A 143,323-nucleotide genomic window follows, 5' to 3' on the forward strand; every position below is an offset into this window, starting at 1 on the left:
ATGAGCAACAGAGTTAGCTATACCCACAAAGTGTATCTGAGCTGTCGCAGCTTGTTGGAGAAGAGATCGAAGGTCCTGAATGAGATCAGAGCACATGAAAACTATTAGTTAGGTTAAAACGACCCGAAAATAGTTTATACCAACGGATGATAAAGGAATTAGAATTAAGGTTCAATCTGAAAAGAATGTTGATTTGTACTGTTTCTTGGCATCTGGATTTTAGCAGTACCATGTGTGAAAATATTGGTGGGATAATTATTCTCATACTTGGTTAAATTGAGTTTGTTAATTTGGTTGTGGTTTAGTATCAAGAGAACTATAGATAATTGGTGATCATTGTGAACTTAGAAGCTTGGTAGCTTGGCCTTCTGTTAAGGATCAGCAAGAGAATTGCTTGGTTAATTAACATGTGAGCTAAAAGGGGAGTGCCAAAATCACACTATCTAAACGTTCATAGATTTTAGTATTGTCAGATTTAAACAACAACAAAGCAACAGAAAACAACATAAATTAAGAAGCTCGCGAGTACCTGATTTCACAGCGGAACGAGTTTTTATATGTCACAACTCATATCCTCATTAAACACATGATTTTCGATCTTCTGCAATTTTAAATGTAAGTTGAGAAATGAGATCAGGTCATTTCGCTATTGTGTCAACTATGGGATGAGTATGATGAGAATAAATACAAGTGGATTTTGACTTTAAACCAGGAATTAGCTCAAAATCAAGCGTGAGATGATAGCAACTAGCTAGGACGTTAAGAATAACAGGACGGAGCACCAAACCTTTTATTTTGATCATATTTGATCTTCTTTTCCGGTTCCCATGTACAACCTTCTAACAACACTTACAGATATATATCATAATTTATGCTTACCAACAGCTAGTTAATCCCTTATCAGAGAATCTGGCACTATGTTTGTGGCCACTATTGGACTTCTCACTACATATTTTCCACCATCATCAATCCAACTAAGTGAGCCCTGAACCAAATCTTCTTTCAACAATTTTGGACCTACCATAGTCAGCTTGTACCTTAGCTTCTCATACTTCTTTGTGAACACCAACCTCTGTGGCTCCACCTTCAATTTCAAACCAGCCAAGGCTGTAAGATTCACAATGTAACTGGACTGTTCCTCTCCCACATTTGTTAGTGTCCTCTTGAACTCTTGCACAACTTTTGCATCCGAATTTGACCCGTTACTGTTAAAGTAAGCAATGAAAGACGGGTAATTAATATCAATGTTGAACCTATTGGCACATTTATAAATGGACCCTGTGATAATTTGTATCTGCTTTGCTGTGAATTTCATTGCACATAGAAGCTTTATGTAGTCATCTGCTGCTGCATCATAGACTAGTCCTGGATCAAGAGCCTTGTTGGGATTGATGTGTCCTGCTCCAATGGCTAAAGGGCTTGCAATGAGGTTTCCGTAAGTGTCTTTGATAGGGCTGTGAGTGTTGTCTAATGGATTCGCCGTGGTCATAAGAGCTGATCTAATAGCCGCAGGGCTCCAATCAGGATGCACAGATTTGATAAGCGCAGCCACACCGGCCACATGAGGCGCTGACATTGAAGTCCCTGTGTCAAGATTGAAGTTACTAAACAAAGGGCTTGACTGATCTTCAGATACTGAACTAGTTGGGGACCATGATGCCAAGATTAATGATCCAGGGGCTAAAATGTCTGGCTTCAGAATTGTTGGGCAGCTTGGAAATGGCCCTCTGGAACTGTAATCGTCAACCCTTGGTGCAGGTTTTGTACCAATGACTGTTTTCCTGAATTCCAAAATTGCTTTAGGATTACTACTTTGCTTAATATAGTCTACTACCAGTTTGCCATCTTGGTCACCAATAACTGCCGCTGGAAATATGTTTATGGTATCATAATCTGACAAGGTAGCATTGGATATGAAAACAACTCCTGAAACCTTTGCAGACTTTGCATTCTCAACTTGAACATCTATGCTCATGTTGTCTTTGCAAACAACAATCTTGCCTTTGAGTTTCTTCAGTTCCATCACACTTTGACAGCCATTAAAAACAAGTGGCAACTGAGTATCTCTAGAGAAGTTCCTTGGATACAAGGATGGGAAAGTGATTTTCATACCATTTCCCAAGGTTAAAATTCCTCCGAGCTGGCGATCGATAGTTCCTGCACCAACTATCACTGCCCATGGTGCTCCATTGACTAAGGTACCATAGCCAGGGCCATCATTTCCGGCTGCAACTGCAACAAAAATTCCCTTATTCATGGCTGCAAAAGTCGCTATTGCAATTATGTCATGATACAAATATTCATCCAAGCTATAACCCAAGGAAAGAGATAATATGTCCACCCCATCTTGAATTGATTGGTCTACGGCAGCAATAACATCAGATCCGGATATCTCCCCATACCAACCCACTTTGTACATTGCTATTCGAGCTCTTGGTGCCACGCCTACAGCTGTGCCAGTAGCATAGCCAAAATAGGATGCGCCCTTTACATAATTGCCAGCAGCAATAGAGGAAGTGTGTGTTCCATGTCCATTTGTATCGCGGGCTGACTTCATTGATATATTTAAGTCTGGATTCTCTGCAATAAAGCCTTTATAGTAAAACCGGGCCCCAATGAGTTTCTTGTTGCACAAGGAAGAGCTAAATTGGGTGCCGGATTCACATTTTCCTTTCCATCTAGAGGGGATTTGAGTCATTCCTTCATCATTGAAGCTCTCACTCTCGGGCCAAACTCCGGTGTCAATTACACCAATTGTGACATTCTCACCATAATTCGAAGCAGGCCAAGCGCCAAACAAGGGTGTTAGACCAAGGAACCGAGAAGAGCGGGTGGTGAGAAGTTTAAGGGGGCGATCACGAATATATGAAATGAAGCCAAGGGAGCTTTTGAGGGATTCAAGCTCAGAAAGTGTGAGAGTTGCACTGAAGCCTTGAATTGCATTAGTATAGGTATAAATGAGCTTTGTGGTAGTACTGGTAGTTGCCTCAGCGTTGACACCGTCTGATAGAGATGAAAGGGTTGCCAAATACCATTTGTGGTGATCAAAGAAGGCTTTGGGCATGGCTGAAGAATCCATGTGGACAATGTATGTGTGAGATTGTGCAGAAGCCATGATTGAGATTAGAATTGAGCATAGAACTAGCACAGCTAGAGTAGCCATTGATGAGAAATGGCTTCAAGTGTGTGAAACAATTCTGGCTAGCTACAATTATATCCACGGTTCAATTCCAACATCTCAAGGATGTGGATGGGACCACCAAAGCATAGTAGTCAGTAGTGGACCAAATAAGTGCTGGCTTTATCATTTTCCTTTTTCTATGATGATGGAATGACTCGAGTCCTCTCATTTCGGTCCCATTTCAAATAATGTTGATGAGCTCCAAACGACAGCAAACTTTTGAAAGGGATTTCTGAACCACTTTTTTATTAACTGATACAATAGGAACAGAAGAAGATGTTGTACTATCCTCAAATTGATAACCATCGCAAATAATTGAATAAATTTGATTCGTAGAAGTGCAGAACAAATGTATATAGCAGCTAGGTAAGTTACACAATGAATAATTCGGCTCCTTAAAAGCACGATACAGAACGTCTGAAATATTTTCAAGAAGAAGACATTGACAAGGACCACAAATTTGAAGAAATTCATTGCAGAGAACAAATGTTATACAGCAGCTGCATACCAACCATGTTATGTGCTTACCTATAGTTTTACATGCTATATAGTAGTTTTACATGGTTTGTGCGTAATAAAAATGCAACTTTTATAGCAGAGTAATAACTCCACTTAGCTAAGTAATTTACATGCTATATTTTTACATTTGTGCGAAATTTACAAATGTTATATAGCAGCTACATACCAACCATTAGCAACTTCTCTGTTCATAATAAAAATGCTGAAGTTAGTGATGTGATTTTCAACTATTCGCGAGTGCGGATTCAACATTCATCTATAATTAGATACGTGCGTGGAAAGAATCACTCACAATTCATATTTCCCATCACTATTTCCTTTTGCTACTGTAGATGTAATTAAGTTGAGAAATGAGATTAGGCCATTAGCCCATTGTGTCAACTATGGTGATGAGTTTGATGAGAATGAATACAAGTCGATTTTGTCTTGGGTGGTTCTAGTTGGACACCGCCTCCATCTTTTTTAAATTGTTATTAGACTTTGTCAACTTATATGAAAAGACAAATAAGAATAAAGAAAGAACAAGAAAAAGAAAAAGAAAAAGAAAAATATTACTCTTATTTTACCTCCCTCATTAATATAAGTTACCTAAAATAATTAAGTAAAAATAGTTAATTTCTAAACATTATCCCTTCATTTAATATTTTGATACCAAAATAAATTCCAAACCATCTGCTTTGGAATTTTCTTAAATTAAATTCGTTGAATATTTTATTATAGTTATTACTAATTAAGATCCAAGGTCAACTCCTATAATTAGATTTAATTAATAAGAAAAACTGAATTAGGAGAGAATTCAGTCGTACTTTCATTGATAATAAAGGTCTCTTTATATAGAGAATTACAAGGCATAGAATCAGAATTGTACAAGGAAACGTAATATTACATTGTTTGGATATCTCTAAGGTTCTCCGATATTATTTCTAATTCTAACTCTATTACCACTAGGTCAAGTAACGTAAAGTTTGGGCCAGACACATATTCTAGATTTACTTGAACACTCCTCCTTGTGTCGCCCAAACGTAGTGCTTCTCTCATTGCCTCATTAAAAATCTTGCCGACTAACAAAAACTATGTGGGACAAAAATAACCTCAGTCGAAGGGGAAAAAGAGCACAACACACCTTTCACGTTTCTGATACGAGCATAAATGCGACGAATATAGTGTGAAATCCCTTACACTTTTCTTAGTTAATTCCTTGAAATAGTCCGTTTTAACTTTGTTTTCTTTTTAGATTGTTCGTGAATTGATTCAAGAGAAATAAGAGCTTAAAGGGAGCAATGGAGCCTTGGATCATGAAGTACTGATGCAGAGGACCAAGTTTGATCAACCATTTGGCCAGAAATTACAAGGGAAGTCCACGGAATTCATTGTGCAAAACAGTTGCTGCAAAGCAGAAACTGCAGTTTCAGAATCAGCTTTCTGGGAACGGTTTTGAGGAGCAATTCTTGCATCCTTCCAGATGCACCTTTGCAGAAAGGGCCAGCGATCATTGAAGACATGCTGTTATAATTCAACAAGAGCTAAAGAACTGGTCAAAAGTGTCAACGAGGCAGCAGGAAATCAAGCACAAACTAGGCTTCCCGATAAGGCAGAAACTGTCAGCTTTTCACGAAGCTTTTTGGGAGATCTTTTCCGGCGACTTTATTGGAGTTCTTCCAGAAGGTTGTTGATCAATCTAGAAGATATGATGTCATAGAACACGTGGGAGTCAAGAACCATCCAGAAACTTGTCAAGACGAAGTCGTTCCTTGTCCAAGAAGGAAGTTTCAGAGTCAGAAATCGAATCCTAGTCGAAACAGGACTGTTTGGCCGAGAATCTTCTTTGGACGGATTTCCAGGGCATTTTTGGAAGGTTATTGCTTCTGAAAATATTAAGGAGAGTCCTAGAATAATTCTACAAGATTACCAAGGCTTGAAAATCATTTAATTGTGCACCAATTAAAGGAATCCTCAAGCAACAAGGGAAGGTTTTAAAAGCATTGTTGAAGAAGGAAACTAGGGCTGAACTTCTCCTATATATATTGAGCTTCTGCACACATTGAAGACGACCACACCTTTCACCTTCTCTTCTATCTCTCTTTCTCATTCATCCGCCACCATATTTTTCTTCTTCTCTATTTGTTTTATTTTGGTTTTTAAAACAATGTGTAACTAACATTCTTTTTGTTAGGGGCGAGGTTTGAAGCCCCAATTATGTAGAACATATGTTTGTTTAAATCTATTTTCTTGATCTTTGGTGTGAATTGGTTGTTTATTTCTGCTTGATTGAAAACTTTTATGTGTTTATGTTCTTTGGGTCGACACTTAGGATATATGCATGTAATTGGAGCTAGGTTTAGAAAATAATTCACCTAATCGTCTTGTTTTCTAATCCACAAGTATGCAAGGCTTTGAACAAAAGTTGATGTTTTAAACAACTAGAAGAGCATGCTAGGTAGGCGTTCCACACTAGACTGCAACTCTATAATCAATCTTTTCCATGAGATCTTAATGCTTCAAATGTGTTGACACTATATGTGTTGTTGATAGGATAGAGTTCTATACCTTGATTGCATGTTTGATAGGCTTAGCTATTGTGCGTTCACGTAGACTAAGTAATTAGGGAAACATTAATAAGGGACATGATCTGCTCCGACTTGTTTCTTGGTTGGTTTCTATTCACACCTCAGTAATTGAATCTAAGTTAACTTAACATTGTTCGAAAGTAATTGGTGGTGGATTTCCGAGTCTCTAACATGTTCTCCATCTTATTTTCTCAAAACCTAAAATCAAATTCGTTTTCCTTTTGTTTTATCTTTTATTTTCGTTAAAAAAAACCAAAAACCCCAAATCTGTTTCAACTTAGGATTGCAACGCACCCTTCTATCCCCATCTTGTCCTGCCATCTTTTTCCCTCTTTGACGTTTTTCTTTTTCTTAGTTTTGTGCTTTAGTTAGTTTAGTTTAGTTTTCTTTTGTGTGAATTATAAAGTTACCCTCAATCCCCGGCTTGAACGATCCCTGCTTACTCTATATTGCTAACGACTACATCTTGCAGGGTTAAGTTGAGCGCCTATTTTGGGCGTATCAGTTTCGAGACCATACATGTAGACATCTCCCCCTGATGGCTACGATCATGGGAGTTCGGATAACTTCCGCAAACGATGCTACCAACATGTTTCTCGAAAGTGGAATTTAGGCAATGACTTAGTAAGCAAGCCTGCCATACTGTCATCAGATCGAACCTAGTTCACTTTGATTTTGAGGAGAGTCTATTGTTGCTGATTATGTTTGGTGTTGTCACTTTTGATGTAGCCTTGCTTCATTTGTTCAAAATAAGCAGCATTATCCTCATAAATGCTCGTCGGCTCATCTGTGGCAGACTTCAAACCACAATTACTTCGAACATGCGTAATTATGGATTCAATCCATATACATTCACAAATCGCTTCGTGAAGAGAATTTATCTCTGCATAGTTCTAAGATATAGTGACTACGGTCTATTCTGTAGGCCTACAAGATATCAAGGTCTTTACCCATGGTGAACACTTAACCATTTTTGGGAGTGACCTTTGTTTGGGTCAGAGAGATACCTAGTATCAGCAATACCTTCCAAAACACTAATGTTGTTTTTGGGATGGGGAGAGGAAACACAAACCATTGTTGGTGGCATTCCTGACATATGATGTGTTCGAATCCATCGTCTCTCTGTATGGATAGAACAAGCCCATATCAATTGTACGTCTTAAGTATCGAAAGATATCTTTTACACTAGTCCAATGGCGTCGCGTTGGCGCAGAGTTATATTTAGCTAACAAGTTCACGACAAATGAGATGTCCGGTCTTGTGTATTGAGCTAAGTACAATAATGCTCTTATTGTACTCACACATGGCACCTTTGCCTCTAGCACATCTTTGTCATCATCCTTCGGACGAAGAAGATCATTTTCAGGATCAAGACTACGAATGATCATGGGGGTGCTTGAAGGCTTGACCTTGTCAAAACGCCTAAGCATCTATCAACATGATGCTCAAGTTCCAAACCGAGACATAATTATATTCTCACAAAATCCTTCATCTCAACTAAGATTTCAAGTGTTCAGCGGTTTCCTTCAACTCTTTAAGGGCTTCCAATAAAGATCATGTCCAATATGAACTGCGATAGAATTCGAAACTTGTTATGGAAACGCATGGGCATATCCATTCCCAATCAAGTAGTCACTTTAGTGAGCGTTTCAACCTCATTATAAACGCACTCCGTAGTCTAGAGCCACTTGACTTGGGTAAATGAAGTTTACCATGAGCTTTCATGTATATTTTGTATCTAGATCCCCATAGAGATACGTAGTGACCACTTTCGTAAGCTGCATATTTAATTATTCGGAAACTACCAAACTGGTAGGGTAGTGGAACACAATGGCATCCATTACGAGAGAATATGTCTCATCATAGTCGATTCCATGGCGTTTTGTGAGAAGCTTTGCTCCATAAGGCGAGATTACCATATCTTTTTCTCATCACACTTTCTAACAAAGACCCATTAGTCAATAGGTTTTATGTTAGGAGGTGTTGGCATCATTGGCTCGAAAACCTTCCTCTTCGTTAGAGAATCCAACTTAACCTGAATCGCATCTTTCCATTTAGGCCAAATTTATCTACTTTGGCATTCATTCATCAACGGAGCGTGGTTCGATATCATCGGACTCAATAAACTCATGCGCAATGAAATGCGTGACTACATCATCAATTATGATGGAGTTTTATCCCACATTTCATGTACACTAGTGTAATTTTCATAGAGCTCTATATTCTCAGGAATATGTTCTGACGTTGAAGCATCCCCCATCGATAACCATAATCCAGAAGATTCTCATGAGATGGATTTTGAGTGTCGATGATCCAATGATTAGTTTGTGCCAAAGTATTCTTCAAACCCACGGGCCTCCCGCGCATCCTAGCTGGGGCCATGACCTATAATGCCAAAGTGCCACTCTCTTTGGTGTTAGTGTCATGCCTAGCTCTGTGTAGGGTAGCGCCACATCCTTACAGGCATGTTTGCAGCAAATATGTGTGATCTCGTCACTTTATTGGGGATTGAGATGAGACATAGTAGGGATAGACCACGATAATTCATGTCGTTCCTATTGAACATCCGTGTTCTTATCTCCCCCTAACGACGGGAAGACTGTCTCATCAAAGTAACAATATGCAAATCTAGAGGTAAGGAAATCGCCTAGCAAGGGCATTAAGTGGTGGACGATTGTTAGAGTCTCAAATCCAACTTAGTGGCTCATTCGTCTTTAAGGACCCATCATAGAGCGATGTGGCGGCACAGTTGGCATAAAATGACATACTCAAATATGCGTAAGTATGAGATACTGATACCCAGTCACTAACTGTAATGCAGAAGTAAATTGAGTGGCGGTGGGTCGTAGACGAATTAGCATAGCTACATGTGATATTGCACCACCCTAAGCGGATATAAGGAGATTGTTACGCATTACCAATTTTCGGGCTACCATTGTAGTCGTTTCCGCAAGACCATTTGGGTGTGTACATGAGAATATGATATCCAACATCAGTCCCATTGCAATAACCATTGAAAGTCTTCGATGTAAGCTCTCTAGCATTGTCAAGTACAACTGACTAAATAGGATAATCCGGGGAGTAATCTAGTTGTCATATGATATGTGCTAGGAGTATAGCATAAGCAACATTACAAGTGGACAATGACACAACACGTGACCAGGGTGTTTGCGTGTCAACCAACATCATGAGATATTTAAACGTCCGCAAATTGGTTGAACTAGTCCACAGAATCCCCATGGATTCTATGTAAGAATAGAATGAGTATTGTCATATCCTTTGCATAGGATAGTCTCAATCCTAGTTTCCCTAAGGAACGAGCTTTGTAAAATGAGCAAGATGCCTTAGAAGCAACCAATAAGGATTTTAGTTGGGCCTGAGCGTCTGAAACGTTATTTGAAGCAAAGTTGGTGATTGCAGCATCACTTGGGGCGCCATCACCATGATGGACGCCATCCATGGTATCATTGATAGGGACTATGCAAGCCCTAGGTTGGTGGTGGGTAGCGGTGGTGCCATAGGCAGCAGCCGCGATCATACTTAGTATAGGAATCAACATTTGATTCCTATTTCATTTTGCTCGAAAGAATGGATGTCCGTATGAAGTCTTTAGTGACAGATCATCATATCATGACCAGAATGACCTATCCTATCTTAACAAAGCCAATATGTGTCTAAATCCAAGAGATCTTGTCTCATGACTTTATTGGATTTAATAGCTCGAATAGTGACATAGAGTCCACTAGAGAGACACATAAATTTCTCTAAGATGCGCATTTGTTCGCAATCATTAAAGGTATTGCAAAGGAACTTATTTATGTTCTCTACATGTGCTCCCACATGGAATCCGTTGGTTCGAATGACTCAATAGGGTTTGATTCACCCTCGGAGCTTGAGAGTTTCTGTGACAATAATCAAGGTGTCATTTAGTAGATGGAATTTGGGCTATTCCATGTCCTTGAACTAATCCTGATGGTCGAGCCATCGTAGTCTCGAATGAATGTGCTTATAATTAAAATGGAGTCATAATGAAAAGAACTTGAAATTTTATTCATAAGTCAACGGTGTACATCATTGTCTCTTAACCATTAAGAGAATCTAATGCAAATGCTAGCTAATGCAAAATAAAGGTGATCGTTTGACTTTTTTAGGTAACTCCAAAATAAATATGACCAGTTGAGTAGAGAGATGTCGGTGGAGCAAGGCTCGCTTAAGTACCCCTTATCTCAAAACATTCCTAGACATCATACTCATTTTGGATGAGCCTATGTGAAGAAAAACTAAACCAATGACATTTACTGCAAAATATATGGCAATTGCCTATTACATCTCTTAAAAAAAAATAAAAAATTAAATAGAACTGGCGATCTATTGATCCTAGCTAGATTTGAAGTCTTCAACCCTTCACTCTAGATGATCTTCTTGTTCCACATAATGAGTTTATCTTGTTTCACAATATGCTTTGTAGGAGGTGACAATTTCTTCACGAGCTCTACAAAAGTGTGCCCAATGACCGGATAATCCACATTGAGAACATACATCTCTGTGCTCAGGGTCCATTGATTGAGACACTTTGAAAGCGTCATTTGGATGGCTCTTAGTGTTGGTGGGGCCACCAACATGGCTAGAAGCGTTGCCTCCCTCTCTCTTTCCACGTTGACCTCTTCTGTTCCATGTTTGCCTATTTTGGCGGTTACCTTCCTCATTAGAGCGAGAATATGGACCATAACATCCAGAATTGTCCTTAGATTTAGGGTTTCGCTCTTGGCGCCCTCCCTCAGAGGCGCGACTATAATTGTACTCCAGAATATGCTATGTTCCCACGGGTCTTGAATAATAGTTCTTCACAAGAATGTTGTCATGCTTTTCAGCGACATTCATAGCTCCAATGAGCTCATAAAACCTTGTGATCCGTCCTGCAGTCACATTGATTCGATAGTTCTTTGCAACCATTAAAGTAGAGATCGACGGGAAGGTAGAGAGAGTCCTCTCAATCAACATCACTTCAGTGATATTTTTTCCACAGAATTCCATTAAGAATTTAATGCGAAGTGCTTCCGAGTTGTAGATAAGAACTGACTTGAAATCACAGAAGCGGAGGCTATGCTATCTCACTTCTAGTTCAGGAAGCAGGGAGTCACGGACGTTGTCAAATCTTTCTTTTAGTGAGACCCACAGCCTTCTGTGGTCTTCTTCATTTATATACAAGTATTGGAGCGAATCATCCATATGACGAGTCATTAGGATGATGACTTTTGCCTTATTTGCCTCTAAGGCTCCTCTATTTGCTTCCAAAGTTTGAGCTTGCTCAATAGTTAGCACGTCCTAGTTAGGCTCAAGAATAGTATCTAGGATTCCATTGGGCTTGAGATGATGGCAGACATCATGAACCCAATTGTGATATCCAGAGCCAGTTGTTCCCAATGGAGAGAAGTCCAGTTTATTCAGGTTACTCATCCTGAAAGAGAACAAGAAAAAATGGTTAGTTTCACAGCAGAAAAGCTACCATGAAAAAGAAAGAAATTTCTGAGCATAGTCACTCCCAAGAAATCTGATTCCAAGAGGTATTGGATTAAATCAAAAAAATTATGCGTTTGTGGTCGATCATAACTTCTCAACAAACTCTAAGTTTGGAGGACTCTACAAACTCCAAGCTTGGAGTGAGCATGAACCTTCACAGTTCAGCTTTTGGTCTCCTCTATGTAGAAGAAAGGGAGGTAGAAGAAGGGAGGTTGCAAGTCCCCGAGGAGAAAAAAAAAGAAGAAAGAACAAAAACTCTAAAAACTGAAACTTTATAACATACCTCTAATTAGGGTTTCTGGTGTCGCTGGCAGCCATGTGGCAACAGTGTGGTGCCTGTGGCAAGGTGTGACGCGCTGTGGTTTGCTATGGTGTGTTATGGCAAGGTGTGACAGTGTTGTGGCCCACTATGGCAGTGGTGTGGCGCGCTGTTGCAAGGTGTTCTAGGATTTTAGGATTAGGGCTTCATGCTGATAATGTGTTTTAGGAAAACTGAAATTGGGAGAGAATTGAGTCGTCCTTTCATTGATAATAGGGGCTGTTTATATAGAGGATTACAAGTATAGAGCTAGAGTTGTACATAGAAACATAATCGTACATTAATTGGATATCTACTAAGATTCTTCAAAATTATCTCTAATACAAACCCTATTACACCTAGAGCAAGTAACATAGAGTTTGAGCCACACATATATTCTGGATTTACTTGAACACATAATTTAATTTCAATAATGTTTCAAACACCCACATGAAAATACCAAAAAATATTCTACTTCATATCGGTTTGCAAAAGAAAATAAATTCTTTTCCTATTTTGATAATCTTACTAACCAAACGGAGCCTTAGATGAATGTATGTATGTGATGGTTTCATGATATTGACAATATATAAATATTATATTGCCTGTTTCAAAAACAAATCCACACTAATGTGGTAATTAAATAAATTTTGGTTATCACCATTAAAAATGATATTTTCATTAATTTTCTTACCATTTTGGCACATCAAAGACCTATATATATTTGCTTGTTCCATTTCACCATAAGCAGCTTTAAAAATGTCTGATCCTTACCCTCCTTGTAACAGCGGAGCAGTGCCATGCCCCAGTCAAGGTTTCTCTCTCTCTCTCTCTCTCTCTCTCTCACACACACACACACGTGTGCTTGTGTGTTTGTGCACACATATACATATGCATATTCATATACTAAAAGAATTGTTGGTTTTTCAGGAGCAAAATACAAACAAATATGGCCTGAACTAGTTGGAAAGCCCGTGCAGCTTGCCAAAACAATAATCGAGAAGGACAATCCCTTTGTTACCGCAGAGATCACAAAACTAGGCATGGGGATAATTTTTAACTATTGCTGCAACCGTGTATGGATTTGGGAAGATAACCTTGGCAATGTTGCAGAACACTATATACCAAAAATAGGCTAACGAGGAAACTTGTTATATTTTTTGAAAGAGGGCCAGTACGGCTGCCCTTAAGCCTTGATCATTAATGAAACTGCAGAATACATTGGGGGGGGGGGGGGGGGGGGACATGAAACCTGAAGCCCAATTTACAATAAGCATAGTGATGTCTACCTTGTGTTATTAATTTTCAATAAATTAGAAATACGTGTCACATATTGACCATATGAATAAATGAATAAATTGTTTAATTTGTTTGCGATTTTTTTTTTTTAACAGAAGTTTATTGTTATTCAAAAATCAACAGTCAATCGGCCATAACTTACAAAACTTACATAAGCATTCCGACAAGAAAATCCGGTAAAACCTATCCAAGCTAAAGCATACTAATTAAAATCACTGGGAAGCTCATATTTAAGCAAGCCAGTCCAAGCACAAGAAACCTTCGCCTCCTACGGAAATAAATCATTCAATTAGCCCTCACTTGCCAGGCACGTAATTGTGGTACAAGCAAGAAACAAGAAACGTCATAGAAGACTTATAAAAACATAATCACACTCAAACAGGCTTAAGACCCCAATCAAAGTAATTAAACAATAGCCAGCTCCTTCCCTTGCGAGTTGGATATTTGCACTAACATTGTTACCTTCATCTTTCTCATTGCTCAAAGTACTCTTATTCCTTCGTCCAACATGACGACCTTTTTTCTTTGGAGCTATCCCCAGCAAAATTGGAACCTTTACCAACTCACCAAGCTGAAATTCTGGAGGTATGATGTTACACCCCAATTTGCACCACACCAAATTGGAAGTGTTACAGTGCCGCGAATCTTTAAGGACACAAGGTAAGAGGGCTTAACTCATGTCCTAAAGAAACGCAAGGCAATTTAGGTTAAAAATTTGAATGGTAAGATTTGGCGGAAAGGGTAAAGAAGTTCAAAGTGTGGTGATATTGACCACATTAGGTTAGTTAGAATGGCAACTCAAGGAATACTAAAAATAATGGGTTTTAATTCCAACCATCACTTTTGTGAAAGAACATAATAACGAAGTTATCAATCTAGAACAATGGAGAATAAGACTCATGAAACTCAAGTTGGTCTCGAACACTTGGTACACCCAATGAAAATTAACGAAAGGAACTAAGCAAAAATTGAGATCATTACAATCAATCTGTCACCTCAAAGAAACAATGACAATTAAAACAGAGGTGATTAAATATGTGCATGCAATTATACCGAAAGGTTTAAGGTGAATACACAACACCCAGCTCAGTTCCAAAGTCCTCCTCAATCCTCGTGCATAGTACCTGCATAACCAACTATAGTAGGGGTGAGCTTTCGTCCTTGCTACTCAAACATCAACCCTAGCTAGGTTTGAAAACCAAATAGTAATTGGCGCCAGTTGAGTAAAATGAAATAAAATCGATAGAAGCTTTTCCAATGTAAAAAAAAATGGAAATCCAAGAGTACCCAGGTAAAATCCAGACCTAATGACCGGTCTAATACTAGCCAACTACATCCTCACTGAAGATATAAATCTTCAACCATTGGTGAAGAGTAGCGAGAGTGTCCATTTATGCCGTACCACCTAGATCTAGTGTCACACCTCAAAGGATGTCAGACACTATCCCATCTGTACAGCCCCTCCGGAGGTTTAGGGGATGAAACCCAAGGAAGTCGCTATGCCCCGCTCACTCTCAAGTCATCCTCATCAACTCAAGTGAGAAAATCTTATAAAGCATTTACAATCAATAACAGAATTCAAAAAAGCCGTTAACTAGGGTGAACCTGCCTACCTCGATTGTTAATTCATGGTGACATATCAATGCACATGAACTTCCTTTACTGGTCCTCCATTGATTTCAGTCCAAAGCTTGGCCGAAGTCCTAGTATAACAGAACTCGCAGATTTTCAATCTCATGCTCCATTTTTTGTGCAACCTTTACGATGTCTAAACTCTCAATTCACTCATAACTCATAAGGATAGTAGTGACATATGAAGAAGTAGGATGAAGATATGGTTTGAAATGAATTTCTTACAACTCTGTACATTTGGGAACTTAGTGGAAGGATTTGGACCAAGTGTACAAGAACAAAGGTTGGAATGAAAGAAACTGGTCAGGTTTGGAAAATCATTAAAATTTCAATTTCAAACCAATGGCCATGAAACTTTCCAGATATAAAGGTAACAGGTTAAGGTAGAACATACTAAAATTTCATGCCATTTGGAGTTCGGAAAGAAAGGAAAAGATGAATACAAACTGACTGAACTGTTAGACTTTATAAAAATTTCAGCAGCGTAGTTTATTTTGAAAATCACCAAGAATTCAATCTAACTCCAACTGAAAAGAAATCCATCTTAAAACGACAATTTAGGTGTCTATTTTGAAACAAGTTCAACTCAAAGGGTGAATCCAACAATATCAAGGACAATTTATCAAACAGTCTACAAGGCAGATTGTAAAAGATGATCTTGTCAAAAACTTGAAACAGAGTAAGCTAATATTGCACAAGAGAATGAGATAGGATTTTGAGTGAGCTTAGAGGCACATGATATCTAATGATCACTATGTTATTGAACTTGAAACAATATATAGAAATTGAACAAGAAGGAAGATATTCGATGTACGTCATGAAACTTATCAATTAGCACTCTTGAAAGTTTCGGAGCAAGATTAAGGTGAAGATCTCATGGGTTAAACTAAACATCACTATAGGAACATGACCCATTGCGAGGATGAACTGAATTTGGAAGAAAATAGGACATGTAAACACAAATTAGAACCCAAATGGCAACTATATATCAAAACAGGATTTGCCCTGAACAATACGCGGTTTTACCTTGATCGTGAACAATCCAACCGTTGCATTGTTATGATTTTCGAGCACAACATAGAAGACATGATTTCAAACAAGTTTCATGAAGAAATCTTGATGAAAAGTGTGGCGACCCGGAGACCGGATTACCACAGCGCCGCCACCCCAAGGAACCCTACACCCGCGACACTTGGAGTAAGTGTTTTGGGCCTAGAATTCCTCAAAGAGACAAGGCCTTTAGGTTGGAAAACAAGAAATCTATAAGCCCGAAATTTTTTGGGCTTGTATAGTGGGCTTGGCTCGTAATCACAAGATTACGAACTAGGCGAGGAAGAGGAAAGGAAGGTGGTGTTGTGTTGAGTTTTAGAACCTATGTCATTTTTTTAGTTCTTAGCCCAAATTTGCATTAAGTTCATTGAATGGTAATTTACGTGAGTCTTCTAGGTCTAGCCCACTAGGACCTAAACTCAAATGGAGGTTCTAACCCTAGGGTTCCACTTTGGTGGTAAGCAATCACGCACATCATCAACCATACATAACGTTACAAAAATTTAGTGAAATCAAGCAAGCCAAAAAGAAAGAAACTTTAAATAGAATAAAACAAATTTTGTCCTCCAAGGATTATCCTCCGTACCCAAGTTTCGACAACAACAGCCTGCAAACAAACTAAAGTAGGGGTTAGGCTCCTACATCCAGTCATTGCCCATGCCCGCCCCCATATCTAAGTTTAAAAATAAGAGTTATCGTTTTGAATAAAAGAAGTAGATAAAAACCGGTGTGCGCTTCCACGTGATAGTCACCACGTAATTACAGTCCCACGGCAATTGATCATCTTTCACACTTCCATCACAACCGTCCATCTAGCCAATCACTTTCCGGAATTCAATAATCACAAAGCTAGAGACAAAGGGGAGTATTCAATAACAAGGGCATGGTGCACACTGCCCACCACCGGTGGCTCAAGGAGGAACTGACCTCTCCTTACATCCCCATCAATTGCCAACACATCAATCCAATCCACGCAAACCATTTCAATTGTAAAACATATAATTTCCAAAAACCATGCAAGAGGCCTCATATAAAACATAGTATATGCAAGAAAAGCATAGATAGAGTTAAAGGCATCCCCTACCTGGAACTCGAGCTTTCTCTTGCAGCACTTGGCCTCAATGCAACCTTGTAGCAACCACCAACTTCACAAGATTCCACCACAATATCGTGCTAGATCAATAAGCGACGTTAATAACGATAAACTAGGCTAGCTATTCACTCTCAATACTCTCCGAAGAAAACATTTCCCTTAACCTAATTATTAACTAACAACCAGACCATTTGGATTCCAATGAGTTTGTTGTTCGGAAGAGGGGGTAAGAACACTTTTTTAAAAGACAAGTTGCTGAAAACTAGGGCTGGGCATGGGCCGGGCCCAACTATAATTTCACTGGGCCAGGAACCGACCCGTTTTTCACTGAGCCCGGAACCGGCCCGTTTTGACACAAACAGGGACCGGCCCGTTTCATTTCGGGCCGGGCTTGCGGGCTTTCGGGCCCAAAAACCTGTATTTTACTTTTGCTTAGTAGGATATATATATCTACTTTGCTATGTACCCATATTTCATTCATTTCAACCTGTTCAGATTTGAATCTGCAAATTTTGGATATTCTGATGCCACCCTATCCACAGAGCAAGAATCCATTAATATCAAAGCTCACACTCACTTACAATCCACCCGAAACCCTAATCTCTCTACTAGCAAAAACCTCACTTTCCAATCATTCCTCAAACCATAATCCTTAAATCACCTAAAAACCACTATAGTCCCCACTGCAGCTGCGGCGTGCGCCGCCCTCGGAGACGGTGGCTCACCAGCCGGCCTGATTCTGCAAAATTCGAACTGCCAAAAACCAAAAGAACAATCAGTAAAGTAAACTAAGATCCCATTTCATTTCCACACCAAAAGAAAAGCCGAAAATTCAGTAAAAATATAAGTAAATACCTAGTCCACTTTCTGATACCAGATAATCACAACTCTAGAGCCACCAATTTGAAGCTTCCCAAAATCAAAACACAATAACTCTATCAAACATAAACACGATCACTGTATCAGAATATCACAACAACTGAACAAAGCCTACAATCATGGCATGCAATTTAAGATGACGAATATTTCATACGCCAATTTCATACATTCATTGGAAAAATTTTATCCTTCAGAAAATTCAAAAATCAAATGATCACATGAAAGTTATGCTAAAGAATTTTTCATTGGCAACATTCTATCCCTCATAAAATGATGGCATGCAATCATCTCCAATTGTAAAAAACTATCAAGACTCTTGAACCCGCCACACGTGCACTCCTAAGACCTCTTCGACTCCCACATGTGTTCGTCCGGCAGTAACGTCCCTCTGGCTTTGTCATCAAACGGGTTTCTCTTGGACGTTTGATGGCAGGAGGAATAGCAACGGCGAGCGGTCAGTGTTGGTGATGAAAATCTTCGTATCGGATTTTGACTTATCAATAAATACAGACTGGAGCGGGAGTTGGACCGGGAACAATTGAGAAACTTCTATTCATTGCTAACCTGACGATGACGAATTGAGAAACTTCTATTGGTCACTAACCTGACGATGACGAACCGAGAAGTTTCTATTCATCGTTGACTTGACAACGACTAGTTGAGGAGCTTCCTCTAACCGTGAATTTGAGGAGGAGAGGGGGCAGACTTGCAGAAAACTCTATGATGCCTAGTCAGTATATTCTAGTTAAGTGTAGTAAACTGAATCAAAATCGGATGTTATACTTGGTTGTCTTGCTCCATATTTATAGATGCATTACTGCTTGGGTTACAAGTAAACTTGCATGGCAAGTTGTAGGTGACTTGGAAGGTAAGTCACGACTAATACCGTTTATTTATGTAATTATTGCCACTTATTGCTACAATGATTTCCGCACTTACTGCTGCAGTCATTTCCACATTTATATTTGTCTTAATTGTAGGGCTAAAATGGTTGACCAACCCCACAGTGAGTGGTTTGACTGGTGGATGGGTTTGGTTGATCTGGTTTGTGTCGCAGGGTGTGTTCTGGTCGGAGTGGTGATTGAGGTCGGTCGACTCTGAACGGGATTGCAAGTGCAGGGTGGTGGTACTGCAACAGAGGGGTTGGGCTTGTGGTTTCCTCTGTTCGATGGGTATTTGAGCACGCAATCGAGGTCTGATCGTAGGAAATGAAGCCATGAAAATAGTATGTCATAAACAAAGATTTTCTTATTTTTGATTTGAGTCGTAAACAGAGGTAAAACAAACAAATTTCAATTATTTCAGTGTGACTGTGCAAAGATTAAAAACACTTATTGCAAAAAAGGAGAACTTTGCTCCAGGAGTAGTGAAGGTTTATTGGTGTCCTCTATAGTTGGGTTGTCAAGATCAATACTGATTGAGCATGGATGCATAATATAGGGGGTGGTTATTGAGAAATTTTCAGAGATTTTACTTCTAATATTGATATTCCCAACTCCATGACAATGAAGCTAATGGCGGTTATCAAAGCAATTGGAGCTAGCTTAATTTATCTTGTGATTAAAAACATATTTGCTTAGATGCTGAGTCCTCCTTGGTGCTAAATTATTTTCTTACTCCTTCTCCAATTTATTGGAACCTTCAAGTCTATTGGAATAATTGTTTGTTCATGATCTCTATGATGATATGTCAGTCCTCTCATATCAACGGAGAAGGATATAAAATTGCAGTTTGACAAACTATGGATTGTCCTTCTTCTAGAATGGTGTGGTTTAGGTCTTCCTCAATTTCATTCCCATTAAAATATATTTCATTATGCTTGTTTTTTTTATTAGGAGGTATTGGTTTTGGTCACCCTCATTTGTGTCTCATTGACTTTTGATTTCATGGAGTGATAGAGAGGACTCTCCTCTTCTATCTCTCATTTTCCTGCTAAAAAAATAATAATAATAAATAAATAAAGACGACAGAAAGGAGAACTTTATAGAGTTGCATACATGCAAGATTATGAGTTAATTGACAATATTTTTTTTATACAAATATAAAATGACAAATGATAAACCCTTTGTTTCTGTGAAGAAAATGCACATTAGAGGGAACAAGAGAAACAAATTTGATAGGATGGCTCTGCTAGGGTTTCTCTTTTCTAGGGTTTCCTTGCGTATGAGCCTCTTTTTCCTGCTGTAATTTCTTCGTATCTCAGAATCCGTCATGTCAGGAAAGGATCAGATTTGCTCTTGGTCATTTCTGGATGTAGAGACGCCGAAATTGCCTCGTTCGTACGCTGCGGCAGTGGAGATACCTGTTGTTTCTATGGCGCATCTACCTGTGCCTGAAATTCAGGATGGCAGAGTAACAGTCACGATTTCGGAGGAAGGTTATCAATCGGGTTTGGAAAAGTGCAGACATATGCTTTTGGCTCGCCTCCATTTAGATACAAAAGAAAAACCCTATTCTCTAGTGGACTTGCGCAAGAAGTTAAGTATGGTTTGGGGGATATTGGTCAGTGGAGCATCATTCCGATGGGAAAGGGGTATTTTACCTTCAAATTTCAATATGATGAGATGATGTCGATGGTGTGGGGGAAAGGGGTGTTAGTGTTGAAGCCCGGTCTTCTTAGATTCATGGGTTGGACACCTAACTTCTCTCCTGCCAAACAAAGAAACACCAATGCTCAGGTGTGGGTGCGCTTGTGGGATTTAGGCCTGGAATTTTGGGAGCCTCTAACACTTTTTGAGATAGCTAATGGAATTGGTGTTCCAGTGAAAATTGACCAGAACACGATGGAGAGGAAGTTAGGGCTTTATGCTAGGGTGTTGGTGGATATTGATCTCTCCAAGGATCCTCCCTGCGACTTGACTATCCAGTGGAAAAGTGGTGAGGTTGTGGTGGTGGAGATTGAGTACGAGCGCCTTCCGGATTATTGCTTTCATTGTGGTAATGTGGGACATGTGGTTTCAACTTGCAAGCTGGTGACGAAGCCTGTTGGTCCTCCACAAGCAGAGAACACAGAGGGGGTTAGAGGGCACTCACGCAAACGTAAACCATGACGTCGTCCCAAACCTAAGCAGGTTTATGTTTCTAAGCAGCCAAGGAAGGAGACGGGGAAGCAAGTAATCATTGACAATGCTCCCCCATTGGCAAATGATCCAGGAGAGGGTCCTTCTTATGCAACTGAAGGTGCTTTTGGTCCTGTTGATCATGGAATCGTTGAGGCAAATGCAGTGATTATTGGGTCTGACCACCAACTTGGTCTAGTGAACAATGTGGTGTAACAAATTGTGGGGAGTAGGGCGCATGACAGTGAGCAACAACTTATTGTTGTACCACAGGAAGCAAATGAAGATGTTGTGCAGCCAAATGGGGTTGGACAATTGGAAGATGATGGGACTCCCAGTCACCCAGTGGCATCGATGATGATGGTGGCAGTGAGAGTAATGTCAATGAGGGTTATACTCAACCTTGTGTTGAAGTGGCTGCGATATCCATGAAAAATTGGTATGAGGAAACAGAGCGTGTAGAGAATGAGGAAGGTTTTACTGAGGTGTTGTCTAGAAGTCAACGTAAATCAATTAGAAAGGCAACACAAACTGCAAGCAGGGAGGCTTATGTCCGTCGTTCTAAAGAAGTTCCCCAATGAAGATATTATATTGGAACCTTCGGGGCATTGCTAATGACTCCACTCAGAATGTCTTACAGGAATTTATCCGGACTCACAATCCGGAAGTGTTAAGTATAGCTGAGCCTTTTGTTTCTTTAAGTTCTATCCATGCTGCTTTTTGGAGTTCCATGGGCATGGTGCCTGTGTGCACTAATGATCGTTCTACTTCTTTGCCGAACTTGTGGATCTTATGTAAATCTTCTATGGTTCCCTGGGTTCGTGTGCTATCTAGGACGGATCATCAAGTCTCCATACAAGTTGTGTTTGATTCTGTGAATTGTGTTCTCACTTCAGTTTATGCCCACACCATGGCAGCTGAACGATGTAGATTGTGGATTGATATTGCTAATGTCAAGTGCAGATTTGTTACTGGACCTTGGTTAGTTTTTGGTAATTTCAATGCAGTGTTAGGGGCTCATGAGAAGAAAGGGGGAGCTCCAGTTTGTCAACTATCATGTGCAGAATTTCAAGCTATGACTGACATATGTGAATTGGTTCACATGGATACGAAAGGAGCTGAGTTTACTTGGGTACGAAGAAGAGGTATTCGAGGTAAGGTTGAGCAGCGTTTGGATAGAAGCCTAGCCAACTTAGCATGGTTAGATGTGTGGGACAAATATGATTGTTGTACATTGCCTCAGCATTGCTCAGATCATAATCCCCTCTTAATGTCATTCTCTAAGGCCACAGGGGCTCGTCAAAGTCTCTTCCGGTTTCGCAAGATGTGGTTGGAGCATAGGGATTTTAAAGGCTTTGTCATGAATTGCTGGTCTTCTAGTTCTTCCCAAGGCTGCCCACTACTGGTCTTTCAGCATAAACTATGGGTTTTGCGTAAAGCTCTCCGTACATGGAATTGGGAGGTTTATGGTGATATACATCAGCGCATCACTGATGATCTAAATGCCTTAGAAGCTCTTCAGCATGCAATTACTTCTTCAAGTGGTAATGATGATGATTTTACAAAAGAGAATGAACTTCAAGCCAATTTAAATGAGTCTTTAAGACTGCAGGACCTGTTCTGGCGCGAAAAGTCTAGGGTGCGATGGTTATCAGAAGGAGATCGTAATACTTCTTTTTTCCATGCTCAGTGTCGTGCCCGCAGGATGAGGTCTTCAATATCTATTCTTCGAGATGGTAACCGAGTTTATGAGGATCCTATATCTATCCAGAATCATATTATTAACTATTATATGGACCTTTTTGCTAGTCATGCAGATCTTACTGATAATGGGCTTGTTGATAGTGTGATTCCTTCAATGGTCACTAATGAGGAGAATACGACACTCATCTCTATTCCGTCCGCTGAAGAAATTTTTGGTGCATTGAAGTCCTTGGATATGGACAGTGCGCCTGGCCCTGATGGCTTTAGTGGGCATTTCTTTGTTTCTTGCTGGGACATAGTAGGTGCAGATGTGATAAGTGCAATTCGTTATTTCTTTACACATGGTGAGTTGACGAATTCTTTCAATTCCGGTCTCATTATCTTGATTCCGAAGGTTGATCATGCTGACTCTATTAAGCAATTCCACCCCATTTCTCTTACAAACTTTGTTTTCAAGATAATTCCAAAGATTTTGGCGCTTAGGCTTGCTTTAGTTGCTTCTCGTATTATTTCTCCTTAACAACTTGCTTTTGTTCCGGGCTGAAATATTTCTGATGCTATTGCAGTGACTTCAGAATGTTTTAATCTTTTGGATTCTAAGTGTTATGGTGGTAATGTGGCTATCAAAATAGACATAACTAAAGCTTTTGATACTATCTCTTGGGTTTTTCTTCTTAAAGTTCTCGAGGCCTTTGGTTTTCATCCAAAGTTTGTTTTATGGGTAAAAGGCCTTCTTCAGTCTGCAAAGCTTTCTCTCTTAATTCATGGAAGGCCAGTGGGTTACTTTTCTTGTGGTAGAGGTGTGCGGCAAGGCGGCCCATTATCTCCTTTACTATTTTGTCTGGCAGAGGAGGTCCTTAGTCGTGGCCTTACAGAGATGGTGAACTCTACAAAGTTAAAGCTTATTTCTTCTCCCCGCAATACTAGGGCACCATCACATGTCTTATTCGCAGATGATGTTATAGTGTTCTGCCGTGGTGACAAGCGTAATCTTGACCGGGTTATGCATTTCTTTGATGAGTATGGTCATGCTTCAGGGCAGTTCATTAATAAATCCAAATCTCAAGTATTTATTAGCAAGCATCTACACCATCGGCGTCATTCTATTGCTGCAACTCTGAGAATTTCTCTTGGATCAGACTCTTTCACCTATTTGGGTGTTCCCATCTTTCGCGGTAAGCCTAGAGCCTTGTACTTTCAGCCGATTGTTAACAAAATTCGATTGCGGTTTTCTAGCTGGATGGGCTCTCTTTTATCAATGGCAGGAAGACTTCAGCTGATCAAGACTGTAATTTATAGTATGTTTGTTTATAGCTTCCAGGTGTATGAGTGGCCGGTTTCTTTGCTGCGTCGGATAGAGGTTTGGTGCCGGAATTTCTTATGGTCAGGTTCAATTGACAAACGTGGAGTTCCTTTAGTTTCATGGAAATCTTGTTGTGCTTCAGTAGATGAAGGAGGGTTGGGGCTCAAGCAACTAGTTCTGCTTAATCGCTCTCTACTTCTAAAAAGGTGTTGGGAAATTTACTCTTCTTCTGCCGTGAGTTGTTTGTTCATTCGGAATAGATTTTGGCGTGGCGGTTTAATGAGACATTCTTATGTTCCTTCATCCATATGGCCTGGGGTGAAGAAATTTTGGCCAGTGGTTATGGAGAATGCACAATGGTTGATTGGTCAGGGTACAAGTATCTCTTTTTGGAGGGATAATTTTATGGGAAGGCCTATTATTGACTTCTTTGGACCTCATGCTATTGTGGACAATCTTCATGGTTATGTGGCTGATTATATTAGTAATGGCTCTTGGGTCATTCCTGATCTCCTTCATTTGCATTACCCTGCGTTGTGTGAATTGTTTGAACAAGTCCCTTTAGCTGTGGATCCTTCGATGGTGGATAAGGTAATTTGGTCTTCTGCTGCATCAGGGGAGCTCACGGCAAAGAATGCTTTTCAGTTTCTACTCCAACCTCTTCCAACTATGTTTTGGGGTAAGTGTATATGGTCTAAATTTATTACTCCTAGAATGTCTTTACTTACCTGGAAGGTGCTACGGGGTAGGATACTATCAGATGACTTTTTACAAAAAAGAGGAGTGGCTTTGGCATCAAGGTGTGGTCTATGCTGTAGGAACTCTGAATCATTAGCTCATATTTTTCTAGAATGTTCTTATTCCAACTAGATTTGGTGTTGCATGTTTTTAAACTTTGAGTTAGGTACTGTACCTAGTTCATTAATTGACGTGTGGCAAGTGGGTTTGGTTAATCGTAGTCCCCAGTTGAAGGAGTTGTGGTGGGCATGTTTTACCACTGTTCTATGGTTTTTATGGCAAGCAAGGAATAAAATGAGGCATGAGGGTCAAGGTTTCCATGTGACAACAATTTGCCGTTTAATTATTGGGCATGTTCAAGCTGCAAGTCGCATTGCTTCCGGCTATATGAACAACTCTCTTCTTGACCTTCAAGTGCTTAAGCGTTTCGGAGTTCAATGCAAGCCGCGCCGTACTCCATCAGTTATTGAGGTTAATTGGTTCCCGCCTCTTTTTGGGTGGGTTAAAATTAATACTGATGGTGCTTGGAAGCAAGATTTAGGCCGCTATAGTTATGGAGCTGTTTTTCGTGACTATAGAGGAGAATTCCTTGGTGCCTTTGCTTCTAATCTTAACATTCCTAGCTCAATAGCAGCAGAGGTAATGGCTATCATTAAGGCCATTGAACTAGCTTGGGTAAGGGACTGGAAACATATTTGGCTAGAGGTTGACTCTTCCCTAGTTCTAAATTTTCTGCAGTCCCCTGACTTAGTGCCTTGGCAACTTCTCGTTGAGTGGGGCAATTGCTTGTATCGTATTTCTCAAATGCAATTTCGATCTTCACATATCTTTCGGGAAGGGAATGAAGTTGCAGATGCCTTGGCGAATTATGGTGCAACCTCTAGTGATTTGATTTGGTGGGACCTAGCTCCTCCTTTCATTGACAGACAGTTTCAGAGAGACCATTCAGGAATGCCGAATTTTCGTTTTCGTTAGTCTGTCTTTTCTTTAGCTTATTACTGCTTTTATATGGGAGGTTTTGGTTTTGGTCCCCCTCCCCATGTTTTTTTTTTCTCCTTCTTCTTTTTTTTCTTCAATAAAATCTCAAAGGTTAAGGTGGCTCTTTGTCTCTCTTAACCTTTGACTTCAGCCAAAAAAAAAAATTCACATTAGAAATGCTAATATATTTTCATTGATTTGATTTATTGCGAGTACTAATGGTCCTCTTGTGCTTCCCTTGGGATCCAGTGTAACAAAGTAAGTGGGAGAGAAATGGATGGAAGTGAAATTATCGAAGCAGAGGATTTCACATTCCAGATACCTTCCCCTCTATCAATTGTTTCCATTGCTATATATCAATGTAACGTATTTACTGAGGTTGGCGCTGGAGAAGTTTGTCCGAGGGAAATATCCTTTTCAAGTTGATACATGTCAGTGCAAGGATAACTGGAATTCCAACACCAAGTAAAGCCTATCCTTCTTCAGCTATGTTGGAGGCAAGTAGTGTATCTTATGAAACCTCGTTTTCTTAAAAATGTCTACCGGATACAAACCTGAACTCAAATGATTTGTGCCTTCTTCATTTTTTTATTATAGTGGGGATCTGACTCCTATTTCGTAAGTGCGAGACGACGTAGTATCTGCATATAGAACGGACATGGAGTGATTGACCCAAAAAAAAAAACAAAGAACGGACATGGAGTGGCAGGCGATGAGCTGATTCTCCATGCAAGAAAATTAATGTGCGCTCATAGAAGGTCACTTTCTTGGTTCTTAAAATTTGATATAATTTTTTTTCCTGTTTCAAGGTGTCAGCTTTCGATATGTGAAGTAGCTTTCACATTAAGGAAGAAATTAGGGTAGCTATATAGAACATTTCTAGATTATGGTTAACTTTGCCTCGTCAATTCTCTGCAATTTTTATGCTGTCATATGCCCCACTGAGTATTCACCAAATATCCATCAAATTAACAATTGCCTGAAAGTGATGAATTGACAATTTTGCTACTTTTGAGCTATTAAGCCTAATGAAAATGCTAGTCACTGAGCAACTATACAACGGAAATGTAAATTTTGAAGTAGTTAAGTTTTAGAGTGGAGAAAAAACAAGAAGACACCAAGGAAACGTTGGTTTAACCAAACCTTTTATTTTGATCATATTTGACCTTACTTTCTTGTTCCCAGGTACAACCTTGTAAGTTCTAACAACGCTAGAGAATGACGCAGATACCTTAACTCGTGCTTACCTACAGGCTAGCTACAACTAGTTAAGCCTTTAACAGAGAATCTATCACTATGTTTGTGGCCACTATTGGACTCCTCACTTTATATTTTCCACCATCATCCACCCAACTAAGTGAGCCCTGAACCACAACTTCTTTCAAGAACTTTGGACTTTCCAAAGTCAGCTTATAACTTCGCTTTTCGTACTTCTTCTTGAACGTCAACCTCTGTGGCTCCACCTTCAGTTTAAAACCTGGCATGGCTGTGAAATTAACACTATAACATGACTGTTCCTCTCCCACATTTGTCAGTGTCCTCCTGAACTCTTGGACAATATTTGCAGCAGAATTTGAACCATCACTATTAAAGTAAGCAATAAAAGAAGGGTAATTAAGCTCAGTATTGGACCAATTGGCACATCTGTAAATGGACCCTGTGATAGTTTGTATCTGCTTTGCTGTGTAATTCATTGCACATAGAAGCTTTATGTAGTCATCTGCTGCTGCATCATAGACTAGTCCTGGATCAAGAGCCTTGTTGGGATTGATGTGTCCTGCTCCAATGGCTAAAGGGCTTGCAATGAGGTTTCCGTAAGCGTCTTTGATAGGGCTGTGAGTGTTGTCTAATGGATTCGCTGTGGTCATAAGAGCTGATCTAATAGCCGCAGGACTCCAATCAGGATGCACAGATTTGATAAGCGCAGCCACACCGGCCACATGAGGTGCCGACATTGAAGTCCCTGTCGCAAGATTGAAGTTACTAAACATAGAGTGTGACGGATCTAGAGATACTGAACTAGTTGTGGACCATGATGCCAAGATTAATGTTCCAGGGGCTAAAATGTCTGGTTTGAGAATTTGGGGGCAGCTTGGAAATGGCCCTCTAGAGCTATAGACATCAACCTTAGGTGCTGGCTTCGTACCGATAAATGTTTTTCTGAATTCCAAAGCTCCTTTAGGATGGCTACTACGCTTAATGTAGTTTATCAGCATTTTGCCATCTTGATCAGCAACAAATGCTGCTGGAAATAAGCTGCCGTCGTTTTCATCTGACACTGTGGTATTGGTAATGAAAACGGCTGCTCTAACCTTTGCAGATTTGGCATTCTGAACTTGAAAATCTATGCTCGAATTGGCGATGCAAACAACAATGTTGCCTCTCAGTTTCCTCAGTTCCTTCGTACTTTGGCAACCATTATTGAGAACAAGTGGTATTTGGGTATCTCTTGAGAAGATACCTGGATACAAGGATATGAAACTGATTTTCATACCATTTCCCAGGTTTAAAATTCCACCGAGCTTGCGATCCATAGTTCCCGCTCCAACAATCAGTGCCCATGGTGCTCCATTACTCAAGGTAAAATATTCAGGCCCATAGTTCCCGGCTGCTGCTGCTACAAAAATCCCCTTCTTCATAGCTGCAAAAGTTGCGACTGCAACTGGGTCATCACCCAAATACGTGTCATTAAATAAGCTATAACCCAAAGAAAGTGACAATATGTCCACCCCATCTCGAATTGCTTGGTCTACACCTGCAAGGAGATCAGATGGAGACACTTCCTCGTACCAACCAACTTTGTAAATGGCTAGCCGAGCTCTTGGAGCCATGCCTGTAGCTGTGCCAGAAGCGTAGCCAAAATAGGACGCTCCCTTGATATAATTACCGGCAGCAATGGCAGAAGTATGAGTCCCATGTCCATTAGTGTCGCGGGCCGAGTTCATCGAGATTTTTTTGTCGGGATTCTCTGCCCTATAACCTTTGCTGTAGAACCGAGCTCCAATGAGTTTGTTGTTGCAGTAGGAGGAGTTGAATTGGGTGCCGGATTCACATTTTCCTTTCCACCTAGATGGGACTGGAGTCATTCCTTCGTCGCTGAAGCTCTCACTCTCGGGCCAAATTCCGCTGTCAAGTACCCCAATTATGACATCTTCACCATAATTTGAAACAGGCCAAGCACCAGACTTGGGTGTTAGACCAAGGAATTGAGGAGAATGGGTGGTGAGAAGTTTAAGAGGGCGATTGCGAGAATAGGAAACGAAGCCAAGAGAGCTTGTAAGGGCTTGAAGCTCAGAAAGGGTGAGAATTGCACTGAAGCCTTGCATTGCTTCAGTGTAGGTATGGATCAGCTTCATCTTACCATTAGCACCCTCTGACAGAGAGGAAAGGGTGGCCAAATACCAATTGTGGTGATCTAAGAAGGGTTTGGGCTTGAGGGAAGAATCCATATGGACAATGTAGGAGTGAGACTCTGCGGAAACCATGATTGGAAGAACATACAGAGCTAGAACATACAGAGATAAGGTAGCCATTGTTGATGAAATGATGAGAAATCGCCTTAAGTCTCTGAAACTTCTTCTTAAAGCTTAAGTAGTGCTGGCCGGGCAAATCATTTTCTAAATCTAGGGAAAGTAGGACAGACCCTATTTTCCATATCTTTCTCTGAGAGGGGTGGTTTCCTCATTATTTCCTCTCACTTTTGTCCTATTGCACATAATTTTGATGAGATCAAAACGCCAGAAAACTTCTGAAAGGGATTTCTAGCTGAACCACTTTTCTATTTACTGATACTAGCTAGGATCAGAAGACGATGTTGAGTAAACCCTATCCTCACATTGTTAAGCATCGCAAACTAATGTATGCAGCAGCTAGGTAAGCTACAATGAATTAGTCGGCTTCTTAGTAAAGCTGTGATGGAGAAACACGTAACCTTTTTAAAGAAAAAGATATTGACAACCACCACAAATTTGAAGAGACTCATGCATAGAAGAAATGTAATATATATAGCAGGCTAGCAGCTATGCACCAACCATGATAAAGAAGCTCTTCAGAGACCCCCAAAAAAAAATGATAAAGAAGCTCTAAAACATTGTGAATAAGAAGACGCACCAATAATGTAATATGTACTTGCCTAATTTACATGGTTGGTGTAATAAGTTTGCCATATATTAATTTATCAAATTACATACTTTGTCATATATTAACTTAGAAGACAATCACTTTGCCATTTTCTAGTTTATCAAATAGCTTTTGCCTTTCAATCTTGTAAATAAAATTTAAGAAACTTAGGTCCTGATTAAAATGGGGGTAAATGATTTAATAGCTAGGATATTCAGCAAAAATAAAATAAAATAACTTTTTTTTTTTTTAGAAGAAAGAAATTTCCATTAATAAACGACTAAGGGGGGTGTATTGTATATGGAATTACTGGCACTTTTAAAGAAATCCATGGAATTTAAAAGTCTGGGTGTATTCAATAGAGACTTTTAACAGTCCATAAAAGTCTGGGTGTATTCAATTAGGATTTTAAAAAATCTTTATGAATTCCACCAAAGTCTAGGGGTATTCAATTAGGACTTTTAAAAATGAATAGAAGTTTAGGGGTATTCAAAATATCATTCATACATACGGAATTAGAAAATCATGGAAAATCATGGACTTTGTAGTGTTAAGTATAAATACCAAATTCCAATATTTTTCCAGCCACCAGAGCAAAGATTTTGAGCGTGGAAAAGTCTGTCAAAGTTCTTCTCTCTGCGCGTTCAAGGTTGGTCCTCCATCATCTCTCTTTCATAATTTCTTTTTTCTTTTCTCTATTATTTTGTGATATCAACCTCTAATACCTAACATGTTCATTGTTGTTGTTGAATTTGATTTTTTTTTTTTTCAATTGTGATGCTTGGAACCCTAATATTATCATCAACTCCTAAAACAAAGCCAAATAATGTATATGCCTAATGCTTTTATGGTTCGATCATAGTCCTGCATACTATTGCGGTTATTGCTATTGTCGTCACTTGTTTGCTGCATATGTTTCTTCTTCTTTGTTTTTCTCGCTAGGTTTTCTGTTTCTTTTGTATTTGTTGCTATCCTATATGGCATGGTTCTCTTTTTTTTGCTACTGCTTTGCCCTTGTGGCTCTTAAGTTCGGGTAGATTAGCCAAACGGTGGGTGGTTTTTTTTTTTTTTTCCTTCATGCCAGAACTTCTTTTCTATACCTAATAGTGTGTGTGATTTTACCCTGCATTGAGATGGGACTTATGTTGACAATCTCATGTCAACTTTCTTAAAATGATAGTAATGTCAGAGGTGCGATTTGGTTCAAGCTTTGGGTGAATCTATACAGAGTTATTAATTTTCATTCAAATTTTGCTTTAACCCTTCAATTTGAAGCCAATGTTGGCCACCACTAAAGTCGGCAATGGCTGATAAAATTATGTCAGGTTATTTATTTTCTTTTTCTAAAATTTTAGTGTTCTTTTTTATGCTTTGAGAATATTATGTGTATGTTGAGCAGAGCTTTAATGTTAGAAATTTTACTTAGGGGACTGCGGATTCCCAAATCGACGTCGGTTCCTAGCTCCATTTCGAGGTACTCGATATCACCTCAAAGATTTTGGTGGTGAAGGAAATCATCCTGTCAATGCAATTGAGTTATTCAATCTTCGCCATGCTTCCTTGAGGAACGTAATTGAGAGAATATTTGGAATATTTAAGTCGCGTTTCACAATCTTCAAATCAGCACCACCATTTTTATATAAGACACAAGCAGAATTAGTTTTGGCTTGTGCAGGTTTGCACAATTTTCTTCTACAGGAATGTCGTTCGGATGAATTTCCTCCTGAACCAGAAGAAGATCCGATAGACAATCACAAAGATAATTTTGAATGGGATGATTTTCAAACCCAAGATCAACAAAGAGAGAATGCTAATGAATGGAGAATGAGTATTGCTACTCATATGTGGACAGATGCCCAACCAAATGCCAACAATGAAAACAATGACAATCAAGAAAGTGAAAATGAGGGAGAAGAATAAATCATATCATTATTTCAAAGACGTCTGCTTATTTGGCATGAAACTTCATCAATGTGTTTTTTTTTCTCTTCTCTTTTTGGATATCTTTTGGTTTGGTTGATTATATTTGGAGGCTTTTCCTTTATTTTCTTATATGTTTGTTTCATGACATTATTTGAGCTTCTCTGATTCCTACGCTAATGGTCATTAGTTAACATAGCTATGGCATCGTATTTTATTCTCTGACTAATAAACTAGCTTGGTTTTTCTTTTTTATAAGTATTGTGAAATCTACATAAGTCATTTATATAAAGTCTGTAGATTTTTATAAATCAGTAAAAATCTGTGCTAAAAATCAGTAAAAGTCAATGGTTTTTAAAAAATCAATAAAAGTCTATGAACTTTTTATAGAATCCATGGACTTTTGAAAAAGTCTATCATTTAAAAAAACTCCACACAAATCCAAATACAATACACCCCCCTAAATTACAAAGCAATGGAATTCAATAAACTGGATGAAACCGTGGTGAAATTCAATAAACTTTTTTGTAGAGTAGATTAACAATTGTGTGAAAAGTTAGGAGGTTGGCCTTCAAGCAAAAAATTAATGAGTAAGCAGGAAGTTGGCTAGTGGAGTAAATTGACAATTTTTTTTTTTTTTTGAATCAAACGACCCACAATGGGTGGCAATATATTCATATGAGTAAATTGGCAATTGATAATGAAAATGCTAAAGCTAGTAATGAGATTTCCAGCTGTTCATGGGTGTGAATTCAACATTTATCTCTAGTTAATTGGATACCTACATAAAAAGAATATCACAAGTTCACAACTCATATCCTCATTAAATACATAATTTCCTTTGTTGTGAATGTGATGAAGTGGAGAAATGAGATTAGGTCATTAGCTCCATTGTGTCAACTATGGTGAAGAGGATGAAACAGAAGTCGATATTGACATTTACCAGGAATTAGCTTCAAGTCAAGCACTAGATAAAAGGATACCAATTATATATAATGGGATCCACACGCAACATACCAATTCTAATACGGCCCAGCCTGCAGGCTGCAGCCTAATTAGATGTGCCGAGTCTAGAAGTCTACAAAGGAATTTGAACACAATTGGAATCTTGACGAAGATATAGGGACGGCTTTACTTGGACACATTCAGTCTTATACGGCTGCAAATACAACATATATATTACTAAATTGATTAATAGACCACTTAATTAAGCAACATAGCAACAAGGATGATAAAACTATAAATCTTCTAGAACCCATTTGACGTGTTTCTTATCATTCAGTTTAAATTTCCACATGTTTTTAAAGTTCTCTGTTGAATTTTATTATTTTATTAAGAAGCTAAATATAGTACGCTATGCATACATAAACACCGAGTTTTTGGAAATTGGATTTGTATGCTGGATCGATTGAAAAACAATACAACAAAACAAAAAATTAGGGATGTTTAATATGTTTCATAATGAGCAAAATTATGTTATAATAATATCTTGTTATTTATTTAAACTTCGAATAATAAGTTATTATTAATAGAACAGATCTGACGGATGATCTATATGAATGGAAATAAATAAAAAATTGAGTTCAAAACAGGCCGGGAATAAGAAAAGAGGAAAGCATCCAGCTCTTAAACGAGTATAAGTTTTCTATTTTTGCGAGGGTTTTTGGTTTAAGGGTTTAGACTTTTTAGTTGTCAAGAAAAAGAGGATAAATACCGATTGAGGAAATTCGAATTTTCTTTTAAGGGATGCTAAAGTGACACAGAGGTCCGCACCTACCGGGACTACAACGCAGTTTTCCTTCGGACTCGTGTCATCTGAAACCCGGCCATCCAATCGACACTGTTCTTTATCTCTGTTCTCATTTCTTCTTCTTCTTTCTCATTAAAAATTTCAAAACCCAAAAAAAAAAAAAAACAATAAAAACCAGGAAGGGTCTCAGAGGACTCAGGTCCGTCCAAACCAACCCCCACCTTCACCAGAAAGAGAGAAAGAGAGAGAGAAACCCACCAACTCCTAGCCTTTTCTCCAATCTCTCTTTCAAGGACTCTTTAAACCCCACAAAATATTATACATATTCTATCTATCTATCTCACTTAGAAGAGTCTCTGACACTCAACCTCAAACCTGGAAATTGTTACCCAAAAAAAAACCAAAAAAGGGTAAAGCTTTCTTCTTTGATCAACGTTCTGTTTCCTTTCTTGCAAAACCCTTAAACCTCCCCAATTCACATTGCCATTATATGCTCACCCTCTTCAATCTATTTCACTAATTGCAGATTAAAAATGGGAGCTTTCTCAAAAAGTCCCAAACTTCAAGTTCTGTTCATCATAGCTTGCCTATTCTCTCCCTGTATCAGCCTCAAGGTTCAAACTTTTTACCACTTTTAGCTCACATCCCCATTTCTATTTTCTGGGTTTGTTCCATTTTTGACCATTGGGTTTCTGAAATGCCAAACAGATTGGAGAGACGTGTTCCAAAGACACAGATTGCGACGCCGGTTTAAGCTGCCAAACATGCGCTGCAAATGGTAATACCCGACCCAGATGTACCCGGATTCAACCCACCAATCCTACATCTAAGGTAATATATCACTTTTCTTTCCTAAATTGCATTTAGACATTTAGTATTGTATCGGATTGTGCATGTGGGTTTGGTTTGGTTTTTCTGATTATTGCTTTATTAGGTGAAAGGTCTTCCCTTTAATAATTACACATGGCTTACGACCCACAACTCGTACGCTCAAGCAGGGGTGCGGTCGTCCACCGGATCGTTGATTATTGCTCCGATGAATCAGAACGACACCGTTACATCTCAGCTCAAAGTAAGTTTTTTTTTTTTTTCTTGATACCTCTGTTCTGGGGAGTTTGTTGTTCTTGACAGTTCATTTGTTTTATTTTTGATTACTGGTAATTGGTTTTTCTTTTTTCTTTTTTCTTTTCTGTGTGGGGATGCAATGGTAATCTTACTTGCCATGCAAGGTGACATTGTGAATGTTACGGTTGGATTTTGCCTTATTTTGAGAGGTCTAAGAATGGGTCAAACGTATGAAAATCCTGAAGGGTTTGACCGTTTGACCAAATAGAAATTGATGGAAAATCATAAAAGTGATTTGGCACATGGTTGTTTTGTTGGTCCTTCCCTTTTTGTTTGTAAAATTGCCACACTTCATTTTTAATGTAAGGCGTGTTACATGCCTATAAAGGAAATTATTGGAATATGCAGCACAACATGCATTGCATTATAGAACGGTCAAATTGGGGCATCTTAAGTTTTGGTCTAGAATGACCAAACTGATCTGTTGGTGCTTATGTCCAGAAAGTGTGCTCAAGGGTTTAAGGGTTCACCCTTTTGAGCTTAGGGTATGGTATTTAATTTTTATATACGAAGGTAGCTACATAGAAGTCTAAACATGGTTTATTGGTTTTGGACAAATTCACAAAATTAACTAATAATATATCAGAGGGGTCAGTCCCGTGGTACTTGCGGTGAAGTCTTAAATCTCATAGGAGCCCAAACTGATAATTTAACATGCAAGTTTTTTCCATAAATTGTAAATATGTTTTCGTTGAATTACTGTGCTGAAAAAGCATAATAATTTTCAGGGCAGACTGGATTCTGAAGCAAAAGCTAAGAAAGGGAATATATAAAATGTGTTTCTAAACAATGAGGAGTTTGAGGTTAAGCATGTGGGTCTGTTAGTGATAATTGATGCAAATGTCTAGCTGTTCCTTTTCTCTTTTTGCTTGAATACCTGTCCTTGAGATTAAAAAGCCTTTGTCGACCATATTTTGATTAAAGAAGAAGCATCCAGCTAAGTAGCCCACCTGAAACATTTGACTAGTGTCCATGCAATTATGCAAAGAGTATACCATTACCACCTGCCTCAGTTTCACTTGTTTTTATCTATATGTATATTATCTAAATAAGTGAATTATTTTAGAAGTCACTTTTTTGTTTTTCAATTGTTTCTGTGTGTGTTAAAATTAGAATATTCTTTTAAAACTTATTTCAACCATTCTGGCGAAAAGACCCCTTTGTATAATTTTCATTGCTTGGCAGAATGGAGTTCGAGGATTTATGTTGGATATGTATGACTTCAACAACGATATCTGGTTATGTCACTCAACTGGGGGCAAATGTTACAATTTCACAGCATTTGTAAGTGTTTCAACTTCGTTAATGGTTCAGCACGAGTTAAATGAGTCAATTCATTATACAAATGTTGCAATGCTGCTTTTGATCTATTGAGTATGCTTGTGCCCCAATTTTCTCTGCAGAGACCTGCTCTTGACGTGCTGAAAGAAATTCGAGCATTTTTGGAAGCAAATCCCTCAGAAATTGTCACAATTTTTATTGAGGATTATGTAACATCTCCATCAGGCTTGTCAAAAGTCTTTGATTCAGCTGGTTTAAAGACCTATATGTTCCCCCTGGCTCGGATGCCAAAGGATGGAAATGATTGGCCAACTGTTGATGATATGGCTAAAAACAATCAGAGGTTGGTGGTCTTCACCTCTAAGTCATCGAAGGAGGCCTCAGAGGGAATTGCTTACGAGTGGAACTATGTCGTAGAAAATCAATGTGAGTCCTCTTTTAAAAAAAAAAAAAAAAAAAAAAAAAACAGAAAAAAAAGGTTGGGAGGTCTAGTTCTTTAGTTCTAGATGTATTATGAACAATTGTATGCATCTCACTAGGTTGTTTAATGTTTGTTTAGAATTATTAGTGAGATAATTTAACATCCTACATATATATCATTTAGGCACTTGTTGCGTGTTTGAAGGAAGTAACATTGTTTGGTTAAAAATCAAATTCTCAACATCATATGATTAATGCTGTTCTTCTAAAGATTAAATTTCTGACTACAAATTTCCCGAATTTTGTCTGCATACTAAATTCTCAGATGGAAATGGCGGGATGGTACCTAATTCATGTCCGAATCGTGCTGAATCATCTCCCATGAACACAACATCAAAGTCACTAGTTCTGGTGAACTACTTCCGTGATATTCCCAATGCATCAGCAACTTGCGCAGACAATTCAGCTCCATTACTGAGCGAGATCAAAACTTGTTATGATGCAGCTGGGAAACGGTGGCCAAACTTTATTGCCGTTGATTATTACCAGGTACTTGCAGGCTAATTTTTCATTCGGCAATCTGTGCAACAGAGTCAAGTAACAAATGACAAATTAACCTGCATTTGCCTAACCTGTTGATTTTGTTGTTGCAGAAAAGTGATGGCGGGGGAGCTGCTGAAGCAGTGGATCAATCAAATGGTCAACTGACATGTGGGTGTGACAGCATTACATATTGCAAGGTATGGAACCTTCATTTCTGTTTATGGGTGAAGTTTGTCATTGGAACCATAAGTTGATCAAACGAGCATTTGAATCACCTGAGTTTTTTAATTACATTTCATCATACAGGTGAATGCTACAACTGGAAATGCTACATTTGGTTCATGTGATGTCCCAAAACTTGCTCCACCGCCACCTGCTTCCCTCGCCAGCACACCTCCTTCAGGTCCTAGTAGTAACTTTGCTCCTCGGAATAGCAAATCAATCCTGTTGAGGTGGTTGTGTGGAACAATTTTGGCTGCTACTCTCTCAATGCGGATATAATTGCTGCACACAGTTTCCCTCCCTTGTAATTTTTTGAACCACACGGAAAAATATTATTTCAGGCAATTGATTCATCATTCTTGGTCTTGAGGAAAAGTTATGGAGAAATTCTGGTGATGTATATATGGTGGGCTTCTCAGTTTTCATATGCTACTAGTCTATGACTAATAATATCTATTAGTATTATCACTATTATGTAACAAATTTTCCCTTTCTTCACATTTTGCGATGCGATATCAAAGTTTGGGCAAGTTGGCTTATTATGTGTGTTATGTCTCTGGAATCCCAATTTTCACTTATTTACAAGTTCCCAGAAGAATCAATCGGGTCATATTTCATGGGTAATTCTCGTTGGAATGTATTTTCAATATACCAAGAGATTGGGTTTGTTTTCCAACCCTGCATGTTCTCAGTGGTCGTATTACTCGTATATACCTTTCGTTATTCCGTGCTGATTACATTAGTTTTATACTTCCCAAATTAATTAATTAATTATTGATTTTTATGTCTCCCACATTGTTTAATTAATCAAAGCACAACCAATTCCAACGTCATTTTCTTATAACCATCATCTCCTCCCAAGTCCCCAGTACTTGAGAAAAACATAAACCACATAAAATCATAAAATCTAGTGTAATCTGGTATCAGAAAGATCTGGTGGAGGATGATAGACTCCTGGTCCCTCTCAGAATTTCAAGGAAAATGACGATTGAAGAATTGCGAGTGCATTCGAACAAAGTTTAATGTCACCCTATTCTAGAGGTTAAGGCGTCGTAATCTGCTACAATGAAATATCATCTGCTAGGGGCGACAATTGGTTGTTGAATCATGAAATTCCAAATTCTAAAACATCTTCCGTCACCTATAGTATACAATGTGGTAGCCATCGACACATTTCGGTGGCAAATTTGTTGGGACAGAATTGAGATATTAAACAGTGCAATCATTTGGCAACTACCAAACATTATAAAGCACCGAAGCAACTAAAAAAGAATCAGATGTTGACTAATAGGGATCTTTCACAAAATTGCAGAAGTTCATATATGAAACAAAGTAAATCTTCATGCTGCTATGCATAGAGGAAGTAATGATTAAGTTGCTCCTACTGTAATTTTCACTAGGGCAACAGCCAAGGCCATAATCCATATCCAGTTCAAATGTAACCTTTTTTTGCTTGTAGATGAACAGAGTGATTGGGAAACATCCTAATCATAGCTCTGCTGTAAAGTTTTGCATAGTCCCACACTCCCACCCTAAAATTGAGTGCTAGAAAAAACATGTTCCTAGTGGGGACAGCAGTGTATGATCAAACATCAAGTTTCACCAAGTTCTCGAGCCAATAATTCTATGGCCTTCACTTTTGGCTCAGACAAGTTGCTATTAAGTTATTATGTGAATAATGTTCATCTTTGCCTCTTCTTATAAAGTCTCATTTCTCTGCAGCAACAACAATCCTAAGTTCTTAACAATGGGGGAGGAGTTCAACAGATATTCAGGAAACTATCATTTTGACTTGAATTTGCTATATACGAAAAATCGTTCATTTAACTCACAGGAGTGAGCTGTAATGTGACTAGAAATTACATGACACTATAATATGCTGGATGTTCTTTTGAATAAGGTGCAGAACAGAAGCTGTATACAATGTAGAGTAATGACCTATGTAAAAGCCACCAGGTAACTGGAATCGTCAGCAAATCCAATGGCCAGCTTCTGAATGGGTATAAGATCTGCAACCCTCTGGCAAAATTTTCACTACGTCTCTTCATGTCTCTGTCTTGTCTTATCAGCATGCATTCCATTTTCATATCTGCTACTATCACCTGATTCTGTTACCTGCTTTTCCTTCAACCCATTCTTCACATTGTCAACATCTGAGCATCCAAGGTCCCTTATAGATCTCCCATCCTAAATCAGTGTTAACAACCAAGTAAGTAACAGACTACAGGGTTGAAACTTCTAGGTGAAAAGAAATGATAACATCAGAGGTGTAAACGGAGATACTAATGGAATGAGTGAGTAAAGCACTAAGGCTCAACCAGATATCAATGAAAATGGATAAATGAACTGCATTATAGAGCCAGCTGATGCTACTAAAAAGCATTAATTTTTCTATACATAAAGAAAATGTCTAAGAAGCTATGATCTTTCTATATGTTACAAGTATTGTAAGTGCTCAAACAAATCAAAAGAGAGTTCAGATTGATTTTCATTCAGAAGTGCATACATACATCTTTGAATTGCGCCTCTTCAGCTTCTAGCATATGAACAACATGTCCCATTTTTGGCCGCTTCAGTGCATTTGGGTCCACACACTTCAAAGCTACAAGAAGAGCCCTCTTAAGTGCTCTGGAACGAGGTTTCTCAGATACCTTAGGATCCAATACTTTCTCTGGTTCTCTGTTAGCAACCATCTTCTTAAGCCACTCAACTAAATTCACCTGAAATTTCTCCAGTTTAGATTAAAAGAAATACGGAGAGAAAAATCAAGCGAAAGAGAACCATAAATTATTGTCTAAACCTCTCCGGGAGGCTGGCTATAATCAACTGGATTCCTCCCCGATATTATCTCCATGATAAGAATCCCAAAGCTATACACATCACTTCTCTCATTCAACATGCCCGTGCTGGCATATTCGGGAGCTACATAGCTTCAAAAGGCAGAAACAAATTGTTAGTACATCCAATGCAAGCAAATGCAAGTGCACAAACACGGACACATATGCACATCGAGGGAGGTTCCAAACATACCCAAACGTTCCCATGACACGGGTTGTAATGTAGCTCCTCTCAGAGCCAATGAGCTTAGCAAGGCCAAAGTCTGACACCTTGGCATTCCACTGCTTGTCAAGTAAAATGTTGCTCGATTTTATATCACGGTGAATAACCTTGGGTTCCAGTCCTTCATGAAGGTATGACAACCTACATTATCAAAAAACAATGAATAACGAGTGCCATACTGCCATGGATGAAAGGCAGGGGAAGGAAGAAAAATCAACTATTTAAATCACATAAGGAAATTCTGAATTTGATTTGCATTATATACCCTTTCGCAGTTTTCAATATGATGTTCATTCGAATCTCCCAAGTCAGAGGACTCACAGGCCCTACATCGCCATGAATCCATTGTTCTAAGTTCCCATTGTTGACATACTCATACACAAGCATCCTATCACATAAGAACCAAGCAAGCACTACATCAGTTACTTGAAGATAAAACATCAATGCTTTATAGTTACTAATAGAATCAAAGCTAGAGGTATTAGGGAAAAACAGAGTACCTATGAGCTCCTTCAGCACAGAAACCAAGCAATCTCACTAAATTCTTATGCCGAACTCGTCCGATTACCTCAACTTCAACCTTAAACTCCTTCTCAGCTTGCCCCCTGTACAAGTTCACAAATCCAATCCATCAATTCAATAATACACATTCCAATAATCACAATAACAAGTAACACACTTCTAACCCTATCCAACAAATCATGCACTAACTAAACCTCATTTCATAACAACTCAATTGCCTACACACAACATTAGGAAAAATGAAAAAGAATGAATTCAAATCACTAACTTGTTGTTGAGCAAGTTCTTGACAGCAATCTGAGTCTTATCTTCCAAAACGCCATGGTACACAATCCCATACCCTCCTTCACCTATAACATTCTCATGCACAAACCCATTAGTTGCCACCTCAAGCTCTCTCAGCGTGTACCAATGTCCCCAACCCAAGTGAGAAACCTCAGGGCCCACCATAGCTACCTGAGCCTCCCCACTTCCATGTGAAGAAGAAGACCTCCCACATGGATAAGTAATCCTATGGTCCTTGCCAATATCAATGTGAACCTTGTGGTATCCAGTTGGGCTCTCTTCCTCTGCAGACTTGAGCAAAGCCTGCCTCTCGATTCTCGGAGCCGGGTCGGGTTCAGGGTTCAGGTAAGCTTGGACTTGGGTCCGAACATGGTCAACCCTGATCTCCTGGATCTCCTTGGAAACAATAGGGATTTTGGGTGTCTGTAAAGACTTGTTCTTGGATCGCTTGGAGGCCAAGTAGAGCGAAATGAGAACCAAAACAAGCACAAAGGCGGCTCCAACACAAACTCCGAGAACCACCCACAAGCTCAGGCCAAAAATGGAGGTGGGTTCCGAGAGGTGGTCGTTCATGTGCTCTGTTTTGGTATCAGACATTTGAAATTGTTGTGGTGCTTCTTTTTCATCAGTGTGAAAGCTAAAAGCTTTGGTCGTGCTCAGTTACAGGCTTTAATGAGAGAGTGAAGAGTGAGGGGGGAGAGAGAGAGAGAGAAGAAATGGCAGCTGGCATTGATGGGATGTAGTTTGGAATCGGAAAAAGATCTAACTATCTAAGGAGTGAGGACCTGGTGGTGCGTTTTTTAAGAGAGGTAAAAAAAGAGGCGGGGTCGGACTCGGGGGGTCGTTGAAACTTGGAAGCTTCATCACCGTAGTTGTGAAAATTATAATGTACAAAAATGGAAATAGCCGAACAAAACTAGTGTAGAAAAAGGCAAGTCAAAGACAGACTCAAAGTCATTGTTTACAGAACAAGTATGCGAGTGTAACGAAAATGTGTCACTGAAAATGTGCAGGTTTTGTTGATTTATTAATAAAATGTGTGATATTTGGAGTATGTATAACATTTTGTTCATGAAGTTATTAGTCTAGCTATTTTTTTCAATGAAGCAAACTATGAAAGAAATTAGAGGATTTCGCTTATAGTATGGATAGAAATGCAATAATGAAGGGGGATCCCTAATGAGGGTAAAGTGTGTAACCATGAAAATGTGATAGCTACCTACAAGTGGCTTGAAAAAAACTAAAAAGTAGAAAACCTTAATTAACAACACAATGACAGAGATATATTGAGGTCACTAAAGTAAATATGAACACATAATTAACTTTTCTAAGAGCAATTCTAACAACTTCCTCATATTTTGATTTTTCTCTATTTTAGAGAAAAATCAACCTCTTTTGCTGCAACATATTCTTTATAACTATCTCCATTTTAGGGATAGTGAGAAAAGATAAAACCAAATTCTCTAAATTTACAGCAATCTCTAAAATTTTAGAGATCGCTGTAAAGTAAGAAATCAATTAGAGTTGGAGAAGAAAAACAGGCTAAAACTTTGACTTTTGCTTCCCTATAATATAGAAATTATAGGGAAGTAGCTTCCCTATATTTTGATTTTACTTTATTTTAGGGGAAAATGAGCTTCTTTTGCTCCAACAGATTCTCTATAAGACTATAATATCCCCATTTAGGGATGGTGAGGAAAGAGAAAATCAAATTCCCTAAATTTACAACAATATCTAAAATTTTAAGAAAAAATTATGAAGATTTTAGAGATTACTGTAAAATAAAAAAAACATTAGAAATGATCCAAAGTAATTCATGCAGTTAGAAAGAAAAAGGCTTTCACTTTAGTGTACACAATGAGAATATTAAAGGTCATTATTGCTCGTCACTAAAGAGCAACCAAAGTATGTTATTATGTTGATAATTAGTTACCAACTTTTGTAAGGAAGATACATAACTTTTTTGTATATATAAATATAGAGAGGGATGTATTTTTCGAGGTGTCTCTTAAAAGTGGATGCTGTGAATGCTTCTTTATCAATGAAATTTTAGGACAATTAATGAGGTGATTGCGGTCTATCTTTCTAATAATGCCATTATAGATGCTTGGTTGATTGGTGATAAAGAAGTTTCCCACCTACCCCTAGTATCTATGACTATTAGATTTTGTCCTACAAATCTTCATAAACAAATAGCCTTTCATGAGGTGTGCAACAGCAAGACTAATTAGTGTATGTCCTCTTCTCTCAACTCCTTCCTCCAAATACATTGTCGATCTTCTTCTTCTTTTTGTTTGTTTGTTTGTTTTTTTTTTTCTTTCATTTGATTGATTTGATTTTATGATTGTAAATTTAGTCTAATTTGTTTTTTTTTCTAAATCCACTAGGAAGAATCAAAATTAATTTTGTTAACCAATCTTAGAAAGCACTCATGTTCTTTATAATTATAGATCCCTCTCTCACCATTTAGACTACTCCCGAAACCCATCTAACTTGGTTCTCAAGGAATATATCTTTAACATGTTACATTCTAACAAGTCATTTCTGTTTTCTTGTTTCTATTCATCAGCAAATTGATTGATTAATGAGGCATATAATAAGCAGATGGCATCTTCCAACTACATTATTAAGTGTTGAGAGGAGGCGCGTTATTTTTAGGTGAGTTTCATAACAATATTCTTCACTCCCTAACTAACTAATTCACTAACTCCAAAATTTAAAAGCTAGCATTAACAAACTTGATTTTTAAATCAAACCCAAATCGGGTGTCAATATATTGCATCACAAGTCAGAATAGACCAGTACATATCTTTCCGCCATAGACAAGAACCTAGTGGTAGTTCTCACAATGGTACATAGCTATAGACCCACTCATTAGACAATTAAGTACGCAAATCTAGCGACTTTGGTACTACTCCAGAGATGTTAGAGATACATAGGGTGTATAAAAGTGCATAGGTTCTTAAAAAGGAAATTATTGTAACTAGATAAACTAAAAAACATAGGAATGAGCCTAGGGCAAAACACCCCAACCCAAAATAAAAGCCCAAGAGGGCAGCTCCAAGAGAGAGGAAGCCCAGCTCAAGGCCCAGCAGTGAAGGGTGCCCCAAGCCCAACCCAAAACACCATCGCCAACCCAAGATCTGTGCACAGCTTTGGTGCAGCGCCACCACTACCATCACCACAAAACCGCCCAGAACCACTAAGCCATGCCAGCCCTCACGATCCGGCCAGACCCTCCATTGCCACGCCGCCACAGCAATCTAACCAAACCACCGGAGCCACGCCTCCACAACACCATCTGCCCCGAGCCCTCCATAGCCACCGCCGCCTCCAGTTTTGGAAATCCCATGACGAAGACGCCGCCGCAGGTCCTGGAAGCCCATGACGAAACCCATTGTCGCTATACAGTTCGACCTCAATCAGAAATCCCGCCTGGACTCCACCGTCACCCATTCCAGCAAACCCTCAAGCCAAACCTCCCACACATGAAGCCACCTAGGCATTAACATTCCAATACTAGTCTGGCAGCAGCCCAAAGTGGCAAACCAGCACCGACGGATGAAAAGAAAATTTCAGTAACCAAGACGCAGTCTAGGTCTTTCGGAGCATTAACAAACTTGATTAAGGCAAAAACATAAGGGATATATTTCTATATTTATGCCAAAGCAAGACAAATATGTTTAAGTATGATATCAGTCTTTTTTTTTTCTTTTTTTTAGAAGAAGTAGAATGCATTAATAAACAAATAAATTACAACGCATTGGAATAACCAGTTGTGGTATCAAAATGCATATTCCTATCAAGAACCATAGTTACGGGTCCGTCACCAACAGTAACATCCATGAACCAAAAAAGTCCAACCCCTAACCAACTTTTACGCCCATCACCCCAGGCTACAAAGAAAGGTAACCAATCTCAAGTGTCACAATACGACCTTGTCATCAACATCCAGACGAACCACTTCACCCTCTTCGACACTGTGTTCATAAACCGCCAGACCACGTGCAAGGAAAATCCACTATTCCATTGATAACCAAACATCATTGATATTATAACATATAGTTCCCAGGAGTAACACCATAGAGATGGCTCCACAGCATGACCAAAACCTCCAAACCCTAATTAAACCCTGAAAAAAGTGGGGACTTATTTGACCTTGCCAAAAACCTAAAAATAAAACCCTAATAAAAAACTGAAAAAAAGTAGGGACTTATTTGACCTAACCAAAAACCTGAAAATAAAACCCTAATAAAAAACTGAAAAAATATTGGTTTCACTAATTGAGGTGATGGTTGGGTGGTTGCACTAATTGCTAGATATTGGTTTCGTTCGAATCATTACTTTGTTCATCATTTAGTTTATTTGTGGTACTTAATTTATTGCAAACTATTATTACATTTCTCTATCACGCCGTCGTGTAGTTGTTGTTCTACTTTAGCTTTTAGTGATGAGCTGATTAAACACTAATGAAACCCAAACAAAAGTATCACCACCCTACCTACGGTAAGACAATGAAAGGTTTAAGAATCTTTATTGATTCATACATGTTACTTATCAACTTAATTTTTCCAGAGAACATATTCTTCGCCCCCTCCCCCATTACTGAATTCGGGATCAATGTTCCCGTTAAATTTATATTGAACCTAGAATTTGTATGAATGATTCGGAATATATATGGAGTGACATGTTTGTTGATATGCCTAAAGGGGTTGGGTAGAAGCAAGATGTGTTGAGGGGGGTCTCAATCAAGATGTTTGCCGAGAACCCTGCTTCCCTTCTCGAGTCTTGAAGAAAGTAGCGGAACTAACAAAGAGTTGTTGGCTTATCTAGTGACTACAGTAATGTTATCGGCAAAAATTCCATTAAAAAAAAATTAAAAGCTATAACCTGTGTCGACGAAATTTCTTCAACTCAAGTTTTTAATGACAAACTATTCATTGATAAAAGTATTTTAACGACGAATTTTCGTCAACAATAGTGTATACCAATGAAATTTCATTGGCTTTAGTTTTTATCAATAAACTTTCATCGGCAAAAAGCTTTACATTTTCGTTGGCAAAAAAACTTTACACTTGCTTTAGCAGAATTATTTAAGCGACAAAATTTCGTTGGCAACAGTAGCTGAAATTTTTTTCGTCCACAATCATCTTGTTAGTTTATTTTACGGAAAGTTTTGTTTTTTTTTTTCTGTACAAAATTTTTATGGAAGACTTTTGCTGTGGACCAAAAAAATTTCGTCCCTATAAATCCTTGCTGAACAATGATTAGCTGCTTTAACAGCTAACTAACCTTTATTAGATGCTTGGGGAATCCAAATTAGATGAGCTGTTCTCAATGTGGGGAATTCATATTTACTTCCAAAGGCCTTGAAATTTTCAGATTGTGGAATAAAATTTTAGCTTTAGAAGATGAAGCTCAACCCCATTTACTGAGAAATTTGTTTGCATCATATTTCATTCAAAATGGATGCAGCCGTTCAAGAATATGTAGGGAAGCAACTATTATACTATTAACTAGAGAAATCCATGTTCCTCAATTTAAACTAATTATGTGTTGGACATTCGTGTGTATGCGGTAAACTATTTAAAGAAGCTCCTAAAACGGCTAGGCCTTTAATCATTGCTTGCGCTGCGATATGTGGACTGCTTCATGTTACCCTTGCTATTACAGAGTGACTCTCACTGCAACTCCCCGACAGGTGCCTCATTGAGCCATAGGAAGTGAATGAAGTCATACAGTTTTGCACTCACACTAACCTGCTTAGAATTGAAGAGTATATAGTTAGAAATACAAAAGTCGAAAAATGAGAATAATTTAAGCAAGTTGTATTAGTACCTTATACGGAGTGGGGTTTAGTCTCCTCATGTGGTCAGGACGCATTTTCCCGAGTTGGCTGATGCAGCGCTCCCTGATGTCCTTTAATGGTGGCAGATCTTCTCTCACTCCACCTTCAATAAATAAATAAAATGAGAGCACATTACCTAGACGCTAACAGATTGATGTGTTGAAGCAATTTCTAAAAAATTATAAAATAACCAACAAAATGATCGTGGGTCCTTTCATCTTATTTCAAAAGTCTGGCAGACTTATAATGTCTTACAAGAAGCACAATGGTAAACAAATAAGTATATCAAGCATCAACTTCAGGTGCGCATGGCTTTCTGTTGTCTTAGAAAGTAACATAATAACTATATCTGAGAAAACTGTGGGGTTAAATGATAAAACTGATAGCCATAACAAGAATGAGCAGGCAGTGATTTCAGATAGAAGATTGACAAATCCAGAACCCATACCTGGGCCATGCCAAAAGCATTTCATAAGTTCCTCAACACGCTGCGGCACTACATATGCTCTCTTCGATTCATTAAAGGGGTGACGACACAGGATCCGTTCTCCAACCTGCATATTAATATGTCTAAAATGAGACCTTCCTGCTTCCATCATTCTAGAGATCATCACATGGAGTGAATTCCTTGCTTGTATAGAATCCATAGGAGTAAGAAACAGAAATAAATAACAAGCAGTTATGAATATGTAGAGAACTATATACTCTCATATTAAAGTTTCAAGATGAACAGCTAAACTACAGGCTTCTCATTATATGTTTTGCAGTGATCACTATCTTTTTTATGTCCTTCAGATAAAATCCACTGAACTACTCCTTACCCCACTCCAAAACAAGTATAACTATTGATCCAAAAACAAAACAAAAAAAGGAAAGGAAAAAAAAAAGACAAGGAGAGATATAAATGTATGATTATAGCAAGTTGAATTGAGCCACTCCTTCATACTTTTGGAGGGTTGAACTCACAATCGGTGCTTATGTACACCTGAAGGCTGAAGCAGAGTTAAGCTTTATCATTTAGTTTCTATTTTCCCCCATGTATTGGGAACAGAACCAAATTATAGAATTAGGTCCCATCAAAATACCTACTAAAGAGCCTGGTGGGTTTAATCTACTCCATCATAATTCTAACTATGAAAAGGAGACCTTGTTTACAGAACACAATTCTAATTTTCTGGCATAGCTAAATTCCCATTTGACATGATATCAATTTTCAAAGCATCCCAAGTCCCAACTTGCGAGCACTTTGGAATACCTAAACCAATTCATCTGAAATATGTGTGCATTCACACATCATTATACACTCGTATTAAAAAAAAGCAAAACCAATAATAACAATAAAGAATCTTAGGGACATATTGCAGAGGAAAAGTTGACAAGATACCTTTGGAGGAGGTTCATTTTCTCCGGTCATTATGTCTACCAGGGGATAACCTTCTTTCCCAAACAATCTGTAAGATCGTTTTTTACAAGGGATGGAGACCTAAAATAAAATAATATTAAACAACAAAAAAATAAAAAAATCAAAGACCATATGAGAATGAACTAGAAATTTATAGAACAGTAAGATCAAACCTTTGTGACATCTTCAGAAAGTTTGATGCGAGGCTGATTATTTATCTCAACAAGCTTGAAAACACAACCCAGAGCAGCTTGAGCATAACAAGTAACTACATGGGTCCCAATTCCAAATGCATCAACCTCATGGCCCTACACAACAAATAGATTAAAATTATTAACTAACATGGGTACAATAAGATATACTTATCCTGTGGTAAGATCCCACCACCAAAGAGAACATCTTCAAAATTGATATATCAACAGTTAAAAGAGATAATAAAAGTAATGCCATACAAAATACTTTATCTGCATGTAATGGAAAGGAATCATATGCACAGATGCAACCCACATTTCATCTTGTGTTGCTATGTGACTGAATAAAAATTTTGTCTTGGTGTGTGTGTGAGAGAGAGAGAGAGCGGGGGCGGGGGAGAACTAAAAGGTTTAGGGTTTATGGGATATCAAATTTCAAGGAACTACAGGAGTGGGTTAATGCCTAGAAAATGTCATTACCTGTTTGTTTAAAGCATCCAAAGTTTCCTCATTTAGATCATTACTAGCTGTGATAACCGTCTTTCCAAATCCAGTTACTCCAAATTCTTTCTCAATGATGCGAAAAATCTTCCGAGCCTCAGAGGAGAGATATGCTAGATCACCTGAATCCAACCTAATGCCAGCTGCTTTGTACCTGGGCTTAGCAACACCAAAATCATTAATAAAAACTACATTATACTTGGAGGATTAACTAATATCAGCTTAATGAAATTGAGAATCATGCCGTAGGCAACACATGGATGACATCCGAGGACAAGATTAAATGCTTGCAATGGTAAAAGAAAGATGGGAAACACATGGTTATTGATAGAATACAGGAAATCTATAACTGCGATTTTTATGGATATCATGTTTTGACTAAAAAGTAACCTGCACAACTGCATCATTATTTATCAAGCAACATGTTATTACAAACCTGCAAAGATGGGGAAATGGCCTATGGTTATTAAATCACTAAACTCTAAAAGGGCAGTCACTCACAATTAAAGACGCCCCATAATAAGACATGTTATTAAATAGTGCTTTGCATCTCTCTATCAGCATTAAGTTGCTATTCTGGTGATTCATATTTCCAACCAATGCGCAAAATTTCCATATTGTTGAATTTACCAGACGTGATTTGAATCATTTGATCTCTTCATCACAAGTTGAAATTCATAATTGCCATCCTCATTTACCCAGCCAATGTTGTTGCTTCTCAGAACTGAGAATACCTAATTTTACAACTCCACCCTAACTCACGTGATACTAAGCAGAAAGTGATGCCACTAAATGGTTGTGTACTATAATTGACGGTGTGACATTAGGTTCTGAATATCTTTAGCATTCATATCCGCATTAACAGAGCATATACATTAATGGTTGATACTCACAAAAACCTTTCACACTTACCCTAGATCATTGAGTGCTAAAGCAACTGCACAAAAGTTGGGAATTCCACTCCTCATAACCTTGGAAAATAAAGGAAAGATATGGTGTTACAGGGACCACAAAAGTATAAGTCAGCTCAGCCACATCATTTATAAAGTAAGCTGAATGATGTTTACTTACATCATATGTGTCTACAAGAGCTAGAAAGTTATCAGGGAATGCCAGGGCATACGATGCGAATGCTGCAAGCTCACTATGATTGGTCTCACCAAAAGTACCATTTAATGAATTTGACCACTGCAAACACAAACACGCGTCAGTATTGTTTGAATTTGATTGCTATATTCTTAGATCCTATTAGGAAAGAAACTCACAAGAAAAAAAAATTAAATAAGATATGTAAAACAACATGAATGCATGCCTGATTTTTATGTACTACAACCTGAATGCATGTCCTATTTTTATGTACTACAACCTGAATGCATGCCAACGCTTTGTGAAAGAAATTCCAAAAACACACCACAAGACTGACAAAATGTCACCATCCCAATTCCCAACTCATGGAAGAAGATATAGAAGTCCAATCAGATTGAACAACTCCAAAAATATAAGGCATTAATATGGCATGGATTTCTTCCGTGAGTAAAAGGAATAATAATCCAGGATGAAAAAGGGAAGAAATCAATTAAAAACCATGTAACAAATGCATACAAAATTTTACCTAAAAGAAAAGATCAACACACCTGAATTTTGCTCAACCAAGTCTGAACCAGGCTAACAAAATCCTCACAAGTACTGCGCTTATCACTGCTATGAAGTGATTTATCTATAATCTCATCTGGGCTCTGCAAATCATTGAATTAATTAGACAGAGAATAGGTTCATGAACAATGGCACAAATATAAGGATGAGGAAAAGATAATGACCACAACGTTTAATATATACACTGGCATAGAACAAGGACTTCACACTAAACTCAATATACAATTGCATAAGATATCGTATTTTGATATCCTTATCAAATGGAACTCAACCGCATTAAGGTCATGACCTTTGATCTCAAAACTCAATGGGATTTTTAAAAGAAAAATGTAGTATTGTCATGAAAAGACACGAACAAAATCCATGAAATCTCCAACGATAAGCAGTAAACATATAATGCTCATTTAAAGCCTATTTATGCAGAGTAGATCCATTTTCTTATTTCTGTCTGTGCAAAATTAAAGGACAGAGTTGGGACTTAAACCCCAGCTGGTCAAGTAAAAGTGAGTGGACAAACCACCAGGGCATCCCACAGGGACAATATGCAGAATAAAACCTAACTGTTTATACATTTAAAATTGCTGCAAGAGTTACAAACCATGAATGAGCTGACAAAAGCATGCGAATGTGTTCCACGAAGCGGGATCCCAAATATCTTTCCAGCCGCAACATTACTGTCAAAAAATGCCAAATTTATATGAAATGTGTCCAGTTGTGCAACAACAAAAATGTGCGAACTGCAAATATAGTTTCTTTTATTATGTATATGATACTAAAATGCTTTAGAAAAACGAGGAAAAAAAAAACCATATAAACAACTCAGTAAGAATGAAAATCACAATCCTAATATGCAGCAGCTGAGTTTAAAAAAGACACTTACCTTGTTGCATGAAATCCTCCCATGTAGCAGTACCTAGATGCCCCTATTCCACCATCAGGTCCCTAAATATCGAACAAAAACATCTTACTCATGACAATTATCCCACTCGAAACTTTAAAACAAGGAATTCAAGTGTGAAAAACCCGAGCTTGCTAAATCCTAGGCTCGTGTCAACTATACCTGAGCTCGTCGAAGCCCAAACTCTAGTAGCATTTTAGATTCTCCAGCAACGAAACGATGCCTTGCGGCATTTGTAGCAACTAATGACGCATAATTGATGAGATTCAAGAATGGAGTTTCGAGTAACTGAACCACCTGAAAGAGCAATACAAATATATAAATTATAACACTGCCTCAAAACAGTCTGATTGACTACACTGATTAACCAAGACAATTCATTTCAAAAAAAAAAAAAAGGAAAAAAAAAAATTGGAAAGATTCTCACAGCGATTGGTCCTTCAACTCTAACGAGAGGAACCTTTGGAAAAACGACTGATCCTTCTTGGATAGCATAGACTTCAACTTCGGAACAGTCAACTCCACTCAGATACTTATAGAATCCTTCCTACAATTCATCATCATCACTATTCGAAATCAGAGAACAACTAACTAGATGTGTAATGTAATGCTGCAATGAAATGTGAAATCGAGTCTATACCTCACATGAAGAAGACAAGGATTGGCGGACGAAATCGATTTCGTCGTCGGCCAATTTGAAATTAGCAATGAATTTGATGCATTCCTCTAATCCAGCAAACACTGTGTATTCGCCGCCAAATGGATTCTTGCGGAAATACAAATCAAACCTGAAACAAATTACAAGCTATGAACACCAGAAGAAGAAGAAGAAGAAGAATGAAACGGTGCGTTTGGTTAGTGAGAAGAAGAAGAAGAAGAAGAAGGAGGAGGAAGACTGACACGGCTCGTTCGTTGTGCTTGCCGGCTTTCCAGTAAGCATAGGCCATGGTGAACTGGTAGAGATCGGTGAGGAGAGGCGTGACCATTGGATTGGTGGGGCCGGCGATGACCTGGCCGTTGGATATGGCCGCCATAGCTATCAAAGTTGATTTTTGCTTGGTTCGCTCCTGAATGGCTGGGCTGGTTTGGTTTTTATATACGACGGAAGCGAGAAAGTCGGGGACTTTGAATTGCTGAGAGGGGCGGACGTGTACGGTGCGTCGCTTGGAGAATACGGCACAACACTGGTGGGAAATTCGCAGTCGTTGGACTAGAGACCGTTAAAAACGAAGAAGAGGAGGAAATTGAAAGGAAAAATGACAGAAGGAGGGGAAGTGTACGGTCAATATTGTGGGAACCAGAGACAGGGAGCATCAGATTCTAGTATTTGGAGGGGCCAGCGGCTATGGCTGGCGTTTCAAGCATAGGGCCGCTTCTTATGAACCATATCCCTTATTTGTTCTTGTTAATTTGGATTTTTATAAGGAGAATATCATAAATGATCACTCAATTTTTACATATTCGATATTTTGGTCACTTACTTTTTAAATATATCACTTTAGTCATTCAACTTTAACTCTGTTATTCACTTTAGTCACTTCTTTAATTTTTTTCATTAAAAATAAAATTTTTGTCACAATATTAATAATATTTTTGTCCAACCAATTGTGAAAAATTAATAAATATGTATTAGAATGATTGGGAGAAGTGATCAAAGTGAGATAAAATGCCCCTTGGGTGACTAACTAAAGTGATTGAGGGTGTAATAGTTGAGTGACTAAAGTGATATATTTGAAACTTAAGTGACCAAAGTGTCGAATGAGTCATAGTTGAGTAACCATTTGTAAAATTCTCTCTTTTTATAAAGTCCAACAAATAATTTCCAAAAAAAAAAATCCAACAATGTATTTTGATGTGATTTATCGTCTCAATCAACTCTAAAACTCACACACTAAGAATTAAATAAAAGTTTCTTGTTTTATGACTTTATCAAATTTCTATTTGGAGATAGTCTACAGGATGGCCGCAGTTTCATGTGTGGTATGTAGCATATCAATAAGTGCATATATACAGGGGTAGTGAGAGGTGTTTTGAGTATTTTTCTTTAATAAAAAAGGGGTAGTTTTATGATATAATTAACATTTTGATTGATCAACCATACTACATACGTGACACGATAGTTGTACTCGAGACTTTCTCTCAATTTGCGGTAGGTTTGTGATCGTAGTAATGTAATAGTAGTGATTTTGAGAATGGGAATAAAGCAGCACTAAAGAGGTGGTGGTGTGATTGAATGGTGGAGTTGAGGTGGAGCTGGAGGTAATGGCAGCAATGACAATGGAAGCAGGGTGGCTGTGGTGGTGTTTGATGTTTAATCACTCCATTTTCCATACGTAAGAGATCACTCTTTTGATTCTATATGCTTTATATTATAACTTTTAAAAAAACAAAGAAACCTGAAACCAAAATCATATCTTCTCCAATGAGATGACACATGAAGAAAGCTCATACCTATGTTTCATAAGAAACTTTAGCTAACATTTCTTGATGGTGTGGCAAAAGAGCAGCTTCTTATGAACCATATGGTGGTGTTTGTTTCATAGGACTACTGTACCCCTCCTTATTTTCTATAATAGTCCTGGACTCCTAGAACCTGGGCTATGCTATGCTAAACCATGATTCATGTTTGTTGCTGCGTGGGACAAAGGCTGTTGTACTGCCTTGTTTTATCAGAGAAACTCATCAAAGCTCCAACCTTCAATTCTAAGTGCAGAGAAAACAGCTCCATATTACCTACTAGACCTGTGGAAAGGTAACAATCAAACAATGCAATCACAAATCCATCTATAAACTCTTCTTAAAATGAAAAATCCCAAGAACCAGTAGCATTCATTCCACACTAGATTGCTGAAAGTTACAGCACACAGAACATAGCTTGTAAAGTTTGAATTTTTGGCATTGTCAATTGAGATTCCAATGCTCAGTAATGTCATTATAACCAAATGTTTCAAATTGGGTCAAGTTCTATTTAGGATTAATTTCAGTTTGCCCTCCTGAGGTTTGGGGGTGTCATCATTTCACCCCCTTTACTTTCAATTTTGAATTTTTACCCCCTAAACTTTCCAATTTCAATCAGCCGTGTCCAATTTCTACTATTCCGTCTAAATTGGACGTTAAGTTTGACCCTTGAGGGCTAAAATGGACATTTCAACATTAAAAAAAAAAATTTCAGTTTTTTATTTATTTATTTATTATTATTATTTTTTTTGTCTTCAACCTATACACTACAAGTTATAATAGGTTTATAAAAACAAAAAAAATACTCTAGGTGGTTGAAAGCTGCTCACTGGTCTACGATATTTGTGACATATCTCCGATAAAGTGAAGAATTTAGGGTATATCCCCAATAAAGTGAAGAAATATCTGTAAAAAATAATTTTACACTTTATCTGTAAATAAATATCTGTAAAAAATGATTTTACACAGATATTTCTTCACTTTATTGGGGATATACAGATATTTACAGATAAAGTATAAAATCATTTTTTACAGATATTTTTTCAATTTATTGGGGATATATCCTAAAATTCTTCAATTTATTGGAGATATATCACAAATATCGTAGACCAAAAATGATTTTACACAGATATTTCTTCACTTTATTGGGGATATACATATATTTATTTACAGATAAAGTGTAAAATTATTTTTTACAAATATTTCTTCACTTTATTGGGGATATATCCTAAAATTCTTTACTTTATCGGAGATATATCACAAATATCGTAGACCAGCGAGCGGCTTTCAACCACCTAGAGTATTTTTTTTGTTTTTATAAAATATTATAACTTGTGGTGTATAGGTTGAAGACAAAATTAAAAAAAAAAATTTTATTTTTTTATTTTTTATGTTGAAATGACCATTTTAGCCCTCAAGTTTAACGTCCAATTTGGACGGAATAGTAGAAATTGGACACGGCTGATTGAAATTAGAAAGTTTAGGGGGTAAAAATTCAAAATTGAAAGTAGAGGGGGTGAAATGATGACACCCCCAAACCTCTGGGGGGTAAACTGAAATTAATCCTTCTATTTATTTAAGAACAACATTTTGAAACCGAAAAGGAAAACTTTTCTCTGTTTTCAAAGTTCACTCAGTAACCCAAACACCTTACATGGCAATGCCCAGCTTATCATACTCATTTATCAGCACAAAAAATGCATCATACCCAATTTGAATCTCGCAATCTTTGTAATCCTCCAAAGTCCTGCAGAAAATTTCATCCCTCAAGAACATGTTAATCACTATCGAATGACACATCGACGCAAAGCTTCAATCTTTGGGTGGCCCAGATGAAGAGTCGAAAATCCAATTAAAAGTTTGTCTGATATTCTTGGATCAGAGAAATGATTTTGTAATCAGAGAGCTGTGAAACCAAGGATTCATCACAGTTCGATTTTTGAGGATGTTGAAGAGGCCATTGGCGGTGGGAGCTAGGTCTGCTTGGGTGTGGGAGCAACGGCGCCGCCGTGGGGGTTTGGGAATGAAGCAATAGATGGGGCGAACTGAAGGGAGGTGAGAATGCTGAGAATGACGAACTGAAGGGAAGAGCAGAACGAGTAAGATAGGCTTCCACAATCCCATGGTTTTTCGTGTCTCTATGATAGAAGGTGTTAGAGTGTTTTTGGGATTGTGAAGTCTCATTTAAAAGAATTCATGTTGTTACCAAACATGGGATAAGTTGTTCTACACTAAATACCGAGTCCCATCCTATCCCTTATAACAAACGTCCCCTATATACGCTGTCCTCAAATACAAAGTATATATGTCATCCTTAATTAAAAAATATATAGTTTGTTCGTATTCCTTTGGGACTTTGTCAGAAATCTGAAAAGGTAAGTTGTTATACGTCATTTTCATTTCCATGTTTTTATGATTCCACCGGTAACTGTACGTCTGCCTCCAAACTCACACCAAAAGACCTTGATTTGGGTCCTCATCTTTACTATAAAGCAAAAGAAAATGAAGTTTTAGCAAAGTTTGATTGACTACTCAAAATCAAATTATCATGGCTATGGTGGTGCCCCCATTTGTGGTAGTTTTATGATGATGACAACCGCAGTAGTGGTTGCATTGGGCGATGGAATAGAGTTGATGGCCACAGAGTAAACTAGTAGTCGTGATATTGGTGGCAGCAATGTGGCGGTGCGGAGCGGTGGAGATGGTGGGAATGTGGTGGGTCTAGAGCTAGCTAGTGGCAACAACGAAGAGAATGCCGGGATGGCTGTGGAGGTCTTGGAAGCAAAGTTTTAATCACTCATCTCTCCCACAATGATTTTGATTTCAGTTGTGGTGGTATTGAAAGTGCTTGGAGTGTGGGTACTTTGGGAAAAGAACAAAATTTTAATTTTTTTTTTGGCTGAAATATAAAAACATTATAGGAACGATCTTGGAAAAAGAAGGTTATTACCCCAAATGCAGTACCAACTTCCAAATTTTTTTTTTTTGCTATGTAATGAAAAAATGGTAAGGTATTCTGTCCTCTAGACTTTCTAATACATTTTGTTCTCTGTCTTTTCATTCATCTAATCTAGTGAGGTAATGATTTTTATGAGCTTAGGCCTCGTTTGGTTCATGGAAAGTAAGTATCAGGAAATGAACATTGTTCCTTCCTACGTTTGGGATGGAAAAGGAAAGGAAATTCTTTCCTAAAGCAAAGGAAAATAGAGGGGAAAATGGTAGGAACCATTACTCCAAATGAATTACTTTCTCTCTTCTTTCCTTACATTTATTACTCACAATACATTATTTTATTGCATTAATTACAAACTTTTTAACAACTTTCCGGATAACTTTCCTTATGTTACCAAACATCGGAATAGAAAGTTATTCCGAAATTTCATTTCTCTTCCCATGAGAAAGATGAAGGAATTATTTTCCTTTCCGCAAACCAAACGAGGCCTTAACGTAATATGAGAATGCACACATAAAAAGTTGCCCCAAATTTTAACTCCACTGTATGTACCCTCAAAATCTCAAGTTCGAGCATGTTAAACTGTTAAAGCATATAGTTCCTAAAATCTCGAGATCGTTTGAGGCCTATTTCTCCATCCAGAAAGTCTAGCTGCACTGATGACTCTACCGTGTTAGAATCGCTGGACCAGAAAAAGAAAACACCGAATTTGGTAAAAGTACATGGACATGGACCATTTGACTAACGAGCGTTCAACAGAACTATAGATGCCAAAGCATTCAATTCTCGTTCTTGGACCAGTCCTCTCACTACCGGACTAGTTTGCAGACAAGACACCACAAAGAACCAGCAAGTTACTGTGGGTGGTACTAGTACTTTAACCCAAATCTAGCATTGTGCCCACAAGAACACAGTTTTGGAAGAAACTTGGTTTAGTTTGATTATTCTGCCACAAGAACACACTTTCTTTTTGTTCTTCTTTGATTATCAATGTACATGTGCATTTATGTTCTTGAAAGACATGGACCAAACACTAATTATTCTGGTATGAATCCTTGATTAAACTTGCAGAAAAAGAAATGGACTTTTAAGTTGAAATGAAAGTGATATTAGCAGAAAGTGATACTAGCCAGTGGGTGCTACAAAGATATCACTTTGATAATTATAGACAACACTGTCATACAGTGAATACAACTGCTCAGTAGGAGAACCAGATTAAAAGGGAAAGATAGAGTTTTACAAATCTCATCCCCAGTTTCTACTGTTTCTACCAAGTAACAAGCCTTGCCAAGTGCAGGTCAACTTCGAGGGAAGCTCACAATTCAGGCACGGAATCAAGGCTTTGAACAATTTCAAGAATTACAAAAGCTGTCACCAAGTAGTGGCTGGCACCAAATCCAAAATGTTGTAGCCAAGCTTACAATGAATCATAGGGTCTTTCTTGCAGTCCTCATCTTATCATTTAGGACCCTTCTGCCTGTGAAATGCAACTCATATTCATCACCATAGAATTGTGAAGTAAGGATAAACCAACATCTCGTTAATCTGAAAGTTCAATTTACCTGTCAAGATGAAGATGTTGCCCTATCGACTTTGAGGGCCTGCTTTCTCTCTGGTCTCTTCCTATGATGCATGTTTCCAGGGAACTATAGTCCTTCAGATCAGATACTTGAGCAGTAAAGGGAAGTGAAACTGTAGCCGTGGCTCCCAATTCAAATTCTTTCAACAAACAAAACACACATGTTAGACTAAAAGACTATGACCTTTTGTACAAGCTGTTAGAGTAACTGGAAAATGGAAGAATCACTGAACAGACCCACCTAAGGGATTAGTCTCCGAGTGATTTACACTATTTAGTTGATGCTGGAACAGTTCATCCCTGCAGATTCCCTTTATATGGCAACAAGGTAAAAGGACAGTTAAAATAGTTTCTGTTGACCCCATATGCATTATTTGAAGGGCAGATATCTAACCTTAGATGAGTTTGGGAGCTGAAAGGGTCCCAAGTGAGCCTGAATAGATGATTCCAACCCAAATGCTTCTTCTGAATTTACTACGTTGGACATATCTGGTACATAAGACTGGTTTGGATTGTACAAATTTTGTGTCGAGGGTTCCTGGTTCATATTCAGTGTGCCTGACATGTTCAAGTGCAAAGGCCTATTTTCCTCACCAAAGTCCATTCTTATCTGAGAGAGTTGTGATGCTCCAGGTAGGCACATGGGATGCAAGCTCATGCCATTTCTCATTGATAACATCTGAAATGCAATCAATCAAAAACAAACTCTCAGATTTAATCGACAATTTTATCATTGATTCATCAGTGCATTTTGCATCTTTTACATAGACATTAGTCTATCTAGTTTGGACTCCATGAGCAAAAACTAATCACAAAGTAAAACTAGACCTTGAAAGTATATTCAAGCAGAGTTTTCAGGTAGGACTTCAATCACTTAATCACCTATTTAATCGTTTAGTCTTGACTGGTAACCACAGTATCTTAAGCTTTGAAAAAGAATGAAACATACCTGTACTTGAAGCTGGAGCTGCTTGAGGTACTCAATGGCTTCATCAAGCATTGAAGCCTTGTCCGTCTGCCATTGACAAAACGAATCAATCCATCAGTAATCCAGATCACTCATAAGAGAAGTCATCAAGTATATTATGTACATTTTACCTTATTAGAATTTGGGATGAGATTCTGCAATGCCTTCATTTTCTCATTAATCCTACTCCTCCTCCTCTGCTCAACAAACCACATTATATTAATACCAAAAAAGCAACACACTTTCTCATGAAAAAAGAATAAGGAAGGAAACTAGAATTTTGCAATCACATTAATACTAAAAAACTAACCTTTTCAGACAAATTATGAACTTCTGCAGCTCTGCTTCTCTTTGAAGAACAACGACCACGTGATTTCATTGCCGCCTCTTCTACCAACGCTTCAAGGCCCTCCTGCATTTAAGATCCCTCATGCATAAGAAAAAAAAAATTACAAAAATGAACTTATGTTTCCTATATCACATCCTATTTCTCTTTTTTTTTTTAAGTAAATTTTTCTTCCTTTTTTTCTGATTACATCTTACTATGTTCTTGAAGAGATCAGGCAAAATGCATTCTCTCTCTTCCTTCAAAAAGAAACACGAAACAAACCAGCAACCCGAATAAACAGGAAAACAAAAAAAATCTCTGATCTTCAAAGGAACAGAAACTTTAACCAACAAAGCAGAAGCATTCCGCATTTTCTTTTTCACTTTCCTTAGAAAAGTTTCAAACTTTAAAAATTCCAAAGTACCTCACTTTCACAATCATACTCGTCGGCCTCATTCTCACTCGCTCCGACCGACGACGAAGACACATTCGGACCACTCCCCGTCCCAACCGCCGTAGAGACATCAACGCCCCTGATCCCGCTCCCTACGAAACTATCGTTGCAAGGACGGCCGAGATTTTCCGGCAGAGCATAACCAGCCGGCGAAGACGAAAACAAGAACGGCTGTCCGCTCAAAGACGAAGAACGCACCAAAATCTGTTGCAGAAAAAGTGAGATTTCGTCCGTGGACGAATGAGGCTGAGCAACTGAGACCGAAGAAGCAGGAGCTGAAGATGAACAGGGGTTGTTTTGGTAATTGTAGTCGTATGTATCCCCCATTCCCATTACTCTGTTTCAGAAACAGAGTCCCTGTTTTCTGTGTTTTGAGCTTTTTCTTTCTGTGTTTGTTGCGTCTGGGGCTTTTCACAGAATGGGCAAGCTAGCTAGTTGGTTTACATTTATGGACAAGATTAAACTAAAATCGAGGTTAATGGAAAAATGCGAAAATGTTACCGGGCATCGAAACTCTAGACTCTAGAGTCTCGAACGGTTAAGTTAGTCATTGTGTGAATGTGTGCGTTATATGGTAAGTAATATACTAATTTAATGACTTTTAATTTCATAATTTTAATACTCCGAAACACTATAAAACACTGAAAAAATTCTGATTTTACGGTAGTTGTGGTCTGAGCTCTGTGACAGTTGTGATTGGGGGAAAAGACTGAAAGTACCACTCAACATCGCACGTGAGGCACCACTAGACTTGGACTAAGCGTTTTTCTGCCATTATAACCAATGTTGCAGAGGTCTCGGTTCTGACTCTGCCCCTCCATAATCCCTGTACCTGTAAATGTCATTTTCTTTTAAATTTAAAAATGATTAAAGCTGTGTTCTGGGTTTGATTTAAATTTGTGTTACTGTTCGAAAAGAGAGAAATCGTTGAATGTATGGCAGGCAAATTTGTTGAAGTACAGACTAAGACGGAACACGCCATGTCAGTGATGTTTTTGGTTTCATTGGTACGTAATTGCTTACCTATGATCCATCTCCATGTTTAACGTACTTCCTATGATTAAAGAGGGGTGAGGTACATTGACTAGTCTAATTATAGTGGAAGGAAATTGAAAAAGCTGCAAAGAAAAGTAAGAAGATCATTGCTGCACTAATCATGTTTCAGACATTTAAGTTATGCATCTCAGTTGATAGTTAGGTACATACATAATACACTGCTTCTCTATAAAGATAAACTAAGTACTTGCAGTTTTAGACTAATTCTATAATGACACGAAATTATCTACCATTGTATGAAGTTAGTCTATATCTCTGATTAATATGGTATAGACTAGCTTCATACAGTGGTAGACAACTTCGTGTTATTATATAATTAGTCGTGTGATGACAATTTGTACTTGAGAGTATTACAATGATAGACCACTGTGATTTGATTGGTGAGCGGTGAAATTTTGTACTTGAGAGTATTAAATGTTTTTAGAAATATCAATCGGTTTTTACTTGATAATACAAAATATCAACTTTACAGCTAAGTGTTTGGGTATAAACATTGTGAACTTTGTCTTAATTTTCTTTGTCTTCGGTGTACAAAATAAGATACTGTTTCATTTCTTATAGAGTTTAGTTACTACTTTCTTGTAGAATAATTACCACTAGAACTTCTCGTTTTTGCATCTTTATTCTTCTGAAGGTGGAAGAAAAGATACAAAACTGATTATTAACAAAATTTTACCCACTTTCAAATGCCACTTTGTTTCTTCTTTTTATAATAATTTTTATTTCGCTACAAATATGATCGTACATTATTGCATCATTACCGACATTACGTGTGTGTGTAACTTTTCAACTTGATCATCAACATGACTGCATTTATCATCTCATCGACTCCATGGCTAACCGAACAATAAGCAACAAGAGAAAGTAGATGGAAAGTAAAAGATGAACACCTACTTATTTCACGACTAAACTTCCATGGTTACTTAGACGTCGCATTGTGTGTTTATAACGAAGTGGGTCTCAGGAGGATCAGACCGCTCACTTCCGTTGTCGCTGTCATGTCCGAAACCAACGTCACCTTAACCAGACACACATTCATGTCCTATAATATTTTTCAATATCTTTCGTCCATTTGGCTTTGCCCTAAGCTGAGCTGTCGACCTACCATTGGTCGAGATGATACCGTATCCCACCCCTCTTGACTATACCCTACGCGCGGGACCACCGGAGTATCCGTGTCGCCATCAATAAACTTCACGCACGTCGGATCGGGATCACTCGCCAAGTAATTGCCTCTGGTTTTGGAATTTGGACGAGTCATGATCATTATCCTCATCATGATTGTTTGAGTCTTCGAGGAGGTGGATAATGAATCAGAGAGGTCAGATGATCAGAGGGTCATAGGTCGCTTGTGCATCTTTGGAGACTGAAGACATTGGTGAGCGGTGAAGTTCCTCAACCATATATCATATATGTTCATAAGTTGTGATATTTTTAGGTTTAGGTTAATCAAAACTCATGTCAATATGCTAGTAGAGATCTGGATTATATGAACTAATACGATGGCAACGTATATAATTATATATACACCATTTAAATTATGCTCAGAAGAATTCAGGGCTGTTTAAAAGATCTTAAGATTTCAACATAGTAAACAGAAAGCTTGCTCACCTAAGGGACTGTGACAGATAAGTGAATTTGACGGCTGAAAATAAATGCACAGTTTTAAGTTGTTATAATTTATGCTTTTATATTTAATACATGTGGTTGAGATGCATTTGTCCCTTACAGTCCCTTAAAATTGTCCCTTAGGTGAGCAAATCTGTAATAAACAATACAAATATTTGAAACATATAAACAAAACAATGTTAATCCAACAATTAAGTTATTTAGTTTTGCACACACCGTGTGGGTTAACTGACATGGTTTTTTTTTTTTTTTTGAGAAGGAAGTAAAAACAACACTACAACTGGAAACCTCTAAAAATACCACACCCTAACTGATCTAAACTGAAAGCAGAATGGCCGAGAGAGGAAGTTTGTTTCTCCAAATAGTTGGTTCAGACGCTTGGTGACCCAGGAAAGTAACCGCATCTGCCACGAAGTTCGCCTCTTGAGGATCATGAGAGAAACTGATGTCCTCAAAGAAGGAAGAGATAATTTGAATGTCTCTAATCAAAGGTCTCAATCGACCGGGGGGGGGGAGGGGGGGGGGGGGACATGGATCTTCTTAATGCAGTCAATGACCATCTTTGAGTCACCTTCAATAGAAATTTTGGAAAAGTTGCTATGCAGCGCCTGGAGGAGACTGTCTTTTAGGGCACTACACTCTGCAACCGGCACAGAAGAGAAACCAATCTTTCTAGTTCCTGCCACAATCGGAAAGCCCAAGTGATCTCTGATTACAAACCCGGCAGCTACCATATTTGAGCCATCAACCGAACCATCAAAATTTAGCTTGACTGGACCTTCTGCAGGAGGGGACCATTTGATTAGGCCATAATCTCTTGCACTAGACACCGTACGAGTAGAGTTTTGAGCACGATAATTATTTGCGGCAACAGCTGTAGCATGGACAATCATAATAGCAGAAGTCTCCTTGTTCCTGAAAATTAAATGGTTTCTTGCTTCCCAAATTTTCCAACAAATAATCAAAGCATTCTCAATAAAAGCAAGATTCTTAGAGATCACAAAGGAGTGATGTAGCCAGTCCGAAAAATTATTAAAAACACGAGTAGATAAATTATAGGGATTTCCAATTAAATTCCAGACTCTTAAAGTGAAAGGACAAGAGGAAAATAAATGGTCCATATCTTCAATACCAGCATCACATAATTTACAACGGGGATCAAGGCTAATATTAAATCTAGCAATTCTAGCTTTAGTATTCAATCTACCCCTTACCAAAAGCCAAGAAAAATTTTTAGCTTTGGGAGGGATGTTAAGTTTCCAAATAACGTTCATGAATTTAACATTCCGATGAGGATTTACTTGACATTGCAGCCAAGTGGCTGATTTAATAGAGAACTGGCCATTAGAAGCCGGACCCCAAACAAACTCATCCCTCATATCACTAAAAGGTAGAGGAATACTTCTGATCGAAAGAACCGTTTGATGATCTAAGACAGAAGCAAGCTTGGATAAATCCCATTGACCATTCAAAATGTAATCTGAAACCTTTTCATTTACGTTAATATTCTGAATAGAGTTAGGATCAATGAGATCAATCAGAGGGAAGGAAAAGGCCCAATTAAATGTCCAAAACACTATATCTCGACCATCCCCCACTATCCATCTCATGCCATTTAGGATAAGATATCTAGAATCAAGGATACTTCTCCAAGCCATCGAATGATTAGCTTTAGTTTTCAAAGAGAAGAAATAGTGTCTCTTTAAGTACTTCCTTCTAACAATATCAACCCACCAGTTGTCGGGTTTAGTCAAGACCTTCCATCCTAATTTGGCTAAAGCAGCCTTGTTAAAGAAAGTTGCAGGTCTAATTCCCAGCCCTCTGGCAGCCTTAGGCGAACACACATGTTGCCACGACACAGGAGGAGATTTATTATCTTTTCCCCAAAAGAAGTCCCTAGCTTCTCTATCTAAGGCCTTAGTGACTTTGGAAGGACATTTAAAGCAAGACATTACATGCACAAGGATTCCCGACAAATTAGATTTAATAAGCGTTAGTCTGCCTGCCCTTGACAGTGTGTCCCTTTTCCAGCCAGATAACTTCTTTATCACCTTGAGCAACAATTCTTTAGCATTAACTGGATCTTTCCAGAAACGAATGTTGTGAATGCCTAAATATTTTCCAATAGTAGATCTGTGACTAACCTTTAAGATATTGGAGATAGATATTTTGCTACTAACATCAACCGAATTAGAAAAATAGATAGAAGACTTATCTAAATTAATCTTCTAACTAGAAGCTCTGGCAAAGTGTACAAGGATGTCCCTTATGTTCTTTGCAGTTGTTGGAGTAGCTCTGCCAAAAATCAAACAGTCATCTGCAAACATCAAGTTAGAAATTTTTAGGCCCTCCTGCAGAAGAAAGCAAGCCAACGTGATTCTTTACTTTCAGGGAAGAATTGTTAAGATGTCGAATAAGGGGTTCCATACACATAATAAAGATATAAGGGGACAAGGGGTCCCCTTGTCTTAGACCTCTAGAAGGGTAGAAATATCCTTCTGGTTTACCATTGATAATGATAGAATAAGAAACAGAAGTTATGCATTCCATAACTAGATCAACCTAACAAACATGAAAACCAAATCTTAAAAGACAACATCTGACAAAGTCCCAATTCAGAAAATCATAGGCCTTTTCCAAGTCCAGTTTCAAAGCCATAGAACCCTTCCTGGCTTTAGATCTATTAAAATTAGAAAACATTTCATGAGCAACTAAAATATTATCTACTATAGATCTACTAGGAACAAAGGCTCCTTGGTTCTTTGAAATGCATTTATCCAATAAGCTTCGTAATCTAGTAACAAGTATCTTAGAAATCATTTTATAGATTACATTACAAAGACTGATTGGTCTAAAGTGAGTAACAAGTTCAGGCTTATCATTTTTAGGAATCAAAGGTATATTTGTATGATTCAATAGTCGTAACGAAGACTTGTTAGAAAAGAAATAAGTAACAAGTTCAATAACACTTCCCTTTACTAACTCCCACTGTTTCTGATAGAAAACAGCGTGAATGCCGTCTAGACCTGGGGCTTTCAAAGGCCCAATCGAGTTAATTGCCGAAAAAATTTAATCTTCTGTCACTTGTTTCAATAAAAAGTTATTGTCATCAGCAGTAATAACCGGTTCCAGAATATCAATAAATTTGTTAATTGAATGTAAAGAAACCTATCTCCAGCTTTGTATCTTTTCTGAAAATCTTGCACAAAGAAATCAGCAATGTCACTTTGATATGCAATCCAAAGTCTAATATCATTTTTAATTCTACAAATTCTATTTTTGTTCTTCCTCAGGGTAGCCTGAGTTTGAAAGAATCTAGAATTCTTATCACCGAGAGCTAGCCAATTCGCTTTAGCTATTTGGGCCCAGAAAACTTCCTCATTTTTTTATAAATCCAGAAGAACATGTGAGAGGGAAGAAACCTTCTCCTGTAAGAAAGAGGAGTAAGGAAACATCATCAATTGATTTTGATAAAAGGAAATATCTTTATGAGTTTGATCAAGTCTTTTTTGAGGTCACCAAAAACATTCCTGTTCCACAGACTAAGTTGGTGACTAAAGGCATCAACTTTCGCCAAGAAATCCTTAAGAGGGTTCAGATCAAGAGAATTGGACTAAATTCTTTTGGTGACATCAGCAAAACCTGGATGAGACATCCAAATTGCTTCAAATTTGAACATTTTCCTTCTATTAAATGATTTCGGTAAAGTAGTTAAAAGTATGGGGCCACGATCAGAACCAACCAAAGGAAGATTTTCAAGTTTATAATCAGGAAACATACTGATCCAACAAGCATTTGCAACACCCCTATGTAAACGTTCAAAAATAACAGTGTGGTCTTTGTGTTTGTTTGACCAAGTAAAAGGGAGACCCTCCGCAGTCAAAGAAGTTACACTAATATCATTCAAGAAAGTAGCAAAATTTTGTAAATAAATATTATAAGGCGAATTCCCTCCAATTTTTTCTTCCGCAGACAGAACATTATTAAAATCACCAATAAAAATCCAAGGAGAAGAACCGGAAGAGAGAAGTCTCAACGCATTCCAAAGGGTGGCTTGTAGAGGTTTACTAGGATAAGCATACACAAAGGTAGTCATCCAAGATTTGTCAATAGTTAGATCTTTAACCTGACAGTGCATAAATCTACTATGAGTCACACTCACATCCAAACTGATAGTAGAAAAATTCTAGAGAATTAGGATGCCACCAGATTGACCGTTAGAAAGAACAAAGGCAAACTTATCAAAATAAAAAGCAAAGGAAGAAGCAATTTTATTGGCTTGATTTTCATCAGGAATCCTAGTGTCTAGGTTGCACAAAAGATCTAGTCTCAAGCTAGTTATGTAAACTGAACTTGAGCTAGAAAGCCCTGCCAGGAACTGCCCTGGTTGTTCCAACTACACATTCTCATCAAAACAGTTCAGATAGTTAGAATTGGTTCCTTCATCTTGATCCTGGCTTGTCTCCACCATCTGGTGAGATTTTTTTTTGGGAGCTGGAACCACAGCCTTGGTTCCACTAGTCCCAACCAGAGCACCATTCAAATTATTTGCAGGATCACTTCGCAGCAACTCCTCAATGTCCCCCAACTTTAGAGGCTTAAAGGCATCCATTAACTAATCGACCTCCTGGGAGGAACCATCACAAATGACAATAACCTCCTTTTTCTTCTCCTTTCCTACCTTATCACCAATCACACCAATACCAACAGCAGCATCCTTGAAGCTAACACCAGGAACAACATTGTTGGACTTAGGCATAAACCTCAAATTACCAGAGCCTTGCTTTTGATAGAAGTTTCCCTTCCCTTTACCTTTTCTAGCCACAATCTTCTAAGAGTTATCATCAGCCTCCTCACCAGAACGGGTGGCAGCACAGTTGGCAAAATTTACATTGCATTGGTCATGATAATTAAACATAGGTTGAGGAAAGACAATCGAGATGTCATTCGACAGCAGGGGCTTAATGAACTCATGCTTGGCCATGTCCAGAGGATAGACAGCTTGTTCATCCTCGAGAAGCTCCACCATAAGGAAGTTCTCTTTCAGGATTTGATCAGGGCATTTATGAAACCTTTCCCTATAGCGGCCTCACCTAAAGCAAACTTCAAACACAACTTCATAAGAGACCATAATGGTAGTAGAAGGAAAACCGTCAGTATTATGAGTAATGACAGTTCTCTTAAGAGGATAACGAAGGTCCAGTTCCACTAGAACACGCGCAAAGATACACTTCTTGGCAGCAAGAGTATTCTCGTCAGCCAAAATAAAGTGCCCCAGAGGCTGGACAATTTGCTCCAAAGACTTGGTATTCCAATGGGGGAGAGGTAAGTTAGGCAAACAAACCCAAACAATGATACTGTCAATGACAGAAATCGTTGCATCAAAATCATGAGTCCACCTCTGAAGGCGGAAAAGTCTGCTTCTCATATACCAGGGTCGATTGTTGAGCCCATACCAGTTATGATCGGGGACAACACGATCAACATTGATAGTTTTGCTACCCATGTAGAATTGCCTCCACCACCTGCAGACTGTATCTCCCATTTCTCTAGGCTTTACCTTGTCGGTAAAGTGTTTGGTACGTTTGTGCCGGCTGAAGCTGTGATCAATAGGTTTCATGAATGCTGGAACCAGCTACGTGGCTCTGTTACTATTAGGCAACTCATCAATAGCTGGTTCAGCTTTGAATTCACTGAGGAAGAGGTTAACTGGCATGGTTATCTAATCATGCGGTATTCTAAATCGTTCATAGATGTGTCGATGCTAGGAAAACCTCTAGATTAATAAGACAAATGTTTGCTTAAAAAGTGCAAGAAGTTGGACACTACAAATATTTTAATTGTATGAAATGCTATAGCTTGGCAAACTACCCCTTAAAGAAAAAAAAAAATCAAAATTGCTATCTCAAAAAAAAAAAAAAAAAAAAAAAATATATATATATATATATATATATCAAAATTGCATTCTTAGAAAAGTGCAAAATGATAATATATTCTACGGGGCCGTCTATGGTACCTTGATGTATGTCATACCCTTATTTTTTAATTTTTAATAATTTAATATAGTGAAAATCTACAGAACTGGTTAACAGGTTATCCACTTAAATGTTGACATGTGCCATTTTAAAATATATATATATATATATATATATATTTTGGATCAAGAAGAACTTCATTAATAATAAACTGCTTACAACGTTTTTTTAGGCAACATCTCTAACACAGAATGACCACTAAACTTCACACTGGAACTCTATAATGACTAACACTACAACTAAATGGCAAAGACAACAAGTGTCGGAACATTAACATCTCACCTCTCATCCAGCTAAGAAGAACACTGAAACTAGACAACTCACTTGTGTCGACACTAACTTGCCACCCAGAGTCCACCTGATCAGCTTTGATCGACCAAGCCAACACTCGTTGTGACCTAAACTCGACCAAAAGAATTGCCGGACATTCAGACCTGGGACTAAAGTAAACTTAACATCGTCACCACCCTATTCTCAACATCGTCCACCCACAACTGCTCCAAGCCGCCATTGCGTCCGACCCAAAACCAGATAGGAACGACTCCTTAGAAGGCCAATAATGCTCGTCTGTACACAGCCAGACATTTTCGCTGATCCAAAATCAGATAGGAACATCCCACTAGAAGGTGGAAGAGAAGATTGTCTTTGTCACAACCTGTAGTGTCTTATTACCAACAAAAACAAAAAATAAAACCAAACCCTAAAGCACTAGTAACAGCCAAGCCCGCCACCATGGCAAACTCGATCTAGTCGCACCACCACCATCCCACCGCCACCCTTGACGGACAATCTCCGTCATCGCACAAGCGGCGCCCCACCCACCACGATCTCCACCTATCAACCTCTATGTTGCCATCTAAGTAAAACCTGGATCGCGTGCTCAACTATCCACCAAACAAAAGGAACCAGCAACAAAACAATTAAAAACTAAAGACTAAACCAGCCAGGGCCCAAAGCTATAGACCTGGCCCAATAACCTCCATCCTCCCAAACCTCTAGACTAATCGCAGAGAGCCAATCCCACCGTCGTCGGATCTGTGGCAGCACCACTAACTAATCATTGCTCAGCAGCGAACAACTACCTCCGGCTGACATCATTGGTGAGACCATCGAACCAACCAAATCCATTTTGGATTTGTGTTGTCCAACAGATCGGAAATTCCACCACTGGTCAGATATTTGATACTCCCTCGCCAACACCAGGGAAAAAACCACCACGCATGGCCGCTCCGGTAACCCCAGATTCCGTTGCTAGCCATCAGGCCCCCAACGACTGACCTCTGTCGCGATCGGCCAAGCCTCTAGGAAAACAGATCACATCAGATCCGTCAGGCCTGAAATTGACCGCGCAAACATCCATCTCCAGCCACGCCTACACCAAGGAGTCCGAGTGGTGGTCCTTGGATCGTCATAGGCCCATCCGACGACGACGTCCCAAGGACGCGCCGCCAGACGGAGCATAACTCACTCACAGATACCAAGCACGTGCAGCGCGTTCTATCGACTCACTTTTGGTTTTTATTGTTGTTGAAGTTTGAAGGTAAATAAAATTTACTATATTAACAACACATTCTATTTTTAATTCTTTATATGTAATACTGTTCAGAAACATGTAAGATGTATTGTCAAAATAATAAATTACAACTAGTAGGACTAAAATTACAACTATGACCACACTTATTGTGGTTATTGTAATTGAGTGGTCAAAGATGTAAATATCATAGTTGAACAACTTTGATCAAATAGAGAACATTAAGGGTGCAGTTGTTGCCACCCTATCATTTTCTTTGTTCACTCTACTTGCTCATTACACCCTGCATTTTAATTTCAATTATTGAATTTACTTATCTAACCCATTTCTCTTTCCAGAAATATCTTTATATAACATATCCAAAATAAAGAAAAAAATTTTTAACGAAAATCTCTCATTTAATTGATACCAATAAACAAACTAAAATATATTAAAGTTTCCTAATAAAATTATAATATGATTTACTTCCACTTTTTTAATTTTTTTTTCTTTCAGTTTCAATGTTCATCTATTTTAATCCATGCTAAAAGATTAGTAAGCTAACAACTATGAGCAAGAGAGAAGATATTGATTTTTTTTTTTGTACAAAGGATATTGCAAAAATAATAAAGTTAACACTAATCATTTTGTGAATTGAATCAAAAATTACGATGAGGAGGCAACAAAAAGATTACAAAAAAAATTAATAAATTCAAATTTGGGTGGAGAATATGAAGATTAATGTTATCCAATAAAAATTAAGTAGTCTTTGTATTTAATTAATTGGTTATGTATTTAGTTTTCCTGACAGATTAATTAGTTTACTTATTAGTCATTTTGCACTTGGTTAATATAGTCTTTCAATAATTCAAATGTTTGTAGGGTGAACTAAGAAAATTGTAGGGTGGCAATAGCCGCACCCATTATCAAATGGAGAACCTTTTTACAATACATAATACCTATATATCTTTTGGTCTAATATTAATTTTACCATGTTCACAACACAATTGTTGTCAGAATTGTAAAATAGTTGATTATCTTGTAAATGATGCAATTTTTGAAGTAATTACTACAAATAGAACAAAAGTGAGCACTTTTACATCCATTGTTGGGGGTCGTGGTAAAATGTGTAGTCATTGTAGTAATCATTTGATTAATGATAAAAACATAAAGATTTACCATTGTGACAACAAATTTGTTATCACACTTGTTAAATTGTCCATAAACTAGTACATTAGTTTAGGTGAGTAATTACTACAAATAGAACAAAAATTACCGCTTTTACATCAATTGACGTGAATTATGGTAAAATGCATGGTCATTGAAGTAATAATTTCATTAATGATAAAAACATGAAGATTTACCACTCTGACAATAAATTTGTTGTCACACTTGTTAAATTGTCCATAAACTAGTACATAGATTATAGGTGAAGTAATTACTACAATTAGAACAAAAAGTATCATTTTTATATCAATTGTTGTAGTTTTTGGTAAATTATATCGATTGAAAGTAATTATAACTTCAAGAAATTACACAATATATTACTTCAGGGAAGATTTCACAAACAGTACACCAAGTAAAGGTCACTAATAATTCTTATACATAAAGTTCCAAACCAAGCATTGCGGTACACGAAATCTGAAACTCAACCCACTATCAGTACATGACGTCAATGACGCCATTAATTTGAGGGGTAATATGGTCTTTTCAGTTTTTTACTCTGAGCACCCGGCTTTCTTTCTCTGGGCACCAAGCGCTCTCTCTCTCTCACTATGGGCACCCATCTCTCTTCCTCCCTCCCAATCCCGATCTATGCAATTCCAACCTAATCAATCCACAGCTTTTCACCTTTGCTAAATCAACAACCATTATCATAATCCTAATCCCGGTGTTCAACAACAACTAGAACAACAGCAACAACAACTCCGGGTTCTCACCGCCTCTAGCTTCCTGTCCTCCCCGACCCGAACCCGACTTGCTCCGCCACCAAGCCGCTCAAGACTTCAACTGAATAGATCGTAATCCATCTCGCAGCTCATCATCCAAAACTTCAATTCCAATTCCAATTCCAATTGAATCTTTCTTCTTCATCATCCAAACCAATCAATCACACGCATACCCATCTTCTCATACCCAATTTCTCTCTCCTCACCTTCATCTCAGCGATTCTCTCTCTCTCTCTCTCTCTCTCTCTCTCTCTCTCTCTCTCTCTCTCTCTCTCTCTCTCTCTCTCTCTACATCTCAATTTGCTAGAGAATCCTAAGAGGTTGTGATGAGAGTGCGGGAAGAGAGCACCGAAGCTTTGCTCGAAGAATAAGAGGAGAGAATATGTTGGTCATATGTGACGTAAAACCAGAGTGGATCGAAGCCAGAGTAGAATCAGTTTCCAGTGATGGAGAAGGCGAGGTTGAAGGCCAGGTAAGGAGTGAGAACTGTTGGGCTGACTGATGCAGATGTGGTGGATCCGGAGTTGGGCGTAGGGATTGTGGTGGTGATCGGTGGTGGGGATGGGGCTGGGATTAGAAGTGGGGTTAAGTTTCATGGGTATGGATTTGGAAGGTGGAGGAGATGCGCATGAGATATAATAGTGCCATGGTCCACACTAATAGTGCGCATGAGATATAACAATTTGACAGATCTATACTATTATTAAGAGAGAGATTTTGTTAGCCAAAACTAAAAAATTTGACAGAAATGACTCTAAAATATTAAAAAATTAACAAATTGTTATATATCATGTTCAAGGACATTTTGGTAAAAATAAGGAGAGAAGAAGAATGAATCAAAATCACATTATATTACTCTCTTATGAGTAAGTCTCTCTTCCGCAAAAATTAATCAGATGGTTAGTTCTCGATCTTGATATGTTGTTAATCTCTTTGAATTTGCTAAAAGAAGGATTTCAAGGGTTTTTGGGTTAGAAGATCGAGTAATAACTATATCATAATATTCAATTAATTTACTTTTAAAAAATTCCAAATCAGATTGTTTTGAATTTATTTTTGTATTAAATGATGGGCCATGTATAGAAATTATTATTTTCACTTAATTATTTTGGGTAAATTGTAAAACTACATAGGCAATATAAAGAAATTTTGAAAAGAAAAAAAAATAATTTAATTGAATGTTATATTTGATTGGAGGAGATAAGAAGAGTATTTATTTATTTTTTCATTTTTCTCTTTTTGTCCTTATTTGCCTTTTCATATAAGTTGACAAAGTTTATTAATAATTGAAAAAAGTTGGAGGTCCAAATATTAAATTTGGAGGTCCAACTAGAATCACCCAAAACATAATTGTCAATTGATAATCACTTGGCTAAGGGTTAAACCAGGTTACCATATTTTAAATATTTTGGACCATTGGATATATTACTAATCTAATGGTCCAAAATATTTAACAAAATTAGTGTATGTCAAACACTCGGGTACCTAAGAAAATTCCTATATTTTACATGAACATTGTGAATATTTGAGGCATATAAGGAACATAGCACGATGACCTACCGCTTACAAAAAATTTAAATGCGCTCTTAGAAAGGTTCAAAATGCCGCCATATTCTAAATAAGCAATACAAATATTCGAAACATATAAGAAATGCTATCTCAAAAAATTAACACTTTTAAATGAATTTAAAATACATTCTTGCAATTTTCATTATAAATTACAAAAAAGAACGCGCTCCACCAAAACAAGGTTTTTCCAGACGTCGATTTCTCTTCTCGTCCGACTGCTCCTCCTGCGTTGGTGTGGGCTTCTGGCCTTGTCTGGGTGTGGCGAGGGCAGCCGGACGGGTCTTTTCGCTTCTTGGGATCATGGGTTCCTCATGGTGGGCTTTGGCTTCGATTTCTCATCGGATGGTGGTGGTCGACACATCGTGCTAGTTCACAGGAAAACAGGATCCGGCAGCCAGCGGTTGGTTCAATCTAATTTCGCAGGTCCACATCCATGTACAGCTGAAAGCCTCCAATCATGGTGGTGTGGTTTGCGATTTGGATGGCGGGATTGGAGGTTTGAAGGATCTTCAACGGGTTGGAGATTGGGATGGAATTTGGTTGCGGGGTTGATGAGTTCAGGTGGGTGTTGACCATGGTTGTTGCATACTTGGATCTGATCGCTCCAAAGCTGGTATGGTGTGGTTTTGGGGAGGCGAAGTTGGAGGTGGGTTGCGGCTTTGGCTGGCGAGCAGGTAGCGGTAGTGTGATGGCGGCGGTGGGGGTGGTAGCAGGGTTGCAGGGACACCTTTGGCCCTGGAATGTGGGATGGTGTGCTCCTCTTGCTGTCTGTGGTAGTAATTGGGATTGGGTGTGGTCCATGGGCTTAGAACCATTCAATGGACCTAGCTTGGTCCTTTTTTATTTTCTGGTTTTATTTTATTTTTTCTATCCAATAATTAGTGGCACTTTGCTTTTAATAAATTCCTGCAGTTGGTTAGTAGGGCTAAGTGAGCTTTGTCTCGGTCTATGCACTCAATGTGCCTTGTCTGGCCTAGTGAGGCGGCGTGCCATTGTTAAATGAGAGCAACCTCCTAGTGGTAGAATGAAACGAAGTGTCGTTGAATTTATTCTCCAGCGGCAACATAGTAGGAAAGCTGAGATTATGGTAATTATGCTTCGTGATTATAATCGAGTTATCTTTCCGTTATGTCACCGCGATGTCAAAGCAAATGGAGTAGCTAATAGAGCAATTTTTGTTAATTTGTGCTTGTTAGAATACATGAATTCTATAGAGACTCCTGATATTATTTTGGGACGTGCTCTCGATTATTATTGTAATAAGGGGTTTAGGCTCAATGTCCCTCCCCTCTTGTATTCGGCAGTTTCATCAATCAAGGCTTGAGGGTAGCGGTACAAGCCCTTTATTGAAAAAAAAAAAAAAACATTCTTAGGAAAATTTTAAATGCTGGCATATTCTTCATAGATGCTACGGATATTCGAAGCATATGCGGAATGCTACCTCAAAAAATTAACACTAATATATTTAAACTACGTTCTTAGAAAGATTCAAAATGCCAACATATTCTTCATAGATGCTACAAATATTTGAAGCATATGCCTAATGCTAGATCGGGAAACTAGGGTTTTTCTCTGTTATAAAAGGATGCATATTCTCCATTTCTTTGGCTGAAAATTCATATATATATATATATATATATATATATATATATATATATATATATATATATACTGCGGTGCAAGTTCACATACACCAACTATGCAATCTTAGAGGTCCATATGTGGGGTTCGTTATTTATCACTCAAAACTGTCCAATCTCAGTGGTGTGTATATCTTCACACCTTGTACCGAAAACTCTCCATTCTTTCACTACTTCTCCCATTAAATTCCATGCATCTCTTCTATGTACTTAATCCTCCCCACTAACGCATGTGACAATTTGTAACTCCAGTGGTCGACCAAGAGAATAAATCCTAACACCTTGTATCAAACTTCTATTTGTACTATTATTTTCTTTGCCTCAAGCCTTAGATAGTTCCTTGAAGAAAAAACTCTCCACCGCCAAACCGATCAGCTCAAAAAAGCATGTTTGGTGAAAGTAAAATTTCACTTGATTATATGCAGTATATTAATATACCGATACATCAAATATGCTAGTTTAATACAAAGGTAGACCTCCTCGATATAGTGGTAGACTAATTTGAGATCAAATCAAGTTAGTCTATTTATGCATGAAGTCAGTCTATCTCTGTATCAAAACTAATCTACTTGATGTATTGATACATTAATGTACCGTAGACTTTTCATGAATATATATATCCTTATATTTCAAAATCACTCTGTTGGTCTCTATGTTATTTCTTTAGCAAAATGTTGGTAGAAGTCTCAAACTCGACGACACTCCTCCTTTGATTAGAAAATAAAGGAAAAAGAAAAATTATCACAGCTTATGCATATGCATCTTTGCAGGCGAAATGCATATGCATCTTAGCAGGTGAAGCCTACAAAATCATCATGTTCAATAAACAAACGAACATCATGTTGGCAGTTGACGTCTCAAATGGAAACCCGTGTATGAGTAGAAAGCTACTCGATGTTGCACTGCCCTTAACATGGCCGGATCAGTTCTCTCATGAACCAATCTTCAACTTGGAACACTCACAGTGGTATCAATCTCCTGAGGATGGTCATGTCCTGTTTTGTCATTTCAATAGCAAAACATATCCTTGGTTGCATATAATGTGGTTCCCGTTTTTTGGTATAGAAAGCACCAAGTGCAGAAGACAACAACATGCCCGACCTTGCCCAAGGGCAGCCTTGGCGACAGTCCAGGGCCCAAGGGAAGGTGGGGCACCACATATTATATTATAATTTTCAATAATATATGCTGCAGAATATTAATTTTTTTTTTTTTTAGAATTTTAGATGCAATAATTGTGTGTTTTCTTCTTCTTCTCATTCTTCTACTATTCAAGTCATCCAGAACTGCAAAAAGTCAAGCACCATTATAATAGAGTCTCTCACTCTCTCCAAAATATTGAAATCAAATGAATTTCTCTTTAAATTTGGGGTTTCAATGGTTATTCAATCCCTCAATTCATTTTCATCACTTGTCCCTCCAGTCTTTCTCCTGTATGTTTTTCATCTCCCAATCTTTCTCCTCTCTATTTTTTTAGTTCTTCTAAGGTGATTAGACAAATTTTTTGACATTCCATGATGCAGGTTGAAGTATATATCAAAATAGGTATTGGGTGTTCTTCAATTTTGAAATTATGAATAGTAGAAGTTATATTTCTTTTTTTGTGGTTCTAATAATTATTCTAAAAACTTGTTAATTCGTAACTTTACGGAGCCAAATTAATCTCAGAATCATCATAAAAAAATTCTCCAGACCGACCTTGGACATCAGAAAAAAAAATTCGCCCTGAGCATCAAGAACCTCAGGACCGGCCTTGGACAACAAGGTGAGACGGTCCAGACTGGGCCTATTTGACTTGGTCTAATTGCATAGAGAAGTAGACCAGGTCTGGACCTTCTCACCTTGTTGTCTTCTGCACTTGGTGCTCTCTAAACCCAAAAACCCGAACCACAGCTATATGAGCCATTGTTAGTGGCATTAGAGAAGAGAGCGTAATTTGGTTGGGATATGTAGATGACATGGGATTCTTTATCAGAAACTATTTAAACATTTGGAAAAGCTTGCTACTTGAAATATCAACGGAAATGTTGAACTGATTGGAGGTTTTGTTATAATTCCTCATTATAATATGCTCAGCAGTCAGCAATAGCATAGTCTAGGTTACATGATACAGTTTTATTTTTTAAAAGGGTGGGAGATAGCCGAACCCAGAACCAAAAGCCCAAAGTACAAGCCCAACCTAGGGATGAAACAACAAGGAGGGAAAGTTAAACCTCCAACAAAAAAAACTCTAACACTTCAAACATTTTATTGAACAGATATTTTCTTCTTAAGGGGATCATGAAAATCAATCTCCAAGGCTGTTTCTTTGCAAATGGGGCACAAGTTCTTCTGCACAAGCCACTTTTTTATGCACTCAGAGTGAAATTCATGTCTGCAAAAGTCCCTAGATTATCTCCTTCAGCAAATTTATCCTGCAAATATATATGGCTTTCAAAATTGGTAGGAAAAAGTAAAATTGATTAACAAACTAAAGGAACAAAATATGCTTACCAAACAAACATCGCAGCATCGTTCATCTTCCACTGGGGCTCCTGTTGTGGATATGGAATGGTATTTCTGGCATTTCAGATGAGCCAAAACTACTGCTTCAATAAATATTTCGTAACCATACCTCGATCTTTCATTTCTATGCATCTTTGCAACAAATGAGTAGGTATTTCACACCTGCGCTGTGCCAACAAATGACGATTATTTTGGGTGTACAAAATACATGACGAATTGTAGCACTATATATCAATCGAGTTTGAACCTCTCAACCGATTGTCACAATTGATTTTGGCGGGCTAATCCTCAAATTAATGATGTTAACATGCTCCACGTTACATCATATAAAACTTGAAATTATAACTGTTGTATCTTCATACAAAGCCTAACAAAGCTTCTGATCTCCACTAATTAGTTGTTCTTTATCTTTCACTGTCTTTGATGTTACATGATTAAGAGAGGTTTTAAAAGATCGTAACATACCCGATATATGAGCCTAATGATTAGACACGAGGAGTCGCCTTTGACATTAGAAGTGTCGGAAAATTACCAAAATCCATGTGTGTAGCTAGGTAGCGGACGCTCTCGCTACGCTTACCTGGTTATAAACTAATTTGAGGTAAGGTTGTGTAGTGGGTCTATGGGATCGGCCATCAGGTAATACTTGGATTTGACGCGTATTTATTTAACCATCATGCATCGGTTTTTAAATTAAAAAATATTATAAAGTTTGTCGTTCCTTTAAATATTTGGTTTAAGTATGTTTTCTATATGTTTTTATGCTGAGCAGCCCAAAAATTTATTTATTGGTTTTAATTCTAGTTGAGGTAGAGTTCCTGTTGAGCAGCGAGGACGAAAGCTCACCACACAATAGTGTGAATGAAGGTATTGTGTACTGGTGACGGGACAATAGAGGACGGAGCTGGGTGTGCGGAACAAGTTCGGTAAACCGTCTTCTGGACTTTATTCTGATATCTATTTCTCGAACTTTGTATCCTGGAACTTGTATGAAACTATTCTTGTGTCGAACCTAGTTAAATTCTTATTCCTTAAATTTTGTACCTCCCGAGTGAGCATTCATTTCAAGTCTAGAAGAACAAATTGAATTACAAGGATTTTCACCTCAAAAATATTTGTAGCTTCCGCTGTGTTTGTACAAAACAAATTTCAAACAAAATGCCTAGTGGTTCTCTAGAATGTAAATCGAGCGTTCGGTTTATATTTTAAAGACTCGCGGCACTGTGATGTGCTTAAGCTGGTGAGGTGCAGCTTGGGGCGTTATAACGCCTCCAGCCTCCGGTCACAATTAAGGACCACCTCCGTGGCTGAACAGACCACAAGCTGCATAGAGCCCATGGCACTTCTCATATTGCAGCTCTACCATTACCAAAACAACCAGTGATTAATCAAACCTCCGCCTCACCCAAATCCTCAGGTGAACATCCTGAATTATACGGATTTTCTGGACGGGATCCTTTCTCAGCACTGCCCCCTAGTCAACTTGAACAAAGTCCCCTAATGCCTGCTCGATTAGGGTTAGAGCTTTCTCATTTGGCATCGCAATCAGTAACCCTTTCACAACCACCAACGCCTCAAGAAGATGCAGCGGCGCCATATCGAGGGCAGACTCCATCATAGTTCGCCAGCAACAACATGGAGTTGTTGTAGAACCAAGGACCCTAGAAAGTACCCATGTACATACCAGCGCATACTTCAGACTATCACAAGGTTTTCATACTAGTATCAGACCTCATAGGCCACCAAAATGCCAGGTTCGAGGCCTAAACCAGTACCTAGCCAGGTGGTGCCCACAATGGGCGGCACCTTGGGAGATTCAGAGCAACGCCTAGCCCGACAGGGCTCTCCAAAGTATGCATCATAACTGCTTATCAGAACCTGGCAATAGGGGAACTGCATCCCACATCGAAGATATGGAAAAATCCTTCCCTTGCTGAGAGTATATAAACAAAGCTCAACCACCTTCACAAGGGTAATAAATTCTTCCTCTTATCATTACCTTGTCAAATTACATGCATAACCTTACTTAAGCATCAGAGAGGCATAAACTGACCGGCTCAGTTTATACCTCTAAAGCTGTGTATTTTCTTTGACAAGGTCATGGAGTCATCTTCCTATCCGCTAATGGGTACAACATTCTGCCAGGCTACACCGAAGAAACTAGCAGAAACACCCGATTCTTCATCTCCATCTCCTTAAATTGGAAGACAAAGATGTCCTCCTCCTCCTGCCAGATCAAAACTCTCTCCTTCAATCCCAAAACATTGGAGATCGCCGCTGAGAACGACAAAATCACTACCGCTTTCTTGGACAGAAGTCGGCCACAGAGATAGAAAAAAGAATCGTGGATAGCATCCTCTCCATCAATCAGGCTCACAACGGCCTCTTCTGACAGTGCTGAAGGAGCCACCGCCACCATCTTCTTATCGAACTCTATCACACTACTAGCAAAATAAGTATTTCATACGGATTACGCTGACACAGATTTTATAATTTCTGTGTGAAGAGTTATAACATAGATGATCCGTGTCAATTGTCTATTTACACTGAGAAACTGTGTGTATTATAGATTTACACTGAATTCAATGTGAAATAAGCTTTATTGGGTTAGAGGAATGCTATTAACACACTCAGCCATGTGGCAGTTTTTAATTTGATAAAGGATTAAAAGCAGCAAACACATTCTCTCTCCTCTTTTGCATATTTTCTATACCCGTTTTACCCTCTATTGCCACTGGTTACATTTCTCACTGAACTCTATTCATCTCTTCGTTTATCAACCACATCCACCACTCACCACCGCCTTCGGTGGTGTTACTGGCACCCTCCTTCCACTTGTCTGCTATCACCTTCGCAAGCTTCTTCTCACCTATAAACTCAACCAATTTAATCATAATTTAATCCAATTAGAACATCGATCGAAATTCAAAAACTGAATAATTCAATTGACAAGGATCAGAGCAGAAAAAGAAAATAAAGAGAAAGTTGAATCAAAATTCAGATTTTCATTGATGCCTTTCTAGGCCAAATTATAGAGCTTAATACTTTAAGAGAGTACGTGAATGCAAAACTGCTCTTTGATTGATACATAGAGACAAAATGATAAGCTTAATTAGGTATAAGGAATGAAGCACATAAGAAGAAGGTGCAGATGGGCATTGGGTTTAGGATTGCCACATCAATTTCAATCTCTACTTTCGATTTTTTGGAGAAAGATAACAACTTTGTAGATAAATTGATCATGGATTAAGAGGGAACTTACACTTCTCTTTCACCACATTTTCTGGTTGCACTTCAAATTTGGGTTTTCAATTTGGGGAAAGAAACCTTAATTTTGAATTTTTGGGGATTTTGGGATTCTTCTGCTGGTTGGTCATGCAGTTCAACTCATGTTTTAGCCTTTTGCCAATTCGTTGCCCCGATTATAGTTGTTACCATCACTTTCGACAAAGGTGGTTGTAGCCTCCCATACCTCCTCCGTCACTGTCAAGATGAAGAAGCGATAGAGCGCTGGATGTTCGAGTGATCTCAAAGCTTGGGCTTTGCAGAGGAGGCAAAGGCGCTCGAAGTGAGGTCTGTTGGATTTGAGACGGCGGCGCCAGTGCCTGCTAGTGGTGGCTGCGGTTGTTGAATAATCACACCAATGGAGCTTTTAGAGGACATAATGTAAACAATGGTAATGGAGGGTAAAACATGCATATAAAATATGCACAAGAGGAGAGAGAATGTGTTTGCTACTTTTAATCCTTTATCAATTTAAAAACTGCCACATGGCTGAGTGTGAGCCACACTCGATAGAGTGTGTATATAGCACTCCCCCTTCCTATTAATATCCGTGTGTGATAATTTTGATAAACAGTTGTATCGAGAAATGTGTAAAACAATTGACACATATGTTTGTCTTTAGGTTTCTGCACGGACATGTGTGTTTATTTCAAAACTAAAAGATACGGTAAAACCATATAAATTTGTTGTTGAATTACAAAATAACATAAACATGTTGTTGATGTCCAAAAATCCAGCTAGTAGGCCCAATTCATATTGCATGCAACCTAATAAAAAAGAAAGACGAATCACACACGTGGATCCAAGCCACATTCACACACTTGGGGATTATAAGAATGGGTGTGGTGTGGAAGGTAACAGAATTGCATGAGGCATGTTATTAGTTTTAGGCTCGTTAGTAATTTTGGTCTTGGGACCAAAATTCAAGCCCAATGGCCTAACTCTTAATACAGGTAAATGAAGAAGAGATATCTCAAATTGACAAGCCTTATTTATCATAATAACAACTCTCTTTCAAACCAAACAACCAGCATCTTTTTACACAAATAGTGATTTCCTCTCAAATGTAGCATTCTTTTACACAACATTGATTTTACTCTTACATGTGTAACAGCGGGGACTCAATTACAGCAGCAAATCCTACCTAAATCATGGCAGAAAATCTACCAAACCTATTCCACAATCTTCTTTAGACAAAACCTGACAGACCAAGAGGCATTACAAAATCCAATACATGCATTTAACCCAAGCAATCTCTTTACACAGCAGTAGAGATCTTCCACCGAGATTTCTTTAGTTGCTAGAATTGCATATAAAATAGATACTGTTATTAACCAAAAAGGGACAGAGTGGAGGATGCTAGCAAGCTCTCTAGCACTCTTCTTCTCCCATGCTTCCTTTCTCCCAAATCCATCCATAGTTTTCCATCCTTTCCAACTCATCTTCTGTCCAAACTCCTTATCTCATATACCTCAACCAGTATACAACACTACTGGGATCTCTTCTTCTGAAACTCAGGCTTTTCTAGCTCCCACGCCACACGCATCTTACCAAACCTCTTTTAGAATGTTCAATTCACTGCCATGAATATGCAAAGATCTGTCGGGAAGAACACAATAACAAGCTTCCTAGGATTCTCAGGTCCTTCAAAGTTTGTTGGGCCTAGTCTTCGCTAACTCTGACAAAGGGGACAAGATTTTGGGCTCGGTCATGGTGATTTAACTGCCGTACAACCTTGATCAAAAGTGCCCCTGCACATGTCAAATAAATCCATACTTGCCTGAATTTCTTTATTCTCTCTTGAACTCTTTGGTATTATGTCTTCAAAGATTCGCCCACCATCAAATCATCTTCTTCTCTTCCAGAAGTTCACGTAGCTAGCGAATCTATATGAGAACGGTCTACGATTTGGGTAATATTTCTAAAATGAGTCTTCTTTTTTCTCTTCAGGATTCAACTCTTTGTTCTTTCCTAGCAAAGTTCCCTTGATTTACTAACCTCTATGTACATATGAAACAGATTTATGCTGCCTGGGGATGAGTTCTATTGACTGATGTAAGACTTCTCTAACTTGAAGATTTTTTTGTCCTTAGTCCTAGGTTCAATTTTTGTTCATATCAAATATTTTTGCTTTGTTGATTAACGATTTATAGTGATGGCCAGTTACAATATCCATCGGAATCTGAGAATTAAACTTTGAACATCTTCCAACCAGATGTGAGACTTTGATGAACAAACAGAAGATCGATGTAGGAACTGATGAACCCAGATCTGGAATTCCAGAATGAAACTCATAAAAGAAATATTATCCAGTAAATTTAGGAAAAAGAGAAAGGCTAAAAATACTACAAATAATATAATAACAATATAACGCCCAATCACACAGATCAATTTTTTAATAGTATAACATTATTAGTTGATTTGATAGAAATGCAGTGTTTGGGGAGAGATAATATGGAGGTGGGTCCCGCTAACAAATTTCACACAGACTTTAAAAACAGTGTGAATAGAGCATTAGTGCCCCCTCCGAAGACAACCGATTATTATTCCGTGAGTTTACTGTGGCTAATGGCTTCTACACACAGATTTCAGTATGTATTTGATACATTATACATTGATTAAAATCCGTTGAGACATATTGTTTTGCTAGTAGTGTCAATTGGACGGCTAGAGCAAGAAACCCTAGCAGAGCCAAAATCGACTTTTTTTTCAAACCTTACCAATTGGCCATATGTTCATTATAGATTAATCTGTAATGAACATATGGATAATTGGATTTTATGAAAGTTATTCAAGTTTATTGATGATAATAAAGTGGCCCAAAAACATGATAAACATACAGAACTGTCAAAAAATCCTATCGGATTTCTTTTTAAGAGGAGCATTGGGATTCAATTTCAAGGCTGCTCTCTAACAGACTGGGCAACAGTTCTTCAGCAAAAGCCACTGTCTGACGCACTTGTAGTGAAATACATGGGTGCAGTAATCCACCTGCCCAAGATCTTCACCATCAACGTATTCGCCCTGGAAATGGTTTCCCAAATTTGCACCCATATCAAAATAATTAATCAATGTCAAAGCATATATATAAACCAAGGAAGTTATGTACTAACGGGACAATATTACGTACCAGCAGACAAATTCAACATCGCTTATTTTCAACCGGGGCTTCCGTCCGACATACATAGCTGCTCTGATGAGCAGTGGCGGATCCAGGATTGGAACCTTGGACGGGCTGGATTTCTTAAACAAAAAAAAAATTTATATATATATATATATATATATTATGGAGAATCTCGACGGTGCGAGAGAATTTTATAAATTAAAAAAAAATGTACATCTAGTCAGGGGGGGACGTAGTGAGCCTTACCCCTCAAATGCATATCTATACAAAAATAAAAAAACAAAATCAACAACAAAATAAACGTGCAATGCAATACAAGAACCTAAACTAACTAAATCTAACTCTACGAGTTCCACAAGCTTCAAACTCTTTGATCACCGATTCATTGTCAATAGATTCAGCATATTCTTTCTCAATGTGAAGGACCATACAATCACCAAGAAACTCATCCTCCATCTTGTTTCTAAGTTTATTCTTAATGATGTTCATAGCTGAAAATGCCCTTTCAGTGGTCGCCGGAGAAACAGGAATAGTCAAAACTAGACAAATCAATCTATAAAGCATAGGGAAAAATTCTGACTTCCTTGATTGAACCAACATTCTGCACAAATCAGAAATGGATTCCAAATTCTGGAACTTTGGATCACTACGCATATCCTTCTCATAATATGCACACTCTAATTCTAGAGCAAACATTTCACTATCAATAAAATCTTCAGGATAATACTTCTTTGCAAGATTGCATGCACCTTCAGTTTTAAAATTACTGAAGTTATCACGAGGATCCAAGGTTGAACTAAGTATAAGAAGTCAGATGTTTGGTCTGAGAATCTTCTATTCAACTCGCTCAACTGAAAATCAACTAAAGCATTGAAGACATCTATATGGTAATGATGCTCAACTGTAATGAAATCTCTTTGTTGGCAACGACGACCTGTACCATCCTTATAACGAGCATTCATATCAGGAATATCAATATCATGTTTCTCACAAAAAGTTTCAACATTTCTTACCAAGTCATCCCAGCCTTCTTCTCTCATCTCTTGAAGAAATGATTTTGTATGTCCAACAAACTTCATAGCATGTACGAAGTCAAGAGATTTTCGCTGTAATGTCTGACAAAGAACTTCAGTAATTTTCATCAATTTGTGCATTAGAAGCAAGCAGAACACAAAATCAAAAGACATCATAGCTTTAAGAACAGCCACAGCTTCTCCTTGCAATTCCTTGGGTCCTTGCTCAATCATATAATTAAGAGTTTTTTTGGTTGAACTAAACAATTCAATCAAACTCTTAATTGAATGAAAATGTGAGCTCCAACGTGTAGCAGCAGCTCGTTGCAAAGTACAAACTTGATTAGCACCAGTACCTATTTGAAGTTGGCCACACGCTACCAAATCTGCAATTTCTTCCTTTCTCACAGCTTTTAATGCAGAATGACGCTTAGCAGAAGAATCAACAAAATTCACAATTAAACTTAAACTTGAAAATAATTGCCAAATCTCCGGCACCCCTTTAGCTGTAGCATTCAATGACAATTGCAAGCGGTGAGCAAGACAATGCACATAATAAGCATAAGGACACTCTTCAAGAAACAATGCTTGTAACCCATTATAAATACCTCTCATATTGCTAGCACCATCATATCCTTGACCACGCATATTTCTCACTTGAAGATTGTACATAGTAAGTACTTTAGAAATCTCATCTTTAAGAGTTTGTGAGGTAGTGTTAGGAACACTCACAATCTTAAAAAATCGTTCTCGAATAATACCTTGACAATCAACAAACCTCAAAATAATGGCCATTTGTTCCTTACTAGATATATCTACTGCTTCATCAACAAGAATACAATATTTGGAATCTCCAACTTCTTCACGTATCTTGTTCCTCGCTTTATTACCAAGAATATTTAGAAGTTGCTTTTGAATTGATGGACTAATGTACTTGGCATTTCCGGGAGCATTTCCCAAAACAACTCTCTCAACCTCAATACTCATTCTTGAAAAAGATTTTATGACTTCTCTAAAATATCCCGCATTCAATGAGTTTTCAGTTTCATCATGGCCTCTAAAAGCAGCTCCTTGATTAGCTAGCAATCTTACACTTTCTATTGAAGCCTTAAGCCTCAATCGATTGTCCTCTATATCCTTACTAGATTTTGACTGAAAAATTGTTTCAATTTGTTTGGTAGGATTTCTTAATAAATCCCATTTTTGCATTGCAGCATGATGGGGAGAATTAAGGCCTCCTACATGCTTCATCAACACATTATCACTACCACAAACCCTCTTCCAAGCCTTAAACCCATCAACGGTGAATGCTGTATGCTGAGAATCTTCAGTGTCAAATAGAAAACAAGGGAAGCAATACGCCCTATCAAGAGCAATTGAATATTCAAGCCATGGATTGTCCTTGAACCAAGAAAACTGAAATCTACGTTGTTGACTCCCTTGTTCAGTGAATGGAAATTCTAACTCAGGTTGAAATGGACCCAACAAAACATAGGTTTTTCGAATACTATCACGCTCATTGACTGGATATTTCCATATGGCACAACGTAATCCAGGATCACGTTCAAGAGCGTTGATATTATTTTGTGGTTCAGGAATGGAAGGTTGGGGTTCAACATCAATATTTGGAGAGGATATGGAAGGTTCAGAAACCACATTTGAACTTGAAGACTCAACATTTGTTCTTTTAAACCATGAGTCAATGAATTTTGATCGCTTCGCTTTTGGCTCATGATTTGACATTTTACTCTAACACCTATAAATTAAGAAATTAACTTTGAATTAACTACTTTTCATAATAACTAATTTAACAAAAATAAAAAACCACAATATAAATTATATGAAAGAGAGTTTAATAATAACCCAGCAGTATATGTGTTTTCCAATATCAATAATAACAAGTCCTACATATTGCAGAAAGAAGATGCTTAACCCTATCCATCTAATTCTTTTACCAAAAGCTAGAAATTTCTCATTCTCAACCTATATAATTGGTCCCTACTTTCTTGTTTAGTAATCGATCAACTGATCAAGTATATATGTTTCTCTAACAGTAGCTGATTACTATTATTCTTTCCACCATTCAATCATGAATAAAACCACCTACCCAAATCCACCTTAATTGCTAATGCACAATGAACAGAAAGGAAAAAAATACCTCAGAAAGCAGTAGACTCAAATCACTCAATTGCACATTTGCACAGCAGAATGCCATATTTGCTGCAGAAACTCAATTGCACAATTTTAAGTAAACCCACTGAGGCACTGACCTGTTAAGTATTGAAATCAAATAATCAATTAACCCACAACAATTGCACATTTGCACAACAGAAACTCATATTTGCATTTAAACAATTAAACCCACATCACATTTAAACAATTAAACCCAGAACTGCAGAAGTGCAGAACCCAGAAATTGCAGAACCAAGAAGTCGGAGAGAAATCAGAGCTGCATACCAGATTTCCAGACCAAGAGACAACCTTCATTCTTCAATCCATGAAATCATCAATCCAATACAACCTACGAAATTGAATTTCACATCAATCCTTAACCCTAGAAATTGCCCCAAATTGGATTGATTCAATTAAACAAAATCTTACATTCAATTAAACGAAATTGATGTCTTGAACTCTTGATCTCTGAGACTTGAAGTGGAGAAGCCGAGCTCTGCTAGAGTTTAGAGGAGGAGGACTGGAGGCGACGAACTGGAGAAGGAATCGAAGCACTTTGGGGAGGAAGACTGAACTATTGATGTCTTGAACTCTTGATCTCTGAGACTTGAAGTGGAGAAGCCGACTAGCCGAGCTCTGCTAGAGTTTAGAGGAGGAGCCGAGGAGGACTGGCGGACTGGAGGCTGGAGAAGGAATCGAATACGAAGACGCAAAGTGGAGAGGTCGACTCAATAGTGATGTAAAGCGTGCCTAAGCGTATACCTAATAAAAAAAAAAAAAACTAAGTATATATCTAATTTTTTTTTTGGCCCAAAATTTTCGGACGGGCTCCAGCCCGCCCAAGGCACTATGTAGATCCGCCATTGCTGATGAGTTTAGTTACTTAGATCATCTCCGGGGTTTTCAAAGGTATGCATTTAAGCTGCATGTGCCCGGAAAGCTGCATAGATAGGTGTTACCTGCCATGCCAACAAATGCCAAACTCAAAACAAGTGAAGTCATCTCAACTAACAAGTTAAGTATGCAAGAAGTAATTTTCTCATCGAAAATGATGACAAATTATCGCTGGATGATGTTGAGAGTACAAGATTTTAAGTATCTTAAACAGATTATCAACTAATTTATCGTGGTACCAGCAGAGTGAACAACTCAGGTTTTAATCCCAAAAATTCAACATGATCCGTCCTTGGCGAGTTATTTGATCATTGATGATGAGGGAGCATGCATTGGGAGTATAAAGTTTACTCTCACCTGAAAATTCTTCGCCTTCAATAACAATAGGGATTGGGTGTTAATAAGCAATAATGTTGAATTATTGGATGCTAAATCCTTCATTACTAGCCCTTCCTCTCTTTCAACATTGATTCCATCTCATGTAAACCCTAAAACATGTACCTGTCGGGTTTAACACCTTCTATAACTGCTAGTTATGTCCGCATTGTTCCGAGCAATCAGAAATTACTGAGGAATTCGGCAAAAAGATTGAGTCTCCAAGAATCTCTAAGGTCTCTTATGAGCCAAACGAGTCGACTAAGGGTGATTGGAGCTCAATATGAGCCTCGAGAAACAATTAAGCCCAATACGCACTACTACAATAAGTTAATCAGACGACAGATATTTAGAGTTGTGTGATGACCAGCCTCACTGTGGTCTAAATGAGTGTTGTTTGATTGAAAAATCACACAACGGTGATTTCACCGTTGTGTGTCAATACTTTGCTCAACAGAATACTTGTTTCCGTTGTGTGAATTCTGCGCAGGCATGGCATGCGCGGGGATATGTCGACACATTCAGACAACAGAAGAGGGCATTCGCCGTTGTCTGAGATTCATAACACACAACAGATATAACTCATTCTTTATTGTCTGAGGTTCATAACACACAACAGATATTAATCATTCTTTGTTGTCTGAGATATGTAGCACACAATAGATATTACTCATTCTTTGTTGTCTGAGATTAATAACACATAACTGAAGTGAAATTATCTCCCTTGTATGTTGATTACTCAGACAACAGAGATGATTTCATTTCTGTTGTGTGTTTTGAATCCCACACAACAGAACTTTGTTTTCTTTTGTTGTTGATTGTTAGTTCACACAACCACTCACTATGCCAATAACCTCATCAGACGACAGAGCTCAGACGACAGACATGTTGGTTTCTGTCGTCTGATATATTTTAACAACAGACAGTGTAAAAACTGTCGTCTGAATATCAACAATACCATACAAAGTTGGTCTTGAGAATTAAGTTTGTTTTCAAACAACAGTTATCTGTCGTCTCGTCAAAGGAGATAAATTGATTTCCTTTTTTGTCGTAGTTTCTTTTTTTGTTTGTATTCAGACGACAGATATATGTTGTGTCGTCAAAGGAGTAAATTGGCTTTGGATTTTTTTGTCCTGTTTTTTTTTTTTTGGCACAACAAACAGTAGCTTAGTTTGGAACACTTAATGAGATTCTCTCCCCGACTTTATGAAAACTAAAACCTAAAGCGGTAGAGAGCAAACTTTTCCTTCGCAACGCTCTGACAAGACCCCCTTCCAACTGATGAAAATCCAAATTTCTTGCCAAATCGAAACACCCTAATCATAACTGAGAACCCAGATCGAAGAACCTCATACTCCGTCCATTCCCCATCTCTCTTCGACAGACGAAGAAATCCTCATTCCACATCTGAGTCTTTGTTTCAAACCTAAATCGCGAAATCATCCAAACCTCATTGCAAATTTCATGGGTCTCAATCAGTAGCTCTTTATCTATGCTGGTAAGCCCTTGGATTCATTGTTAAGCTATTTAGGGTTTTTGTTGGATTGGGGATTTACAGGCTTGAAAATGAAATTTCCTTTGAATCTTGAATTTTTTTTTTTCTGGGTTTTAATCGAATTGGGGATGCGAGGTTATAAGTGTTAGGGTTTTTGTTGAAGTTGAATGACAAATAGCATAATGTTGTTGTTTCAGTACTGGCCTGGGTTAACTGGAAAGCATTTGCCAATCTGAATTGACAGTCATTGAATTCTGAAGGTAAAGCTCTGCTCTTTTTCTTCACTACTCCTTCACTTTCTCCAATTAAAGTTATAGAATTTGGTCTCTTTCTTGACAACATTTAACTGTAACCAAACCTAGAATTGTGATTGTATGTGGGCATTGACCCAATTATAGTTTGGGTTCCATGTGGGCATTTGTTGTTTACTGTGTTATGTCATTATCGAAATATGCTTTACATTTCTATTTGTCATCTTGGCTCTTACATTGGCTCTTATGTGGATTGCTCACCATCCAATGGTTGGACAGCAAAACAATTCTTAATGTTCGGCTATTCCCTATTGAAGTTTTGAAAAGTCAACTATGGGTTTGTGTATTTTGTATGAACTGTAAGTATTGGATTGTCATAATCATGTGAACTGCAAGTATTTTGTCTCAAAATCTGATGGTAACCATTTCCATGTGGACGTGTAAATTAGGGACCTTGTGGTTATGGTTTTTCACCTTTGCTATTGATTTGATGCTGAATACATAATGAAATTCTTAACATGTCAAACAAATTGACACTGTCTTATGATTTGTAGAGTTGAAAAATCAGTGACATTATGAATTAAACAAGTCTGGAAGTGGTGGAAACAAGTTGTGGTGTTTGAATTGGCTTTGACTTAAATCAATTTTTGGTGAGTTCCATGATCATTACAAGTTTGTTTTTTTTTTTGTGTGTTTTTTTTTTTCCCATTTTTCCTGTGCTGGACTACAAATGAGCAATGTCAAATTATTACATGGCTGATATTAAGTATGAATTGTATGATGATGTAAAACTAGAAAGATTTATACTATGTCAAATGCCCCTGTTATCGTATCGCTTGATGAAGTGCTAAATGTACATGAAGTAGCTAATTGCTTTATTGTATTGCTTGATTTCAGATGTGCATAAATGTACATGTTTGTGTGCACTAGCTAGTTTATGTAGCATGATCCTAGCTAGGTCTAATGTTAATATTGTAATTGATACATTTGTTTCTCTATATAAGATGGATAAGTCGTGGATGAAGGCTGATAGAAGATCACTACAGTTTCGGTTAGGACTTGAAGAATTTCTGAAATTTGCATCGGATAATGCAAGGGACATAAATAAAATATGTTGCCCTTGCTTGAAGTGCCATAACACTGATTTTGGTGGTATAGGGCACCAGTTTGTTGCTGATAGGCTTTTAGCTACCTTCCAGGTTACTGATTTGATAAAATTTGTTGTGTTTTTTGGTTTCAGAAGGTGCTCTCTCTATGAATATTCATTGCAGTTTCTAATTTACTTATGTTATGGTTTGCAGGAAATACGTGAAGCCCAAATTGCAAAGCAAAAGGAGAATAAATATCCTCATCGTATGTCACGCAAAGGTTATGCAAATTTAATGGAAGAACTGGTTAGTTTTATATTTAGATGAGTCAACTAAATCTGAGGTGATATGTACAGAATATTAACTAATTCATTGTGTTTTCATTTGTCAAAGTCTGAAAGTGTCCCTTTACAAGAACTTGATAGAGCTACAATGTGGATCAAGGCTCGGCAAGATAGGAATGGCAACTTCAAACAACCTGAGGTAGAGAAGAAAGCCGAAAAAATTGTAAGTATGGACATCAAGTTCATATTAATTTATATATGCATGGATGTAATGCTATCGCAGCATTTGACGCGGATATTTTGAATCAGGAACATTTAAGGAAAAGGGAGGCTGAAGGGGAAATTGCCACATCTGGGTCTGATGATGTGCTCACTCTTGCATTGGGGAATCCGGAGCATAGAGGTAGGGTTAGAGGTGTTGGTGGCAATGTCAAGCCCGATTTATATTTCAACTTGCCAAAACGGCAAAAGATGACTTTTGAACAGAGGACTAGGTTATCGCTGAAGAAGATACTAGAGGAGGAGAAGGAAGTTTTGTTAGCTAAGGAAAGAACTGCATGGGAGGAGGAGAGGGATAGAAAACTTGCTGAGGAGAGAGCTTATTGGACTGAGAGGATTGAGAAGCTAGAAGCGAAGGTCGATGGGAAGGAGCTGCCTGTTGAGTCCCCCAAACCTGTCACAGCAGTTAATGAGCTTGGTTCAGGACAAGGGAGTTGTTCTCGCCATGGGGAGAAGGCTGCGGAGAAGGCTGCACATGATAATATTGAAGCTGAGGTGAAGGGTGTGAAGAAGAAGTTGGTTTTAAGAGATGAAGTGAGCATCGAGGTTGAAGAGGAAATTGTGCAGCCAAGTGATGAGAGGGTACGGTTAAACCCAATATTGGAAGAGGAGGTTAGAGAAGATGTCATTGTACTAGAGGCCCCAGTACATGGTGAAGAGGTAAATATCGTGCTTGCCTAAATACTTGAACTTTGTAGGTATGCTGATATGGATTTTTGGATATAGAACTGTATGGATTTAATTTGTTTCATGTATAGGAACAATTAGGTGAGATCAAGTATAAACTGGCCATTGACACGGTGGAAAACATTGTGGCTATTGGAACTGTCATTAGTGTCGACCTTGAGACCAAATAGCAAACAATCCATGGTGTTCCACTTGGAGAGGAGAATTTGCGTGTCTCTATCACAGAAACTGTTGTTCCTGAAGCTTTGCTGCCATTTCCCATAAAAGATGAGATAGTGAAGGTCAAGGATGCCATTGGGACTTGTGTCGCTTGGCCGAGGAACCTTGTTATTGCCCCTGCACCTGGTGGGAAGGTAACTCAATTTCTTTGTGTTTACTTCTGCATATGTGATTATGGAATATAATCTAACTTCATTTTTACAACATTAGAAAAAACCAAAGCGTAAAATTCCTAATAGGCCACAGAAAGATATGTTTGATGATAAGGAAGACTTGCAAATCCTGCCATCGAATCTCCCTGCACCTTTAAAGGACTTATGCATTTGGGCAAACATTGGATTGCGGAATGGGGCAACCATCCACGCCACTTTTGGACTAGAACTTTTTGGTCATCCACATAAAGCCTTTGTCTTTAGAAAGGACATCTATGCTATGACACACTTATTGGAAATTTCAGGCAGCTGCATTGTTTTTTACATGAGGTAATGCAACACGTTAAAGTTTCCTATTATTTGTTAGGTTTTGTGATTTTTCATTTGTGAAATCAGTTGAAATGTTGTGAAATGTCGATGTAGCTACCTTCAAGGTGTGTTGAAGAAGGCTAAGATGAATGACATGGTCGCTTTTGTCGACCCTGCTCACACGGGTGCAAGTGGTTGTGGAAATCCAACCGAACGAGCTCGCTTAGTATCAAATCGGTTCATAAATGGGAAGACTGGGCAAATTTATTTGGTCCCATATAATTCAGGGTGTGTAACCTGAATTACTATGCAGTATGTTGTGTTATATTACGTTTTGGTGAATGCTTTATATAAACTAGTTTAAACTTATAATGAGTTTTGTTTATGGCATATAGTGGTCATTGGACATTGTCTGCTATGAATCCAGCTGAAGAAACCATTCACTTCATGGATCCGTTAAAGAGGCGACTCATCGCTGGTGAATGGAAAACAATTCTGGACAAGTGAGTTGACTGATTTTTCACTGTATAAGTCGATAACTAGGAGTTGTTTGTGCATTATATATGCTGATGGTCTGCTATTGATTTGCAAGCTCCATTAAAATCTACAATGCACGCAAGAATAAGAAAGGGAGGAAAACCATTCAATGGAAAAATCTTGCTGTAAGTTAATTGCGTTTTTTTGGTCTTATCACCTAAGGTTTTATACTCTTAAGTGCTTCTGATATGGTACGGTGTTTTTTTTTTCAGGGCATTCCGGAGCAGAAAGATAGTAAGACTTGTGGGTATTGGATCATGCGCTACATGAAGGAGATAGTGGAAGATAAGAATTTGGAGTTTGCAGCTAAAGTATGTGTTTTTGATACCATAACAGATTGTATTTCATGGTTTTAGTATGACTTTTTCATCATTGGGATATATGATAGTGATTTGATTTGGGTCTTGGTTTTTGTTTTTGTTTTTTGCAGTGGGAAAGAAGGACAAATCTGGTTTACACAGAAAAGGACATTGATCAAGTTCGGGCAGAATGGGCGAAGCATGTTATCATGTTTCCAGATATGTAGTGTGCGTGCTAGGAGGTTTGTCGTACATGAATAGTTAGGGTCTGTTTTTGTGCATATTGACATCAACATGCCTATATAGCTAGATATTGGAGGGTTTTTGCCTAACCAAATGATCAGCTTTTGCTATTATCGATCATTTTAACCTTAGCAGCTGATTAGTCACTTTTAGCCTCCATGGATTTTAATCTGTTGATTATTTTCAACAGTTGATGTACATTGGTGGAATATGGAAATGGTAGTACATGATTTGCAGTGGATATGTTAGTGATTTCCAGATATTTGATGAATATATGGTACCATTTTCTAAATGAATGGTATTGGTATATACTGTGGTTTATGTTTATTTCCAGGTTCTGGTATGGCACATTGAAGCCAAATTCTGTGGTTTTAAACCAAATCACACAATATAAACATGTGGAACAATTGAACGTCCAACAACAGAATTCAGGCAAAATACTGTTGTCTGAAACAAGAAGATTCAACAGACAAAAATAAATTTCTATAGTCTTAGTCTCATTCCCACGACAGAATATTGTGATGTATGATACTTTCTCACAACAGACGTAACAATGAAACATCAACTATCTCCATATTCAGACGACATATAAATATCTTTTTAAACAATATCAAACAATAGAATGTTATCAACGACTGTGGTTTGAAAGGAGTACACACATCAGAAATAACAAAGAGATTTCAAGCATCCACACAATCAGAGGACAATTAAAAGTCCTTTTAGAATAAGAGACACAATAGATAAATGAAAGAAAATGTTGTGTCAATGAAGTTCACACAACAGATTTTGAAAATAAACTTCTAAATTCTACACATTCAGTAGACACTTTATTGTTGTCTCATATTTTTTAAGACAATAAAAAATTATTAAAGTTTGTTGCTAAAGTTAAACAACAACAACATTTGACTGTCGTCTGATATCATATTTAACCACATATACTACCATTTTGTGTATATCTGAGCTACATTCAGACGACAGATATATTTTTGGTGACTGTCGTCTGAGTCATCTTCTGACGTTTCTGAGGTCGGGCATTGACTGTCGTCTGAACACCAATCATATATCAGCTTAATAGACGACAGATTTTCTTCATATCAGACGACAGTCAAAATCTGTCGTCTGATGGGTTTGTTGGCATAGTCACTATATTTGGTTAGTTGTGGTCTGAATATTGTAATCAGATTGGCTAATAGCCAATTACTGTTGTAGGAGAAGCCTTAATTTTGAACTCGTTTACAGTCATACAATACATTGTTTTGTATTGTGTTATATGAGATCAATGCTAGGTGAAATCATACAAAATCAATGCTAGAGATTATTACCAATAAACAATAATTTTATATTAATGCTAAATCAAAACAAGCTTCAATCGATTCACTATATACAATTTTATAAGCATTTAAACATTTCATTGAACTAAGTCTTCCAATTTCATAAGCTATACAAGATTGTGTTCGATCCTCACCCACAAGCAATATTGCTGCAATACAAGCAATCCAATTTCCATCTTGTGCAGCATATGCTTGAGGATTCTGATGGAAAAGTTCATTATCTTGTGTAGCATTAGCTCTAGATTCATCTCCTACATGGAATCTTAGGCCTGAATCCACACCCAACTTGGATGCCAAGGACAGTTGCCTTTGCTGCTGTGTCAACATCATATTTCTGCATAAAAAAAAATTATAAAAAAAAACATGGCAGAAACACAAACAAAGAAAGTTAGGTCCAGTTTCTAACTTTTGGCAGATGATCCATTACAATACCAACGTGATCTTAGACACTCGAAAACCTTATTTGTAATGCTTTTGCATCCTCTTCGAGATACATGCATGCACAAGACCTTATTTTTATGTCTTCATTGAATCAATTAGAGTAAACCAAATGCATGTGGTCAAGACGAAGTCTAACAAAATAATGCACAACATCAGATTCGACATACCAGTACATAATTGTGAATCCAGCATACTACGAATATACTTACCAAGGATACTACTGGGACTAGGATTCCAACATACGTACACTATCATATGTAGGATACAAGCAATAACCACAAATTTTTAGGCCAATTGACCTATTCGGTATGCACTAACTCTTGTCGAGTCACCAAAGTGACCAAGCAATATCCTGTAACAGAGTATAAAATGTCCAAAATCCAAAGTAGAGTTTTTCATTTATTAAGCTGCATAATATTTAGAAGCCAAAAAACATCCAGCAGGCCAAATTCATGTTTGTATTTGAACAGATCACTCCAAAAATCACCCAACTAGAACTGGAAATTGCTTAATTATATACCTTTGCAGCCAACTATCTGATTCCAGTTGAGGTCATTTTGTTATAGTTAAGCAATCCAGATTTCTTTAGGCACAATCACATGAAAAATGCTCAAACATGCAGCTAGAACAATGGTGGTCTAATCTTACATCTAATAGTACATTAATACTTTAAAGCTAACTGATGAGTACTTAAAACCGAACAATGGTGATCCTTGCTACTCAAAAATTAAAATAACAAGAAAAGAAAAAAGGAAAAGGAAAACGACAACTAAAAGCTGACATGCATGGCAAAATTTGTAAGGATCAACCTATCCATGAAGTGGCAAGAAATAACTCGTAAGTAGGCCAGATTTCTTTAGGCACAATCACATGCAAAATTCTCTAACAGCTAAAACAATCTAGTCCTAATTTTACTTAACATAGTTAATACTTTAAGCTAGCTAATAAATATTTAATCAGAACAAAGGTGATCCTTTCAATTCAAAATAAGAAGGAAAAAGAAAAAAGACTAACAAACTGGTTGAAGTGACATGGAATCTCTTAACAAAAGCAGCCGTGATGTGAACTAATCAAGGAATCTAGTAGTTTCAATAGAATCTCAGGAAAACTGTAGAAAGAAAATTCGATTCGGATAGGCAATCAAGGAAACTCATCCCTACTCAACTCATTGCCTAAGCAGCTACTCACATAGTCAACAATACTGTGATCACAACAATTTTAAGATTTTACTTCTACACAAGTTTGATGAACCTGAATGATAGATAAGCCAAAAACCAACAGGGAGCCACAGTTTTCAAATAAACAACAATTGGGGCACCTAATATTTAATTCAAAAGCAGTATATAAGCAATCAATGAAAAAACAAAAACAGAAAACAGAAAACATAAAGATAAATATCAACGTGACAGATACATTTATCAGATTAATGTGGACTAAAAAATTAAGGTACCTCCATCACCGTTTCCAGGCGGCTCTAGCTGCAGCTTGTGTTTTTGGATCATATATTATACACTAATTCATATATAAAACAACTAACTTGAATCCTAGCTAACTTAGAAATAAATTGATGATCAACTACTTAATAAACTATGGCATTGAGTAATTTGAACATTAAAGAATTGCATATAAACAATAAAACAAGCTAATAAATCCACTGAGGGTCTGAGGCATTGCTTTAGCAGAATTAGAACCAAGATGATTGTTCACTCATAATTAAACCAAAACCAAATACCAACAGTCATTATAAAGAAAAAGATTTGAAACATCAGCTATAATATAAAGTACAGAGACTAGTTTGTACAGAAAGTACAATCAGTAAGCACAGCATCCACATGAATGATGAAAGTTATATCTTCAATAATGTAAAAAGTGGGCAGTTATTAGACATATAACTATTTTCCGATGTACTCTTCAAAAAATGGAATAAAATATCTCAAAATCATCAATCAACTAGATACAAACAAAGTGAAATTAACCATACCGCCTCTTTGGAAATTACTGCTAGTTCGCCTGGCTTAACCCCCTACTTGGCAAACTCCCGAGCTGCATATCCCTATAGTATTTGGAAAACAAACAATAAATCATTCCACAGTGATCAAGGCTTTCACAATACTAACTATCCAAAGTGAAAACAACTTTTCGATACGTGATCATATCATCAACTCTCACAATTAACCTAATTTATGAACTAGAACAACTATATCAACACACATATCAAACTTGCCTAAACTTTTTTGCTCAAAACAAGGAGGAGTGTGATGATTACCACATGCTGCTTACACAATCAGAAAATATTTTTGAAATAGACAATTTGGACCTAAGAAAATACAAAGTTCATGTGAAATTGGGATTATGTTCGAGATAGCAGATGCCTTTCTTGTCCAATCAAATAAACAAAGCTGAGGAAGGTGGGATCACATGGACACAAATTGACAATGAATATGTTGAAAGTATTGAAAGAAAACTGAAATTTCAGCAACAGAAAATAAAACTAGAACTTTTGACACAAATAACTAAATACGAAGAGAGTATATACACTGTGCAACATAAGTGACAATGCATGTTACTTGTTGTTCCTGCAAGAAGTCAACAAACAAAAAGAATGATTTCAGAGAGAAAGATTATGAACTGAAGGATATAAATACAAACGTATATATCATATGAAGACATACCACCGGGGCAGCACGCAACCAATATCAAACCAGCTGTATAATGCGATGGCAGATTCAAAAACTTGCTCACAAAATACCCTGATAAAGGCATCACCTGAAACAAGTTGAAGATGACAGGAGTCATTTGGGCAAAAAATTCAGATAAACTAATAAACTGCATAATCATTCTGATTATATACAATAAATTATCCAATTAAAAAAAAAAGAATCACACTTGCAATTCTGATACTCATTTAAACTACAGGAATATATATGAGCAATCGCAGTCATATATATCATCTAAGAAATCCTAAACAAGGATTGGTCAAAAGAAACTTTTAAGAGATACTGATACTCAATTACCCAATAAATAACCCAAGATGATAAAAAGTTAAAAACCCAAAAGATTTTAAAAAGATATAATCTTTCGTTTAGAAGTACCAGAACAAAGAAATACAAAATGAACAGACAAATGAAAATGAACTAAGAGGCAACAAACACAAATCTTTAATAAGGAAACAAACCCATTGATAAGCTCAACACATGGATATGAACAAAGTGACCGACATATGGCACTCTATCTCCTCCATCGCTAAGGAGGATTTGGATTTCAGGGGATAAAAAATAGAAGCAAGGTGATCGAGTGACTGGGAGAGGTTTCACAAGAGAAAGGGGTTTCGTGGAGGGGGGAGAGCAAGGGGTTTCACGATTGAGAGAGCTCGAGAGAGGTTAGGTTTCATTTTGTTTCAATTTTCTTTAGGACACGATGGGCTAGGGCGGGGTGGGAGGCACAATTAAACTTCAATAAATTATAAATCACTCACACAACAGAAATCTAACAAACTATTGTAAGAGTGCACTACATAAAATTAAAATGCCAAAACATGGAGGGAAATATGCCGCCTACAGCGTTTTGGCTTAAAATGTTGCCGCCTATGTTCCCACTTCACACAACAGAAAAGTATAACATCTGTTGTTTAATTTCTATAGCTTGCACTAGGTTTACCTTGTGGAAGACATTCAAGCAAGCTTCCTCAAAATTTGGCATCCAGTTTTCAATCATACAACGGAAATCTCAATCACCGTTGTATCAAGTAGCCAAAATTTCAGGCAACCAAGACTCCAAAGTGGAGGGAAATCTGCCGCTAAATTTTGCAAGACTCAGACGACAGACATTACTTAATTCCATTGTGCAATATAGTTCTGATAAAAAAGTTATCACTTTGTTGGCATTCACACAACCGAATAAAACAAGTACCGTTGTGCAATAAAGTTTACTTAAACACACAACAGATTATTTATGTTCCGTTGTGTGATTAACTTTTTGTAGTAGTAACGAGAAAAGAGTCTCGAGCTGGCCTAATGTGAGGAAGTTTCCACAACAAATACGGTGAACAAAGTAACATAATCCTATGAGATTTACTTAACCACCAAAGGATCCGTAGTCAATACGACTTAAGAAGTCCTACCTTCAAGGACCATAAAGGCATAAGGTACTCTATATAACCGCTCTCTACATCATAAGGAGATATCTCTTAAAACTTTATTTTAGGCCCACTGTTTATTAAATATATTACTGACTTGATCAGTGGCGGAGCGAGAATTTTGAATTTACTGGGGCACAAAAAGATTAACCACTATAATATATAATTGGAGATGTTCATCTTCTCCAACACCCACCATGCATTCAAATATGAAATTTAAAGCTAATCTATAGAATCATTTAGTGTCTCTCGCAGCAAAGATATTAACTTTTCCCTTGATCTCTATCCAACTACAGCCCGAATTCTTTTTCAAACCTCGCCGATCAATCCTCTCCCCCAACTTCTTCAACTCTTCCCACTTTTTTGCCTCTGCATAATATTTGCTAGAAGTAACCCAGTGTTTTCTGGCTCTAGCTCAAAGACATGCTCTGCAACTTTCTCTGCTAGTTTCACATCATGGTGAATCCTACAACGGTACAAGTGTAACCAGAGAGCAAGGAACCCCAGATTGTGGCATCTGGCTCAATTGGCATCATGTTAATAGATTTACATAGCCTTGGTTAGATTCCCAGTGCGAGCAAGAAGATCTACCATGCAAGCATAATGCTCCAACATTGGCTCGATTAATTTTGTAATCATTTCTCATAATATCAAAGAATCTCCATCCTTCCTGAACTAATCCAGAATGACTGCAAGTATAAAGTATAGAGATGAAGCATGGTGGGTGTTGGAGAAGTTTGAAGCTAATCTGAAGCAGTAAATATATGTATGATATCTACAAATATTTTTTTGTTCGTTTAGTTAACTGGGGCACGGGACCCAGTTGGTCCCTTAGTGGCTCTGCGCCTGGACTTGATCGTCGGTGTCCGATATCACACTAGTACCCTAATACTCCAACGACTTCCTGTATATTATTGTAGGTTATCTTGGTCCGAGTTACTAGCGTGGAGAAAATCATGTTGCATGCACCAAAGCACACATCTATATTACTTTTTTACTACTATTTATTTATTTATTTAATAAAAGAGGGTTTGTGACCATAATTGAAAGTTTTGATGCATGTTGCGCGCCCTAGAGCCCTTCTCTAAATTCAATTTTTAACAAATTAGACGAGAATATAGGAAGGACACGTCGTCTATATGATTATATATTTTAAATTCTTCCCTTATGTAAACACATTTGGTGAGAGCTTTACTTGGGCAAAAAGTTATGTCGTCAAGCAAAGAAGAAGTTTCAAAAGAAAACTGAATTCTTGGCTTCTTGCAATCTTGGTCTTATGAAAAAATTGAATAGAAAATTACTTTTTTTTTTTTTTTGAGAGAAGGACGTCAAACTCTATTAAGCAATCGAGATTAACAATTACAATTTGAGAGTACAAACTCCCTAACACTTGGAGGAATAGTGCCCGCCCAAGAGATATCTAAACAAGAATGCAAAGCTAGGTTAGCAAGCTTATGAGCTGCTGTGTTGGACTCACGATAGACATGGAAGAAGGAAGCTCCAGGGAGAACTTGCAAATAGGCCACAATGTCATCAATAATGCGACCTAGAACAGAGAGGTTGCCACCGCTGTCCTTGGTGGCATTTACCATTGTCAAACAGTAGACTCAAAACTAACTAGAGAAAGACCATGATCCGTAGCTAGCCTGCAGGCCATACGCCCAGCCAAATTCTCCATCTCCTCCGCCGAGGAGGCTCGAGGGATAAACCAACACCCACCTGCTACCACCGCACCATCAGAGTCTCTAAAAATAATTCCCAAGCCCCCACGTTTGAATGAAGATCGAAAGCCCCATCAGTGTTGGCTTTTAGCCATCCAGCTGGTGGTGGTAACCAAGGTTGAGGAATACGCCTCTGTAAGGACAGAGATGTAGACTTGCGAACAAATTGAAAGGTGAGAAACTCAGTTCGAGTTTTAAAGAAAAGCTGGAACAAGCTCAAAGACTTATCATTCCAGAAACGCTGATTGCGTTCCTTCCAAACTGCCCATGAGATGAAAAGCAACAAGCCGAAGTCCTCCGTAGATAAAAGCTGTGAACAAGATACCAGCCACTCATAATAGTTTTGAATTGTAGAACTTACCGAAATTGCACGTGACAAAGACGGAAACAACTTCAAAACATCCTGCAACAAAGGACAGTCACGCTAGATGTGGGAGATTGTTTCTTCCTCTGCATTGCAGAACAAGCATCCATTGGACACAAGCTGACTAGCTGTAGGAAAGATTGAGGAGCAAGCCTTCCAACTATGCACTTTAACTTTGGGGGGAACATGAGCTTTCCATAGGCTTCTCCAAAGAGCAGTTTCAATCTGTGTACCTGAAGTAGAACCTAGATTTGGATGGAGCTCCGCGTAAGCAAGACGATAGGCACTGCTAGTTGTAAAAGACCCATGCTTGTCATAATGCCATACCCATCTATCATGTACCCTTCTATTACTCAAAGGAAGAGACAAAATGAGAGTTGCTTCACTCGCTTCAAAGCAAGCCTTAATTAGGTGTTCATTCCAACCTCCAGAAGGTAAAATAAGCTCGTGTACCCAAACGGGGGCCTCAGGACGACGCACAAAAGGACGAAACTCATGGGGCCGTGGGATCCATGGATCGTTCCAAATAAGAATGGAAGCACCATCACCTACTTGCCATCTAATCCCTCTTTTTAAAATGTGGAGAGCCGAATAAATTCCACTCCAGCAGCCTGATGGGGATGAAGAAAGATGAGCTGACCTTAAATCCCCATTTGGGTAGTATTTTGCTCTATAAATCCGAGCTAACAACGATGTAGGATTGTGGAGGAGGCGCCATCCTTGTCTAGCCAGAAGAGCGAGATTATGTGCATATAAGTCCCGGAAACCTAGACCACCACTTTCTGTAGGTTGACACAATTTATCCCAAGCCATCCAGTGAATCTTCCAATTGTCTTCTTCTCGGATTAGTAAATCCTTACCTGCACTACTGAGCATTTTACCTTGTCATCCCTCCAGCTTCTTACTGAGCCTCTCAGAAATATAAGCAAAAGTTTCAGTCTTTTTACGCCCTACATAGGTTGGAAGCCCTAAGTACTTCTCATGCTTCGGAACAATAACCACACCCAAGAAGGACGCTAATCCCTCTTCAACATCAACTGACACATTTTTGCTAAACACTATCTCACTTTTCTCAAAATTAACTCGTTGCCCTGAGGCACGTTCATAGCTAGTCATCCAAAACAGACTATGTGAAAACACTCTTCAATAGAAGCTTGCCCAAATAGCAAGCTATCATCAGCGAAAAGAAGATGGTGAATCGTGGGGGCCCCCATGCAAACAGAGATACCTTGCAGAGCTCCTTGACTAATCTTACGTTGAAGAAGAGCAGAAAAACCCTCAGCACACAACAAAAATAGATATGGTGATAATGGGTCCCTCTGTCTCAAGCCTCGGGTAGGAGACACATAACCCCGCGGTTGACCATTCACCAGAAAGGAGTATCGAACAGTAGTAACACACTGCATAACCACTTGAATCCATGATTCATCAAAGCCCAGTCGTGACAAGACAACACGAAGGTAAGCCCACTCCATTACTCATATCTAGCTTCAGTGACAACAATCCATCTCCTGATCTTGTATTATGAATGCAATGAGAGACCTCATTGGCAATCAATGTATTAGCAGTAATGTGCCTACCAGGGATAAAAGCACTCTAAAACGGAGATACAATCCCTTATAGAAAACTCTTTAATCTGTTAACAAGAACTTTAGAACAAATTTTTGTAAATGACATTACATAGAGCAATTAGACGTAAATCTGCCATTCTTGTAGGGTGCTGCACTTTAGGAATCAAACATACATAGGTGTAATTGATCTCCCCATGCAACTGACCAGTACGGAGGAAGTTTTGCACTGCTCTTACAACATCATTACCAATAGTGTCCCAGTACCATTGAAAGAAAAGAGGCGGCATTCCATCCGGACCCGGAGCCTTGGTGGGATACATTTGAAAAAGTGTTGTCTTGATCTCATCTACAGAATAGGGAGCACAAAGCCTCGAGTTCATCTGTGAGGTCACTCTGGGTTGGATAAGTTCAACGACATCCAACATGTGGCTTGGGTCAGACTCCCCAGCTGTAAACATATCTGAAAAATAATCAACCACAACCTGTTCCATGCCGATATCTGACGACTGCCAAACACCTTGTGCATCGAAAAGGCCTGTCAAACGATTCTTAGCTCTTCTGTTACATGCCTTGCAGTGGAAAAACTTAGGGGGGTGTATTGTATTTAGATTTCTAAGATGTTTTAAAGACTTTTTTGGATTTGAAAAATCTAGGAGTATTCAATTATGATTTAATAAGACTTTTAAAGAGTTGTTGCAAGTATTAGGGTATTCAATGTGGATTTGTAAAGGGAGATTTTAATTCCATAAAAATCTGAAAGTATTCAAAAAATCTACGAATTCTATAGAATTTATAAAATAGTGAACTCTTGTGGATTGTAGAGCCTCAGATATAAATACCAAAGCTCCAAACAAATCCAACGTCTCCACCAAAGATTTTCACAATATTCTTTTTTCACAGCAGCTTGACGTAGGTACGTGAAACTTTTTCTCTCTTTTCTAGGGTTTCTCTTCTCTCTCGTTTTGGATTGAAACTTGGATCTCCTTTCTCTCGTTTCAATCCTTTTCTTTGCTCTTGAACATATTGCTATTGTATGTATCCATATTTTGATCATCTATGAATTGTGCCATATGCCCTAGGTTGACTTCAGTAGAATTCTTGTTGGTGTGAAAATAATCAATTCACGTTGGTGTGAAATTAATCAATTCATGTTGTTGTGAAAGGATCAATTCTTACTAATGTGAAATAATCTGTAGACGGTTTGAAATTATGTGGATGTTCTTGTTGACTTTTGTTGCGAAACCTAAACTTCTCCTAAAAGCAAATATGGTAAAGAGAAGATAAAAAGAAAAGAAACAAACAATCAAAGATAACTATAATGAAATACAGTTGAAGAAAAAAAATATACCAAAGACGACGGCTTGGACTTGTGTTTTTGTTGATTCAATGAAGACCTTGTCTTTTTTTTTTTTTTTGATGGAAGGCCTTGACGTTTTTTGATTACTGCAGTACATATAGCATATATACATACTTACTCATTAGGCTACAAAACTACAAAGCAGCATTTTGCTTAATTTGTTGTAATGCCGTAGACAGTACATATAGCATATATATATATATATATATATATATATATATATATCACCCAAAATGTACCTTGGGTACTCTTAACTTTGTTTGCTTATTTTCTTTGCTCTAGATAATAAAGCCATGAAAAGAACTTACAGGTACATAATCAATGAATCTGCAGTGTTTATTATGTATGCATTCAAATATGCAATAGTCCCTTTTGGCCTTTTAAATTGTTCGATGATTTCCTTTATGCTTTAATCCCATTGAGTTATTCAATCTTCGTCATGCTTCCTTGAGAAACGTAGTTGAGAGAATATTTGGAGTACTTAAATCCCGTTTCACAATATTCAAGACTGCACCTCCATTCCCATTTAAGACACAAGTGGAGCTAGTGTTGGCTTGTGCAGGACTTCACAACTTTCTTCGTAAGAAATGTCGTTCTGATTTATTTCCTGTTGAACCGGAGGATGAAGAAGATTCTGAACATGAAGAAGATCCGGAAGATGAATTCCAAACCCAAGACCAACAAAGAGAGGAAGCTAATGATTGGAGAATGGAGATAGCTAATCATATGTGGAGAGATGCAAGACCTGCACCTGATCCTGAACCCAATCCTCCACCCGTTGTTGAAGGCAACAATGCAGCAGAACAATCATGATTGTTTGAAGATGCAGGATTTCCAAGTTTTGTTTTGTTTTTTTTTTTCTAATGTATACGACTGTTTTACAATGGTATTAGTACAATTTTTTCTTTTCTTTTATGTTTTGGTATTTTTCAACATAATGCAGGCATAATTTAAACCATTCTTGGTTCTTTGAATTTGTTCGTATTGATTAGCAGAATTAAAATATAGGGAATACATAATGGTATACTCAAAAGAAGATGAAGAAAAAAGAAGCTTTTGATAAACCATCAGAAAATTTGATAAACCATACCCACTCTCTGCTTTCACTCTCCATCTCGTCTCGATTTCCTTTTCTGTTTCTTTTTGTTTTTTTTTCTCACTCTCTTGGTCTTGGGCCAACAAAAACACTCCATCAAAATCCATAAATTCTAGCAAAAAGTTTATACAAATCAGAAAAAGTCTATACGAATCTATTTATATAAAATCCTGAAAAATTTTACAAATCTATTGAAAAGTCTTTACAAATCAATAAACTCATAAAATCTATTGAAATCTATCACTTAAAAAAAATCCACTAAAATCCAACTACAATACATCCCCCTTAGTGTTCTGATCTCCATCCGCTAGCCAGGTAACTTTTGCACACTGCCGCCAATATTCATGATCCTCAGCCAATAACTTCTCTAGCCTTAACGAAAGGCTATGACTCTCTTGTTGAGAACCAGCATACATAGGAGAACCCAACAGAACCTGAAGTCGACCCCTAAGCAAAGCAATTTCCCTATCCCTACCACCAAAGGTTACTCGCTGCCAAGCATTTAAAGAGAACCTGGTGTTCTGGATTTTCTGTACTACTTGGAACATAGGATGGCTGGAAGAATCCGATCTCCAACCTTCTAAAACCACTGCCCCACAATCCGGGTGATCAACCCAGAAGCTTTCAAACTTAAAGCGACGCCGGCCCTCGAACCGTAGTGGGAACTGAGGACATCGCAGACAACAGAATAGGGATATGATCCCCATGAATGGGTGCCAAATTTGAAACCCTAGCCGTTGTGAAAATATCATTCCAAGAGGCGGAGGCGATACCGCGATCCAATCTGCACCTCACACCACCACCCTGCCAGGTGAAAGGGGTTCCTAGAAACCCTAAATCTGCGAGATCACAGTAAGATAATGTATCCCTGAATGGTTGCATTTGACTCTCTCTCCTTATAACTCCTCCTGACTTCTCTCCAGCATGCAATAACTCATTGAAATCACTAAGCACCACCCAAGGCAGTGAGGACTGATCACCCAACTCCCGAAGAAGAGCCCAAGACCGATGTCGTTCATTCATCGCAGCATGGCCATAAAAACCTGTAAGACGCCAAGCCAGACCCGAACCATTGGAGTAGTGAATCTCAACATCAATATGGTGGTCAGATTTTGACCTAAATCGGACGTCAAGGCCGTCCTTCCAGAACATGGCTAGCCCACCGGACTGTCCCCTACTGAAAACTGCTTCACAATTCAAATATCCAATCTGAATCCTTAAATCTGCCATAAAGTCTGGCTCCCGGATTTTCGTTTCACACAAGAAAATAACAGAAGGTTGATTCTGTTGAATCAACTTCCTAAGTGCCAGAACTGCAGCGTCATTGCCAAGTCCTCTGCAATTCCAAGCCAACACCTTCATCGCAGAAAGGTTGGAAGTTGATATGTAGTCAATCCACAGACAGTAGGAGCCGCGCAAGCAGCTATACGGCGTCGCACCAAGGTACCGGCAGCGCTTAGGGTAAATTGTCTTGAAGAATATTTAATATTAGGTAATGTGGGGGTTATGATCTATATTCTGAATAGAAAATTACATAAAAAATTACATAATCATAGAGGAAGAATTTATAATACATAATCATATAGACTACGTTTCCTTCCTATATTCTCGTCTATCTAATCAAGACTTTTTTAAGGGGGGTGAAATTTGCACACCCCACTTTACATTTTGCACACCCTTTTTAATTTTTTAATATTTGCTGATGTTCTCTTATATTTGTTTCCCATATTACCCTTCTTCTCTAACCACTTAGTGTCCAACTTTGCTTCTCTCCTTTCTTCCGTCTTCTTCTTCTTCTTTCTCTTCAGCCAGTCAACCCCAAGTCTCCAACTTTGCTTCTCCTCCAAAAAAGTACACCATGCAAAAATAAAACCAATAATTATGATCATTCACAAAAGTCTCAATCAAATCTAATTTAGCAAGACCCATGATCAGATCCCGATCTCAATCAGAATTCAAAGCTTGCATGTAGGTATCGGAAACCCAATTGCTTAAAAATTCAAAACGAACCAAAACCCATCAATCATTGATCCAAAACGACGCAGAATGCCCAAACAATTCAAAACCCAAATTGCATCACAACACAGAAACAGAAACCCATAATTCATTAAGTGCAAAATCACTCACCTCCGGCACAAAAATCTTCTTCTTGTGAGCTTGAACTAAAAACCAATCAATCTATCTACAATTTTTCACAATTACTGACAAGACCCACCCCGAATTCCACCCTGGAATCCGAAGTGGCCCTGCGGGACCCACCTTTAAAGGAGATTTACCAAAAATTTCGGCATAACCTCCCTTAAAAATGGATAACCCAAAATCCTGCGGAAAACCAAAATTCACTTCTAATAATCCAACCATAACTCCTGGAGCCACCCTGCTCCCAAATTCAACCAATCCCATCTCAAAGCTAATAACATCATACAAAATCTCCAAAAGTTAAAAGTTACTACAATCACCAAAGTTAGGTTGTAGACCTCAAATATAATTCATACAAGTTTGGGTCACATATCCCTTAGTAATCAGAGCATTCTAGGAATATAAATAGACAAGGAGTGCAGTAGGTTAAACAGGTAACCTACAGAATGTGATGGCGGAAGCAGGTACGGTCACTATGGCTCACACTCATACACCGAGCAGCAATACTGCAATCTGGGCATTTGAAACCGAAGGGCCCAGGGAAAAGTATATAAAAACGTTAGCGTGAGTGGACAAAAATAAATAATTGAAAGGAAAAAGGGATTTTATACTTTTCCACATTTATATCAATCAAAACTCCCGATGCATGCAATGATTAACAAAAATAAAATAAGAGGAGTTTCGCTCTTGAAGGCCGACTAGCCCCGCTAGTCACATACGAATAAAAGAAAAGGTGGAAACTCCGATACTCAAAGAAATAGAACCAGCCCCGCTGGCTAAAATAAATCGGACTAGCCCCGCTAGTCGAAAATAGTATAATGAGTAGGGGAAGACGATAGCCATACGAGTGAGTCACCCAGGCTCGGGTGATAGCCTCCCAGGCTAAAGTACTCCCATTACTCCCGTAATATACCCTTACGCCACTAAGTGTAGCGATAGGATACTGGGCTTCAGAATCACTGTCACGGAGACAGTAATCAGCGCCACAAAGGCGGAGGGCTTCGGTGATCCCATCACCTCGCCACAAAGGCGGAAGATCAATGCTAGCAATGATAAGTCACCCAAAGTATGGCAAAAGAAAATCCGAAAACTGTATAAATCCATAAAACTTCCCCAATTCTCGTAAATGAATTTCCCACGACGTGTCCCACACGCCAAGATAATCTCATCATCAAAATAAATAGGATATAAATAAGTATAAAGATTAATTTCATCGAATCTCATAGAAATCTCAAATCGCCGAATATAATTATAATATAAATAGTATAAATCCGGAAATCATACCGGAAATAAATAAATAAATAAAGGAAAAATAGGCATAAACCAATGACGTGACCCCGCACGCCATAAAATCTTCAAATAATCAAATAACCAAAACCCTTCCTGAAATTAACCCTATACTCGGGAAATTTATACTATAAACAAATTATAAGCTCGGAACCAATTAAATAAATGCATGCATCATTCTTTGAAAAATAAAAGTCCACTCACGATATATGCTCAATCCTGACGTCGCTCGGTATTTTTCTCGTATGGAGACTCCTCTCGTCCTGTACGAATAACATTCATAAATATATATAATTCACATGACAAAATTTTAACTTTACGATACTTATAATTGGAAATTCAAAACATCCCCCTTCCTAAAGTCCGACTCATCAACTCTCTACAACATCCATCCTTAATACTCCAACATTAATCTTTCATCAATGTAATATCTAAAGTGAATCCGAAAGGAAATCAGCGATTGAATTTGCGAAAGTCAATAATTAATCAATTAAACTCAATTCGTAATTCCTCCGATTTCCACCAAACTTCATGCATTACATTCTACAATCGTTATAGGGTATATGGGATTAAAACTACAATTAAAACGCAGCTCTACGCGCCACCTACAGTGGCGGCGCGTGGGGTCCACGCGCCGGCGACCACTACCTCCGATGACCACCAAAGTCCGGCACTAGCATCTACACAACAGGCCCAACAATTTTCCCAACTACAACATTATCCAATTTTACCTCGAAGTGGCCGAATCAAACCGGTGAAGAAATGCCCCGAAACCTCAAGAACCCTAGAAATGAAAAATTGTCAATTCGATCACTACAATGCAAATTGGAACGAACTACCTTAGGGGAAATTATCTCCATCAAAAACCAAACCTTCGATGCTAACCTGTTGGCCGGAGGTGGCCGGAATGGCCGGAAATCGGCGAAATCCCAAAACTGTAGCCGGAGCAATCTTTGCTTCGATCTGGACTTTCACGGCCAAAACTCCAAAATCCTAGGTCATTGGCGTCAAGAGCGGGTTGAGGCGCCCCTGTGGTGATCGGTTGCACGCCGGATGGTGGCCGGAAAGTGAAGAATCGGAGGGAGGAAGAAAACCCGAAGGGAAAGGGGGAAGAGTCAGGGGAGAGGAGAGAGAAAGAGGGGTGGGTTTCCGGTTTTGGAAACCTATCCGGGTAACTTTCCATATTTATTCAAATTTTACCATGAACAGTAACTTTTGTATTTCACTCATAACTTTTGCATACGAACTCCGATTTTTACGTATCACATATGCACACGCTCGGTTTAACGCCCTCTACAACTTTCATGAAGGAAATTTTCTCAAATTAATAACTCATAAAAAGTCAATTTTTAACCACCCCCTAAACGTTAAAATTATAACCGCGAACGGTAACCATAACGAATTTCACGTAACTCAGTAAAAAGGTATATCAGATGTGGGGTGTAACAATTCACCCCCCGTAAAAAAAAATTCTTCCTCTAAATTTACGTACCTGTCAGAACAGATGGGGGTACTGTCGTCTCATTAAGTCTTCCGGTTCCCAAGTAGCATCTTCCACCAGATGATTACTCCACAATACTTTAACTAAAGGTATCGTCTTGTTTCTAAGGACCTGCTCTCTTCTATCGAGTATCTGGATCGGTTCCTCCTCATAAGTAAGATCCTCCTTCAAACGAATGGGCTGTTCTTCTAAGACATGGGAGGGATCAGCAATATACTTGCGGAGTAGGGACACATGGAAGACATCATGGATCTTTGATAACCTCGGAGGTAGAATCAATCTGTATGCAACTGGGCCAACTCGATCTTTAATCATAAAAGGTCCAATGAATCGGGGACTAAGCTTCCCCCGCTTTCCAAACCTTACTACTCCCTTCCAAGGAGAGAATTTCAAGAGCACCCAATCACCCTTTTGAAATTCCAAGTCTTTCCTGCGGTTATCCGCATAACTCTTTTGTCTACTCTGAGCTGCCTTGAGTTTTTCTTTGATCAACTTAACTTTTTCGGTGGTAATCCGCACAATCTCTGGACCTATGAGCTTTCTTTCTCCCACTTCATTCCAACATAAGGGAGTACGGCACTGTCTTCCATAGAGAGCTTCGTAAGGAGCCATGCCAATACTGGAATGATAACTATTATTGTAAGCGAACTCAATCAATGCCAGATGGCTATCCCAACTTCCATTGAATTGCATAACACAGGATCTCAACATGTCTTCCAAAATTTGGATAGTTCTCTCAGACTGACCATCAGTCTGCGGATGAAATGCCGTGCTAAAACTCAATCCAGTACCTAAAGCCTCATGTAGACTCTTCCAAAATTTTGAGGTGAAACGAGGGTCTCGATTAGAGACAATGGAAACGGGTGGTCCATGAAGTTTCACGATTTCATTAACATAAAGTTCCGCCAGCTTGTTCATACCATAAGTCTTGTTAACAGGTAAGAAATGAGCAGACTTGGTGAGTCGAACCACAATCACCCAAATACTATCATGACCATGGCGAGTTCATGGAAGACCTGAAACAAAATCCATGGTGATGTGCTCCCACTTCCACTCCGGAATAGGCAACGGCTGTAGTAATCCTGAAGGCTTCTGTCTTTCTGCTTTTACCTGTTGGCACACCAAGCACCTACTCACATATGCTGCAATTTCTCTCTTCATATTTCTCCACCAATAGTATGGTTTCAAAGTTCGATACATTTTTGTCCCGCCGGGATGCATAGCGTACGCAGAACTATGAGCCTCTTCCAAAATTTCTCGTTTAATATCCTGAAGATTAGGCACACAAATTCTATTCTCAAACATTAAGGCTCCATCTCTTCTAAGAATAAAGTCCGTTCTAGTGCCATCACTCATTGCCTCTTTTAATTGTCTTAGATATTCATCTTCATCTTGTGCCTCCCGCACCTTATCAATGAGATTCAGCCTCACATGGAAGCTAGCTATCAATGCTCCAGACTCATTCTCAATCGTCAAATTAACCCCCGTAGATCGCAATTCATAGAGTAAAGGAACTCGAACTGCCTTCAAATGGGCTAAAGAGCTAGAGGGCTTTCGGCTAAGTGCATCAGCTACCACATTGGCCCTTCCTGGATGGTACTCGATAGTGCAATCATAGTCCTTAATCAACTCTAACCACCTCCTTTGCCTCAAATTTAAGTCCCTTTGGTTAAGCAGATACTGGAGACTTTTGTGATCCGTAAAGATTTGGCATCGTGCCCCATAAAGATAGTGTCTCCATAACTTAAGTGCCAAAACTACAGCAGCAAGCTCAAGGTCATGAGTCGGGTAGTTCATTTCGTGAGGTTTCAACTGCCTAGATGCGTAAGCAATCACATTTCCATGCTGCATCAACACACAACCTAAACCTTGTCTTGAGGCATCACGGTAAATCACATACTCCCCGCTATCATCAGGCAATGCTAGAACTGGGGCACAAGTTAAACGTCCTTTGAGTTCTTGGAAACTTTGTTCACACTCTTCCGACCAAACAAATTTAGCACCCTTCCTGGTCAATTTAGTGAGGGGGGCTGCAAGTCTAGAGAAATCCTGCACGAACCGCCAATAATAACCAGCTAAACCCAAGAAACTTCGAATTTCCGTCACGATGGTGGGTCTTCCCCAATTCAAAACCGCTTCCACCTTTTGAGGATCCACACTAATACCTTCAGCTGACACCACATGACCCAAGAATCCAATGCTGTTAAGCCAGAATTCACACTTACTCAACTTAGCATATAGTCTAGCCTCCCTCAAAGTCCGAAGTACTATCTTCAAATGCTTAATATGAAGCTCATCACTCTTGGAGTAAACCAGAATGTCATCAATAAACACGATCACGAAACGGTCTAAGTATTGGCGGAATACTCGATTCATGAGATCCATAAAGGCTGCAGGAGCATTGGTTAATCCAAAAGGCATCACCACAAACTCATAATGACCATAATGTGATCGGAAAGCGGTCTTGGGTACATCGGACTCTCTTATCCGTAACTGGTGGTAACCTGTCCTCAAATCAATCTTAGAAAAGACTTTGGCACCCCGCAGTTGATCAAATAAATCATCAATCCGTGGTAATGGATACTTGTTCTTCACTGTGACCTTATTCAATTTTCTATAATCAATACACAACCTCAAAGTGCCATCCTTCTTCTTAACAAAAAGTACCGGAGCACCCCAAGGGGACACACTTGGCCGAATGAAACCTTTATCCAACAATTCCTGTAATTGGGTCTTCAACTCTTTCAACTCGGCTGGGGCCATTCTATAAGGTGCCTGATATATAGGTGTAGTACCCGGAAGCAATTCAATGGTAAAGTCTATTTCTCTTTCTGGAGGCAAACCAGGTAGTTCATCAGGAAACACATCCGGAAACTTCCTGACCACAGGAATATCCTCAATGTTCAACACCTCCCTCTTTGTATCCACAATGTGAGCCAAGTAAGCCTGACAACCTTTATTCAAAAGCTTTTCAGCTGTAATGGCCGAAATCAGGCAAGAGGAGAGAATGTTCCTCTCACCACGGAAAGTGATTTCCGGTTTTCCTGAACTTCGAAACACTACTTCTTTACGGAAGCAATCAACCAAAGCACCATGTGTCTCCAGAAAGTCCATCCCCAGAATTAAATCAAACTCAACAAGATCTAGAGGAATTAGGTTGGCCTCCAGGCAAAAACCATCAACCATTACACCACAACCATTAAAAACCCAATCTATCTTAAGTGCTTCTCCCGCAGGTAAATAAACATACCACTCGCCAATAAGGAGTGATGATGGTACATTTGCAAAACAGGCGAATCTACTTGACATGAAAGAGTGTGTCGCACCAGGATCAATTAAGGTTAAAGCAGGTTGATTAAAGATAAACAACGTACCAACAATGACCTTCGGTGAATCACGACCCTCCTGCTGAGTCATGGCGTGCAGTCTAGCATGTGTCACAGGACGACCTCGCTGAGCCCGGCCCTCCTGAGAACTAGCTCGGCCTACCGAGCTGGTGCGGGCACCGCTAGTCGATCCGCCAGCAGAGGACTGACCAACAGTCTGAGTGGGGGTAGATCTGGCTCCCTGAGCCAAAAGAGGGCAGTCTCTCCTGAAGTGGTCCTGCTGACCACACATAAAACATCCCACTATCTGGTACTGCCCAAACTGAGCTGACTGGCTAGACGAAGCCCCACTCGAACCACCATGATAACTCTTCGACCTCTCGAGCTGCCCAGATTGCTGTCCACTAAACTGACCCCGAGAGAATCTCCTGCCACGTCCTCTGAACCTAGTACGGGACCTCGAACTGGAACCACTGCTCTTCCCACTACCAACTAAAGAACCAGAACCGGAGGTAGAAGTAGCCCTCTTAGATGGACCCTAGCTAGGGCCACCAGGATCCCTAGGGTGAAATCCAGTAGGTGAGTCCGACTCAATGTCCATGGCATAAGATACTGCCTCAGCAAAACTCCGGTACGGTGTGCCTAACATCTTATCCTTAAACTTTCCTCCAAGTCCCAAAACAAATCTACGAATCTTGTTTTGCTCAGTGCAAACCAAATCCGGCACATGGTGGGCCAAGGAGAGAAACTCCTACTCAAACTCCAACACTGACTGATCATCTATCTTCACCAAGCCCAAGAACTGATCCTGCATCCGATTAAGGTGGGCATCACTAAAGTACCGTCCATAGAAATGGGTCTTGAACACATCCCATGTCATCGGGCCAATATTTGCAGGGTCATTGGCAACACCAGTCCACCAATGCCAGGCGGTATCCTCAAGGAACTGTACTGCCAAAGTCACTTTCCTATCCTCTGGAAGGTCCATCTGGGAGAAAACTCTCTCCATCCTGTCAATCCACCGCTGAGCCTCTATAGGTGAGGCGGTAGAAGAAAAAGACTGGGCCCCATGCCTCCTAGCACGCTCCACAGTATAGTCGGTACGTGACCCGGGGAGCGCTGCAGCAATCTGCCGAAAGAACTGCCCAAAAGTATCCGCAAACCTCCTAGGTATCTGCTCATCATCCTCAATAGGAGGAGTTTCCCTACGTGCTCGGCGATTTCGAGCCATAGTACCTGAAGAAAGAGTATTTGAGAAGTTCAAGGATCAGTACAACAAGGTATCTACTTTACAAGCATAATAACACACTAATACCGAAGAGCAAACGATGGGGATCCGCCGCGGTCGGGCCATCACTCGGGAGGTACCAGGCGTCATTAGGCATATGAAGTAGTAAGGAAGTAAGGAAATCTACAGAATCTAGAAACCTAGTGCTCTGATACCAACTGACAAGACCCACCCCGAATTCTACCCTGGAATCCGAAGTGGCCCTGCGGGACCCACCTTTAAAGGAGATTTACCAAAAATTTCGGCATAACCTCCCTTAAAAATGGATAACCCAAAATCCTGCGGAAAACCAAAATTCACTTCTAATAATCCAACCATAACTCCTGGAGCCACCCTGCTCCCAAATTCAACCAATCCCATCTCAAAGCTAATAACATCATACAAAATCTCCAAAAGTTAAAAGTTACTACAATCACCAAAGTTAGGTTGTAGACCTCAAATATAATTCATACAAGTTTGGGTCACATATCCCTTAGTAATCAGAGCATTCTAGGAATATAAATAGACAAGGAGTGCAGTAGGTTAAACAGGTAACCTACAGAATGTGATGGCGGAAGCAGGTACGGTCACTATGGCTCACACTCATACACCGAGCAGCAATACTGCAATCTGGGCATTTGAAACCGAAGGGCCCAGGGAAAAGTATATAAAAACGTTAGCGTGAGTGGACAAAAATAAATAATTGAAAGGAAAAAGGGATTTTATACTTTTCCACATTTATATCAATCAAAACTCCCGATGCATGCAATGATTAACAAAAATAAAATAAGAGGAGTTTCGCTCTTGAAGGCCGACTAGCCCCGCTAGTCACATACGAATAAAAGAAAAGGTGGAAACTCCGATACTCAAAGAAATAGAACCAGCCCCGCTGGCTAAAATAAATCGGACTAGCCCCGCTAGTCGAAAATAGTATAATGAGTAGGGGAAGACGATAGCCATACGAGTGAGTCACCCAGGCTCGGGTGATAGCCTCCCAGGCTAAAGTACTCCCATTACTCCCGTAATATACCCTTACGCCACTAAGTGTAGCGATAGGATACTGGGCTTCAGAATCACTGTCACGGAGACAGTAATCAGCGCCACAAAGGCGGAGGGCTTCGGTGATCCCATCACCTCGCCACAAAGGCGGAAGATCAATGCTAGCAATGATAAGTCACCCAAAGTATGGCAAAAGAAAATCCGAAAACTGTATAAATCCATAAAACTTCCCCAATTCTCGTAAATGAATTTCCCACGACGTGTCCCACACGCCAAGATAATCTCATCATCAAAATAAATAGGATATAAATAAGTATAAAGATTAATTTCATCGAATCTCATAGAAATCTCAAATCGCCGAATATAATTATAATATAAATAGTATAAATCCGGAAATCATACCGGAAATAAATAAATAAATAAAGGAAAAATAGGCATAAACCAATGACGTGACCCCGCACGCCATAAAATCTTCAAATAATCAAATAACCAAAACCCTTCCTGAAATTAACCCTATACTCGGGAAATTTATACTATAAACAAATTATAAGCTCGGAACCAATTAAATAAATGCATGCATCATTCTTTGAAAAATAAAAGTCCACTCACGATATATGCTCAATCCTGACGTCGCTCGGTATTTTTCTCGTATGGAGACTCCTCTCGTCCTGTACGAATAACATTCATAAATATATATAATTCACATGACAAAATTTTAACTTTACGATACTTATAATTGGAAATTCAAAACATCCCCCTTCCTAAAGTCCGACTCATCAACTCTCTACAACATCCATCCTTAATACTCCAACATTAATCTTTCATCAATGTAATATCTAAAGTGAATCCGAAAGGAAATCGGCGATCGAATTTGCGAAAGTCAATAATTAATCAATTAAACTCAATTCGTAATTCCTCCGATTTCCACCAAACTTCATGCATTACATTCTACAATCGTTATAGGGTATATGGGATTAAAACTACAATTAAAACGCAGCTCTACGCGCCACCTACAGTGGCGGCGCGTGGGGTCCACGCGCCGGCGACCACTACCTCCGATGACCACCAAAGTCCGGCACTAGCATCTACACAACAGGCCCAACAATTTTCCCAACTACAACATTATCCAATTTTACCTCGAAGTGGCCGAATCAAACCGGTGAAGAAATGCCCCGAAACCTCAAGAACCCTAGAAATGAAAATTGTCAATTCGATCACTACAATGCAAATTGGAACGAACTACCTTAGGGGAAATTATCTCCATCAAAAACCAAACCTTCGATGCTAACCTGTTGGCTGGAGGTGGCCGGAATGGCCGGAAATCGGCGAAATCCCAAAACTGTAGCCGGAGCAATCTTTGCTTCGATCTGGACTTTCACGGCCAAAACTCCAAAATCCTAGGTCATTGGCGTCAAGAGCGGGTTGAGGCGCCCCTGTGGTGATCGGTTGCACGCCGGATGGTGGCCGGAAAGTGAAGAATCGGAGGGAGGAAGAAAACCCGAAGGGAAAGGGGGAAGAGTCGGGGGAGAGGAGAGAGAAAGAGGGGTGGGTTTCCGGTTTTGGAAACCTACCCGGGTAACTTTCCATATTTATTCAAATTTTACCATGAACAGTAACTTTTGTATTTCACTCATAAATTTTGCATACGAACTCCGATTTTTACGTACCACATATGCACAAGCTCGGTTTAACGCCCTCTACAACTTTCATGAAGGAAATTTTCTCAAATTAATAACTCATAAAAAGTCAATTTTTAACCACCCCTTAAACGTTAAAATTATAACCGCGAACGGTAATCATAACGAATTTCACGTAACTCAGTAAAAAGGTATATCAGATGTGGGGTGTAACAATTACGGTGTTGGCTCAGATTGAAAGAGAGAAGAAGAGGAGGGACTGGACTAGAGTGGGGTTTTAGAGAGAAAAAAGGAGAGGTTTGCGGTTTTGGTGTTTTAGAGGGAGTGAGGGGGCCTGGAGTTGCCTTCAAGGGCGGTGCATTTGCGGGTGATTTTGAAAAAGAAAACGAGGAGGGAGAAGGTGGTGGTGGTGGCGGCGGCACCGGCGAGTGGGACTAGGAGGTGGATGCGGTGGGGCTGCGATGGCTGAGGGGATGAGGGTGTCGGGGATTGGGCGATTGGGCACATCGTGAGGTTGGTTTTAATGGTTGAGTCTTTGGGTGTTGGATGTGATGTAAAGGTTGAGTCTTTGGTAATGCTGGGTTGGTTTTAAAGGTGGTTGAGTCGGTTAATGGTGGGTTTTTTTGCAGAGGAGGAAGAAAGAAGAAGAAGAAGAAGAAGAACAAGAGAGAAGAGAGTAGCAAAGTTGGGCCCTGAGTGGTTGGAGAAGAAGGGTAATATGGGAAACAAATATAAGAGAACATTAAAAAATATTAAAAAATTAGAAAGGGTGTGCAGAATGTAAAGTGGGGTGTGCAAATTTCACCCCCCCCCCCCCCCTTTTTAAAGTGTATTGCAGTATAAATGATCAAGTTGTATGTTTGAGTGGTTTTAATTGTATTAGACTCTTTCTAACATTTTTCATGGTCTAATTGTGATTGACCGCCAGTGCAGGATAACTTGATAAGTATATTAGGGCTATCAATGGGTCTTGTCGGGTTGGGTTCGTGTCGGGTCAAAGTATTTGTCGTGTCGCAAGATACAAACCAAAACTCAACCGATTTAATAATCATGTCAAAAATTTAAACCCAAACCCAATATATTTATTAAACTAGTTACCCGTTTCCAACCCGCTTAACCCATTTAGCAAATAGGTCGTGTCGTGTTAGACAAAATGACACATTTAAGGGTTAACAATGAGACCCATTTAACTAAAAAAATACATAAAATAATTAAATTCACTAAAAACTCCACAAGACGATGAATATAAATAATTATATTCATAAATAATTAAATCCAATAATTACCGAGCAAAATATTTTAAATTGTCTAATCCTATGATCAAATACTCCTAACGTCCAAAAATTCAAGAAAAAGTATAGCATAATTGGGCTATACGGGTTCACTTCGTGTTGGCGGGTTGATTTGTGGCCGACCCATTTATTAAATGGGTCATGGCGGGTTGACCCACGGCCGACCCGCTTTTTAATATTGCGGGTTCAACCCGTTTTATTTCGTACGGGTTTCGAGTCGTGTTGGAATTGACAGCCCTAAAGTATATGAAACACATGGATAGATGAACAAGTGACAGCCCAACACTGAGAGATATAGTGAGAAAAAGCTAAGATAAGAATCCAAAATCAAGATTCTGAATCTTGAAAATGAACCAAAAATTTCATCTATTACAATTATATACCTTTAATTCACAATGCCATAGAGAAATGAACTTTAAACATAGTTGATAAAAAAAAGTGAGATCCTTTGGACCCTCATTCATTCACAAAATTATTGCAACCATATACAACCTATTTAATTATTTATTATGAAATTTAATTTATTAACCTAATTCTGTGTCAGCTTTATAATATGGGTTTTTGTCAATTTACCCTATTTTAGGGGTTTTTTTTTCCCACTTACCCCATTAAGTTTTTTTAATTCCTCCTTATCCAAAACACTCTAAGGAAGTTATTCTCAAAAAAAAAAAAAAAACACTCTAAGAAAGTCTTCCCTAATACCCCATTAAGTTTTTTTAAGACTATTTTACCCTCACTCATTTGTTACTTAGAGAGAGAGAGAGAGAGGAAAAAAAAAACTATAGGAGACTTCGCCAGAGCCCCGTCACCGGTTGCCGGATTTCGGTCATCGGCTGCCAGCTACCGAACTTTTCTGAAAACCTCGCTGGAGGTCCCCAAAAAGGTCGTCAGAGATTTCATAAGTCGCCGGAAAGGTTTATTGCCCCAATAGACGTCTATTGCCCCCAATAGAGGGGCAATAAACCTCTATTCCCCCCCCCCCCCCCCCCAACAGACGTTTATCGCCCCCGAATAAAAATTTTGGTTGCTGAAATGGGAATTAATATTCCTAAAATTAGACAAATAAACTTTGATTAAAGAAAAAAAACGAAAGAGATTATATCAATTCAAAACGTCTATTGCCCTCCAATAGACGTCTATTGCTCCCACAATAGACATTCAAAACTTTCAAGGAGTTCAACCGTGAGACATGAACAATGACCCCATCGACGACGCCACCGATCTTCTCACCACCACCTGTAAATTCCGATCATCTCCGATTTCAGCATCCGTTTGCAAAGCTTCGCGTGTCCACCTGAAACGAGGTGATGGACTGGGTACATGGTTTCCGGGAACTGGTCTGAGATCAAGGAACGTTCACAATCAGAGCCTTCATCGTGGAGTTGACCGGAATTGGAGGAGTTGGGTTCAGATTTGGGGCTGGGCCTTATCGATCATAATAAGAGGAGTTGGGGAATGGAACTCGATTTCGAATATGATCTCGAAGGCGGTGACTGAAGTTTATGAGTGAACTGCGACATATTCTCTCTCAACTCGACGGCGTACTCCTCCGGCACGACGGCGGTGATGCGTAGCACCGGTGGTTTGGGCCTCGACAAGTCAGCTTTCTTGGCGAGCTCTTTCATCAGAGAGAAAGAGTGCATCTCCGCCAGCCTTGTTGGAGAGAGAGAGAGAGAGAGAGAGAGAGAGAGAGAGAGAGAGAGAGAGAGAGAGAGAGAGAGAGAGAGAGAGAGAGGGAATGGCATCGATGTAATTTTATAAGGGGAATGAAATTTGCACTCCACATTTTGCAAACCACACTCCCTTTGGTTTTTATTCCAGAAATACCCCTAGTCGTTTTCTTTCTTTAATTTGTCTTTTTGTCTTCAGTTTTTCATATGCTCAGCTAGGAATGCGGATGACAGTCGAGCCTCTGTAGCTATTCAAAGACCCAGAGATATTTAAGCCATGAAGTATTTTCCAGGGCGATTCTAGCCCTTGTATGTAATTTGGTGTTCACAATATTGCCTTTTTCACCTGATCAATCTTCCTTGCCGATAAACCCAGGTTGTGCTAGAAGACCTGATGAGATCAATGGGAACTTTAGGTTTGGAAAATTGGAATTCTAGAAACTGGTGTCACTTTTGCTGATGATCAAGCCAAACTGAACTTAATTGCGAAAGGTTGTTGATTTCTTAAAGAACTTGAAGAAACATTAGATGTGATGAACTAATGATTGATATTGATGCTTATCAAGATAGGTCGTTGGCGGAAAAAGAAGGCATTTCTTTTCTTTGAGGGAGACGAATAAACCCCAAAAGATTTTGAGTTGGGAATCAAGTTGAGAACATTAATTATTTTCGGTCTATAAGTTGGGATTTGGTTGATTGCAGGGTTGCTTTGTGGGTATTGGGTGGTTTTAAGAGTTTGGCTAGTTGAAACCCATAGCATAGAAGTTCAAGTTTTATTCTCTAATAGGTATTATAGGTTGGATTAGAAGGTTGAGAAGATAACAGGGAGATAGAGAAGATGATAGAGAAAGAGTTGTTGGAAACTTTCTGCAAATTGTTCTCTCTCACAGACAGGAGTTAAAGAAAAGCATAAGAAGTTGATGAGGATAGCTTTGTAATTTACAGGAATAAAAGTTACAAAGGGAGTGTCGTTTGCAAAATATGGAGTGCAAATTTCACTCCCTTTTTTAAATTAAGCTGAGGGTAAAAATATCAATTTAATTTAAATTGAGTAAGGGAGAATAAAAATCTGTTGCTAGGGTAAGTGAAATAATTTTGGTTGATTTTAGTGCTTTAGGTCAAAGATCCTTATAATATTTTATTAATGTTTATAGGGTTTCGTAATATTTCAAAATTATTTATAGTGTTACGCAAGTGTTGCCAAATGAGCTCATGAGAAATTTTGTATTTGCTTTAAAAAAAATGTTATTTTTATTCACCAAACATGACACGTGTCAAATTTAGGCAATTTTTGGCTAGATGAAATTACTTAATTTTTTATTTGAATCATTTCTTTAATAATGTAGTCATTTAATTATTAACGAGAAGAGCCCTTGCTTGATTCTTTGAAACGATGACAGAAACATGAGCACATCTTTGTCCTACCTTCCCTTGTATTTATGGTTCGCTGAAAACGTAACCTTCACATGTAACTTGTAGCTTTTTCATACCAAGTCCACGACTATTTCAAACGTACCATAAAATCTGAGAGCCCGGAAAATCTCTTGGACTAAAATCATTTTGAGGGAGCTCAAAAAATTAGATCAATGGAGGGAGAGGCTGAGATTGATCGGTTGCCTCTAGACCTCTTGGCTAATATCTTTGTTCTCATCACCTCCTTCACTGATTTGGCACAGTACGTTTCTAATTATTTTCCTCATCATCATCTGATTATTGTCTTTAATTTTCCTTTCTGGGTTTGTTGGTGGTTTTGTTTTTGTTGTTGCTGAATCGGGTTTTGGTGAATTTGTGAAGAGCAAGCGGTGTGTGTAGAAAATGGAAACAGGGTGTGAAGCAGAGTCTGGGACGCAGAGACAGTTTGAGCTTTGCTGGTTGGAAGATGGATGATGACTCCACAGCTCGTCTGCTTCGCTATGCTTATAGCCTCAGAGACTTGGATATGTATGTAATTTGGGTTCTCTCTGTTTTTCTTATTTGCTATGATCTTCTTAAAGTTTAGAGCTTTGATAAGTGGATTGCAAGTTAGAATCAAAGTCAAACGCAAACTGAAAAGTGAAAGAACCCCACTTTGGCTTTCATTTCCCATGATCATTCAATAACTTAGCACTTACAAGTTACAATCCCATTTCTGTTAATTGCTGAACAGGGTTCATCAAATTCTATGCGGTTTTTGGTTGGTCAATTTGAGTCTCTAATAATGTGTGTGATATTTGAGATGTACCAATTAGGTTCATTTATTAATTAGTTGTTGTTTCTTGTGTACTCAGTTCAAGGAGCCGGTGGGGTTGTCAGATAACCGACACCGGATTGTACCGGATCTCTTTGGCAAAGTGTATCAGCAATTTAACATCCATATCGTTATGGGGTGTTACAGGGATCACGGATAAAGGTGTTGTTCATTTGGTAAGTAATATGGTTAGTGGAGTCTCTTTATTTTTACCTAAATAATGGTTTCATCTTTCTGAGACGATCTTACTTTCCAACAGATATCCAGAGCTAATTCCTTGCAGCACCTGAATATTGGTGGCACATTCATCACAGATGAATCACTGTATGTCATTGCTAATAGCTGTCCACATTTGAAGGTATGTTGTTCAGGGCGAATTAGGGCATGTTTTGAAGTGCTTTTGTTAAAAGCACTTTTACTAGGTATACTTAAGCTGGAATCATTTTTGTTAGAAACACGTACCCTTGTTAATGATACAAGTGTTTCCGAAATGCACTTTATCAGAGGACTTAGTAAGCAAGTTTAAGTTAGTTCTGCCAAATGTTACCAAATGCGTCTTTAATTGTCTACGCACTTCTGGCAGTTTCTAAATGCTTTTTCTGGAGTCTGTTTGTTCTACAGATGCTAAACGTGTCTGTCTATTGTGTTCTTTCAGACTATTGTTCTATGGAGCTGCCGCCATGTAACAGAGAACGGCCTTCTTTTTCTTGTAAATAGTTGCCGCAAGCTTGAGTCCATTAATTTATGGGGAACCAGAGTTCCTGTAGAATGCTTCATTGCTTTGCTTACTATCAGTCCAGCTCTTCAGATAAAACCAAAAGGCCTGACTTATAATGTTGATGCTTCTATGTTGCCTGTGATATAATGTCGCCATTCTTCCGAGTTCTGTGTCCATGTTGCCCTACATCTGTGCTTCCTTCAGCTCAATGCCTTGGATGGGACTGATGAGAGGTTGAGGTTTCTTTATCAGCTCAATAATTGCTGGCGTTTGTAGTCTCGATCTGGCTCTGTATATAGTTAATTGAATCACATCCAATTTTATTCTTTTGTGAATGTGTGAATAAGATTGAAATGATTCTAAAGTTTGAAAAACAGTAAATGACAACATAATTGTCGGGGTAGGATTCCAAGTCGAATCAAATAATCAAGTTCATTGTAGGGTTGAAATTTATGTGCCTCTAGTATCCAAAAGCCCTCTCAAGTCCACTTTTATAATTGCATTGCTCTTTTTTATCCCTTTCCAAAGGTGGCTTAAGAGTGATTCTACGTCGTAAGACATGCCCAGAGTCAAATATACAACAGTGCTCAAATATGGGTAGGAAGAACATTTTGAAAACAGATCCTATGTGTGGCGAAGATTGAATCTGTGTACTGGATAATAACATTAAGTGAAGAAACTAAATTGATCTTCTGTCTAGAAGTGCAATCTATGAATGACCCCTTTGTTAAAAGTGGGAAAAAAAATTAATGAAAGCAAACCACAGCCCGACGTTAAATGTTAATACAGACTCTTACAAAAACCTAATACGATAATACGAGCAGCAGCAGTTATATAGATGCTAGGCCGTACAATCCTCTATTCATACTACGTTACACCATTTCCTGACAAAACACCTGAAAATACAAAAGAACCATGGAAACATTGATCACAAAGTAAGAACAAGCAGATAGATAAAAGGAAACAAAAGTGAAGACAATGCAGCTACAACAAAGTATTCATTGTTGGATATGCCTTTATCGCCATAAACTTTCCCATGGAAGGGGTCTATATAATCCTGTTTGTGATATGGTTACTGATGACTTTTAGGGTTTTAACAAATTTGAAGGTTGTTAAACAGCTCAATGCAATATTCGAGTGCGCCAGAATTATGAAAATTTTCGCATTATACACAGTTAATCTTATACAGGACGTTCCAATTACTGACCCAATTGATCGCCACAGTATCCGACCAACACAAAAGATGACTATTATAGAAACCAGTTTCCAAGTGAGCTCTTGACCAACCAACCATATACAAAAACGAAATAAATGGAAATGATTCTGATATGTACCAGAACATTTGCATTGAGTTTTAAAGATAACTAGGTAAGTTGCAAAAATTTATAGGGTGAATTTGTCAACATTCATATATTTGAAGAACCACCTATATAACGAAGCACATTACATACCTGAACTAATTCTTGGTGCTTCATGGTCACTATCATCTTCAGGTGCAACCCCATAATTTGTTGCATAAGTTATGTTTTCTTCGGCAAGTCATACAAACCTTTGTCTTTTAAAATGACGTGTCATTACTCTAGGTACCAGAGAACTAGTCGACCTTCACCTTCCACACAACTAGGCAGAGTGCTCAGCCACTGCTCTAAACTTTAGTATGATATAATATAATAGAAACACCTCAAGAAGTAACTCACTGCCTATCCTAGTATGTAGATGTTGCAGTCATAACCAAAATGCCATCAGTGGAAGATAAAACAAAAAGGCAACCACACGATTCGTAGAAGAAAGTGTTGGAGCAGAATTTGCAAACTGAACAGAGCCAGTAAAGCTTCCTGCATTGTTGGTTGCTGGACTTCTAGTAGGTACAGAAACATTCTTGCAGGATCCAAAAGATGCTCCAGCCTGTTAAATTCCAACACGGTGTTTTCTTATAATCAACAACCATAAAGATTCTGAACATTGATTTGTATGGAGAAAATTAATAGAGAAGAAACTGAATGCCAAAACAACTAATATAAACAAACCTGGCAGGCAGCGAGAGTACTACACCCACAAAGTGTTGGTCCATTCATTCTATCAACAGCATCAAATACACCTCCGCCATCACTCCTCTGCATTAGTATCATTTCACACTTAGTTCAAATGGCTAGTTGGATGTCGTTTGTTATGTTTTTCTTCTCTAGATAAAATTCCCATACCATGTAATAGTTGACTGCCAAAAAGTTTGGCATCACCCCAGCTGCTTTGAAACAGGTTCCAACCATCGCTTCAAGTGGAGTTGAATGCTCTTTGCAAGCTTCAGTTTCAACTGGATATGTTGGGAAATAATTTTGGAAGAAAAGAGACACACTTTTTGAATTCAGTGCCTTTGATTCTTTCCTCTTCGGGCATGACCCCGGTTTGACCCCAGGATCTCCAGCTGTAAATCCAGTCGATATAAGACTATTAATTACATAATTCAGATATTAATTTGAAGACATAATTGATGATATTCACTCCCAGTACTTACCTTCATTTTCCACCATGTACTTCCATTGGTAAGCTACTCCTTCCTGTGCTTCCTTCGAAGCATCAGAGGTGAAAACAATAAGCCGGTGATTGTCTTGCACCATCTCAGTCACAGTGGGCCAGTCCTCACCCTTTCTCGGCATTTTGGATACAGGAAACCAATATTTGTCCAACCCAGCCTTAGTAAACAATGTTGTTAACCCCTTCGAAGTATGCACATAGTCCTCGATTATAATAGTCACAATCTCTGTTGGGTTCTCGCTTAAAAATGCTTCCACCTCCGTCAAAGTGTTAATTGCAGGTTGCTGAGAACAATGCATATGGACACATTACAAACAGCCTTGCGAAATTTTTAAGTTCCATAACCATGAAATCACATTATCAGGTGTTAAGGTGAAAGAATATTACAAACGCAGTGAAGTTGTAGCATTGCCCCCGAAACGAATGGCAGAGCCAGATATCATTCTCGAAATCATACATATCCAACATCAACCCCCTCACTCCATTCTACAAACAACATCACACAAACCAATAAGTACTCTATTATTAAAGAATAAAACAAAAACATTTAATACTTCCAGTGTAATTTTAAATTCCACGAAACAAAGCAAAAGAAAGGAATGACATTCCAAACGTATCACATCTCCCCTCAACCTCTAAGCAAACTACAACAGGCACAAAACGAATACAAGAATATATACCCTCAACTGGTTAGTAACAGTATCTTCCTGATTGTAAAATGTGAGTCTCTGAACACCAGGCAAAGGCGGCGCATCGACGATGCTGAAAGAGTTATGAGTCACCAGCCATGTGTACTTGTTGAAGGGTAAGCCATTAACCTACAACACCAACCAATGCCAAAAACCACTCAAACCCATCACCCAATTCACTGAAAGTCTGAAACCAAACATGGGCAAACACCAATCCGTTGAATTTAGCTAAAATGGTTAAAGACCCATCACCAAAAAGCTTACAATTGAAGTGGGTACGACCGCTTGGCCTCTGGTACAAACCGGTTGAGTCTTGCCCGCAGTTGGGCAGTTGCCACAGTACAGACCCGGCCCACAGTCCGTGGCCGCAGCACAAGCTTCTAGAAGCTGTAAATAATTACAATATATAGCTCAAATCCAGACACAAACTATGAAACTGAACAGATCTTAATGGGGAAGTAAAGAGGACAAAAGAACAAAAAAAAAAAAAAAAAGACAAACCTGGCAGTTCCCATTGGAGCAAGCAGAGGAGGTTGGGGCAAAGACAGAGAAGAGGAGGAGATAGAGGTACCCAATTGTGGTTAAGGCTCTAAGGTGGTGTGGTGAACAGGGTAGCATGGTTAGCTTTGCTTACTTACTATGCAGAGCTAAAGCTCCTGAGAACCACCGGTCACCAGAGAGAGAGAGAAGAGAGAGCAAAAGAAGAGTGTGTTTGGGTTTTTACTGTGGGGAGAGGGTGACGAAGTCTTCAACGCGGGCTTTATTTCTTTTCTCTTTTTCTTTTAAGGTGAGCTCCACTTTTATATGGTTTGATGTGCATGCCAAGTTGCCAACGCCCAACGGCTTCATTATATTTCACTAATTGGGTATTAGTTTCAGATGAGTTTAATGAGTACATTAATTAGATCCTGAGATTAAAAAAGGAAAACTTTGGATGATCATAATGTTTTGATGGTAAAATCATCATATGTTGTTTTCATATCATTTCTTTTCATTGTATTATGTGAAAATGAAAAGAATATTCTACTAATTAGCGGAGATTTAGACCAATATAGATAACTATTGATTGTAGAGTTATTGTTTAAGATGGAAGTCAAGAATTGATGCATTGACGCTAGATCAAAAAAGGAATTAAATGTCTTGAGTTGGCTAATGCGCGCTGCTCTCTTAAAATCTTTCAGGTGCTTTTATAAAATTGTTTTTGTAAAAAAAATTAGGACGACGCAACTATTTTTGATCGAATATGATAGATTGAATAAACCAATATACATGGAGTCAATTTTTCTTGTCCTTTTTCAAAATTTACGGTGTTGAAATTGGGATAAAACTAGTTTTCACTGGTTCATGAAAAACGATTAGTACAATGATTGTGTTCAAAGCTTTGGGTTTGAGCTCCACATGAAAAATCTACAGTGGCTCTCACATGGCATGGTGTGGGTAGGTTTGCCTCTCAAGTTTGCTTTTCGTCACGCAATTGTATTCGTAGAATCGTGGTAGTTGATGCTGCAGCTAAGAACTTATAAGAAAGATGACCCTAAAAGCTCGTCAACAACTTTCTGTGGATAACAACTTACAGTAAATGTGTAACTGTTAGCTTCAGCTGTTAAAGAGTTAATACATCTAATTGTAATCATCAGACTGGTATAACTTTTGTCAAGTGCAGGAAGGGAATGTTAAATAGTCTTCGAGTTCTATTCAATACAATTCATGTCTAGGTGGTATTTTTGATTTACTACGATGGTAACTTTTGCAGCTTCAGCAAGTTCGGTCAGATTTGGACAACTTTTTTTTTTTTTTTTTTTTTTTGAGAGGTTGGGCAATCTTCCTTGTAGAGTGTTGATGCATAATTATAGCATATGACATTATGGCTTAAATCATGCATGCTTTGATTTCAAATTTCATTGATGATATATATATATATATATATATATATATCACCATGATTTCAAGCAATACAAATACTAGTTCAGTTCTATAGATCATAAGAAAGAAGTTCAAATTTGTTGTTGTGAACTTGTGTATTACCTATCACCTATGCATTTGTGACCATATTATCTTTCTAATCTTTGGCTTTCGAAAGTATGGTATCTACTCATAAGGTATGTTATTCATGAGATTTAGTTTTTCAAATCTTTTCATTTGTCATCATTGTGCCCTAAATTTTCTTATGGTAAAGTATTTTGTTCTAGGTATATTATCATACCTAGAACAAGATACTTTTTTTTCTTTGAACTTTTCCTTTTGCATATTGTCATATTAATTTGATGATTATTGTTCATTCTCAATTGTTACCTAATAGATAGGAATATGCATATAGGGATAAGTTAGATATTTTCAACGTAAGAAATATGGTCAACTCTCAATGATAGAATACCTAAGAAAGAGGTTGATGTGAAAAATGATTTGAATAAATAGGTTGAAATGAAAATTCCTAGAGGTGAGGTTAACTAAATACACGCATCTAATCTTTAGGTTGTAATAAAAAAACCTATTTGTTAGGTTAAAAACTTAAACCTCTACCTTTAAGTCAGGTTGCAAGTAAATGGATGGAAGACAAAAATAGAAAACACAAAATCTCAAAATCTATTAGCTAGGTTTAAAAATAAAAAATAAAAAAATAAAAAAAACCTATTAGCTAGCTAGGTTAAAAACTTAAACATCTACCTTTAAGTCAAGTTGCAAGTAAATAGATGGAAAACAGAAATAGAAAACACAAAATCTGCCTTTAAAATAGAAAGTTTTAATTCCACATTCATTTAAATCTATAAAATCTTTGAATTCAAAAAATATAAATATGTAAGAAAAGATCCATAATTCTAGCAATAATGATGAGTAGAAGGAAAATTGCTAGAATAATGGGACCAATAAAACATCTATAATTAAACCACCACATGTGGTCGAGTTGGTAAGAGCTTTTAGGTGTGGAACCCCCACACCCGGGTTCGAATCCCGCCGATGCTTATTGGAGTTAAATCCCAATATATTCTTGGTGGCCAGGGGGGAGGAAGCATTCTGACAAGATCCCCCGAGCACGGATTAGTCTTTGGGCCTAGGAAACCTTTGAGGACACCGTGTGATTGAACAATAAAAAATAAATAAAAAATCTATAATTAAGGTATTTAGAGAGGATGTTAATTTTACTAATTGGGTGGGTTTTTCCCATTAACTTTTCTAGAAATTGGGTTTATAATGAATTTCCCCTTGTCATTTCCGATCTCATATACTAGAGAAATTTTAGTGGTTGTAAGCATAATTTTATTGTGTCTTGCTATTGGGACCTCCAAATCTGCTCACTTGACTTCACTCTATTATGAATTATTAAATGACATATATAACATATTATAAAATGACTATTAAGGACAATAATTATACCAACAATATATTACATTGATTTTCTATAGACTTTCCAATTCAATAATATTAGATTACATTCTTTATTATTTTCCTTATCTATTTTAATTTTTCAATTTCACTACATACTCATTAAAGCATTCATATATATTTATTGAGTTAAAACTATGATTATGTGACATAAAAATATATGATATACATGTTGAACGCGTATTAGTGAAGGAAAACAAAACAAATCATTTTATGACCTAAATCTAAGTCTATCCATTATATTTACAAAAAAAAAAAAAAAAAACTAGCAATTTTTTTAAAACAAATATTTAAATAATTAATCATGAGGTACATAAAATAAACATTAAAAAAAATGAATGTTCATATTTTTTTGTAGAGCTAAAACAGAAAAAAAAAAAAAAAAAAAAAAAAAGTTTTTTTTTTTAAAAAAAAACCACAAAATAGGTCATGTTATTTTCTTGTTGATTAGAAATTAATTTTTAAAACTCAATACCTTGTGTTTAATTTTTTTTATTGGAAAAAAAAATCCAATAAAAAAAATTATGCTGTCTGATTAAGGAATTGATATGTAATTAAGATTTATAGAGTAATTAATTCATTGAATTAACTAAGTTTTTTATTTTAAAGATAATAGTTTGTTTGCAAATTATATGAGTGAGGTTATTTGAGGAATTTCAGTGAGGTTTAGTGAGTAAATTTAGTATTAGAAAATTTGATAGGAGGTGTAAAAAGCGTAGGAGGTCAAGTGAGTAAATTTAGAAGTTCTAATAGAAAAACTCAATTTTATTAGTCTAATACCATTTATTCACATCGTATTACATAAAACATCAAGAAGTATTCATAAACTACAAAATGTGACAATTGAAAGCAATTGTTTGGAGGCTACGCAAGAGGTGAGTAGTATTGATTGTGTTTATGGATAAAGTGTGGTCTACTTGATGATATTCAGATGGCTTTGCAAAGAATTAGGGGAGTGAAAATTCAGTTTAACCCTAGAACATGCAATGTAGTTGCACATAGATTAGCTAATGTAGACTTTGAGGCTGATTGTAGGACTGTGGTATCATACTACAGCAGATGTTATCCTTGATGTAGTGCAATTTGATTGTAATTTGAGCAAGCTATCAATGAAATTTGATATTCGAAAAAAAATGTCAAGATGTATTCAACTTGATTACTGTAGATTTAGACAAAAACAATTAATTATTGGTTGTGTTATTTTTCAGGATCTCATGAAATGAGGCTAGATCACAAAATTTTATTAAAATACATGAAAAGGGGTTAATTTTTCTTTTGTGTGCCTCACGTATACATAGTAGGCTAGACTTCAAGGATCAAGTGGACGGGAAAAGTTGAAACCCTAGCTTTGGGTTTCGTGCAAAGCGGTGACGATAGACCGTGGTCAGACGCCCGTCTAGGTTGGGCATGGCTGTTCTCTAGCGTCACCTTCGGGGCGTGGAGAGAGGTTGAGGAAGTTTGCAGACTGTTCTCTAATTAGATTTAGGTGCTTTCACCAATGAGAGTCGAGCATAGCGATCTTTCGTGCTCGACTTGAACTTGATTCGGCGTCGGCGGGGAGTGGATCGGCTTTCGAGGTGATTCTAATTGGCCTCAAATCGGAGTTTGAGGTGGTGCTCTAGTTCAACCTGGCTTGTCGGCGATTCCGGCCAGTCTTGGCGGGGAATCATTGTTGGATTTTTGCTGGATTCTGTTGCCTACTAAAAGGGAGGTTGCAGATTCGAAGCTTGACGGAGATGCAGTGCTGGAGTGGTCGGCCGCTGGAAATTTTGGCGGTGGCAGCGATGATGGATGTGCAGAAGTTTTCTAGGGTTTCTGCTCACTTTGCTCAGGTTTGGACTTGGGTCTTTGGGTCTGGGCTTAAGCTTGAGTTGTTGGGCTTTGTGTTGTGGGCCAGTAGGGAGGGTGCCTCGCCACCTCATTTATCACTTAGTGGTGAGGGTGAGCCTGACCTAAGAGGTGAACTTTCTTGGGTAGTTAGGCTGATATTTGGTCCATGACCAATCGTTTGCGGATCATAACTTATGTAGGATTTAGTAATTATCTGGAATAAGATTAGCATTTTTTCAAGCAGCTTATGGATAAGGAATTGCTCCTATTTGTTTGCTAGGAAGTGACTCTCTGTTGGTACTACAATTGCGCGCCTAGCTTATAGAAATGCTAGTCAATGATTTCACCCTAAAAAACACGAAGTAGTTCTTTGTTTATAGATTTGCTTTACAGAGCGGACTCAAATTGACTTGTAATAAATTTACATTACTTAGATAGGAGCTTGGTCGTTCCCAACCATTTTTCTATCTTTAAGTGTATGTTACACTCTGACTTAATGACTGGTCATCTAATGTAATGAACCTTTACTCCAAAAAAAAATAAAAAAAATAAAAAAAAAGGCTAGATTTCCCTGTCAATTTGGTTCTGTAAGCATTGTACTTGTAGGCTTGCAGTTGATGCTGATAAGAAATTTCAGATAATAAGAATATAAGATCCCATGGTTGAGGCAAAAGTCTCGACTGTGATTAGCTTCAGTGTAGAGGTAAAACATCTAACTGTTGCATAGCCTTCAAGTTATACTCAATAAAACTCATGTCAGAATGGTAATTACCGTAATTTTGATTCACTATGCTAGTAACTTTTGCAGCTTCAGCAAGTACAATCAGATTTGGAGTAAAATGAATCGCGAAAAATACTGTTTGATCTCTTTTGAGAAGGCAATGGCCTCTCCTACAAAATGAGGAAAAATACATCTGTGGTCAATGAGAGAAAGTGGATGCATCTTTTACCTGTAAAAAGAATGGCCAACTGAATGTAAATCAAAGATTTAAATAAATTGCCAGGTTAAGCAAGCTTCTTTGCGCGACCACTTGAGGGGGCACCATCGTCCCTTTTTGACCCGGATGCCTCAGGCTTCCGAGCCCAAGCAGGAGCTCTATCTGGCTCATAACGGTAATCATAGAAAAGTTCTTCTCCCGAAGCAATTCGTTCCTTGGCAAATATACCCACCCTGTGATCTCCAGCAACCATAATGACCTGCCATGGAATGGTTCATTGTAAATTTGACAATTTTTTTATATATAATTCTATACGACAAAAGAAGATGCTTATAACTAACCCATCAATTCTTTACCCTAAAAAAGCAAGACCGTATAGTTCCACTAAAATCATTTGGCTAACTCAGTGACAAACAAAAGGGTACCTTCGCGTAGCAATTTGGATCTGGAGAGTGGTTGGCGAACTTCAATTTATCACCCTTCCGATAGGCATCAAGAACAAACTGTACAAAATCACAGGCTTATTCATACATATTGAAAGAGATGGGGTTAGATAGCAGACGGAACCAAAGGTAGTATAGCACATGCCTGATCATTCAGATTGAAGAGAAATGATGAATTTTCCCGGTCGTATATTTTTCCACGCTTATCTGCTTCGCGGTGTGAGATCAACTCCCCAGTATACTCACCAAGGTATTCATGCTTGCTGACGCTATTCTGAAATGTGGCTAGGAAAGTTAGCGAGCAGCAAAAGGAAAACCACACCACATGATCACAACACAAAAATCAGGATATTTATTACCTTTAAGAAAGCACCCCAGCCAGAAACATCAGATCTTCCAAGTAAGACCTGTACATAAATGAGAATATAAGCAGTCATTAGTTCATTACAAGAGCACTGCACCGTATTGAATACTCAATTCCCACTACTTTAACAGGCCATAAAGCGAACTTTCCAATAAACACTAGCTTTGACCAGTTATCTACAAGAGTAAGGGAAAGAAACTGAAATGCAAAAGTGAAATGTGATTACCCTTTGTTGTTGTTTCAGAAGAAGCTTCATATTTCTACACTCATAATTATCACCTCTTTGGTTTGGAACCCCAAGACTACCATCACCACAACTGAAAAATGGATCACAGTAAATAGAAAGTTGAACCGAGAGATAAGAGCAGCGACAACACATATATGCATACATACATATATAAGTAAAACAAGCAAGTGGAAAAAAATTGTTATTTGCCTCAAAAAAAAAAAAAAAAAAAAAAAAAGAGGATAATATATTCATTTCTAAATCACTTGCCAACTACTGTTCTCCCCATGTTCAGTAAATATCTAGAACAAGCTAAATTGTCCAAACTATGTACATGTAAGAATGCAGCCTCATTATGGCCATTGCCATTTGGATAAATTTCAAACCAACACGTAAAGGCCCACTCATAGGAATTCATCAAATTGTTAATGCCCACTCATAGGAATTCATCAAATTGTTAATGTCAGAAATATTTACTGCAAAAACTGAATGTTTTATCAAGGCCCGTCAGAGTGTTGACATTACATGTTTATCATCACGTATATGTGACTACCTGATTTTTAAGTATCAACATGAGGAAGAGATATAGAGCCATAAATTAGCAAATTAAAACATGTTGCTTATCCACGCATGCAAAATTGACGGTTCAGATTACTGTTCTCAACCTTAAGTTTAGAGACATGAAAACAAACAGGCATGAGCTGTCTAAAGTATATTGGTGATACCATGCATCATTTTTCAAATGCAGTACTTAAGTTACCAAAAAACAGGAAATTAAGAAAATTAGCTATATGCTCACCTAACCCAGCAATTCCTACAAACATCTGGATCACATTCCCTATCTGCAGCAAAGCATGGGCATTGACGACTTCGGCATTGACTTTTAGCACAATGGCAGCCTCTAAATCTATTCTTGCAACTCTTAGGACACCTAGAAGTTAAGGGAATAGAAGAACATTTAGATTTATCATCCACCGCAAATATTAAAATACAGACAACTATCAGAAAATAAACCACGTAATAGCCAATATAATATTAAACCCATAATGGTCAAATTGATGAGGTATGCTGCTGACGAAGAAAGGAAAATAAAAACTCACCCACAGTACTTCTCACAACATGTCCCATTTAGAAGACAACTACACTGCTTTCCACAAGCTGTTTGGCAAGTACATGGATTATACTGCCTGCATGGTTGATCTTTTTTCTCAGTAATTCGTTTCCTGATTGAATGGTAAGCAGCAGACTTCCAAGTATACTTCAAGCGACGAACTCTACCTTTCCTACGTAAAAATCTTGATCTTCTTCTTGCTTCATTATTACCCTATAGTCCATTTCAACAGACATAATACAATCACTTGTTAAGGTGGTGGTGGGGGGGTCCTGCTCAATAAACAGATAAGCATACTAAAATCACTGATCACAAATAACTAGAATCAACCTTGGAATACCCTTCAACAAGGGAGTTCGCAGCATCACCCGCTTGGCAGGAAATCTTACTGTCTGAGTAATTCATATACTGAAAGACCTCCCAACAAGTTTTCATACCGTTTAGCAGGTTCCTTGCTATTAAACAGCTGTAATAAGAGATGTAAAACCGAATGTAAGATGGAGACAGAAAAGTATATTAAGTAATTAAAAAATCCAAAGGGATATAAATAAATAAAGATTATTTCAAAAAAATAAAAATAAAGATTGGTCCAAATCAAGTTCTTAAAATGAAACTATCCACCACATAAATGCTCCTTGAATTTTCAAAGCTATGTATTTATATATATATATATATATATATATATATATATTCTTTTTTTCATCTCTTTATAGAGCTCAAGGCCTGATATTTTTAACCAATTCCAAAAGGACAATAATATGCACAACCTTAGAAACTTATCTACAATGTAGATTGGATAAAATCAGAAGCTGAAGGCATATACACATGTGCAAACTTTTCAGATGTAGGACCACATTATCATGAGTCGGAAATCATTCCATCAGTACAAGTGACTGATTCCTTTCACCACAGTTTAAGTAATTCAACAAAAATACACTAACCTGTTCTTGCCAAATATCTCTATGCCTTTCTCGAAAAGACTCGTTTCAATAGTTTTCCAAGTTTTGTCATCACTGCATTCTTGTTTGTATATGTTTTCATCTACATACTCTTCTTTCCTCAAATTGTCATCACTACTAGTGGCAGGTGGATCAGTGATCATCTCATTTGATGAGCCATCAAGAACTTCACCCTGAACTACTTTGTTACTGTCCTTCAGAGGTGATTCCCTCCTGGACCTTCCACTGGAAGAAGATTTCAGATTCTTTTGCGAAGAAGAACTAGTGTCTTCATTATCTTTGCATGAATTAGATCTAAGCTTCATATCACTTGCACAAAGACCACCATCAACTATTGAATCAGAATCAGAAGCCATTGTTTTCTTCTGCCTCTTCTGCATACACACCAGAACACGCTCTGCAACTCTCTTGCTGTTCCTCTTAGGGATTCCACTTTTCCCTGCTACCTTAGTCTTTGAAGATATTGGATCATGGCTACAAGTATCATCCTGCCTGGTTTCATTATCTGAATCACTGCTTTCTGAAATGTTTTTTGCATTTGATGAAGCACTTTCACTTTGGAAGGACTTTCCCTTCTTTCTAGATAAACCAGAAGATTTCTTTATATCTTTTTCTTCCAGATCATCATTCACCGGACAGCTTATTGTAGCAATTCCTTCGGACTTCCGTACCTGAAAATGGGACAGTTTAAAATTATATAAACAAATTATTTGCAAATTGTTTACATATACCTCGCTGCACAAATTCTTTACACGCAACACATACTGATCGATAGCAATTTGGACCACATGGTACATTTTCATCATCTGGAGGACTCCGTGGAGTTTGTTTCTCAGCCTGAAAATGTCTTGTATCAGCATAGGATATAAAAGTCTATGTCAATCAGACAGCTAATAAACAATTGCTTACAGGAAAGACAAGATCCTGCGAACATCCATGCAATCTGCAATCAAATACCTGCCAAAAAGAAACAACAGTGGAACATTGAAATTTCAGAAGAGCTAAGACAAAACAGCATGCAAGTGAAAGTAGAATACATACAAGGCATCGCCGACAAAATAGGTTATCAAATGAATCCAGAGCTGCATCCAGATCTTTATCAAGAAAAGAATTGTCATTTTTTGAAAGGTCTTCTTTATCCGTATTCTTAGAAATCCCCACAGACTCCTCTTCTTTTATAAGAGCTTCATATCTTGCCTGTATAAGATGTTTGATGGTGTTTCATATCTCTGTAAAGTCAGCAGAAAGAAAATGGGAAACGGCTGGACCAAATCTTACACTGACCAGTTTTTATTACATTATAAATTGGACAGAGAATCATGAAAGATTGGAATAGAAGTGGTCCCATGAAATAGAAAAGGAAAATTCCATACCTTGACTTCAGCAGGGCTTCTAGAGAAATACTGTGCCAATGACTCCAGCACAGGATCGGAGACACCAGCTTCTTTAATAGTCATGCTGGTATTTCATAATCAATTAATCAGAGAATAGTTATTTAACTTTGCATGCGGTACAAAAACATATGTACTTTCACATTCAGATCCTCCATTTGTCTAAAAATTAGTATCACACTTAAATGATGGATTAAAGATGAGAATCTGGGTCTGACTATATGTGGCACAAGATAATTCAATACATAGATAATTTCAAACTAGCATGTTTGTCCCTTACAAAAGCAAATACAGAATGATTCAATTAACTCAATACTTCCAACTACAAAATAGATCAGTGAGAGCCCCACTAGAGATAGTTGCCTTTAGTAGTTCATTGGGCAAGATCAGATATCTAGAATTAGATGTTGACCAGACATAAAATGCACACTTAATGTTAGTAGACCACTAGACCATCACACATGATGGGTGTTCAACCCTTTCTCTTACCAAAATCATCCTATTTCATTAAAGTTGTTTTATAGTTCTAGAGACTCATTTTTGCCAAGTCACTTTTATATTTCAATTGGCAGAAAAGGTTCTTTTGATTGGTATGGAAAAAAGTAATTATCTTATAAATAGGGAGCCCTTCTAAAGAGGATACCCTCTTTCTAAGAAAACTGAGGACGCCCTCACCTTGAGTCCTGACAATCCTGCAGTGCAGTCCTATTATAAATAGATGAGCATTTATTGGAGTGTGATGATTTTGAAGCTATTGATTGTATGATGACATAATGATTTCATGTGCACTCAAGAATCCATGGAATATGGCAGCAAAATCAATTTCAGGGCATTAAATTAAAGAACAAAATCCTAATTTTTAAAACTAATTTGTACTAACCGAAGTATATAGTCTTCAGATTCAACAAACTCCCTCTTTTCCTCTTCTTCGTCAATTGCTTCCTCCTCACTATCACTACATATAAGAGCTTCACCTCCATTTTGATCATAATAAATTCTTCTTCGACCCACAACCGACTGATCCTCTGTCATTCTTTGATTTCTAAACAAGTATATAAAAAATATTAAAACTAAAAGAATATATAATAATACTATATCCGGTAAGCTCGACTAAATTGGAATAGTTAAAAGGACAACATGACAATATGATATGAATAACACAATATTGCACAAGATCTGAAACTGCAATTAGTAAAGGTCAAATCCTTAAAAGAATGAATCTAGAAACTGAGGTAATTGCATTATTAAATTGAACATATTGGACCGTAAAAGATGATACACATTACAACAAGTAATTGTGGAAATGGCTTATATCCAATGCAAATTTCATATAACATCTCACAGATCAAAATCCTTTCTTACATTCCAAAATCTGAAACATAAAACTCCATCACTTCACACAAGCAACCAAGGGTTATGGCACGTTCAGACTGATATGTATTTCCTTTAGCGTAACAGGTGTAAGTAAAATTCATTAAAATTCATATATAGATCACGGGGAAAAAAACATCGTGCTAAGAAATATAAATACTAGATAGTACCCTGTGGTTTAGGTCCAAAATCAATTCAGTCCCTAAACTTCTAATTTCATCAAAAACACCCGTAAACTTTCAATTTTGATCTAATATGTCCAATTCGTTAATATTCTGTTATGGGTTCAAGTTATAGTTGGATTATTTGTTGAAAAACTATTTATTTTTAATAGTAGGACTCACTCCTAAATTGACTATGCAGACCACCTCGACGCCACATCATAAAATATAGGCCATATATGAGCCACATTAACAAGTTAAATAACTCAATTGTCGAAAAACTAACAAATTGGACCTATTAGATAAAAATTGAAGGTGCAGGGGTGTTTTTGATGAAATTAGAAGTTCAGGGACTGAATTGATTTTGGACCTAAACCACAGGGTAGTAATTTGTATTTAGCCCTTATAAATATATATTGAGAACTCAACACACCTGTCCAAAAATACCCATGTAGTATAAGGCGGTAGTCTTTTAACTTCCGGAAGCTTAATAGGACGAACAGCATTCTTAACAGCAACATTAGATTCTAGAAGAACTGCTGTGGAACCATGCCCATCTTCTTGAGAGCTATCATTGCTCCCATTACTTTCATCACCATTTTGCAGCTTAAATGCATCTTGTTGCCTCTTCGTCAATAGGTCAACACTTTTACCAGGATACAATAAGCTACTACTTCTTCTTTCCATTGACAAGTTATAAAAATTGTTAGTGACACCAGCCAATTTCTGTCTGTTTTCTTCCATTCGTTTCTGCAATGAAAAATATTCCAAAAAAAAGAAAAAGAAAAAAAGTTATAAAAGGATAAGACTGGATATAGTAAGAGTCCAGGACTATCTACCACCAATAAGACAATAACCATAAGATCCATATGAATGCACCTTTATAGAGACACCACGGTTAGAAATAACTTGCTTCTGTAGAGAATCTATAATCAATGAAATCTCCTTTAGGTTCAGGGCCAGAGCATTTTCTTCTGTTCCCGTCACCTGTAAAAAAATGTCAATTAGTCAGTGCCTAGTTACAATAGATGACGAAACCCTAGCAAAAAGTAGATTGGTAGATAAGTTTATAGAAATCACACTGGAATTGAATGAACACAGAACAACGGGGCAAAGGGGTTCCAAAAGCGGCTGATAAGCACTCTCCATCAACATGTAGACTTAAAATTCTCAATCACTCCAAGCTGTTTTATCTTTTCCGTTTTCCCCCAGTCTATCAGTTCATCTTTTACTAGATTCATTCTTTAAAAAACGCGCCCAAAATCACCGAAACAACTTTTGCAGTAACTAAACTCTATTCCAGAGTTGGTATATGTTCTTTCGATGGCAATGTAACCAAAATTTTAACTAACATTGTCGAAAATCGGCACTTAAATCCCAACTGAAGTATAAACCAACAAAGCTACACCCTTTCTCCTTCCCATATCAACCCACATTCTCTAAACTCATTCATAGACACACCTAAATCCACATACTCATTACATATTTTTCAATAGATTCATAAACATAGAAGCCTGCATATATATATGATCATACTGAGCATTATCAAAACCCTGGTTTTGAACAACAAAATTTGAGATCTTTTATCCATATAAAGTGAGAAACAGATGAATCGAAAGGAGCGAAGGCCGATACCGGAGGATCCTGGTGAGGCTCCGATCTGTTGGCGGAAGCGGAAGGCGAGGCCTTCGACGCCATTGTTGCAGACGAAGCTTATTGGGACCCGAAACACCAATTGCGGTTTCGGATCGGGATCCGATTCATATAGAGAGAATTGTGGGTTCCAGATAAGAGTCAGAATTGTGGGATGGGGTTTGGAAGAGGAATTTGGCGGGTTGGACTTGAAACCCTAGTCACGTCTCAAATTGGGAGGGGCCGGCCTAGAACTTTTGCCATCTATTAATCTCTCTTTTTATTTTTTGGCGGATTTTTTTTTTTTTTTTAACTGAATGATTTATAGTATTATTATGGCCCTGAACTATATAGGTGAATATTTCATAACGACATTTTTTGAGTATCGAGTAATCTATGTTAAAACAAAAACATCTTATCTCATAGGAAATTTATTATATTTGACTCGACACGCCTAGTTAGCACATAATTATGATTCCATGAAACTAAATATTTTTCTACAAAAGCTCCTAAGGAAGCTTATGCTAGCATGGACTAAGAAATAAAAAACAAACTAGACAACTACGAGCTCCTTCGAGCTCCCAACATCAAAAGACAAAATAAATACAAGCAAACCATTTATTCTTCAAAGCTTTAGTACCCTTCATTGGCGAAGTCTTCTTAGCTTTCACCTCCGCAGCTTTTGTGTTCTTTGAACCCCTTGGTCTCCCTCCCTCTTGGTGGAAAATTATTTTCTAGACAAATCTTTACAGTTTATACATGCAGTGGAATTTGCTTTTTATGGTAGGCAACTTGGCATTTTGGGAAAGGTTTTATGTCTTTGTTTTTTATAATTATTTGAAAATAAAAGGTGTTTTGGTTGGTGAGAAAAGGTTCAATGTATTGGAGGGGAACTTTGTTTTTGTCAATAAAAATAAAATGGAAGGTACCATCTAGTTTGAATCGTGTACATACTTCTATCAGAATTAAGTTATCTAATAAATTTCATTTTGAATCATGTTTTTTAACTTTCAGTTGATTCGTTAATCGTTACTTAATTGTATTAAACTATTTCTAAATTTAAATAGAATAATAAGATAAATAAACGTATTTCAACTACTTCATTATTCCAATTGCTTAATATTTTTCACTTTTAAAATCTAAGAACGGTTAAGCATAATTGAGTAGCTCAGTGGTTAGAGCACCCACTATCTATGTACGAAGTCATGGGTTCGAGTCACCATGGGGGCAGGAGTGAAACCCTTTGATCCTCTTTTTTAAAAAGAAAAAAAAAACATAATTGAGTAAAGAGTGTTTCTATTGGGATCTCCAAATCTGCT

At 38.1% G+C, this 143,323-nt stretch overlaps 12 protein-coding genes and 1 long non-coding RNA gene across 14 annotated transcripts; 4 read left to right on the forward strand and 9 right to left on the reverse strand.

Moving 5' to 3' along the window:
• Window positions 1-659: 659 nt before the first annotated feature.
• On the reverse strand, window positions 660-3,218 carry LOC112186684 (subtilisin-like protease SBT1.9). Its single transcript, XM_024325184.2, has one exon. The coding sequence runs from the start codon at window positions 3,161-3,163 to the stop codon at window positions 890-892; it is 2,274 nt and encodes a 757-aa protein (XP_024180952.1). The 5' UTR covers window positions 3,164-3,218; the 3' UTR covers window positions 660-889.
• A 23,719-nt stretch (window positions 3,219-26,937) lies between these two features.
• On the reverse strand, window positions 26,938-29,423 carry LOC112183812 (subtilisin-like protease SBT1.9). Its single transcript, XM_024322145.2, has one exon. It carries the CDS (start codon window positions 29,351-29,353, stop codon window positions 27,089-27,091), a length of 2,265 nt encoding a protein of 754 aa, XP_024177913.1. The 5' UTR covers window positions 29,354-29,423; the 3' UTR covers window positions 26,938-27,088.
• A 4,060-nt stretch (window positions 29,424-33,483) lies between these two features.
• On the forward strand, window positions 33,484-37,739 carry LOC112186687 (PI-PLC X domain-containing protein At5g67130). Its single transcript, XM_024325187.2, has 9 exons — window positions 33,484-34,019; window positions 34,136-34,223; window positions 34,318-34,440; window positions 34,544-34,681; window positions 35,920-36,018; window positions 36,138-36,441; window positions 36,761-36,984; window positions 37,089-37,175; window positions 37,285-37,739. Exons 2-9 carry the CDS (start codon window positions 34,143-34,145, stop codon window positions 37,477-37,479), a joined length of 1,251 nt encoding a protein of 416 aa, XP_024180955.1. The 5' UTR covers window positions 33,484-34,019; window positions 34,136-34,142; the 3' UTR covers window positions 37,480-37,739.
• Window positions 37,740-38,959: 1,220 nt separating this feature from the next.
• LOC112186686 (probable serine/threonine-protein kinase At1g01540) lies at window positions 38,960-41,827 on the reverse strand. Its single transcript, XM_024325186.2, has 7 exons — window positions 41,051-41,827; window positions 40,761-40,865; window positions 40,526-40,648; window positions 40,231-40,401; window positions 40,001-40,130; window positions 39,711-39,920; window positions 38,960-39,387 (listed from the first exon to the last, which is right to left on the reverse strand). The coding sequence occupies exons 1-7, from the start codon at window positions 41,662-41,664 to the stop codon at window positions 39,235-39,237; spliced, it is 1,506 nt and encodes a 501-aa protein (XP_024180954.1). The 5' UTR covers window positions 41,665-41,827; the 3' UTR covers window positions 38,960-39,234.
• A 4,654-nt stretch (window positions 41,828-46,481) lies between these two features.
• Window positions 46,482-52,943, reverse strand: LOC112186685 (nicotinate phosphoribosyltransferase 2). The gene is made up of 15 exons (XM_024325185.2): window positions 52,461-52,943; window positions 52,201-52,348; window positions 51,988-52,107; window positions 51,723-51,857; window positions 51,543-51,604; window positions 51,261-51,336; window positions 50,644-50,745; window positions 50,081-50,197; window positions 49,922-49,980; window positions 48,989-49,163; window positions 48,491-48,625; window positions 48,300-48,398; window positions 47,364-47,469; window positions 46,906-47,018; window positions 46,482-46,826 (listed from the first exon to the last, which is right to left on the reverse strand). The coding sequence occupies exons 1-15, from the start codon at window positions 52,592-52,594 to the stop codon at window positions 46,749-46,751; spliced, it is 1,659 nt and encodes a 552-aa protein (XP_024180953.1). The 5' UTR covers window positions 52,595-52,943; the 3' UTR covers window positions 46,482-46,748.
• A 5,160-nt stretch (window positions 52,944-58,103) lies between these two features.
• Window positions 58,104-60,821, reverse strand: LOC112186689 (transcription factor SPATULA). Its single transcript, XM_024325189.2, has 8 exons — window positions 60,269-60,821; window positions 59,827-59,928; window positions 59,648-59,713; window positions 59,499-59,564; window positions 58,944-59,228; window positions 58,791-58,860; window positions 58,533-58,689; window positions 58,104-58,447 (listed from the first exon to the last, which is right to left on the reverse strand). The coding sequence occupies exons 1-8, from the start codon at window positions 60,629-60,631 to the stop codon at window positions 58,429-58,431; spliced, it is 1,128 nt and encodes a 375-aa protein (XP_024180957.1). The 5' UTR covers window positions 60,632-60,821; the 3' UTR covers window positions 58,104-58,428.
• A 6,777-nt stretch (window positions 60,822-67,598) lies between these two features.
• Window positions 67,599-68,528, reverse strand: LOC112183813. Its single transcript, XM_024322147.1, has 2 exons — window positions 68,077-68,528; window positions 67,599-67,800 (listed from the first exon to the last, which is right to left on the reverse strand). Exons 1-2 carry the CDS (start codon window positions 68,526-68,528, stop codon window positions 67,599-67,601), a joined length of 654 nt encoding a protein of 217 aa, XP_024177915.1.
• Window positions 68,529-84,927: 16,399 nt separating this feature from the next.
• LOC112190305 (zinc finger MYM-type protein 1-like) lies at window positions 84,928-88,448 on the reverse strand. Its single transcript, XM_040513286.1, has 6 exons — window positions 88,215-88,448; window positions 88,071-88,134; window positions 87,772-87,883; window positions 86,222-87,369; window positions 85,541-86,119; window positions 84,928-85,349 (listed from the first exon to the last, which is right to left on the reverse strand). The coding sequence occupies exons 4-6, from the start codon at window positions 87,354-87,356 to the stop codon at window positions 84,928-84,930; spliced, it is 2,136 nt and encodes a 711-aa protein (XP_040369220.1). The 5' UTR covers window positions 87,357-87,369; window positions 87,772-87,883; window positions 88,071-88,134; window positions 88,215-88,448.
• A 3,356-nt stretch (window positions 88,449-91,804) lies between these two features.
• LOC121051188 lies at window positions 91,805-93,308 on the forward strand. The gene is made up of 5 exons (XM_040513287.1): window positions 91,805-91,999; window positions 92,102-92,194; window positions 92,282-92,395; window positions 92,482-93,111; window positions 93,210-93,308. Exons 1-5 carry the CDS (start codon window positions 91,805-91,807, stop codon window positions 93,306-93,308), a joined length of 1,131 nt encoding a protein of 376 aa, XP_040369221.1.
• A 1,102-nt stretch (window positions 93,309-94,410) lies between these two features.
• LOC112186605 lies at window positions 94,411-94,892 on the forward strand. Its single transcript, XR_002930833.2, has 3 exons — window positions 94,411-94,480; window positions 94,568-94,666; window positions 94,786-94,892. It is a non-coding gene; the product is annotated as an uncharacterized LOC112186605 (long non-coding RNA).
• A 28,576-nt stretch (window positions 94,893-123,468) lies between these two features.
• LOC112188090 (F-box protein At5g67140) lies at window positions 123,469-125,442 on the forward strand. The gene is made up of 5 exons (XM_024327112.2): window positions 123,469-123,706; window positions 123,826-123,972; window positions 124,299-124,434; window positions 124,518-124,616; window positions 124,914-125,442. The coding sequence occupies exons 1-5, from the start codon at window positions 123,618-123,620 to the stop codon at window positions 125,121-125,123; spliced, it is 681 nt and encodes a 226-aa protein (XP_024182880.1). The 5' UTR covers window positions 123,469-123,617; the 3' UTR covers window positions 125,124-125,442.
• A 185-nt stretch (window positions 125,443-125,627) lies between these two features.
• LOC112188089 (PI-PLC X domain-containing protein At5g67130) lies at window positions 125,628-128,967 on the reverse strand. Its single transcript, XM_024327110.2, has 9 exons — window positions 128,699-128,967; window positions 128,462-128,584; window positions 128,189-128,326; window positions 127,896-127,994; window positions 127,489-127,792; window positions 127,178-127,398; window positions 127,004-127,090; window positions 126,428-126,881; window positions 125,628-125,872 (listed from the first exon to the last, which is right to left on the reverse strand). The coding sequence occupies exons 1-8, from the start codon at window positions 128,813-128,815 to the stop codon at window positions 126,702-126,704; spliced, it is 1,269 nt and encodes a 422-aa protein (XP_024182878.1). The 5' UTR covers window positions 128,816-128,967; the 3' UTR covers window positions 125,628-125,872; window positions 126,428-126,701.
• A 5,139-nt stretch (window positions 128,968-134,106) lies between these two features.
• LOC112189431 (histone-lysine N-methyltransferase CLF) lies at window positions 134,107-142,277 on the reverse strand. 2 transcript variants are annotated; one of them, XM_024328768.2, is made up of 17 exons: window positions 142,008-142,275; window positions 141,252-141,359; window positions 140,806-141,122; window positions 139,721-139,882; window positions 138,823-138,907; window positions 138,491-138,646; window positions 138,359-138,406; window positions 138,215-138,286; window positions 137,432-138,120; window positions 136,821-136,956; window positions 136,480-136,703; window positions 136,179-136,310; window positions 135,380-135,470; window positions 135,149-135,196; window positions 134,935-135,063; window positions 134,772-134,849; window positions 134,107-134,605 (listed from the first exon to the last, which is right to left on the reverse strand). In XM_024328768.2, the coding sequence occupies exons 1-17, from the start codon at window positions 142,068-142,070 to the stop codon at window positions 134,414-134,416; spliced, it is 2,730 nt and encodes a 909-aa protein (XP_024184536.1). In that variant the 5' UTR covers window positions 142,071-142,275; the 3' UTR covers window positions 134,107-134,413. The 2 variants fall into 2 exon arrangements, with proteins under 2 accessions (XP_024184536.1, XP_040371126.1); XM_040515192.1 differs by lacking the exons at window positions 134,107-134,605; window positions 134,772-134,849; window positions 135,380-135,470 and having other exon boundaries at window positions 134,931-135,063; window positions 142,008-142,277.
• Between the last annotated feature and the right edge of the window lie 1,046 nt (window positions 142,278-143,323).

This window comes from Rosa chinensis, chromosome 2, assembly GCF_002994745.2.
Source record: "Rosa chinensis cultivar Old Blush chromosome 2, RchiOBHm-V2, whole genome shotgun sequence".
Lineage (NCBI taxonomy): Eukaryota > Viridiplantae > Streptophyta > Magnoliopsida > Rosales > Rosaceae > Rosa > Rosa chinensis.

Coding starts and splice junctions, on each gene's coding strand:
- LOC112186684 (XM_024325184.2), bottom strand. CDS start 3,163: ATGGCTACTCTAGCTGTGCTAGTTCTATGCTCAATTCTAATCTCAATC.
- LOC112183812 (XM_024322145.2), bottom strand. CDS start 29,353: ATGGCTACCTTATCTCTGTATGTTCTAGCTCTGTATGTTCTTCCAATC.
- LOC112186687 (XM_024325187.2), top strand. CDS start 34,143: ATGGGAGCTTTCTCAAAAAGTCCCAAACTTCAAGTTCTGTTCATCATA. Junction 36,985..37,088: donor TTGCCGTTGATTATTACCAG/GTACTTGCAGGC, acceptor TTGTTGTTGCAG/AAAAGTGATGGCGGGGGAGC. Junction 37,176..37,284: donor ACAGCATTACATATTGCAAG/GTATGGAACCTT, acceptor TTCATCATACAG/GTGAATGCTACAACTGGAAA.
- LOC112186686 (XM_024325186.2), bottom strand. CDS start 41,664: ATGTCTGATACCAAAACAGAGCACATGAACGACCACCTCTCGGAACCC. Junction 40,649..40,760: donor TGTGCTGAAGGAGCTCATAG/GTACTCTGTTTT, acceptor CTTATGTGATAG/GATGCTTGTGTATGAGTATG. Junction 40,402..40,525: donor ATATTGAAAACTGCGAAAGG/GTATATAATGCA, acceptor TTGATAATGTAG/GTTGTCATACCTTCATGAAG.
- LOC112186685 (XM_024325185.2), bottom strand. CDS start 52,594: ATGGCGGCCATATCCAACGGCCAGGTCATCGCCGGCCCCACCAATCCA. Junction 52,108..52,200: donor CCTTGTCTTCTTCATGTGAG/GTATAGACTCGA, acceptor GATGAATTGTAG/GAAGGATTCTATAAGTATCT. Junction 47,470..48,299: donor AAAATGAACCTCCTCCAAAG/GTATCTTGTCAA, acceptor ATTAATATGCAG/GTTGGAGAACGGATCCTGTG.
- LOC112186689 (XM_024325189.2), bottom strand. CDS start 60,631: ATGGGAATGGGGGATACATACGACTACAATTACCAAAACAACCCCTGT. Junction 58,861..58,943: donor AGCTCCCAAACTCATCTAAG/GTTAGATATCTG, acceptor TGCCATATAAAG/GGAATCTGCAGGGATGAACT. Junction 58,690..58,790: donor CTCGGAGACTAATCCCTTAG/GTGGGTCTGTTC, acceptor GTTTGTTGAAAG/AATTTGAATTGGGAGCCACG.
- LOC112183813 (XM_024322147.1), bottom strand. CDS start 68,528: ATGGGAGATACAGTCTGCAGGTGGTGGAGGCAATTCTACATGGGTAGC. Junction 67,801..68,076: donor GTGTTTGAAGTTTGCTTTAG/GTGAGGCCGCTA, acceptor GATTGTGGCTAG/AAAAGGTAAAGGGAAGGGAA.
- LOC112190305 (XM_040513286.1), bottom strand. CDS start 87,356: ATGTCAAATCATGAGCCAAAAGCGAAGCGATCAAAATTCATTGACTCA. Junction 86,120..86,221: donor TGGTGCTAGCAATATGAGAG/GTATTTATAATG, acceptor TGAATGCTACAG/CTAAAGGGGTGCCGGAGATT. Junction 85,350..85,540: donor GAATGCTCGTTATAAGGATG/GTACAGGTCGTC, acceptor TTAAAACTGAAG/GTGCATGCAATCTTGCAAAG.
- LOC121051188 (XM_040513287.1), top strand. CDS start 91,805: ATGGATAAGTCGTGGATGAAGGCTGATAGAAGATCACTACAGTTTCGG. Junction 92,000..92,101: donor GGCTTTTAGCTACCTTCCAG/GTTACTGATTTG, acceptor TATGGTTTGCAG/GAAATACGTGAAGCCCAAAT. Junction 92,396..92,481: donor AGAAGAAAGCCGAAAAAATT/GTAAGTATGGAC, acceptor ATTTTGAATCAG/GAACATTTAAGGAAAAGGGA.
- LOC112188090 (XM_024327112.2), top strand. CDS start 123,618: ATGGAGGGAGAGGCTGAGATTGATCGGTTGCCTCTAGACCTCTTGGCT. Junction 123,707..123,825: donor TCCTTCACTGATTTGGCACA/GTACGTTTCTAA, acceptor GAATTTGTGAAG/AGCAAGCGGTGTGTGTAGAA. Junction 123,973..124,298: donor AGCCTCAGAGACTTGGATAT/GTATGTAATTTG, acceptor TTGTGTACTCAG/TTCAAGGAGCCGGTGGGGTT.
- LOC112188089 (XM_024327110.2), bottom strand. CDS start 128,815: ATGCTACCCTGTTCACCACACCACCTTAGAGCCTTAACCACAATTGGG. Junction 128,585..128,698: donor GCTCCAATGGGAACTGCCAG/GTTTGTCTTTTT, acceptor AATTATTTACAG/CTTCTAGAAGCTTGTGCTGC. Junction 126,882..127,003: donor GTACTCTCGCTGCCTGCCAG/GTTTGTTTATAT, acceptor GGAATTTAACAG/GCTGGAGCATCTTTTGGATC.
- LOC112189431 (XM_024328768.2), bottom strand. CDS start 142,070: ATGGCGTCGAAGGCCTCGCCTTCCGCTTCCGCCAACAGATCGGAGCCT. Junction 138,647..138,822: donor GAAGCCCTGCTGAAGTCAAG/GTATGGAATTTT, acceptor CATCTTATACAG/GCAAGATATGAAGCTCTTAT. Junction 136,311..136,479: donor TGTTGTGAGAAGTACTGTGG/GTGAGTTTTTAT, acceptor CTTAACTTCTAG/GTGTCCTAAGAGTTGCAAGA.